Source organism: Brassica rapa, chromosome A08 (genome assembly GCF_000309985.2).
Source record: "Brassica rapa cultivar Chiifu-401-42 chromosome A08, CAAS_Brap_v3.01, whole genome shotgun sequence".
Lineage (NCBI taxonomy): Eukaryota > Viridiplantae > Streptophyta > Magnoliopsida > Brassicales > Brassicaceae > Brassica > Brassica rapa.
Window position 1 is genome coordinate 5,383,819 of NC_024802.2, and position 125,438 is coordinate 5,509,256.

Sequence of the window (125,438 nt, forward strand, 5' to 3'; positions counted from 1 at the left end):
TCTAAGTAGGAATAGGTTTACTTGGGCCTTAAGCTTTCTTCAATCTTACTCCAACACTATCTAGGAAAGTTTTCTTCATCGAGATAAATATCTAGGAAAGTTTTCTTCAACTAATATTTCGCCACCCATCGCCACCTTCTTTCTCTTGCTATTATCGCTTGCGACTCTTGTCGTCCGACTAGCGGATCTGTGTTTCCCTAGAAATTTTTTTGTAGTGTTCTTCAACTCAAAGCAGAGCTTTGCGTCATTTTCTTTTTTTTTTTGTCTGACTTTTGGATTGATTAATAAAAGTCTATATCCAGCTTTCCACTTGGTTCTAAATCTCAGCCCGTTTTAAAATACCTTTTTCATCGCTTACTCTGATTTCTAAATAGGAGAATCAGGCTTCGTGCTTTGCTATTAGCCAATTATGGTGTTATAACGGAGCATTTCTGAAAGGTAGAAAAAAGAGTTTTTATGGATGTCTTGAATCATGTTTTGAAGAGGATTAAATGACCAGGCACTTTGAAGTGGTCTGGCAAAAGTCCTTCTTCTGCTTGGTTTAAGTTTCCTTGGGCATAACTGCGGTGAATCAAGGTTACTTGCTCTAAGTATTCGCGGTTTTAAAGGGGAAAGGTTTCAAGTTTGGTATCGGAGTTGGATTTTGCGATGGAGGCAAAGAGATAGAGAGGCATTTTCCGGAAGCTTTCGGTGGTGCTGCTCTGATACGCAGCCGAGATTGCCGCTCAAGGCATGTGTGACGTGTGTCCAAGCGACGAGGCTTCTGCAGAACCACTTGCTATTAAGTTGAAAGTTTTCTCGATGTTTCTTTAATTAGGCTGATTAATTGTAAATTAGATGGGCTTCTTCTCCGTGTTGTAAATTTTAATACCAAATGTATCAATGTCCATTGGGCTTAATCAATGATACCTGCGTTGATAAGAAAAATGCTTACGAATATAATTTACCTTCTGAATATCCTCGGCGGCGATGCTTCCGAATATGCCGATTTAAAGAACACAAAAGATTACTAAATTAGTAAATTTGATCTAAAAATGAGAAAGTAATCATTAATTAAATTATGGAGCATTTTAAAGAAAGTAGTTAGCATCTCTATTCCCTTTCGACATTTTCTTTCATGTTGCATAATTCTTCAATTTGTTTTTGTTTAATCTTCGGAGTATTTTATATTCATGCAGAGATTCAGGATAAATTTAAAAAAGATAGTGCAGTCTCCTAATAATCTCTCACTCTAAATATTCAAATGAAACCTAAAACATGACTTTATATTTTTGTGACTACACATATTTAATGTTGTGGTTACCGGAAAAATGTAATTCGTCTATCAGTACACTATTTCCGTGTGATTCTAACTTACATATATATAGTCTAGAAAAATCATATTATTAAAGATGAATTATCTAGCGCTTGTATTAGGATTATATGATTTTAATAAATACACTCATTTATTATATATATAAAATTTGACTAGTACGAAACATGTTAAACGATATTTTACTCTATTTTTATTTTAATTTGTTAAAATAGGTTTAGACACCAAATATAAAATCATATTTTTTGAATCTTTTATTATTATTTAGTTATGAAATTCTAATTGATTATATAATACTAAATCACAAATAAAATTATATGTGAACATATGTTATTCTGTTAAACAAAACTACCATAAATAAACATTATATATATTTCAAATTAACGTTTTCGCTTTAATTCATAATCTTAAAACTGAAATTTTAATTTTTGATATTATAATTTTTATTAAATAAAATTTCGTAAACATAAATAATTCCACCTTTGAAATCACAGATCATGATCAAATATTATATAAATGTGGAAGACACAAAAGTAGTCGACGTCACATGTACATATAGCCCGCACGTGGATTAATTGTTGAACCACGTAAAAGTGGTGATAGCATTCCCTAATTTTTATTATTAAAAAGGTAAAAAATCTAATTCATATCTCCATAGTCATCAGTCAATGGTATGAAAGTGAAGACATATGTCAGTACATGAGTGGTTTATTATCTTTATTAAATACTCTACAAATGAGGCTAAGGTTGTCTCTTTTTGTTACAGTCTAAAAACAACAAAGCTCTCTTTACCTCATTTCGCTGTTACAAACCAAAACTTTTTCTTTTCTCTCTTGGTATTCTTTTTCTTTTTGTTTTCTATAGCAGTAAGCCGTGGGTTTCTCCTTTGAGATAATATGATAAGGGTCACCGTCTGGCTTGGATTCGCTTGGTGCATGCCGGGAACCAATTGTCTAACACATCCACCAAGTTTTACTTGCTGGTTTGTGAGCAGGGATTGGATCCCGCCTTGCATCAATTGAATCGGAGTCCTGAAGGTGAAATGAACAAAAACCAAGAATTCAATCAGATCTTGGAAGTATATATGCACTCTTTTCTCCTTCTCCTTCTCCTCCATATTCTTTTTTGGGCAATTGTCAATAATAGCACATTTTGAGTTTTTGTCTCAAAAATAGCACTAGAAAGAGAAAGTCACAAAAATGACATTCACTAAAGGGTAAAATATCCCAATACTCTTGCTTTAAAATTAAATAAACAAAACAAAAAAAAATAAAAACAAATAAAATAAAAATAAAAAAGAATTTTTTTTATAGTTTCAGATTATATGTTTTCAGATTCAAAATTTTTTATAATTTTTTTTGAAATTTGTTTTTTGAAATATTTTTTTTTTTCATATTTTATTTTTATAATTCAAAAATACTTTTTGAAACTGTTTTTTAAATTTTTATTTTTTATTTTTTAATTTTTTATTTTACAAAATTTTAAACCCTAATTCTAAAACTTCACCTCTTAACTCTAAACCCTAAGATTTAGATTAATTAACCCAATGGGTATAAGTGTATATTTACCTCTTTAATGAAACCTATTTTGTGATTTTGAGCTTTGAGTGCTAGTTTGGGAACAAAAACTTGGTTTGGTGCTATCCTAGTCTTTTTTTTTTTCCTTATTATTTTGATATTTAATTTTGTTTTCTTTGAATCTTAAATCTTTTTGTTCGCAAAATTTCTTTTGATTTAACACTAAAAGGGCATTTGATTTTGCTTGGTGTAAGCTATTAGGTTTCCCCAAATCGAGATGCTTTTTTCCGAAATCAAGATGTTGATTTCACCGTTGTAAACTAGAGATTGTTGGTGTAATTACCTCTCGATTCAATTAGTTCTTACATGCCCGATAGAGATAAAGATAAAGAGATTTGTTCTTGAGAACGTCTAGGGTTCATGATTTGGTTTTAATTTAAGGTTGCGAAGATAAAGGTTCAAGATGACCTGTTTCATTCGTAAAAGGTAAATTGTTTAATAGTTAATTTATTTTACTAAATTATGTTAAATTTTGTTGAGATAAATCTTTTGGCGATTTTGTTCCTTAACACCTGAGAAGTGAAGAAGTACCGTTACAAACACATTTATTTTTGTTATCTACACTTGATTATTGAGAAAATTGATTTGATAATCCATGTATGTCTGTACGTATATGGGAAGCAACGAAATGAGTTTTTATTGCAGACATGTGTAACGAAGAACAATTTATTTTGGATCTATGTATAATTTTGAATTTAGAGTTGTTATTTTTTTTTCTGTTGCTAGAGTTGTAAATTTCAGCTGAAGTAACAGAATCAATACAGGCTGACAAAAAAAAAGTAACAGAATCAATACAATTATTACCGTTCGTGCGGAATAAATGCAGTTAGTAAATCATGTTAGTAGAAAACATACCAAACAGAAACAAAAAAAAATGGATTTAAATATGACTTGTAACTTTGTTGGTTGCTTTGATCATGCATTTAATAGTGGTTAGTTGTTTGACGATGCATTTCATTTCAGATTCATACTATTTATCTTATATATCTTCTGGTTTCTTTATAAACTTTTTAGTTAGATCTATGTTACAATATGTATAACCTCGCTAATGTTAACTGGATTTTAGCAATTTGGTCAAAAAGTTCTTTTTTTTTTGTCAATGGACAGGTTTTCTTATTTTCATCTGCGAGTCCTTAGTTGTAAAATGTATTTTAAAGGTGATTTAATAATAATAAATGTAAATCAATTTTGGAAGATCTTATTATTGACTGATGGCCGAAGATTCTCCTAGCTTGTTTATAGTGAGTAGTGTTGGCTTTTTAGTTTTTACATTGGTGATCAATGTTCATACAAGTGTTGGGATTTTTGCAAACAAAAAAAAACAAAGAAATCATCATGTGATTCAAGCGTTTTCTTGTTAGGCCATGAAGTTTCACTTTCAAGCTCAACCTAAACCTCTATATTCTTTTTAAAACATATAGTATTACATTTTTAGAGCCCAATATAGTTTATTTTATTTTATTTGAACTAATCCCAATATAAGTTGAGTGGAGAGAATCCTTGGTTCTTCATCCGAAATCATAGATTTTTTCGTCTCTACTTGTTTTCTTTTGTTTTGCCCTGATACCAACTACTTGTTTATGGGAGATTACGTTGATCGTGGTTATTATTCTGTTGAAACTGTTACGGTACGAAAATTATATATGAAGACTTCCTCTCTCTTCCCCCCCCCATTTAAGAGAAGTATGTTGATACTGTTTCTCCTTTTTGTCTTCTTTCCAGCTGTTAGTCGCCTTAAAGATGTGTTATCCTCAGAGAATCACCATTTTTAGAGGAAACCATGAAATTCGTGAGGTAAATTGCTTTATCACCTTATTGCTCTGTTCCCACTTAAACATTCACCTTCTGAGGTTAAGTATTATACAACATCGTCTCTCCTGACCATTTTCTAATCGTTTAGATCTTGGTTCATTGGTTGGCACATGGTTTTTCTTAACAAATTTTGTTCTTTGCTACATGATATACCTTGGATTTGACCCGTTTTCATCCATGGTATATAGGTGTTTTACTATATATATATCTATGTTTTCTACTCTTCTAGGTATGTTTTCAGGTTCAGGTGCATTTCGGAGTAAAGCTATGATTTGGAGCATTTTGGAGCTATAAAAGACATTTCACCCGAGCTGACCATGTAGAGGTCGACGAGAGGAAGAACAATCGATCAATGTGCATCCAGTGCTATCGATCGACACCAAGAGATGCCTCGACAGATGAAGATTAATATCGATCGATGTATACAAGTACCATCGATCGATGTCGAGACATCAGACACGCGACATTTTGGATCCAGTGGACTTAAAACCCAAGGCCAAGCCAAATTACCAAAATGCCCTGACGAGTTTTTAACCTAGTAGATTATATACTGCCTAAGTGTTTTGACGGCAGAGAGACCCTTTTTGTTACAAGTTTCATTTTGAGAGAGAGAGAAGAGAGTTTTGGAGAGAAGATCACTTGTGATTGGAGCTCTTTGTTTTCATTCTTTTCATCTATACTATGAGTTTTTATTTCTTCATTGTTATGAATTGCTTTGCTATGTTTGAGTAGTTCAATTATTAGATCCAGGGTTCAGATAGGTTTGTGGGATTAGCCCCAAACTATAGATCTGCCTTGTTGTGATATTCATGATAGATTTGTGTTCATTGCTTGTTTTAAGCCTTGCTAACTAGAACTTGATCATAGGATTGCATACTCAAGCACCCTTGTTATCCCATCCTGACATCTATCTAGCATATTAGGACTGCTAGAGTGGGCTAACCGCCAATTTAGTATCTTAATAGGGCATATCATACTCGCGCATAGGCCTGGCTAGAACCCGTCGATCGATGTCCTCAACTGACTATCGATCAACGTTGGCAAAGGTGTATCGATCGACGTCCCAATAGGACCATCGATCGACACTCTCTCGTTGTCGACATACTAACCGCAGAGACACGAGATCTAGTCTGTTAACTAGTAAAACATGCGACAGCTGATCACTGAGTTAAGCGATTGAGCTCTAACATATCATGCATGCAACAAATAGGCATCTATAGGTATTATAATCTCCAACACCTGAATAGTGGCCCTGCATCTAATATCATTTCCAACCAAGTTACATTTATTATTTACTTCGCTTGTTACTATTGCTATTTCATTTAAACATTTACAACTCTTAGAATTAATAAACACTAGATTTAATTGTTCCCTAGATCCTTGTGGATTCGATCCCTAAGTACTACATCTGAATCTCTTTTGATGAGAGTAACACTCCTTAGGGTAATTTGAGTGGTATCAAATTTGGTGCCATTGCCGGGGAGCTTTGATCGCCATTAGATTTAGTTTTTTTTTTTATTCTTATTCTTTTCTCTACCCCCTTTCTAACATAATCTTTTTCTTGTCTTTTCAGGTGCATGCCCAGCGGTACCAGAAGCAACAAGGAGAAAGACTTGCTGTTATCAGACGATCCTGCACATTTGGGACGCACCATCCGTAGAGGTCAACGTTCCACATCGCTCGACGCAACGACTTCGTTGTCGATCGATACGCACAACCAACCGTCGACCGACACCAGACCATCGACCGATACCAGACCGTTTACCGACACCATACCGTCATCGTCGATCGATCCCAATCGTTCGACAACGATCGATACTACACCGCGTACGTCGATCGATGCTGTTTCGTCAAAAATGGTAAACATTATTATTCTAACACAGGACGAGAACGGAAACCTGTATGACCAGGCCAGTCATCTGCGTAATGCAACAGGTCAGAAAATAAATGCTCAGGGAACTGTAATCCCTGATGTTGATGCTACAGGAGCTGCTCAACCTGTAGACGAGGACGCTCGATCGAAACCACTGGCCGACTACAATCGCCCATATGAGTACTATTCCAACAGATCAGCTATTCGACTTCCGGAGATCCAGAAGCAGAATTTTGAGCTGAAACCTCAATACTACACTCTCGTGTCGCAGATACCCTACTCTGGGTTACCGCACAAGCATCCTATGGACCATCTGGAACGGTTCAAGGATCTAATCGCTGCTATTCGGATGAAAGAAGTCCCCGAAGATTACCTGCTGTGCAAGCTCTTCAGATACACGCTGAATGGAGAAGCGATGCACTGGCTTAGGCAGCAACCCACATGATCCTTAACATCCTGGGCCGACATCAAGAATGCTTTCTTACGAAACTTCTTCGATGAGGCGTGCGCTGAAGAACTTCAAAACAAAATTTCCACATTCTTGCAGGAGGCTGGAGAGTCCTTCAAAGATGCGTGGATTAGATTTAGGTTCTTCCAGCGAGACTGTCCACACCACAGATTTAACGAAGTGCAGCTTCTAAGCACTTTCTTCCGAGGTCTCGCCTTACAGTATCAAATGGCTCTTGATACGGCGAGTGAAGGAAACTTCACTACTCGGAATCCGTTGGAAGCTGTGAGACTTATCGAAAACCTTGCTAACAGCAGCATCACCAAAAACACTGACTCTGAACGGAAGAAGTCTATAGCCTCTATCGGGAAGGATAAGATGGACGAAGTAAGAGCTAAGTTATATGTGGTGCACGAGCTTCTTAGGAAGCAAGTCTGTTCAGCTGAAGGAGAAGTAGCAAATACGGAAGGAGAAGAAAATGTGAACTACATCGGAGGTACTGGATTCCAGAAATTTAGAAACCAGGGCGGAAACAGAAACTTCTTTGGAAATGGTCAAAGAAGTAACCAAAGTTCACAATTTCAAAAACCCTTCAACAAAAGCAAGAGCTACTCAAACTCTTATTACCAGAATCTACCATCCCAGACTCAGGAAAGCAAGATCGAAGAGATGCTTGATCGAGTACTGTTGGGACAAAAACAAATCACCGTGGATTTCAACGGTAAAATAGACTCCACCTACAACAATCTGAACACCAAAATCGAGACCTTAGGGACTCAGGTGAGAAAACTTGAAATGCAAGTAATTGAGACGGGCGAGACTATAAAGAGGCAAAAAGCTTTCGCTAGAGAGGCATGATCTGATGAGAATGCCATCATAGATGATGATTTCTACCAAGTGGTGAGAAATGAAAAGCTTGAGGAAGGAGACTTCAAAATCGAAAGCTCCATGAGTCTCGGCGGATCCCAATGATGTCGACCGATGTCGATGAACTCGCATCGATCGACAGACCATGACGAAGATCGATGGACGGATTACTCCAGTCATCGATCGACGTCGTCCGCTGAATCGACTGAATGCAATACAGTTCGAATTCTAACTGGGAGATTATAGTCGGCCAGTGGTTTCGATCGAGCGTCCTCATCTACAGGTTGAGCAGCTCTTGTAGCATCAGCATCAGGGATTACAGTCCCCTGAGCATATATTTTCTGACCTGTTGCATTACGCAGATGACCGGCCTGGTCATAGAGGTTTCCGTTCTCGTCCTGTGTTAGAATAATAATGTTTACCATTTTTGACGACACGGAATCGATCGACGTATGCAGTGTAGTATCGATCATTGTCGAGCGATTAGGATCGATCGACGATGATGGTCTGGTGTTGGTCGACGGTTGGTTGTGCGTATCGATCGACGACGAAGTGGTTGACCTCTACGGATGGTGCGTTCCAAATGAGCAGGATCGTCTGAGAACAGAAAGTCTTTTTCCTTGTTGCTTCTGATACCGCTGGGCATGCACCTGAAAAGACAAGAAAAAGATTATTAGAAAGTGGGTAGAGAAAAGAATATGAATCAATAAAACTAAATCTAATGGCGATCAAAGCTCCCCGGCAACGGCGCCAAATTTGATACCACTCAAATTACCCTAAGGAGTGTTACTCACATCAAAAGAGGTTCAGATGTAGTACTTAGGGATCGAATCCACAAGGAGATAGAGAACAATTAAATCTAGTGTTTATTAATTCTAAAGGTTGTAAATGTTTAAATGAAACAGCAATAGTAACAAGCGAGTAAATAATAAATGTAACTTGGTTGGAAATGATATTAGATGCAGGGCCACTATTCAGGTGTTGGAGATTATAATACCTATAGATGCCTAACTGTTGCATGCATGATATATTAGAGCTCAATCGTTTAACTGAGTGATCTGCTGTCGCATGTCTCACTGGTTAACAGACTAGATCTCGTGTGTCAACGGTTAGTATGTCGACAACGAGAGAGTGTCGATCGATGGTCTATTAAGACGTCGACCGATACACCTTTGCCAACGTCGATCGATAGTCAGTTGAGGACATCGATCGACGGGTTCTAGCCAGGCCTATGCGCGAGTATGATATGGCCTATTAAGATACTAAATTGGTGGTTAGCCCTCTCTAGCAGTCCTAATATGATAGATAGATGTCAGGATGGGATAACAAGGGTGCTTGAGTATGCAATCCTATGATCAAGTTCTAGTTAGCAAGGCTAAAACAAGCAATGAATACAAATCTATCATGAATATCACAACAAGGCAGATCTATAGTTTGGGGCTAATCCTACAAACCTATCTGAACCCTGGATCTAATAATTGAACTACTCAGACATAGAAAAGCAATTCATAACAATAAAGGAATAGAAACTCATAGTATAGATGAAAAGAAATGAAAAAAAGGAGTTCCAATCACAAGTGATCTTCTCTCCCAAATGAAACTTGTAACAAAACTAGGTCTAGAAAAGCTCTTTGCCGTCAGAACACTTAGGCAGTATATATTCTACTAGGTTAAAAACTCGTCAGGGCATTTTGGTAATTTGGCTTGGCCTTGGTTTTTAAGTATGCTGAATCCAAAATGTCAAGTCTGGTGTCTCGACATCGATCGATGGTACTTGTGTACATCGATCGATATTAATCTTCATCTGTCGAGGCATCTGCTCGTATCGATCGTCAACACTGATGTGCATCGATCGATTGTTCTTCCTCTCGTCGACCTCTACGTGGTCAGCTCGGGTGAAATATCCTTTAAGCTCCAAAATGCTCCAAAGTCATAGCTTTACTGCGAAGTGCACCTGAATCTGAAAACATACCTAGAAGAGTAGAAAACATAGATATATATATATAATAAAATACTTATATACCATGGATAAAAATGATTTAAATCCAAGGTATATCAAATACGATGAGGATTATTGGAAAGAACGTGCAATAGAAATGTCTTTGCAGGATGAAAGATTCGAACCACATAAGTTCACCAACACATTTCCAACATCGTTTGATGTTGTGCACTCCACATCGGTCGATACCCACCCTCGTCCAGCAAAACAACCGCTCACATCGATCGACACTCACACAGGATCATCGATCGATATTCGCGCCGCAGCAAAAATTCAGGAGCAGGAGAATATTCCCTCTCCAACTAGGTTTAGAGATACCTATATAAAACGTTTTGCACCCCCGAAACCACCTCCACACACCAGAGCAGACACACAAGCAAAAAAGATGAACACTCTTCCATCTACATCAACAGGAAAATCCATGAAGAGCAATCATCTCAAAAACACAAGTTCTGCAGAAATTACTCTGCCATCGATCGATGCATCTGTATCTACATCGATCGATACTACTCTAAACCCTAATATTTCTATTTCTAAATTGAATGATAATGCAAACATTGATTACGGTTTTCTACGACCTGATGAATTTGGTATTTTCAGGAACCCATATGGCAACGCACGTGCAATGGATGGAAGGATCTTACAAGTGTACAGAGAGGACATAGCAGATACCCTTCACGTGGCCCTGACAACCTATTCTCACAGCAACGTGGCACTCCAGACGTCATTCAAACATATCCTAATAACCACGTAGGAGTTGCCACAACAGAAATCAATCCAGATCTATCACGCCAACCAAAAGGGCAAGCATCGATCGACGAGACAACTGAGACATCGATCGACAGGGTAACACCAACGTCGATTGATAAGGATGACCCGACGTCGATCGACATACGTTATGAATTTGGGAACCGCGCTTTTGACATGTACTGAGCCAAAAAGTTCACTTGGGAACAATGGGACGAGTATGGAGTCTACAGAGATGAGTGTGGACACGCACGAGGCGTAGCTGGTGCGATGATACCTGTCACAAAGGACGACATCATGAAATTACTGGAAAGAGCATCTCTTTTTGAAGAGAGCCACATCTGTCTTCCAGAACATGCACTTCCTTCACACTCACAAGACTGGCACCAGAACTCTACACCAAAGATGAAATCAATGAGATGGTGTTTGGTACTTGTGGAGCTCAGGAGAAACTGGGAGAGGAGCTCAAATCATTGGTAGAAGATACACATTAACCTTTAGATAGAGGCTACAATGAGCTTTTCAGAAGTATGGCAGAAATGAGGACAGAAATTGAGAGTTTACGTCAGCAACTTGAGAAGGAAGCAACAACCTCAGCATCGATCAACGCATCACATGCACCATCGATCGATGTCAGTCTTCCTACAGCCCAGATAGCTGCTGAACCGCAATGTTCAGCACAACACAAGGATGAATGGGAAGTCTCATACATCGACACGAGGATAAACGACGTATACTACCCTCTCAACAACAACGTGGACTGGCTAAGCACTAAAATCGAGCTACTACAGCAAGATCTGGACACCATTCGCAAGAAGGACCAACAACCAGCCACATCGATCGACGTGTGTACCATCACATCGCTCGACGCTAAGGTCTCAGCCATGAATGAGAGGCTGAGGACTTACAAGGACATGCATGACCGCTTTATATCACCAGTCATGATAGATTTAAACAAATTGTCTAGTCAAATACTTCAAGCCCAAAGGGATATTGATAAAATCACTAATCAAAGTTTTTTGCAGGCAAAATCAGCATCGATCAACAGGCTACGAGGGCCTTGGATCGATGGCAAGAATCCTGTGGAGTTACTTCCTTACACAGCAGCAGAGGTTGACAAGATCACATCCAAGATCTACACTGCTATAGACACCATGGAGGAACGACTTGACAAACACTGCGATGACATCTACTTTCCATTCGACAACAAAATCAGTGGACTAGACAGCCACGCAGAATGGCTACAGAAAGAAGTCAAAGCCATTCAGAGGCAACTCACACCTCAACACCAGATATCAGCATCGATCGACAGGATGCGAGCGAAATCGCTCGATGGCAAGTCGCTGAGATCGACCGACGAACACCTAATCGCATCGATCGACGCCGAGTATACACCAGTCGGTGAGCAGCTGACACATAAGACGATAGAGTCAATGCAAAAGGAACTGACAGAACTTTCAGCATACGCCTATGACAACATAGGCTGGCACCAGGTCAGCATTGACAACGTTCAAGAAAGGCTATAGGACATCTCCAATGTACTTGAGAAGATGGATGACAAATGGACAAGAAATGATGAGGCCAGAAGAAGTTTCATTGCATCTTGGTCCAGAATGTGCAGAGATGACATGGATGCTTGTTTTCCAACAAGCAGCTGTTTCTCCACCTGATAGCCAATCACTACCACAGTTAAGCTAAATGACTATAACCAAGCGCTGAGTGGGAGGCAACCCACTATTAGGTATTTTATTTTGGTTTTATTAGCTAGCATTTATTTACTTTCGTTTTATTCCTTTCAGATTTAGGAGACCCAAGTAGGAGGACCTGAATATCGACCGCCGACGAGACGTCGGCATCGCTCGACATAGACAACCACACGACGATCGATGTAACACTTACCCATCGATCGATATCTAATCCGGTCAGATGTATCTTCCTTACTTGTTACATTTCGTACATCATGAACTAATTCATCATAACTCCGGCTGAGTTACACTGGGACAGTGTAATTTAAGTCTGGAGGGAGATTTACTGATATAATTTATTTTATTCTTATACAAAAGGAATTTTAATAAATTATGCTTAGCTATTGAAAATAAGGACTATGATCTTATATTGATTTAAACTTGAATACCTAACCAATCTTTAGCACCATTTTAGATTTACTTATTGCAGATAGCACTATAGATGCTAAAGCAGATCAACCTATCAACTACACACTTGCCTGGACCGTATGAAGTAACCAAAGCTGATTTTCAACACTAAACCTGACATAACCGCTTGTCTTGGGGCTTGGTATACATGAGATCGGATTCTTCAGACAGGTCTGGAAGGTAACGCCTGGTGTAGATTATTTATCACATTTTCTTTCTCTAAATTTCGACCCTAGAATAGTTAATGAGATATTGCTTTGCTATTAAAAAAAATAAAATAAAAAAATAAAAAAAAATAAATAAGATCTATTGTTTAATTAGGATGAGTCTGAACAAGACTAGGTGGCTAAAAACCATTAAGGCTTGATTCATAAAGACTCCAATAAAAGAGTTCGAAACGGGACTTGGAGGTGGCAATCTTCAAGGCTCGCTTTCGCAAAGAACTCTTGGATATATGTCAAAAAGAAGTGAACAGAACTTGGTGGCAACCACCATTAAGTTTTGATTCATGGAAGCCTATCCAATCTTGGTCACTGATCCTGCAATGGAAGCAGACTTTGACTCAAGAGAGAAAATTAGAGAGAGAGAAACAAGGAACTAAGTTTTGCCTGCAGCTCCAGATACCGGTCTGAAATCCTTGCATCCTATGATCGATACTCCCAAGGTAAAGCATTCACTTTATATTTATGCTAAGAAATGAAGTCCGTAGAGGGGATGTCAGACGTGAATTGATGAGTTGTGTTATGTTAGAAATGGTTGCTAATCTAGGATATTGCATAGTGTGCTTCTGTGATTAGGACCTTTTAAATGTGGTTGCAAAATTGTTGAGGAAAAGATTTCTATGGTTTAAAATCTTAAGTCCCTAATATTTTCAAACCTTTTTCAGAGAGACGGCATGTATGTTTTGCTTGAGGACAAGCAAAAGGGTAAGTCTGGGGGAGTTGATATACCTTCGATTTGACCCGTTTTCATCCATGGTATATAGGTGTTTTACTATATATATATATATATATATCTATGTTTTCTACTCTTCTAGGTATGTTTTCAGGTTCAGGTGCATTTCAGAGTAAAGCTATGATTTTGGAGCATTTTGGAGCTTAAAAGACATTTCACCCGAGCTGACCATGTAGAGGTCGACGAGAGGAAGAACAATCGATCGATGTGCATCCAGTGCTATCGATCGACACCAAGAGATGCCTCGACAGATGAAGATTAATATCGATCAATGTACACAAGTACCATCGATCGATGTTGAGACATCAGACACGCGACATTTTGGATCCAGCGGAGTTAAAACCCAAGGCCAAGCCAAATTACCAAAATGCCCTGATGAGTTTTTAACCTAGTAGATTATATACTGCCTAAGTGTTTTGACGGCAGAGAGACCCTTTTTTGTTACAAGTTTCATTTTGAGAGAGAGAGAGAAGAGAGTTTTGGAGAGAAGATCACTTGTGATTGGAACTCCTTTTTTTCATTCTTTTCATCTATACTATGAGTTTCTATTTCCTCATTGTTATGAATTGCTTTGCTATGTCTAAGTTATTCAATTATTAGATCCAGGGTTCAGATAGGTTTGTGGGATTAACCCCAAACTATAGATCTACCTTGTTGTGATATTCATGATAGATTTGTGTTCATTGCTTGTTTTAGCCTTGCTAACTAGAACTTGATCATAGGATTGCATACTCAAGCACCCTTGTTATCCCATCCTGACATCTATCTATCATATTAGGACTGCTAGAGAGGGCTAACCGCCAATTTAGTATCTTAATAGTGCATATCATACTCGCGCATAGGCCTGGCTAGAACCCGTCGATCGATGTCCTCAACTGACTATCGATCGACGTTGGCAAAGGTGTATCGGTCGATGTCCCAATAGGACCATCGATCGACACTCTCTCGTTGTCGACATACTAACCATTGAGACACGAGATCTAGTCTGTTAACCAGTGAAACATGCGACAGCTGATCACTGAGCTAAGCGATTGAGCTCTAACATATCATGAATGCAACAAATAGGCATGTATAGGTATTATAATCTCCAACACCTAAATAGTGTCCCTGCATCTAATATCATTTCCAACCAAGTTACATTTATTATTTACTTCGTTTGTTACTATTGCTATTTCATTTAAACATTTACAACTCTTAGAATTAATAAACACTAGATTTAATTGTTCCCTAGCTCCTTGTGGATTTGATCCCTAAGTACTACATCTGAACCTCTTTTGATGAGAGTAACACTCTTTAGGGTAATTTGAGTGGTATCACTACAACATACATTTTTTGCGCATTTGGTTAGTACTTTCTGTCATCTTACTTTTTATCTGACGCATGCTTTCCTTCTTTTTATTTTGTCTGGCAGATCACTCAGGTCTATGGATTTTACGATGAATGTCTGTGAAAGTGAATCTTCTGAAAAAGATCGTTATTTTGTAGATACTGGTAACTTCATGCAAGTAATTTGTATCATCATTAGAATTACTCTTGTCCTTATTTTTGCGGTTGCTACATGTGTGCGGATGTGGTAATATGTCAAAATTGTCTTATATTTCCCTTTCCTTTATGTCCTTGTTGTGCCTATTAATCCTTCAAGCTTATGATTACCTGCTTGTAACATTGTTCTTATACTGTATTATCTGACACATTTGAAGCTTATTAACCTCTACATAGATATGCATTTGATTATTTAACTCATCTCATCCGTCCTCTGTTCCTTGCGAGACTTAAGATTATTTTCTCACTATTATACTTTATATAGGAGCCAAAAGTGGTGACTATTTTCAGTGCACCAAACTATTGTTACCGTTATAGGAACATGGCTTCGATTCTTGAGTTTGATGACTGCAGGAACCACGCCTTCATTCAGATCTTGCCTTAAAGCTTGTATGCCTTCTCTGAAACCGAAATTAGTGTAGAGAAAAAAATTAACTAAAGTAAAAAACTGTGAATGCAGTTTGAACCAGTGTTAACTGCAGATCCACTTGCTATTACGTTGAAAGTTCTCTGGATGTTTCTTTAATTGGGCTGATTAATTTGTAAATCTAGTGAGCTTCTTCTCTATGTTGTAAATTGTGATACCAAATGTATCAATGTCCATTGGCCTTAATCAATGATACCTGAGTTGACCAAAAAATGTTTACGAATAAAAAAAAAACTTTTTGAATATACTCTGCGGCGATGTTTCCGAATATGCCGATTTCAAGAGCACTAAAGGTTACTAACTTAGTAAATTGGATCTATAAATGGAACAGTAATCATTAATTAAATGATGGAGAATTTTAGAGAAAGTAGTTAGCATCACTATACCCTTTCGGTATTTTCTTTCATGTTTCTTAATTCTTCAATTTCTTTTTTGTTTAATCTTCGGAGTATTCTATATTCATGCAGAGATTCGGGCTAATTTCCTAAAGGATAGTGCAGTATCCTAACAAACTCCCACTCTAAATATTTAAATGAGACCTAAAACATTACTTTATATTTTTGTGACTACACATATTTAATATCGTTGTTACTTCAAACCGGAAAAATGTAATTCGCCTACCAGTATACCACTTCCGTGTGATTCTAACTTACATATATATAGTCTAGAAAAATCATATTATTAAGGATGAATTATCTAGCGCTTGTATTAGGATTATATGATTTTAATCAATACACTCATTAATTATATATATAAAATTTGGCTAGTACGAAACATGTTAAAAGATATTTTACTCTGTTTTTATTTTAATTTGTTAAAATAGGTTTAGACACCAAATAAAAAATCATATTTTTTGAATCTTTTATTATTATATAGTTATATGAAATTCTAATTGATTATATAATACTAAATCACAAATAAAATTTTATGTGAACATATGTTATTCTGTTAAACAAAAATACCATAAATCAACATTGTATATATTTCAAGTTAACTTTTTCGCTTTATTTCCTAATTATAAAAATGAAATATAAATTTATACACATGTAATAAAATTAAAAATGAAATTTTTCTAAATTACTTTCATCAAAATTTTAAATATTTAAAATTAAAAATTTATAGAATATTGAATATAGATTGTTTTTAAAAATTAAACTTGACTAAATTGAAATTAAATTATTTAAAACTAAAAATATGTAAATTCTTGATATAATTATAATTTTTATTAAATAAAAGTTTGTAAACAGAAATAGTTCCACCTTTGAAATCACAGATCAAGATCAAGTATTATTTAGATAATTAAAGTCAAATGTGGAAGATACATAAGTAGTCGGCGTCACATGTACAGAAAACGCTCACGTGGAATAATGGTTGAACCACGTAAGAGTGGTGATAGCATTCCGTAATTTTCATTATTAAAAAGGTAAAAAATCTAATTCATGTCTCCATAGTCAACAGTCAATGGTGTAAAAGTAAAGACATTCTTTTATAAGAAACATGTGTCAGTACATGAGTAGTTTATTATCTTTATTAAATACCATACAAATGAGGCTAAGATTGTCTCTCTTTGATAGGGTCTTAAAACAAAAAAGCTCCATTTGCCTCATTTCGCCGTTACGAACCAAAACTTTTCTTCTCTCTCTTTGTATTCTTTTTCTTTTCGTTTTCTATAACAGTCAGTCTTAGTTTTCTTCTTTGAGATAATATGATAAGGGTCACCGTCTTGCTCGGATTCGCTTGGTGCAGGTCGGGAACCAATTGTCTAACACATCCACGAAGTTTTACTTGCTGGTTTGTGAGCAGGGATTGGATCCCGCCTTGCATCAATTGAATCGGAGCCCTGATCGTGAAATGAACAAAAACCAAGAATTCAATCAGATCTCGGACGTATATATGCACTCGTTTCTCCTTCTGCTTCTCCTCCATATTCTTTTTTTTTTCTTATTATTTTGATATTTAATTTTGTTTTCTTTGAATCTTAACTCTTTTTGTTTGCAAAATTTCCTTTGATTTAACTCTAAAAGGGTCTTTGATTTTGTTTGGTTTAAGCTATAAGGTTTCCCAAAATCAAGATGCTTTTTTCCGAAATCAAGATGCTGATATCACCGTTGTACACTAGAGATTGTTGGTGTAATTACCTCTCGATTCAATTATTACATGCCCGATAGAGATAAAGATAAAGAGATTTGTTCTTGAGAATGTCTAGGGTTCATAATTTGGTTTTAGTTTGAATAGGGTGCAACGATAAAGATTCAAGGTGACATGTTTAATTCGTAAAAGCTAAATAGTTAAAGTTAATTTACTAAATTATGTTAGGTTTTGTTGAGATAAATCTTTTGGCGACTTTGTTCCTTAACACCTGAGAAGTGAAGAAGCACCGTTGCAAACACATTTATTTTTGTTATATACGCTGTGTATTGATTATTGAGGAAATTGATTTGATAATCCACGTATATCCATAAATATATGAGAAGCGACGAAGTGAGTTTTTATTGCAGACATATGTAACGAAGAACAATTTATTTTGGATTTATGTATAATTTTAAAATTTAAAGTTGTGATTTTTTTTTATTGTTGCTAGAGTTGTAAATTTAAGCTGAAGTAACATAATCAATACAATTATTACCGTTCGTGCGGAATAAAAGCAGTTAGTAAATCATGTTAGTGGAAAACAAACTCAACTTAGATTTGTTCCTTTTGATTTTTTTAACAGACATTCTCAACTTAGATTTGTTCTAGGATTTAGATTTCCTTAAATACCATTATAGCCTTAAATTAACCTAATTAATCTTAATATTTTGTAATTTATTTAAGTTTTCATAAAAAAAAGAAAAAATAATCAGAAGTAAAAAACAAAAGAGAAATCATGAAAGAGGTAAAACAAAGTGGCGTTTTTTACCCTAATTTCTGGTTTCACTTTAATCCTTATCTCCACCAAACCTTCAACCAATATCAATGGCGATTTAGGGTGAGTGGAGAATCCTTGTTTCTTCATCCGAAATTATAGATGTGTTCGACTCTACTTGTTTTCTTTCTTTTTTTTTTTGCCCTGATACCAACTACTTGTTTATGGGAGATTACGTTTATCGTGGTTATTATTCTCTTGAAACTGTTACGGTACGAGGATTTTATGTGAAGACTTCTTCTTCCACCCCCCCCCCCCCCCCCCCCCCCCCCGCCCCCCCCATTTAAGAGAAGTATGTTGATACTGTTTCTCCTTTTTGTCCTCTTTCCAGCTGTTAGTCGCCTTAAACATGTGTTATCCTCAGAAAATCACCATTCTTAGAGGAAACCATGAAATTTGTCAGGTAAATTTCTTTATCATCTGATTGCTCTGTTTCCACTTCAACATTCACCTTCTGAGGTTAAGTACTATACAACATCGTCTCTCCTGGCCATTTTCCATTGTTTAGATCTTGGTTCATTGGTTGGCACAAGTTTTTTCTTAACAAATTTTGTTCTTTGCTACAACATACATTTTTTTGCGCATTTGGTTAGTACTTTCTGTTATCTTACTTTATATCTGATGCATACTTTCCTTCTTTTTATTTTGTCTGGCAGATCACTCAGGTCTATGGATTTTACGATGAATGTCTGCGAAAGTGAATCTTCTGAAAAAGATCCTTATCTTGTAGATACTGGTAACTTCGTGCAAGTAATTTGTATCATCATTAGAATTACTCGTCCTTATTTTTGCGGTTGCTACATGTGTGCGGGTGTGGTAAAATGTTAAAATTGTCTTATATTTTCCTTTCCTTGCTGTGCCTATTAATCCTTTAAGCGTATGATTAGCTGCTTGTAGCATTGTTCTTATATTTTATTATCTGACACATCTGAGTTTGAAGCTTATTAACCTCTACATAGATATGCATTTAATTATTCAACTCATCCGTTATCTGTTCCTTACGAGGGTTAAGATTACTTTCTCACTATTATACTTTATATAGGAGCAAAAAGTGGTGACTATTTTCAGTGCACCAAACTATTGTTACCGTTGTGGGAACATGGCTTCGATTCTTGAGGTTGATGACTGCAGGAACCACACCTTCATTTAGATCCTTCCTTAAAGCTTGTATGCCTTCTCTGACAACGAAATTAGTGTAGAGAAAAAAAATTAACTAAAGTAAAAAACTGTGAGTGCAGTTTGAACCAGTGTTAACTGCAGATCCACTTGCTATTACGTTGAAAGTTCTCTGGATGTTTCTTTAATTGGGCTGATTAATATGTAAATCTAGTGAGCTTCTTCTCTATGTTGTAAATTCTGAAACCAAATGTATCAATGTCCATTGGCCTTAATCAATGATACCTGAGTTGACCAAAAAATGTTTACGAATAAAAAAAAATCGTTTTGAATATACTCTGCGGCGATGTTTCCGAATATACCGATTTCAAGAGCACTAAAGGTTACTAAATTAGTAAATTTGATCTATAAATGGAACAGTAATCATTAATTAAATGATGGAGAATTTTAGAGAAAGTAGTTAGAATCACTATACCCTTTCGGTATTTTCTTTCATGTTTCTTAATTCTTCAATTTTTTTTGTTTAATCTTCGGAGTATTCTATATTCATGCAGAGATTCGGGCTAATTTACAAAAGGATAGTGCAGTATCCTAATAAAGTCACACTCTAAATATTTAAATGAGACCTAAAACATTACTTTATATTTTTGTGACTACACATATTTAATATCGTTGTTACTTCAAACCGGAAAAATGTAATTCGCCTACCAGTATACCACTTCCGTGTGATTCTAACTTACATATATATAGTCTAGACAAATCATATTATTAAGGATGAATTATCTAGCGCTTGTATTAGGATTATATGATTTTAATCAATACACTCATTTATTATATATATAAAATTTGACTAGTACGAAACATGTTAAAAGATATTTTGCTCTGTTTTTATTTTAATTTGTTAAAATAGGTTTAGACACCAAATAAAAAATCATATTTTTTGAATCTTTTATTATTATATAGTTATATGAAATTCTAATTGATAATATAATACTAAATCACAAATAAAATTTTATGTGAACATATGTTATTCTGTTAAACAAAAATACCATAAATCAACATTGTATATATTTCAAATTAACTTTTTCGCTTTATTTCCTAATTATAAAACTGAAATATAAATTTATACACATGTAATAAAATTAAAAATGAAATTTTTCTAAATTACTTTCATCAAAATTTTAAATATTTAAAATTAAAAATTAATAGAATATTGAATATAGATTTTTTTTTAAAATTAAACTTGACTAAATTGAAATTAAATTATTTAAAACTAAAAATACGTAAATTCTTGATATAATTATAATTTTTATTAAATAAAAGTTTGTAAACAGAAATAGTTCCACCTTTGAAATCACTGATCAAGATCAAGTATTATTTAGATGATAAAAGTCAAATGTGGAAGACACATAAGTAGTAGGCGTCACATGTACAGATAACGCTCACGTGGAATAATTGTTGAACCACGTAAGAGTGGTGATAGCATTCCGTAATTTTCATTATTAAAAAGGTAAAAAATCTAATTCATATCTCCATAGTCAACAGTCAATGGTGTAAAAGTAAAGACATTCTTTTATAAGAAACATGTGTCAGTACATGAGTAGTTTATTATCTTTATTAAATACCATACAAATGAGGCTAAGGTTGTCTTTCTTTGATAGGGTCTTAAAACAAAAAAGCTCTATTTGCCTCATTTCGCCGTTACGAACCAAAACTTTTTCTTCTCTCTCTTTGTATTCTTTTTCTTTTTGTTTTCTATAACAGTCAGTCTTAGTTTTCTCCTTCGAGATAATATGATAAGGGTCACCGTCTTGCTCGGATTCGCTTGGTGCAGGTCGGGAACCAATTGTCTAACACATCCACGAAGTTTTACTTGCTGGTTTGTGAGCAGGGATTGGATCCCGCCTTGCATCAATTGAATCGGAGCCCTGATCGTGAAATGAACAAAAACCAAGAATTCAATCAGATCTCGGACGTATATATGCACTCGTTTCTCCTTCCGCTTCTCCTCCATATTCTTTTTTTTTTCTTATTATTTTGATATTTAATTTTGTTTTCTTTGAATCTTAACTCTTTTTGTTTGCAAAATTTCCTTTGATTTAACTCTAAAAGGGTCTTTGATTTTGTTTGGTTTAAGCTATAAGGTTTCCCAAAATCAAGATGCTTTTTTCCGAAATCAAGATGCTGATATCACCGTTGTACACTAGAGATTGTTGGTGTAATTACCTCTCGATTCAATTATTACATGCCCGATAGAGATAAAGATAAAGAGATTTGTTCTTGAGAATGTCTAGGGTTCATAATTTGGTTTTAGTTTGAATAGGGTGCGACGATAAAGATTCAAGGTGACATGTTTAATTCGTAAAAGCTAAATAGTTAAAGTTAATTTACTAAATTATGTTGGGTTTTGTTGAGATAAATCTTTTGGCGACTTTGTTCCTTAACACCTGAGAAGTGAAGAAGCACCGTTACAAACACATTTATTTTTGTTATATACGCTGTGTATTGATTATTGAGGAAATTGATTTGATAATCCACGTATATCCATAAATATTAAATATATGAGAAGCGACGAAGTGAGTTTTTATTGCAGACATATGTAACGAAGAACAATTTATTTTGGATTTATGTATAATTTTAAAATTTAAAGTTGTGATTTTTTTTTATTGTTGCTAGAGTTGTAAATTTAAGCTGAAGTAACATAATCAATACAATTATTACCGTTCGTGCGGAATAAAAGCAGTTAGTAAATCATGTTAGTGGAAAACAAACTCAACTTAGATTTGTTCCTTTTGATTTTTTTAACAGACATTCTCAACTTAGATTTGTTCTAGGATTTAGATTTCCTTAAATACCATTATAGCCTTAAATTAACCTAATTAATCTTAATATTTTGTAATTTATTTAAGTTTTCATAAAAAAAAGAAAAAATAATCAGAAGTAAAAAACAAAAGAGAAATCATGAAAGAGGTAAAACAAAGTGGCGTTTTTTACCCTAATTTCTGGTTTCACTTTAATCCTTATCTCCACCAAACCTTCAACCAATATCAATGGCAATTTAGGGTGAGTGGAGAATCCTTGTTTCTTCATCCGAAATTATAGATGTGTTCGACTCTACTTGTTTTCTTTCTTTTTTTTTTGCCCTGATACCAACTACTTGTTTATGGGAGATTACGTTTATCGTGGTTATTATTCTCTTGAAACTGTTACGGTACGAGGATTTTATGTGAAGACTTCTTCTTCCACCTCCCCCCCCCATTTAAGAGAAGTATGTTGATACTGTTTCTCCTTTTTGTCCTCTTTCCAGCTGTTAGTCGCCTTAAAGATGTGTTATCCTCAGAAAATCACCATTCTTAGAGGAAACCATGAAATTTGTCAGGTAAATTGCTTTATTATCTGATTGCTCTGTTTCCACTTCAACATTCACCTTCTGAGGTTAAGTACTATACAACATCGTCTCTCCTGGCCATTTTCCATTGTTTAGATCTTGGTTCATTGGTTGGCACAAGTTTTTTCTTAACAAACTAGCATGCTTTCTCCACAAGAATCAGCTGGTCGGAGTGGCGTTGTGCTGTTTCCTTCTCAGAAGGATTCTTATGTTTCCCCACGAATTGGTATTGCTGTAGCAGCTCGGGATTCTGAGATCTACAGTCCTGGAATTTCTCTTCTTGAGCTTGAGAAGAAGGTGACGTACCCATGCCGTACCCGTATCCATAAATTTTAAGTTTAGCCGTTTCCCGTCCCCGCCCCCGTTCCCGTATCTGTCCCCGTATCCGTCCCGGTGCAACATAGAGCCTATGGCTTGGATTTACTGCTGTGCTTTATTTTACAAACCATTTCTGTCCTCCTGTATTAACCACAAATCTATTCCAGGAACGTATAGATGTTAAGGCTTTCTGCTCAGACGCCTCATACTACAAGCTCTCAGCAGTGTTAAATATGACGTCGGACAGAACAAAGGTCAGATACCACTTTCATGATATATTTTATTTTCCTTTGCTTTGGCATTACTTATCTTAAATCAAATTTGTGCTTATGTATAGTGTTTTTGTTGGTGTTGGTTTACCACATTTGTTATTTGGCCGTGGAAACTCCTATGGATTAGCTTGCAATGCATTACTTAGTTCAGCCTTCGCTTTCTCTCTCCTGTTTTTTGTGAAACGTATACATGCTACTGCTATATAATATGCTTCAAGATGATCTAGAGGCGGGTAAGTTCTTTATAGTAACATGAACACTAGCTTTTCTGGATAGGCACATATTTGGGGGTATAATATTGAGTCCCACATGGTATTATCTTACTCCCATTTAAACATTAGATGACTAAGTCTTTTGTTTTCAGGTTATTCATCTCCAGCCAAACACTTTATTCATCAACAGGGTGGGTGTCAGCATCTGTCTTCAGCAGTGCGATTGTCAGACAGAAGAATGGATCAATCCTTCTGATCCTCCAAAGCTCTTTAGATGGCAGTCTTCCACCAGGACTGAGTTGCTAAAAGTATGTGAAATACCTTCAGATTTCCATATCTTATTTTTTATCGATGATTAATAGGCTTACGCCGATGGGATATTTTCAGTTACGAGTGCAGGGATATGGATGGAGCACACCATTCAGTGTCTGTAGCGAAGGTGCAGTGCGTGTCCCTATTGGAAGAGAAGATGGGACTGATCAATTGCTGCTAAGAGTACAAGTCAGAAGCGGGACAAAGAACTCACGTTACGAAGTTATTTTCAGGCCGAACTCTGTGTCCGGTCCTTACAGGTATATCACAGATGCCTCTATTTTTCTTCCAGATGATTTATTGATGTTATTGTACTGTTTGCTTGGATCTAGATGGTACATTTTTTACCAATTGCCATGATTTGCATATCTGATTAAAAGGTGCTGCCAAATCTGTTCTTCTAAACCAATATAAGTTTGGTGGTTAAAGTAATCTGTGGAGCCTGCATGAAACTATTTTGATAAAATGATGCATCCTGTTTGCTGAATCCAAGTGTGTGCGTTTATTCTTCTATATTTATGCTTTTTCTGACTTTATCTTTTTGTATTCGTGATAATGTCAATCCACTCCTCCTAGGATCGAGAACCGTTCCATGTTTCTTCCTATTCGCTATCGCCAAGTGGATGGTGTCAGCGAGTCCTGGCAGTTTCTTCTTCCTAACGCGGCTGCTTCGTTTTATTGGGAAAATCTTGGTAGACGTCATCTATTTGAACTCCTTGTTGATGGAAACGATCCTTCTAAATCAGAAAAATACGATATTGATCAAATTGGTGATCATCCGCCACGAAGTGAGACTGGACCTACCAGATCCATACGAGTTACTATTGTAAAGGAAGACAAAAGGAACGTTGTGAGAATTAGTGACTGGATGCCTGCAATTGAGCCTACTTCCAGCATAAACAGAAGACTTCCATCATCATCTTTGTCGGAGTTATCTGTAAATGAGTCTCAGCAATCTCATCTTCTGGCCTCGGAAGAGTCCGAGTTTCATGTGGTTGTTGAGCTCGCTGAGCTCGGAATCTCCGTAATCGATCATGCTCCAGAGGAAATACTGTACATGTCAGTGCAAAACCTCCTTGTGGCATATTCAACTGGCTTGGGCTCTGGGCTTAGCAGGTGAGTTTATCAGGTTCTTAAGTTAGCTTTAATTCACATATGTAAGGGTTATCATTTCTCACAACTCACAAGTGAAGTTATTATAAATGACCATTTTGAATTCATATTTGGTATGTGGTCTTTTCCCTTTGCAATTGGTGGTCATGTGTAAAAGTTCCATATATTCATTTGCTATGATCATGAATTGGCATTCACTCTTATCAGATTCTGTTAGTTATACACCCAAAGTACGCTGGGACTAATGCTGAATGCTAATTGTCCTATAGGTTCAAACTGAGGATGCAAGGAATACAAGTGGACAACCAATTGCCATTGGCTCCAATGCCGGTTCTGTTCAGACCACAGAGAACTGGAGATAAAGCTGATAACATTCTGAAGTTTTCGGTTACTTTGCAGTCAAATGCTGGTCTCGATCTCGTGTCTTCCCGTATATAGGTTTCCAGGGACGTGAAAATACGGCCTTTCTAATTAACATTCACTAACCTATAATCTGGCGCATTCATGAGATGATTCAGCAAGCCAACTTGAGTAGACTTTCAGATTCTGGGTCGACAGCTGTATCAGTTGATCCATTCATTCAAATCGGGTATGCACGCAGTTAGTTCCTGATATCAATATTTACTGGATCAGTATATTCACAACAATTTCTTATATGGTTACGTGCCTCCAAAAATGCAGGGTTAACATCTCAGAAGTTAGATTTAAAGTGTCCATGGCCATGTCCCCAAGTCAAAGGCCGAGGGGAATTCTTGGATTCTGGTCATCCCTGATGACTGCTCTTGGGAATACCGAAAACATGCCAGTAAGTTTTCGATAGTAACTCATTTCTTATAACGCAGGGTATCTAAACAATAATGACCTCTGTGTTTCACGCGATTAGCCTATTAAATTTTAAAATATTTGGCCTACTAGTATGTAAATTGACTCAGAGATTATGTAGTATTTACAGGACTCTGGATGACCTGACTTTTGTGTCCATAATTTAATTTTGACCATTAGTTTTTATTCGAAGGATTACTATTGTGATTATACTCAACGAGTTTCAAACTTTCAAAGCGTTTAGAATTTTATTTGTCAATGTCCCAATCACTTACTTTCGATCCGATCCAGCTAAGCTGAACATTCTTTTTCTTTTTTTGCTGATCTTCTAACAGGTACGCATAAGTGAAAGATTTAGTGAGAACATATCCATGCGACAAAGTACTATGATCAATAATGCTATTAGGAACGTAAAGAAAGACCTACTTGGCCAGCCTCTTCAGTTGCTCTCAGGTGTTGACATTCTTGGCAATGCAAGCAGCGCGCTTGGACATATGAGTCAAGGCATAGCTGCATTATCAATGGACAAAAAATTCATCCAAAGTCGACAGAGACAGGTTCGTTCCTGGCTTTGATTTTGCTCCTACATGTTGCTGTTTCAGTTGCTTCTGATACCCAACGAAAGTATGGGCTTGCCAGTGTTTCTTTCATGTGCCTCCTTTTGTTAGTACATGCTAATGTTTGTTCTATCATTTGGCAGGAGAGCAAAGGTGTTGAGGACTTTGGCGACATTATCAGAGAAGGAGGTGGAGCTCTAGCGAAGGGCCTGTTTAGAGGAGTCACAGGCATATTGACAAAGCCCCTCGAAGGTGCAAAGTCTTCTGGTGTCGAAGGCTTTGTATCAGGTTTTGGGAAAGGAATTATTGGTGCTGCTGAGTGGAGTTCTGGATCTTTTGTCGAAAACTACTGAAGGTGCAAATGCCATGAGGATGAAGATAGCAGCAGCCATCACTTCAGATGAACAACTTCTTCGCCGGAGACTTCCAAGAGCCGTTGGTGCTGATAGCCTGCTTCGTCCATACAATGAATACAGAGCACAGGGGCAGGTACAAATTATACTCAGGAATGGATTTATACATGCATTCCACTAGTCATTCCTTTCTTGGTTAGCTGATGAACCGATTATTAGTTTGATTCACCTAGAACATGATGGTACTTTATGCAAAGTTCAAACCCCTAATTTCTTGCATTTTACAGGTCATATTGCAGTTGGCAGAATCTGGATCATTCCTTGGCCAGGTTGATCTGTTCAAAGTACGTGGAAAGTTTGTATTAACCGATGCTTACGAAAGTCACTTCATCCTACCGAAAGGAAAAGTTCTAATGATCACACATCGAAGAGTGATATTACTACAAGTGAGTCTCGCAATACCCTATCGCTCGCTGTATATGCATAAGGTTTACTTCGTCTGGTGTTCGTCCTCTGTATGTATCCAAGAAAATCTTCTTGAACATTTACAAACGTTTGATTTTTTATAGCAACCCTCAAACATAATGGGTCAAAGAAAGTTTATCCCGGCCAAAGATGCGTGCTCTATACAGTGGGACGTTCTATGGACTGATCTGGTAACCATGGAACTGACTGACGGGAAAAGAGACCAACCTAACTCTCCACCTTCGCGTCTTATTCTCTATCTGAGATCAAAGTCGCATGATTCAAAGGATCTGAGATCAAAGCTACATGATTCGAAGGAACAGTTCCATATTGTCAAATGCAGTCCAAACACCAAGCAGGCCTTTGAGGTTTACTCAGCCATCGATCAAACCATTAACTTGTACGGGCAAAATGCTTCAAAGGTAGAAGAAGAGCCTCATTATCACCCCTTGTTTAACCAATGACCTAAACATGTTACAAGTGATATTACCACAATAGATATATTATTATGCCAAACAAGGATCCATAGTTGAGACTATGTTTTGGTTATTGTAGGGATTGGTGAAAACCAAAGTGACAAGGCCGTACTCCCCGATGTCTGAGAGTTCTTGGGCTGTAGGAGGTTCTCAACAAATGCCAGCTTCAGTTGCACCAACTTCAACCTTTGGCACAAGCCCAACGACCAGCTCGAGTTAAGGTTTTAAGATGTTTGAATCTCCGAGCTCTGTCTCCTTCCAGTGTTCCCATTTTCTTCCTGGTAAAGACTCTTTCTCGCTTCTCCTCTAATCATTTTTTTCATTTGCGTTTGCACTCTGTAATTCGTCTGATCTCTAATAGACATGCATTTTGTTCTCAGGTGGGCGAGAAAAAAACACAGCTTTGGTCTAAAACATACATTTCGTTTTGCTCTAATACTCATGGTGTAGGATTTTTGCAACAGTACCTTAGAAATATAAAATATGTTCGTGTATATAAATGTCTGCAGTACAGACTTCTCAAACATCAGACTCGTGTGGATCAACACATGTATACGACGCCACGTGTTGCCTTATATAATTTTATTAATTCTTTATATATTTTTCATACAAATCAGTTTGAAATTTTCTTTTCTTTTTCGAAATTTGCCAATTCATTAATTCTCTAAGCATTAAAAACGTCCCAACTTTGTGACAAGCTTGGTTTAAAGTAGGCATGTAACTTTTATCCGAGATCCGGATCTGATCCGAAAATCCAGATATCCGAAAGGACTGAATCTGGATCCGAATAGTAAAATGTTGGATCCGTCAAAACCGGATCTGGATTTGGATGTTTTAATTTTTTAGTCCGGGTATCCGGATCTGTAAAATTTATTAATAACTATTTCAAAATAGTAATATATATATATAAAAATTAATTTTATTAATTTCTCTCTCTCACACTCTCACTCCTCCCTCTCTCTCTCTCTCCTCTCTATCTTTCTCTCTCCCTCTTGAGACCATGGTCATGCAATCTTTCAATTTCTAGAGTTTTGATGGTATTTTGAGTTTAACTATTGTTAGACGCTAAACAATTTTTGATTAAGCCAAAGAAATTAATTTTTTAGAAGAGATAACATGATAACCAGTTTTTTAATAAGCTTGTGAGTAGAATTTGTTGAAAAAATGGGCTAACTATATTGGCTTGTTTAGGTGGCAACTTCTTTAAGAGGAAAAAACATTATTTACAAACAATTTAGTCATTAAAATACATATAACGAAATCAAATATTTTTTCTATATAATTATGCTTCTTGTGACTTAGATAGTAAATGCACAAGTCAAATAATCTCCTGTTTAAGACAAATAGCTCTCTCTCTCTCTCTCTCTCTCTCTCTCTCTCTCTCTCTCTCTCTCTCTCTCTCTCTCTCTCTCTCTCTCTCTCTCTCTCTCTCTCTCTCTCTCTCTCACACACACACACACACACACATATATCAAGCTAAAAAGTAAAAATACCTTGAGAAATAAAAACAACGTAGCTATTACTTCTATTAATATAAGACTCTATTTTGTGGTAGGGGGACCTGCGTTAGCAATTCTTACACATTGTTCTTTGAGAGGAAAAAGTAGATTGAATGGAAGTTTCGGTAAGCAATTGGCTTCTGCTTCCGAAAAAGCTTTGCAACAAGAATGACCTATATGACCGAATTTTCCTATGAGTATGGATATGTAAATCTGTATAATGCATCCTGGAATATCCATCACTGAAGACCAACATTTTGCTACATCAGGTAATCCGAAATACCGGGACTTGGTTGGAATGGGAGTGAAAAAGAAAATGGGATAGAAAACTGGGGTAGTTGAGCATTGGCAGAGACTATAACACAGACAAACACCATAAAGAAAAAACATGTTAAATAGACATTATGAGATAAAGAAAAAGAAGAAGAAATATTTCTCCAAATATATGAGTCTTTATCGAGTTTGTGTTTTGATTGATAAGCAGATAATACAATCTTTTGACTATTTATATTGAATGGAAAGAAGGTTAAGAAACATCTTTGGACTTTTATACTAAACTTAATTACCTGTTTTCAAAAGTAAAACAAAGCTGAAACCGATGAGACAAAAAACATTAATATCAAATAACTAGTGGAGTTTTAAGTCATGAAAAAACTGATCAGACCAGTTTATAGTCTTACCGTTTTTGTTATACTTCAATACTATTGTTTTCAAATAATATCATGTCTAAGCCAAATAGCTATCTCTCTATCTATCTCCCTCTCTCTCTCTTTATCACACACATACACTCTCTCTCTCCCTCAAAGAGGAGGCCGTTGAAGAATGCCCAATCATCTATTTATTACTCGTAACGGCTACTTGTGTAATAAAATAATATTCAAAACCAATTAATTTATTATTCGTAACGGCTACTTGTTTAATAGACATTATGAGATAAATAAAAAGAAGAAGAAATATTTCTCCAAATATATGAGTCTTTATCGAGTTTGTGTTTTGATTGATAAGCAGATAATACAATCTTTTGACTATTTATATTGAATGGAAAGAAGGTTAAGAAACATCTTTGGACTTTTATACTAAATTTAATTACCTGTTTTCAAAAGTAAAACAAAGCTGAAACCGATGAGACAAAAAAACATTAATATCAAATAACTAGTAGACTTTTAAGTCATGAGAAAACTGATCAGACCAGTTTATAGTCTTACCGTTTTTGTTATACTTCAATACTATTGTTTTCAAATAATCTCATGTCTAAGCCAAATAGCTATCTCTCTCTCTATCTATCTCCCTCTCTCTCTCTCTATCACACACACACACTCTCTCTCACCCTCAAAGAGGAGGCCGTTGAAGAATGCCCAATCGCCTATATCATCTATTTATTACTCGTAACGGCTACTTGTGTAATAAAATAATATTCAAAACCAATTAAATTAAATCTAACGGTTACAGATTTCCAAACACTATTTCATAACTTTTAAGTCATGACAAAACTGATCAGACCAGTTTATAGTCTTACCGTTTTTGTTATGCTTCAATACTATTGTTTTCAAATAATCTCATGTCTAATCCAAATAGCTATCTCTCTCTATCTATCTCCCTCTCTCTCTCTCTCTCTCTCTCTCTCTCTCTCTCTCACACACACACACACTCTCTCTCTCTCTCTCTCTCTCTCTCTCTCTCTCTCTCTCTCTCTCTCAAAGAGGAGGCCATTGAAGAATGCCCAATCGCCTATATCATCTATTTATTACTCGTAACAGCTACTTGTGTAATAAAATAATATTCAAAACCAATTAAATTAAATATAATGGTTAAGGATTTTCAAACATTATTTCGATACGAAATCAGTCAATTTTGTGGATTTAAATTCCCCTCCCCCAACTAGGGTGGTTCTCCCCTTTGATTTCAGACTTTGGGGTTTCAAAACTTTAACCAAACCAAAATAGAATAAACTGAGCTTGGTTCCGTTTGATCCGGTTCAAATCATTTCAAAACAGAAATATGTAATTGAACACATAAATTAAATGTGAGGATGAGGGATGTGATAAGAAAGATTCTAGGGAGAGAGACTCTCTCTCTCTCTCTCTCTCTCTCTCTCTCTCTCTCTCTCTCTCTCTCTCTCTCTCTCTCTCTCTCTCTCTCTCTCTCTCTCTCTCTCTCTTTCTTCTCTCTCTCTCTCTCTCTCTCTCTCTCTCTCTCTCTCTCTCTCTCTCACGCACACACATATTTCAAGCTAAAAAGTAAAAATACCTTGAGAAATAAAAACAACGTAGCTATTACTTCTATTAATATAAGACTCTATTTTGTGGTAGGGGGACCTGCGTTAGCAATTCTTACACATTGTTCTTTGAGAGAAAAAAGTAGATTGAATGGAAGTTTCGGTAAGCAATTGGCTTCTGCTTCCGAAAAAGCTTTGCAACAAGAATGACCTATATGTCCGAATTTTCCTATGAGTATGGATGTGCAAATCTCTATAATGCATCCTGGAATATCCATCACTGAAGACCAACATTTTGCTACATCAGGTAATCCGAAATACCGGGACTTGGTTGGAATGGGAGTGAAAAAGAAAATGGGATGGAAAACTGGGGTAGTTGAGCATTGGCAGACACTATAACACAGACAAACACCATAAAGAAAAAAACATGTTAAATAGACATTATGAGATAAAGAAAAAGAAGAAGAAATATTTCTCCAAATATATGAGTCTTTATCGAGTTTGTGTTTTGATTGATAAGCAGATAATACAATCTTTTGACTATTTAAATTGAATGGAAAGAAGGTTAAGAAACATCTTTGGACTTTTATACTAAACTTAATTACCTGTTTTCAAAAGTAAAACAAAGCTGAAACCGATGAGACAAAAAACATTAATATCAAATAACTAGTGGAGTTTTAAGTCATGAAAAAACTGATCAGACCAGTTTATAGTCTTACCGTTTTTGTTATACTTCAATACTATTGTTTTCAAATAATCTCATGTCTAAGCCAAATAGCTATCTCTCTCTATCTATCTCGCTCTCTCTCTCTTTATCACACACACACACTCTCTCTCTCCCTCAAAGAGGAGGCCGTTGAAGAATGCCCAATCATCTATTTATTACTCGTAACGGCTACTTGTGTAATAAAATAATATTCAAAACCAATTAATTTATTATTCGTAACGGCTACTTGTTTAATAGACATTATGAGATAAAGAAAAAGAAGAAGAAATATTTCTCCAAATATATGAGTCTTTATCGAGTTTGTGTTTTGATTGATAAGCAGATAATACAATCTTTTGACTATTTATATTGAATGGAAAGAAGGTTAAGAAACATCTTTGGACTTTTATACTAAATTTAATTACCTGTTTTCAAAAGTAAAACAAAGCTGAAACCGATGAGACAAAAAAACATTAATATCAAATAACTAGTGGACTTTTAAGTCATGAGAAAACTGATCAGACCAGTTTATAGTCTTACCATTTTTGTTATACTTCAATACTATTGTTTTCAAATAATCTCATGTCTAAGCCAAATAGCCATCTCTCTCTCTATCTATCTCCCTCTCTCTCTCTCTCTATCACACACACACTCTCTCTCTCTCCCTCAAAGAGGAGGCCGTTGAAGAATGCCCAATCGCCTATATCATCTATTTATTACTCGTAACGGCTACTTGTGTAATAAAATAATATTCAAAACCAATTAAATTAAATCTAACGGTTACGGATTTCCAAACATTATTTCATAACTTTTAAGTCATGACAAAACTGATCAGACCAGTTTATAGTCTTACCGTTTTTGTTATGCTTCAATACTATTGTTTTCAAATAATCTCATGTCTAATCCAAATAGCTATCTCTCTCTATCTATCTCCCTCTCTCTCTCTCTCTCTCTCTCTCACACACACACACACACACACACTCTCTCTCTCTCTCTCTCTCTCTCTCTCTCTCTCTCTCTCTCTCTCTCTCTCTCTCTCTCTCTCTAAGAGGAGGCCATTGAAGAATTCCCAATCGCCTATATCATCTATTTATTACTCGTAACAGCTACTTGTGTAAAAAATAATATTCAAAACCAATTAAATTAAATATAATGGTTAAGGATTTCCAAACATTATTTCGATACGAAATCAGTCAGTTTTGTGGATTTAAATTCCCCTCCCCCAACTAGGGTGGTTCTCCCCTTTGATTTCAGACTTTGGGGTTTCAAAACTTTAACCAAACCAAAATAGAATAAACTGAGCTTGGTTCCGTTTGAACCGGTTCAAATCATTTCAAAACAGAAATGCGTAATTGAACACATAAATTAAATGTGAGGATGAGGGATGTGATAAGAAAGATTCTAGGGAGAGAGACTCTCTCTCTCTCTCTCTCTCTCTCTCTCTCTCTCTCTCTCTCTCTCTCTCTCTCTCTCTCTCTCTCTCTCTCTCTCTCTCTCTCTCTCTCTCTCTCTCTCTCTCTCTCTCTCTCTCTCTCTCTCTCTCTCTCTCTCTCTTGTAACCAGGGGCATGCAATCTTCCAATTTCTAAAGTCTTCGATTGTATTTTCGTTTTCTATATGGTTAGACACTAAACAACTTTTCATTAAGCCAAAGATATTAATTATTAAGGAGAGATAACATGATAACCAATTTCTATAATAAGCTTGTGAGTAGAATTGTTTTGAAAATAAAAATTTAAACAGGATAACTATATTGGCTCGTTTAGGTAGCGACTTCTTTAACAGAGAAAAACATCATTTAGAAAAAATTTAGTCATTAAAACACATATAATGAAATCAAATATTGTTTCTATATAACTATGCTTCTTCTTATTTAGATAGTAAACTAGAGTTTGACCTGTGCATTCGCACGGGGTTTTTATTTTTTAGGTCTTTTTTTTAATTTGTTTAATGACATTTCTAAATAATAGATTATTTGAATATTTTTAAGTTTTTATGAACTTATCTGGGCCTAGAAGAATTCGACTTGAATTCTGATAGGAAACTTGTAATATCCGAATGAAGTTTAATTTTAAAACCAAAAAGTTGATATCCAAAAAACTGATTTGTATTCGACTGAGTACTTAAATGTCCATGTATTGATTATATACCAAATAAAAATTCTTTGTTAACATGTTTGAATTTTTGTTATGAATGAAGTAATTTATTCATACATGTGTAATTATTATTGCTAACATATAGAACTAAATGATGTCAAGTTATTATAGTAAATACAATTAATGATATAATTAGAAAAGTGATAAACACTTAAAAATAAGTAAGTTATGTTTTATAGTTTTTAATAAATGCTGTCGAATAAATTAGAAAAGATAATCAATGAAATGGTTATAGTTAATAAAAAGGAAAATAAAATCTCTAAAAATTAAGAAACAACTTTTTTTTTTTAACTCTGAGAAACAAAAGAAGTAGCATAAAAGCAAGGACAATGATCAAAGATCAAAATGAAATACAGACATAAACCGAGCCAAAAAACTCATCCATGTCGACAGCTCCAACAAACCCCACCCATATCCTTATCAAACCCTGCTCCTTCACATACCCACGTAAGGAAAAAATAATTTCACACACCACCCAGTTCCTCACCTCCTTGCCCTGTCTTCATCAAGAACCCCTGTCAACCATTCCGGCTCTCCTTGTGCCACATAAGACTGTAAGCGTTGCTCCTTTGTCACACTTCTCGCCATCAAGAAAGCACATTTATTTTCCTCTCTTGAAATAGACTGCAGCTCCCATTCACCTATCCTCTGTAACACCTCAAGAATCTCCGCACCATAGCCCCTGAAGGCAGGCCAAGCCCGAGGTCTCGTAATCGCACCCACCAAATCAGGAGCTTCTACTTCAAAAAACACCTTATTTATCTTATGAAAAGCCATGCTTTCAATCGCCCACACAAGAGCAAGGTGTTTAGCTTCTACTAATGAGTCAATTCCACTAAAAGCTCTCCTGCTCTGCAACTGAACCACCCCTCTGCTATCTCGAGCAAACCAAGCCGCCCCAGCTAGTTTAGTACTTTTAGTCCAGGCGACACCTACGTTGCACTTTAAAAAACCAGCACTAGGAGCTTTCCACTGCACCTTACTATTCCTTCTGCGACAAGTCTCCTCATTGTTCACCGTGGGGAGATGAACCTCAAACCATTGTCTTGCATCATCTTTAATTTTCTCCACTGTAGCCTCAACTGCGTACACTTTACCTTCAAACTCAAAAGCATTCTTATTTTTCCATAGCATCCAGAGGACCCACGGGAAAATACGAGTAAGAGCATCAGGGAACTCCTTATTCGATTTGATTTCCAGTAGATAGGCAAAATTCTCCAGTAAAGTTCGGTTCTCAAAACCTCTGGGAGGAAAAGGAAACCCAATTTGTGCCCATAGTAGCCTCGCAACCGGACAAGAAAATAAAATATGATTAATCGATTCACTCGAAAAAACACATCTTTGACATCTTGAGTCAACCTTCATCCCCCTAGCAATCAACTCATCCGTCACTGATAGTGCATTAGATAAAGCTTTCCACAAGAAAATGCGAATTTTTTGCGCTGTATTGACCTTCCACACTTTACTCCTAAGCTCATTCAGAGAAGGTCTTGCCACAGCCTCCCTGCGAACCTCCGACTGATCCAAAGAACAGGCTAACCAGTACCTCGACTTCACTGTGTATGCTCCCCATCTGTTATGCACCCACTCGTAAGCATCCTTCTCCCCCATAGCCGGTTTCTGTTTCAAAATCAGTTTTATATCCGCATCAAAGAAGTTTTCTTGTAGCTTTTCCAGGTCCCATGTCTTTGTATGAGGGCAAATCAGATCACAAACACGCAAGTCCAGATTGAAAAGGACAGGTTTCCTCAGTGGTGCCTTCGGAACCTCATCAAACAACCACTTATCCATCCATACATTGATATCCTCCCCTGATCCAACATCTCGACGAAGTCCTTTTTCCAACAGTATCCGACCAAAAAGAATACTCCTCCAAGCATAAGATGGTCTAGATCCCAGACTAGCCGATAAGAAATCACCATTAGGATAATACCTGCTACGCAGGAACCGCGCGCATAAAGAATCCGAGTTCATAAGCAATCTCCACCCTTGCTTGGCAAGCAAGGCTTGATTAAATTTCTCCAAGTCTCGAAACCCTAAACCACCATTCTTTTTCTCAAGGCACATCCTCTCCCAAGAAACCCAATGGATTTTCTTTTTTCCTTCTTGAGCATTCCACCAGAAATTGGTCATTGCACTAGTTAGATTCCGACAAGTGATTTTAGGTAGCTTAAACACTGACATAGCAAAAACTGGCATTGCCATAGCCACAGCTTTGAGTAAAACCTCCTTCCCCCCTGCCGAAAGAAACTTGCCATACCATCCATGAAACCGAGACCTCATCTTCTCGTGAATATACTGCAGCATCTCCACCTTTGATCCGCTAAAACATTCCGGTAACCCAAGATATTTCCCTGTACCTCCTTCATTCGCAATCCCAGTCATCTCTTTGATTTTGGTTCTTATACTGTCTCCAATCTTCTTCCCAAAAGTAATAGCCGACTTGTTAAAGTTAATTAACTGGCCAGATATCTCCTCATACAGCTTTAAGACCTTACAAACTGCATTACCCTCAGCCTCCTCTGCCTTTAGAATTAACAAGGAATCATCAGCAAAAAAAAGATGATGAACTGATGGCCCTTGCTCAGAGAATTGGATACCACTTATTTCTCCTCTACGTTCCGCCTCATTGAGCTGATGTGATAGCCCTTCAGTACACAGATCAAAGAGAAAAGGAGACAAAGGATCCCCCTGTCTCAACCCTCTCCCCGGACGTATCATCCCTTGAGCTTCTCCGTTAATCAAAACAGTGTATGTAACAGATCGCACACAGAACATAATCCATTGACGAAAATTCTGATGAAAACCAAGGGCGTTTAGAAACTCATCAAGATAGTTCCACTCAATTCTGTCATATGCTTTTGACATATCAGTTTTAATTGCCATGAATTCCTTAGAGATTCTATCATGTGATCTCAGGCCATGAACCACCTCATGTGCAATAATGATATTATCTGATATCAGTCTCTCTGGAACAAACACAGACTGGGTAGGCGACACAATAACTTCCAAAAGAGGCTTCATCCTAGCAACCAATATTTTCGAGACTATCTTATACATGACCGAGCATAGACTGATAGGTCGTAGATCAACCATTAGCGTCGGGTTTGGTATTTTTGGAATCAGGCATATTTGTGTGAAGTTCCACTCCTCTGGAAAGACACCAGTGTGAAAGAAATTCTGAACTTCTCTCACCACATCAGGGCCGATGATCTCCCAATACTGTTGAAAGAATAATCCATTCATCCCGTCACAGCCTGGAGCACTCGATGGTTTAATCGCAAACACTGCAGCACGAACATCTTCCTCAGTCACCTCCTTGATCAATTTTTGATTCATTTGCTCTGTCACCTTTGGTTCAAACCCGGTGAAAAAACCGTTGGTCTCAGAAACACCATTTGATTTGAAAAGCTTCTCAAAATACTCTGTTGCTACCTTCCCCATCTGGTCATTAGAAGAAGCAACCACACCTTCGTCATAAATAAGCTTAGTAAGTTGATTCCGTTGTCTAGATGCTTTCACAGATGCGTGAAAAAAACTTGTATTATTATCTCCAACTACAAGCCACTTATCTCGACTTTTTTGCATCCAAAAATCTTCCTCTTCCTTAAAGGCTTTGCCAATCTTAAATTTCAGATCTTGGATCAGCACAAAGTCAGGTGAAGTAGAGGAGGATTCCAGCTCCAAAGCATCCCTCAGCTGCTGCATCATCACACATGAGTTCTGATTATTCTCTCTCTTCCACCTACTCAGAGATTGTCGAACAGCTCCAATTCTCTTCATTAATGACAGACTTCCCAGACCACTCCATGCCTCCTGTATTGTCTCAGCCACTCTTACTTTACCCACCATCCTTTTGTCGAAACGAAAAGCCCCTCTTCTTTTCTCATGTTGATTAACCAAGTTCACCATCACCGGCCTGTGATCCGAACCTAATTTCTCCATAAACTCCTGAGACGCTTGATAAAAAACTCTCCTCCACTCCTTATTCGCAAAACATCTATCCAGTTTGCACTGAATATATTTTTGGTATCTCTTTCCAGCCCACGTGAAAGCATCTCCCACACCAGAGATCTCAGCCATCTCACACACTTTCAACATATCAGCAAACTCCTTGAAAGATGTATCACTACGTTTAGGACCACCAATCTTCTCCTCGTTGTTCAGAATTTCATTAAAGTCTCCCACCATACACCAAGACTCCTTGCGGCCAGCCCCCAACCTCATCAGACGTTCCCACACCTTCTCTTTCCCTATCTGACTCGGTTCACCATAGACAAAGGATACACAGAAACTGTATCCTCCATACGAGATTGCACAGTCAACCACATTCTTATCAGCAAACTTCACAACCACACTTACTTCCCGCTTCCACAATAACGCCAAACCACCACTGAGCCCATTGGGCTCCACCTGAAACACTCTATCATACCCTAAAGACACTTGCAGATCGACTACTAACTCCTTCTTTTGTTTCGTTTCCATAAGAAAAATCATCTCTGGGAAATATTTTTTACGTATTTCTTTGAGACGGGGAATTGTCAAGTCTTGAGACCGTCCCAATCCTTGACAATTCCAACTCATTATCCTCATTACTGATCCGGCAGTCCCCCATTTGGGACCACCTCTGAGTTAGTACGCCTTGCGATTTTTGCATAATTCCCTGCTACTTCCTCTGCCCTTCTCTTAGTAGCCATATTCTCTTGTGTGTCCTCTCCACCTTCTACACCAATATTTGCAGAGCCTGTTGGTTTGGATTTGAAAGATCTTTGTCTCCTTGGAGGACGTCGACGACCACCGCCCTTGGATCTTGAAGTCCCGGAAGAGCTAGCCACGGTGTAACCCGCACTAAAACCCGTTGAACATTCAATAGATCCACTTGGTGTTGAAAAAATCTGATCCTTCCCATTCGAATTAAAATTCCCGCGTGAATCATCACTCGCTCTGCTCCCTTCTTTCTCCTCTCTAGCCTTCTCACAGTCCTTGCCGGAATAGTCAAATATCAACCCTTTCTCCCTATCACATCTGAAATGACAACTGGAGCCGGCTCTAACCTCAGAAATTCTTTTTGACCCCTAGGATTCTTCTCCAAATCCAGGATAGACTGTCTCACACGTTCCTCCCGCACCCGCTTTTCACCACCATCTGCGGCCAGGATATACTCTCTCATGTTCTGCAACACATCAGGATTGATTTTCCTTCTTCCTGTAGCCCTATCAATGCCCACTTGGTCATCAGACAGAACTCCATAAAGGGGGTCATTCTTCTGAATACAGTGTTCACTGCTCTGTTTCGCTGCCACAACTCTCTGTCTCCTTGCATCAGATTGCTCCCTTCTCGCCTGAATAAGCAAAGGACATTTATCTTTTTCATGGGTCAATCGCTGGCAGTGATAGCATCGCTTCTGGATCCTCTCGAAATCATAACGAAGAGTAACTGAGCCACCTCGAGGTAAATTAATAACCTTCTCCTTTCTCACTGGTCGTGACACATCAAAAAACACTCTGACCCGCACATAGTCATGACTCTGAGCTTTGTTTGAATCAAAAGCAACCACATCCACCCTCCCGATCAAATCCCCAAAGGCTTCAATAGCTTCTGCAGTATAGTGATTCACCAGAATATTTCGAATCTGCACCCACACCAGCAAATACTTTAGGTAATCTTCAGGTGGCTTCTCTACCCACCGATCAATCACAATGCTCCATTCATTAAACGTCCACACCCGTTTCCTCATCACTTCTTCAAGGTCATGTTCGAACTTAAACACAAACTGGAAAGTCGTTTTCGATAGAGCAATCCCTTTAACTCTATCATATACTTGCCACTTCCTTGGCATATCCAAAATCAGATCACTGATCTTTTGACTCTCTGGGTTTAACGTTCTTCCCATTATACTCATCTTATTCCTCTCCACAGCGCTGAATTGAGGTAAGTCCGGTAGGTTAAAAGGTACCTCCTCCTCCTCCAGTGACATGGACTCAAAAAATTTCTCAATATTCATGGAGAATATATCGAGAGTTTACTCCAAACCCTTAGTTCTTCACAAACCACCCCCAATACTCAAGGACGGCTACTGAAAACCCTAGTTTTTTGTAAAAAAACACGATATTTGCTTAAATCTTTACCCAAATAATATAGATTTTCTGTTTATGATAGACTCAAAAAGAGGAAAAAATCCCACCCGTAAGCCCCACTTCCCTTATCAAGAATATTCTCTTGAAAGAGTAGAGAGAGAACACAAGCCCAAAAGAGGGAGTCAAAAAAGATTCATTAAGAAACAACTTAAAATAGGTAAGTATTATTTTATACTTCAATTTTAGTTTTAGTAGGATAATTAATTGATTAAAAATATGTAAGGTTTTTTAAATGTTACGTGATTTAATTGGGATACGAATTTATTAGTTTAGATTTGGTCGAAAAAAAAGATATCTTTGTATATTAACTAACCAATTCAGAATTTTCAATACATTTTGGATATAACTAATACAAAAGAGTGTTCATGGAAATCTTGGATTTGATTCTATTGACAAAACTAAATCGAGAAATAATCTAAACCAATTGTGTACGTGTTTCAAAACCAATCGGTATATAAAAATATTTAATTGTGCCGTTAATAGATTAATTGGATTGTGAAGATCATAATTAAAACCGAGATATAACTGGTTATTAGATTAGTTTTACTATATTCTTTATCGCCTGCTGCTGTATTAATGGCCTGTTTGAAGAACGATGTTATATAATGGATCGATTTGTTGTGGTACGTTCTACAAACTTTGTATACAAAAGTAGTCAATTTAATTCTGGAAATGTTGGATTTGATTCTGTTGACAACACTAAACCGATAAATAATCTAAACCAATTGTGTACGTGTCCCAAAACCAAGTGGTATATATAAGTATTCGATTGAATTTTAGATAGAAATAATAGGATTGTTTAAATAGTATGTAACCGAGATATACTTTGTTATGCATACGTTTAAATTTGGTTAGATGTGGAACAATAATTTCCCTTGTAAGCTAGAATTAAAAGCAATGGCATCCCATTGTAATTATTAAGGAAAATTCAGGGTTAAAATGTACTTCTGTTTTAATAGTTTAGATGCACAAGTCAATATAGAGATGGGCATGTTCCAAGACAAGTCTTGAGTGTTCACAAGTGAATTCTTAGAGTGCATATGTTTCTTTATGTTTCACGAAGAAGGTAGTTTGGAGTTTTCACACAATTTAATAATAAAAATAATCATATTTAATATATAATTTACATTAAATAAATAAATTAATATATGTATTATAATTAATATCAGTAAAATGGATACATCAGTAGTAAAGTTACATTTATAATAAGCTTGTGAGTAGAATTGGGTTGAAAACAATAATTTAAACGGGCTAATTAGATTGGCTTGTTTATGGCGACTTCTTTAATAGAGAAAAACATCATTTAGAAACAATTTAGTATCAAATAGTATCAGTGTAAAAAAAAGGTAGGTAATTCTCTCTCAGGCACGAGACTCGAGAAAAGCTTTCCTCCTTCGGACCGCTTGACTAACCACCCTACCGACCAACGGTCCCTTGCTTCTGATTGGTGCAGCCCTCTGAAACCTTTCTACCAATTCAAAAAATTCCCTCTTTTAGAATAATCCAACGGTCTGTAGAGTGTTCTGACGGAAACACACCGGGTTCCACCTGCGACTCCGGTCGACAGGTCCACCTCCACCACCGGTAAGCAGTCACGAAACTCTTAACATGACGACGGGCAGCTACTCTCAGCGAATCGGCGGTCAAAAGCTTCTCTGTGGGTATAACTCAGAACAACTCTTCAACCTGTGACCTCTTTTGTAGTTCAACAAGATTGATTCTGGGGATTCCCGACACTGGCTATCTGATTATAGCACCACAGTAAACTCCCTACTCGACACCTCTCCAAATCAAAAGGGCCAAACCAACTCACCTCGTATGTTCTTAGAATTCAGGGGATTCCCTCAATCTAGCCAATCTAACGCAGACAACAAATCTAAGAGGTCGGGTTTTTTTCTCCTACCATGGAACATAGAAGAATCTCCTCGGCTGAGAAGGGCAAAGGAATAGATTTCGCCCTCCAACAACCTTCTCGTTCGGCTCGTGTGAAAGTTTCCCAGCCAGAGAATGCAGAGCAGCTGAGAAAACACTCCCTGACCCTCATTGGTCGCGTGACAAACAAGTCAGTCCAAAAGGTTTGGTCGCTGATTCTGTTTTTTACTGAACACTGGAAGACTGAATTCAAACCTGTGGGCTCGGGTTTGGGAAATGGCTTGTTCCAGTTTCAGTTTGAGCGTGAAACAGATCTACTAGCGGTGCTGGAGCAACGACCATATCATTATGCTCGATGGATGATCATCTTGCAGCGTTGGGAGCCCACGATATCTCCTAACTTCCCCTCTCTAATCCTGTTTTGGATTAAAGTGCAAGGTCTACCTGTTCATCTTTGGACATAAGCTACTATTAAAGTGATTGGGGAAGATATTGGGTTCTATGAAAAGGCGGAGATTTCTGCTGTTTCAGCCCGCATGAGAGTCCATATAGATGGACTACTCCCTCTTATTAAAAGCTCGGTGGTCGAATTCCACAATGGCGATGAGGTCCACACAAATCTGGTGTATGAAAAGCTTGACAAACACTGCACAAAATGTCTAAAATTTGATCATGAACTTAAGGAATGTCTGGTAGCTAGAGCTGAAGCTTGCGCCCTGAAGGCAGCAGACGAAGGTAACACCTCAGGACATCCAGTGGGCACCACCAAAGACAAAAACTCTGCTTCAAGCCATGACCCTGATATCCTCCGAGCTAGGGATCAGCCCCTCAATCCTCCTTTCCAGTTCTCAGCTTCAATCCGCAACAACGAGAAAGGAAAAAGCTACACTAACGAACGTAGATAAGCTTCACACCGCAGAAACTACAAAGCTCAGACTAACTCGTGGCAGGAGAGAAGTGGCCATCGTCGTTCCTACCTAGCTAGTGAACGCTCAGGACATGGGTCTGAACGGGCACCCCGAGACAGAGAATATTACAGGCACCGCCAGCTCCCAGCTCCCCCAAGTCGCAGCTTCTACCGAGAGGTCCCGAAACAACCTCCAATGTTAAAAGATATAGACTCTAGTGCTTCAAAGAGCTACCCTGAGAACGCTGATCGGGGGATTCCCCATCAGATCAGGGATGAGTCTCTACCTCATATAGCGCTTCAGGATGCAGTGGGAGAAGTTAGAGATGCTATGAAGCAATACTCACAATGTGCTGATCCAACAGAGAGAGAGGCTTGAAAGGAATGGTTAAGACAAGCAGAGGAGAGATGAGAATTTGAGGAAGCTGCATCGCTGATGGTGCGAGCTTCTCTCACGGCAAACTTGGAGAACCAAATTAACACCACGCTTAATGATACCCCTGAGCATATTCCTGCATCTCAACGCTTAGGCCGAAGCCTCGACCGAAACTACCTGCCACCCAACGCTTAGGGCCACCACCTAGAAGCCACTCGCACAGAGATGTAGACAGGGAAAAGAGAGTGCCGGCAACTATGAGAATAGGCCAGGCTTTAACTGATGCAAACACTGAGAATGAGGCCTCAGCACCGTGTACAACTAAGAGAAAGCCAGGGCGCCCTCCTGGTAGCAGTAAGGCACCAGGAAAACAAACCATGCCAGCTAGCCCAGCACCTAAGAAAAGAAGAGTCTCACAACCTAAGCCCTCTCCAGCTCGCCGGAAGTCCAATGCTGCAAAAACTACCAAGAAAAGCGATGCAAGAGGTGGAACCTCTCGTGCAGTGGCCCAACAAGACTCATCTACAGCCTCGGAAAATGTCCTGCTGGCCAACTTTATCCCAAAACCGACAAGGAGAAGGATGGATTTTCGGATTCCATCCCACCCGCTCCTTAGCGATAGCTAGCTGGAACTGTCAGGGGTTGGGGAATCCTCGGACAGTTCGTCGCCTTGGAGAGATATCAAAGAAGTACGAGCCTGATATCATCTTCATTATGGAAACTAAAAACCCCGATGCAACAGTCCTAAAGAAACTAGAGCATCTTCGTCAACGATATGATTGTCAACACCTTGTTTCGCCAACAGGCCATGGAGCCGGAGGATTTGGGCTTTTCTGGAAACAGGAACTGAACCTGCAAGTTCTTGATTCTGATACTCATGTAATTGACACTGTTGTGACTTTTGAAGGAAAACGTTTTTATTCCTCCTTTGTTCATGGGAGTACTGATCGAAATGAGAGGAATCTCTTATGGAATCGACTCTTAGTCAAAAATGAAGACCGAGAGGAACCATGGTTTTTAACTGGAGACTTCAACGACCTTATCAGTGGGGAAGAGAAGGATGGTGGACCTGATCGAGCCGAAGGATCCTTTTCTGATCTTCGCACATTCTTCTCCGAAGGAGACCTATTTGATCTGCAACACTTAGGAGACTTCCTATCGTGGAGAGGCCAACGAGGTGATCATTTAGTCCGCTGTCGACTTGACAGAGCAGTTTTCAACACTCACTGGGCCGAATGCTTTGCGGCTGCTCGATGTGAGTATCTTGGCTTCGAGAGCTCGGACCGTAAACCCCTTTTATCCTTCTTTGATAAGGTTGGCCGGCACAAACGGGGACTGTTCCGGTATGATCGGAGACTGTGTAAAAATGAAGAAGCCAAAAAGATCATCTCCGAAGCTTGGCGCTCCGCAGCAGACTCTTCGGTCTGCACCAATTAAGCTCTGCTCTACCAGAAGTGCCATTTCCGCTTGGAATAAAACACAGCAGCGCAATAGCCAACGAACCATTGAGATAAAGAAACGGGAGCTAGATGAAGCGCTGTCAAGTCCGGCAAATGATACAGTGTTGATTCAAAACATATCAGAAATGCTAAATGCTGCTTACCTCGCTGCAGAAGAGTATTGGACACAACGCAGCCGCTTGCTTTGGCTGAACCTGAGCGACCGAAACACTGGCTACTTCCACGCCATAACAAAAGCTAGGAAACGTGCAAATGGGTTCTCGGTTATCGAAGGAGAAAATGGCGAGATGGTGCATAAGGAGGAAGAAATAATCGCTGTTATAGGATCTTATTTTGATAACCTATTCTCTTCTCAACCGGGTGAAAGAGAGGAAACGGTTAGACGGGCACTACGGCCGATTGTCACAGAAGAAGAGAACCAGAGCCTTATCGCTATCCCATCTGCGCTGGAGGTCAGGGATGCTGCATTCTCGATACATGCCGATAAAGCTCCTGGCGCGGACGGATTTTCAGCCGGCTTCTTCCATACTCATTGGAACGCGATAGGGTCAGACATCACCAAAGAAGTTTAGTGTTTCTTTAGGGGAGGAGCGCTGCCGGAGAACATCAATGACACTCATATCCGCTTCATACCAAAGATAAACCACCCTCAGAAAGTTTCAGATTACCAGCCGATTGCACTCTGCAACGTTTATTATAAAATATACTCCAAGATCCTTACCAAAAGACTGCAGCCCCTGATGACGAAACTGAAATCCGAGAATCAGACAGCCTTTGTGCCAGGCCGCGCCATAGGTGACAATGTACTTATTACCCATGAGGTTCTTTATTACCTCAAGACCTCCAAAGCGGAACAGCGGTGTGCTATGGCGGTTTAGACGGACATGAGCAAAGCGTACGATCGACTTGAGTGGGAGTTTGTTTCCTTAGTTCTAAAACGGTTGGGATTCCGCCAAAATCTGATCACATGTATAATGCATTATATCTCCTCTGTTACATAATCCTTCCTCATTAACGGCTTGCCTAAAGGGAAGGTAGTATCCGAGTAGAGGCATCCGCCAAGGCGATCCTCTTTCTCCCTACATATTCATACTATGTAGTGAAGTCCTCTCGGGTCTATGTAATAGAGCGCAAGAGGAAGTCTCCCTACAGGGGCTGCGAGTGGCTCGGGGAAGTCCTAGGCTATCTCATCTTTTCTTTGCGGACGATACAATGTTCTTCCTCCAAGCTGACAAGGAGAATTGCGCAACACTCAAAGCCATCCTAACGAAGTATGAGCAGGCATCCGGGCAGTCTATTAACAAGGATAAATCCGCTATTAAATTGTATAGTTTTAGTTTATAGTATAATTTAAGTATGTTTTATAATTAATATAAGTTTAGAATCTTCACAGTCATGAACCGCATGGTTAATATAAAAGGAAATGCAGGAACTTTTTTTATTTCTAAAATGCTGTTTATATAATCGTATTTTTGGAGGACAACGTCGTAGAATTTAGCTAAAATGTTAAAATCCCTTGAAAAATAAAAACGACATAGCTATTACTTCTATTAATGTAAAACTCTATTTTGTGGTAGGAGGAGCTGCGTTAGCAATTCTTGAACATAGTTCTTTGAGAGGTAAAAGTGGGTTGAATGGAAGTTTCGGTAAGCAATTGGCTTCGGCTTCCAAAAATGCTTTGCAACAGGAAAGACCTACATGTCCGAATTGTCCTGTGAGTATGGATGTGTAAATCTCTATAATGCATCCTGGAATATCCATTATTGAAGACCAATATTTTGCTACATCAGGTAATCCAGGAATACCGGGACTTGGTTGGATTGGGAGTGGAAAAGGAAACGGGATGGGATGGGAAACTGGGGTAGTTGAGCATTGGCAGAGACTACAACACAGACAAACACCATAAAGAAAAAAACATGTTTAATAGACATTATGAGACAATGAAAAAAAAATAAGAAGAAAGATTTCTCCAAATATATGAGTCTTTATTGAGTTTGTGTTTTGATTGATGAGCAGATAGTACAATTCTTTGACTATTTATATTGAATGGAAAGAAGGTTAAGAAACAACTTGGACTTTTATACTAAATTTAATTACCTGTTTTCAAAAGTAAAACAAAGCTGAAACTGATGAGACAAACAACATTAAAAACAAATAACTAGTGGGGCTTTTAAGTCATGAAAAAACTGATCAGACGAGTTTATAGTCTTACCGTTTTTGTTATGCTTCAATATTATTATTTTCAAATAATCTCCCGTTTAAGACAAATACCTATCTCTTTCTATCTCCCTCTCTCTCTCTCTCTCTCTCTCTCTCTCTCTCTCTCTCTCTCTCTCTCTCTCTCTCTCTCTCTCTCTCTCTCTCTCTCTCTCTCTCTCTCTCTCTATCTCTCTCTCTCTCTCACACACACACACACACACAGTCTCTCTCTCTCTCCCTCTTGAAACCATGGGCATGCAATCTTCCAATTTCTAGAGTCTTAATGGTATTCTGGTTTACTATATGGTTAAACGCTAAACAACTTTTTATTAAGCCATAGAAATTATTTTTTCGGAGAGATAACATGATAATTAGTTTTTATAATAAGCTTGTGAGTAGAATTGTGTTGAAATTAAAAATTTAAACGGGCTAACTATATTGGCTTTTTTAGGTGGTGACTTTTTTAAAAGAGAAAAACATCATTTAGAAACAATTTAGTCATTAAACAGACATATAACGAAATCAAAGATTTTTTCTATTAACTATGCTTCTTCTGATTTAGATAGTAAATCCACAAGTCAATATAGAGATGGATATGTTCCAGGACAAGTCTTGAGTATTCACAAGTGAATTCTTATGGTGCATATGTTTCTCTATGTTTCACGAAGAAGGTAGTTTTGAGTTTTCACATATTTAAATAATAAAAATAATCATAATTTAATATATAATATACATTTAATAAATTTATATATGTAGATACAAAAGTAGTAAAGTTACATTAAAACACACAAAAATGCTATTTTAATGAAACAAAAAAAAAACAGAAAAAATGGGAAACTTATACAGCTTGTATAAAAATTATGAATAGACTTCTTTCAGATTATTGTAAAATGAAACTCGGATCTTAAATCGATCATTCTCTTCTGTTCCTCATTATATTTATTTTGTAGATGCAGCCCATGTACATTCCCAAATATTAAATTGTATAGTTTTAGTTTGTAGTATAATTTAAGTATGTTTTATAAGTAAGATTAGTTTAGAATCTTCACAGTCATGAACCGCATGGTTAATATAAAAGGAAATGCAGGATTTTTTTTATTTCTAAAATGCTGTTTATATAATCGTAGTTTTGGAGGATAACGTCGTAGAATTTAGCTAAAATGTTAAAATCCCCTGAAAAATAAAAACGACATAGCTATTACTTCTATTAATGTAAAACTCTCTCTCTCTCTCTCTCTCTCTCTCACACACACACACACACACAGTCTCTCTCTCTCTCTCTCTCTCTCCCTCTTGAAACCATGGGCATGCAATCTTCCAATTTCTTGAGTCTTAATGGTATTTTGGTTTACTATATGGTTAAACGCTAAACAACTTTTTATTAAGCCATAGAAATTATTTTTTAGGAGAGATAATATGATAATTAGTTTTTATAATAAGCTTGTGAGTAGAGTTGTGTTGAAATTAACAATTTAAACGGGCTAACTATATTGGCTTTTTTAGGTGGTGACTTCTTTAAAAGAGAAAAACATCATTTAGAAACAATATAGTCATTAAACACATATATAACAAAATCAAAGATTTTTTCTATTAACTATGCTTCTTCTGATTTAGATAGTAAATACACAAGTCAATATAGAGATGGACATGTTCCAAGACAAGTCTTGAGTATTCACAAGTGAATTCTTATAATGCATATGTTTCTCAATGTTTCACGAAGAAGATAGTTTTGAGTTTTCACATATTTTAATAATAAAAATAATCATACTTTAATATATAATATACATTTAATAAATTTATATATGTAGATACAGAAGTAGTAAAGTTACATTAAAACACACAAAAAGGCTATGTTTATTAAACAAAAAAAAACATAAAAAGATAGGAAACTTATACAGCTTGTATAAAAATTATGAATAGACTTCTTTCAGATTATTGTAAAATGAAACTCGGATCTTAAATCGATCATTCTCTTATGTTCTTTTTTATATTTATTTTGTAGATGCAGCCCATGTACTTTCCCAAATATTAAATTGTATAGTTTTAGTTTGTAGTATAATTTAAGTATGTTTTATAAGTAAGATTAGTTTAGAATCTTCACAGTCATGAACCGCATGGATAATATAAAAGGAAATGCAGGATTTTTTTATTTCTAAAATGCTGTTTATATAATCATATTTTTGGAGGATAACGTCGTAGAATTTAGCTAAAATGTTAAAATCCCTTGAAAAATAAAAACGACATAGCTATTACTTCTATTAATGTAAAACTCTATTTTGTGGTAGGAGGAGCTGCTTTAGCAATTCTTGAACATTGTTCTTTGAGTGGAAAAAGTAAGTTGAATGGAAGTTTCGGTAAGCAATTGGCTTCGGCTTCCAAAAATGCTTTGCAACAAGAAGGACCTACATGTCCGAATTGTCCTGTGAGTATGGATGTGTAAATCTCTATAATGCATCCTGGAATATCCATCACTGAAGACCAACATTTTGCTACATCAGGTAATCCGGGAATACCGGGACTTGGTTGGAATGGGAGTGGAAAAGGAAATGGGATGGGAAACTGGGGTAGTTGAGCACTGGCAGAAACTACAACACAGAAAAACACCATAAAGAAAAAAAAATATTTAATAGACATTATGAGACGAGAAAAAAAGAAGTAGAAAGATTTCTCCAAATATATGAGTCTTTATCGAGTCTGTGTTTTGATTGATGAGCAGATAGTACAATCCTTTGACTATTTATATTGAATGGAAAGAAGGTTAAGAAACATCTTTGGACTTTTATACTAAATTCAATTACCTGTTTTCAAAAGTAAAACAAAGCTGAAACCGATGAGACAAACAACATTAAAAACAAATAACTAGTTGGGTTTTTAAGTCATGACAAAACTGATCAGACGAGTTTATAGTCTTACCGTTTTTGTTATGCTTCAATACTATTGTTTTCAAATAATCTCCCGTCTAAGACAAATAGCTATCTCATGGTATTTTTGTTTCTATATGGTTAGACGCTAAACCACTTTTTATTAAACCAAAACAATTATTTTTTTTAGGAGAGATAACATGATAATTAGTTTTTATAATAAGCTTGTGAGTAGAATTGTGTTGAAATTAACAATTTAAACGGGCTAACTATATTGGCTTTTTTAGGTGGTGACTTCTTTAAAAGAGAAAAACATCATTTAGAAACAATATAGTCATTAAACACATATATAACGAAATCATAGATTTTTCTATTAACTATTATTCTTCTGATTTAGATAGTAAATGCACAAGTCAATATAGAGATGGACATGTTCCAAGACAAGTCTTGAGTATTCACAAGTGAATTCTTATAGTGCATATGTTTCTCAATGTTTCACGAAGAAGGTAGTTTTGAGTTTTCACATATTTTAATAATAAAAATAATCATACTTTAATATATAATATACATTTAATAAATTTATATATATAGATACAGAAGTAGTAAAGTTACATTAAAACACACAAAAATGCTATGTTTATGAAACAAAAAAAACATAAAAAGATAGGAAACTTATACAGCTTGTATAAAAATTATGAATAGACTTCTTTCAGATTATTGTAAAATGAAACTCGGATCTTAAATCGATCATTCTCTTATGTTCTTCTTTATATTTATTTTGTAGATGCAGCCCATGTACTTTCCCAAATATTAAATTGTATAGTTTTAGTTTGTAGTATAATTTAAGTATGTTTTATAAGTAAGATTAGTTTAGAATCTTCACAGTCATGAACCGCATGGTTAATATAAAAGGAAATGCAGGATTTTTTTATTTCAAAAATGCTGTTTATATAATCGTAGTTTTGGAGGATAACGTCGTAGAATTTAGCTAAAATGTTAAAATCCCCTGAAAAATAAAAACGACATAGCTATTACTTCTATTAATGTAAAACTCTATTTTGTGGTAGGAGGAGCTGCTTTAGCAATTCTTAAACATTGTTCTTTGAGAGGAAAAAGTGGGTTGAATGGAAGTTTAGGTAAGCAATTGGCTTCGGCTTCCAAAAATGCTTTGCAACAAGAAGGACCTACATGTCCGAATTGTCCTGTGAGTATGGATGTGTAAATCTCTATAATGCATCCTGGAATACCCATCACTGAAGACCAACAATTTGCTACATCAGGTAATCCGGGAATACCGGGACTTGGTTGGAATGGGAGTGGAAGAGGAAATAGGATGGGAAACTGGGGTAGTTGAGCATTGGCAGAGACTACAATACAGACAACCACCATAAAGAAAAAAACATATTTAATAGACACTATGAGACCAAGAAAAAAGAAGAAGAAAGATTTCTCCAAATATATGAGTTTTTATCGAGTCTGTGTTTTGATTGATGAGCAGATAGTACAATCCTTTGACTATTTATATTGAATGGAAAGAAGGTTAAGAAACATCTTTGGACTTTTATACTAAATTCAAATACTTGTTTTCAAAAGTAAAACAAAGCTGAAACGGATGATACAAACAACAGTAAAAACAAATAACTAGTTGGGTTTTTAAGTTATGACAAAACTGATCAGACAAGTTTATAGTCTTACTGTTTTTGTAATGCTTCAATACTATTGTTTTCAAATAATCTCTCGTCTAAGACAAATAGCTATCTCTCTCTATCTACCTCTCTCTCTCTCGCTCTTGAAACCATGGGCATGCAATCTTCCAATTTCTAGAGTCTTGATAGTATTTTTGTTTTCTATATGGTTAGACGCTAAACCACTTTGTATTAAGCCAAAGAAGTTATTTTTTTAGGAGATATAACATGATAATTAGTTTTTATAATAAGATTTTGAGTAGAATTGTGTTGAAATTAACAATTTAAACGGGCTAACTATATTGGCTTTTTTAGGTGGTGACTTCTTTAAAAGAGAAAAACATCATTTAGAAACAATATAGTCATTAAACACATATATAACGAAATCAAAGATTTTTTCTATTAACTATGCTTCTTCTGATTTAGATAGTAAATGCACAAGTCAATATAGAGATGGACATGTTCCAAGACAAGTCTTGTGTATTCACAAGTGAATTCTTATAATGCATATGTTTCTCAATGTTTCACGAAGAAGATAGTTTTGAGTTTTCACATATTTTAATAATAAAAATAATCATACTTTAATATATAATATACATTTAATAAATTTATATATGTAGATAAAGAAGTAGTAAAGTTACATTAAAACACACAAAAATGCTATGTTTATAAAACAAAGAAAAACATAAAAATATAGGAAACTTATACAGCTTGTATAAAAATTATGAATAGACTTCTTTCAGATTATTGTAAAATGAAACTCGGATCTTAAATCGATCATTCTTTTATGTTCTTCTTTATATTTATTTTGTAGATGCAGCCCCTGTACTTTCCCAAATATTAAATTGTATAGTTTTAGTTCGTAGTATAATTTAAGTATGTTTTATAAGTAAGATTAGTTTAGAATCTTCACAGTCATGAACCGCATGGTTAATATAAAAGGAAATGCAGGATTTTTTTTATTTCTAAAATGTTGTTTATATAATCGTATTTTTGGAGGATAACGTCGTAGAATTTAGCTAAAATGTTAAAATCCCTTGAAAAATAAAAACGACATAGCTATTACTTCTATTAATGTAAAACTCTATTTTGTGGTAGGAGGAGCTGCTTTAGCAATTCTTGAACATTGTTCTTTGAGTGGAAAAAGTGGGTTGAATGGAAGTTTCGGTAAGCAATTGGCTTCGGCTTCCAAAAATGCTTTGCAACAAGAAGGACCTACATGTCCGAATTGTCCTGTGAGTATGGATGTGTAAATCTCTATAATGCATCCTGGAATATCCATCACTGAAGACCAACATTTTGCTACATCAGGTAATCCGGGAATACCGGGACTTGGTTGGAATGGGAGTGGAAAAGGAAATGGGATGGGAAACTGGGGTAGTTGAGCATTGGCAGAGACTACAACACAGACAAACACCATAAAGAAAAAAACATATTTAATAGACATTATGAGACGAGGAAAAAAGAAGAAGAAAGATTTTTCCAAATATATGAGTCTTTATCGAGTCTGTGTTTTGATTGATGAGCAGATAGTACAATCCTTTGACAATTTATATTGAATGGAAAGAAGGTTAAGAAACATCTTTGGACTTTTATACTAAATTCAGTTACCTGTTTTCAAAAGTAAAACAAAGCTGAAACCGATGAGACAAACAACATTAAAAACAAATAACTAGTTGGGTTTTTAAGTCATGACAAAACTGATCAGACGAGTTTATAGTCTTACCGTTTTTGTTATGCTTCAATACTATTGTTTTCAAATAATATCCCGTCTAAGACAAATAGCTATCTCTCTCTATCTATCTATCTCTCTCTCTCTCCCTCTTGAAACCATGGGCATGCAATCTTCCAATTTCTAGAGTCTTGATGGTATTTTGGTTTTCTATATGTTTAGACGCTAAACCACTTTTTATTAAGCCAAAACAATTATTTTTTTAGGAGAGATAACATGATAATTAGTTTTTGTAATAAGCTTGTGAGTAGAATTGTGTTGAAATTAACAGTTTAAACAGGCTAACTATATTGGCTTTTTTAGGTGGTGACTTCTTTAAAAGAGAAAAACATCATTTAGAAACAATTTAGTCATTAAACACACATATAACGAAATCAAATATTTTTTCTATTAACTATGATTCTTATGATTTAGATAGTAAATGCACAAGTCAATATAGAGATTGACATGTTCCAAGACAAGTCTTGAGTATTCGCAAGTGAATTCTTATAGTGCATATGTTTCTCAATGTTTCACGAAGAAGTTAGTTTTGAGTTTTCACATATTTTAATAATAAAAATAATCATACTTTAATATATAATATACATTTAATAAATTTATATATGTAGATACAGAAGTAGTAAAGTTACATTAAAACACACAAAAATGCTATTTTTATGAAACAAAAAAAAAACAGAAAAAGATGGGAAACTTTTACAGCTTGTATAAAAATTATGAATAGACTTCTTTCAGATTATTGTAAAATGAAACTCGGATCTTAAATCGATCATTCTCTTATGTTCTTCTTTATATTTATTTTGTAGATGCAGCCCATGTACTTTCCCAAATATTAAATTGTATAGTTTTAGTTCGTAGTATAATTTAAGTATGTTTTATAAGTAAGATTAGTTTAGAATCTTCACAGTTATGAACCGCATGGTTAATATAAAAGGAAATGCAGGATTTTTTTTATTTCTAAAATGCTGTTTATATAATCGTGTTTTTGGAGGATAACGTCGTAGAATTAAGCTAAAATGTTAAAATCCCTTGAAAAATAAAAACGACATAGCTATTACTTCTATTAATGTAAAACTCTATTTTGTGGCAGGAGGGGCTGCGTTAGTAATTCTTGAACATTGTTCTTTGAGAGGAAAAAGTGGGTTGAATGGAAGTTTCGGTAAGCAATTGGCTTCGGCTTCCAAAAATGCTTTGCAACAGGAAGGACCTACATGTCCGAATTGTCCTGTGAGTATGGATGTGTAAATCTCTATAATGCATCCTGGAATATCCATCACTGAAGACCAACATTTTGCTACATCAGGTAATCCGGGAATACCGGGACTTGGTTGGAATGGGAGTGGAAAAGGAAATGGGATGAGAAACTGGGGTAGTTGAGCATTGGCAGAGACTACAAAACAGACAAACACCATAAAGAAAAAAAACATATTTAATAGACATTATGAGACAACGAAAAAAGAAGAAGAAAGATTTCTCCAAATATATGAGTCTTTATCGAGTCTGTGTTTTGATTGATGAGCAGATAGTACAATCCTTTGACTATTTATTTTGAATGGAAAGAAGGTTAAGAAACATCTTTGGACTTTTATACCAAATTTAATTACCTTTTTTCAAAAGTAAAACAAAGGTGAAACCCATGAGACAAACAAAATTAAAAAAAAAATAACTAGTTGGGTTTTTAAGTCATGACAAAACTGATCAGACGAGTTTATTGTCTTACCGTTTTTGTTATGCTTCAATACTATTGTTTTCAAATAATCTCCCATCTAAGACAAATAGCTATCTCTCTCTATCTCTCTCTCTCTCTCTCACACACACACACTCTCTCTCTCTCTCTCCCTCTTGAAACCATGGGCATGCAATCTTCCAATTTGTAGAGTCTTGATGGTATTTTGGACTGAGTTTGTGAAGAACATGCACCGGCAAGTCAAGGAGACTTTGGAGAAGAAGGCTGAACGGAACCGGATTAAGCTCAACAAGGGGCACACAGAAGTTATCTTCCAACCAGGCGACTGGGTGTGGCTCCACATGAGGCCAGAGCGGTTTCCGGAAGAAAGGAAGAGTAAATTATCCCCACAAGGGGACGGACCATTCCGAGTGATCGACCGGATCAATGACAATGCCTACCGGCTAGAGCTGCCAGGTGCGTTCCAAGTTTCCCGGACGTTCAATGTGTCTTACTTGTCTCCTTATATTGCAGATGACAGAGATGTTCTGAGGACAGAACCTGTTCAAGAGGGAGGGGATGTTGTAGTACCCACGACTGAGGTTCCCATCATCTGCAAAGGTCCTACCACAAGGTCCGGTTCAAGAGTTATAAGGGCTGGATTTGCCAAAGCTGTCCATGAGTTGCTTGCACAGGAACAAACCGGGTTCAAGCAACTATTGATCCAGGAGTTGTCTGACTTAAAGCTGGAAGACACCGGCGAACCACTAGAGGTTCCAGACCCTGTCCATTCAAGCCAGTACTCCTCCATCGGCCACAATGAAGCCGGCCTGACCATTTCCACCTTCATGCTCAACCCATCCAACCAACTTGCTTCCGGTTCAGAGATATAGCCGACCATCAGAAGGAGTAGTATGTGTTGTACTCTTTTTCCTTATCGGGTTTTGTCCCACTGGGTTTTCCCGAAAGGTTTTAATGAGGCAACATGCAAGCATACTATGAGTTCTGATCCGGACATCTCAAACCGCGACCGGTCTATTGTTTTTCTTTATTTATTTCGGTTAAGACTTTGGCCATTTGTCTAGGCCTTTTTATCTTTTAAGGTCCATTGAGGAACACCTATTTAAACCCTTGTAGTTGCCAATTTTCGGCTAAGTCTTTTATGAAATCGTTTTTGCTTTAGCAAAGAAACCCTAAGTCTTTTAGTTGTGCGAAACCATTGAGAGCAGCCGTGTGACATATCAAAGAGCCGATCCATTGTTCTTTGTGGAGTCCATCGATCCATTCCATTCCTTGTCCGAATCTTGAGAGAGACATACGTCCAGCAAGAGCCGGATCCATATCTATCTTCCTATCCGACCTTGGCATCTTGTTGAGAGAGACATACGTCCAGCAACAGATCCCATCCGCCAAACTACTCTTTTCTATATCTTTTGTTTTAGATTTCATTCATCCAATCTATAAAACCCAAAAAGAATCATATCTTGCTTATTTACCATTCATCCATTAGTCCATCGGTTCCTGTTCTTGTTCTAGTGAAAAACTCATTAAAGTTCATATTTGTTTCAGGTACAACACAAGCAAGAGACGACCCGGCCAGTACCATCCATCCGAGCCAAAGCTGACCCGCGGAACGGCCATCCGTCCGTCCGACAATCCGTCCGCTCGACCATCCGACCCGTGCCTACAACAGAACTCACCTGAAGGGTGTGTACAAAGGAGTGCTTCTCATTGCCACTGCTCAGGATCCAGATCATCATCATTATCTCCTTGCTTTTGCGGTAGTAGATGGTGAGAAAAATGCAAGCTGGGAGTGGTTTTTGACTATATTAAAAACTTTGATACCAGATGATCCTCAGCTTGTATTTTGTACTGATAGAAACCAAAGCATCATCAAGAAAGTACACGAAGTTTACCCATTGGTGATCCATGGATATTGCAATTATCACTTGTCTAATAATGTCAGCGGAGCTTGCAGCAATGTTAACAAGATAGGGGTTGCCAAAAAATTTAGAAATATTGCTGGTATTTACAGTGAGGTGGAGTTCAGAAAACGCTACAACGATTTCAGGAAAATGTATCCTCAAGCGGCCGAGTATCTAGATGACAGTGTTCATGAGACCAAATGGGCAATGATGTTCCGGTGGAGATGCTGTGGTTTCTCTCACACGGTTCCGAGCCCTCTTGGTTGGATTCGATGAGGACCCACCGTCCAGACCATTGTCTCACTTCCTCTTCTTCTCTATGGTTTCATTCCTCTTCGCCGCATCTCTCTTTTTCTTAACGGCGGCTCTCCTTTTCGCTGCCGCTTCTTTTCTTCTTTTCACGCCGACGTTCTTCTTCTTCTCCGACGCTTCCGCTGTTTCTTTCTTCTCGGCGAGTCGAGTTTTTGACGACATTGCACACATGAAATTGGAGATGGGGATTGTTGTTTTGAGATGATTGTGCTTGAATCCGAGTTGATTAGAGATGGAAGTTTGAAATCGTGGTGGTTATGGGAGAGAGAGTTTGAAATCGTGAGTGGAGAAAGATGAAATTGGGAATTTAGGGTTTCCAAGTTGGATCGGGTCGGGTTAATGGGTTCCAGTGATTAGGTTTGTAAATAAGTTGAAGTTTCTTGGTTACTTAGTCTTTTCCTCCTATTTTCGTAATAGATTTTTTTGAACACTTTTGTGGTCCGTAATAGATTTTTTTTAACCCTTTTGTCCCTTCCCAGCATCTGATCCATTGATTCGGCTGTAAACAACTTACCGTTATGCAGAAATGAGAATTTAAAAATAAACAAAAGAAAGCATGATTTCAAAATTTGAATCTCGTAACGCCAAAAGCTTCAATAACTCTTCGTCTTCTTCTCTTTAAACTCTCACACATCTCATACCTCTAAGCCAAGACAAAAATGGCGTCTCTCGCACCAGGCATCCTTTTGAAGCTCCTTCAATGCATGAACTCCAACACTCGCCCTACCGGAGACCACAGATCCGCCATCCTCCAAGTCACCGGAATAGTACCTGCCCTCGCCGGCTCCGATCTATGGCCTAATCAAGGCTTCTACGTCCAGATCTCGGACTCTCTTAACTCCACCTACGTCTGCCTCTCCGAGCGCGACACAGATCTCATCCTCACCAACCGTCTCCAGCTCGGCCAGTTTATCTACCTCGAACGCCTCGAATTCTCCACTCCCGTCCCACGCGCCGCCGGAATCCGCCCCGTCGCCGGCCGTCACGCCTTCGTCGGAACTCCTGAGCCGCTCATCGCACGCGGATCCAAGCGAGACTTCGTTATCCAGCCTGTTCCCGCTTCTGAGTACTCGCTTGACCCTATCGCCGTTTACTTAAACAACAAACGATCTGACGACGATGACGATGACGTCACGGTGGCTCCCAGAGGAAGGCAAGCGCTTGCTCCCGTGAACCTAAACGACCAAAAACCTAAGCGGACGCCACAGAGATTCTCGTCACCAGCATCGGCTAAGCAGCGGTCAGTCTCATCAGGGAAGAAGCACAGCTCTGAAAGAGATTCATCACCAGTTGTTTCCTCCAAAGGGAGGAGATCTGCTTCTCCCGTTCCATCCAAATGCGTAGTGCCGAGCCTTGCAGCGGCGCGTGAGGAGAATAGAAAGGTTGCTAGAGAGGCAGCCATTGTTGTGCCGTCAAGATACAGACAGCCATCACCTAATGGAAGAAGACTGTCCATTTCACCCGGAAGAAGGCTTTCAAGTGGTTTGAAAATGGCTCCCATGGTTGGCGATTCTTCCGGGAAGAAGAAGATGGCCGCGCTTGCTGCAGGAATCTCCAAAGTCTCCGAGGCTCTTGTCGGATCTTCAGGTAACCGAAAGAATTGGGATGGAAATGTTCTACCTGAGCAGAAGGAGAAGAGTAGTGCTAAGAAGAAGACTGATCTTCAAGGGATTTTGCGTACTCAGGTAACAATCGAGAATAGAGTTTGATACTTGTGTGTTGCGTGAAATGGAGAATGTACAATTAATTGTTTCAGGCTGCTATGACTAGACGTCTTAGTGATGCGAATAGGCGAAAGAGTGATTCTTCAGCATGTGAAGAGAAAGCCAAGTCTTGTTCATCTGCGAGTAGTTTAGTGGAAGATGAAGAAGACGTCTCAGCTTTTGCAGGACTTGGGATCACTTATCATGATAGGAAATGGACAGATGGTAGAGTTCCATTGGATAGCATCTCAGGGGATCTTGCAAGACTTGCAAAGGTGAACGTGACTTGTGTTAGATACGCTAAGACTAAAGGCGAGTTTATGTATCCTCATGCGATTGTATATTTGATTTTTTTAACAGGAGGCTGTGCAAAGAAGAAACTTTGCTGCTAAAGCTGCCGCTCGGGCATTGGAGGAGGCTAATGCCAATGAGTGCATCATTAGATGTTTAAGGTAGAAATAACATATTTAGAAACTTTTGGCAACTCAACTTTCATTTGGTCTTTGACACACCATTTTGTGGTGGATATTTCAGTAAATTCGCTGAACTTTCTTCAGCCTCTAAGCTGGAGAATCCATTGCGAATCATCAACCAGTTTTTGACAATCTATGGAGACGTTACGAAATACAGTCAGCTTGTTTCTGAAGATAGTTTCCAGTCGTCATCTGATCCACCAAGTCCAGTCTCTCTTTGGGTCGAAGCTGCATTAGCAACAAACCTCGACGTGGTCTCACTAGTCAAAAGCCAGAAAAACCTAGAATCACCATCTTCAGTGAAGAAACCAACGCCTACTCGCCTCTCTGCCGGACCCTCTACAAAGACAGGTTTGCTCTTCAACTGAAACAGATTTTAATCTTCAATCAACAAAGCAAAATATTTTTACAAAAACTTGTAACTGTGGTGGTTTCAGACAACATTGTTGGGATGTGGACAGACAAAGATGGCATGAAGGAGACAGCTAAATTCGCAGTGAACGTACAATCCGAAATGCAAATGTGGTTCATTGGGTTCGTCGAAGAGTCGTTAGACAACAAAAATGCGCGGCCTTTAGACGGTAGTTCCATAGCTGCTGTTCTGTCTCAGCTGAAACAAGTCAACGAGTGGTTAGACCGTGTCGTGTCGGACAAAGAAAACCAGATCACAACAATGCATTTAACGGACAAGATTGAACGGTTGAAACGAAAAATCTATGGATTCGTGATCCACCACGTCGGTTCTACTTTTGACAACACTGCTTCTTGATTTATTTTTATTATCTTTTGGTTTTGTCGACACAGATGCTTTCACGTTTCAAACTTTCCATACAATGCTCATGTTTCTCAAATGCTCGAACATATTAATCAAAAACAAATATTAAGTGAAGCTATTACAGTAACAGGTTCTTCAACATGGCTAAAAAAAAAGATTTGGTTTTTGTTTGCACACAAACTTTGAGCAGAAAGCAAGTTAGAATTAGACCTTTGACTCTTCCACTTATGGACTTAATGGTTTACAGAGAACTTCCATCTCGTTTTCCTCTACCTCTTCAATGCTTGCCGGGTTGCATTTCGGATTCTGAGATGCAATTTTCTCAGATAGCATCAGTTTCGTTTGTTTCAGAGGGTTTGATATAGACAAAGACAAAAATTTGTTGGCAATGAAACAAACCTTATCCTTGTCAATCAAAACTGCTCTAAAGCCTTCAACAAAATTTTCATCATACCCATTGAGCTTCACAGAGGAAATTAAAACGTGAGGTTCAGACTTTATTCGTCTCAGAATCTCTTCAAGGACAAAGACATAACAGAATTCAAGAATTGAAACTCACTATAGCTAATTCGTTCTCAGTGTTACCCTTGGCACAAGCAACATGTGAGAAGTACTTCTGTTCTGTGCAAGGTAAAGAGAAAACGGTGCTCCTTTTTCCAACCTTTGAGTGTCTCAATAGCCCCATTATACAAAAATGTATCCAAAACAATCTTAAAAGTTAAAGGTACAACTTATGGAAAATCATATCCAAAGGCAGAGTCTCCTCATCAGGTTTTGGAGCCCTATTAAAAATGTGTTTAATTAATAATATTTTCATTAACTTTTTTTTAGCAAAACCTTAGTTTGGATTAAATATTATGTTTTATCAAAAAGATATATGTTTTATTTAAAGAAAAAAGTTATTGATTTCAATAACATTATAAGCATAATATATTTTCTTTATTTTATTCATTTTTAAATCATAATAACACAAAGCTATTATTTTCATTTAAATTTATGCATAATAAAAAGTAGATTTTGTTTTCACATTATATATATATGTATTCTATATGTATATCCCTTATATATTAATTGAGGAACATTTGAAAAGATGTAACCTCAATTTTGTATTAATTAAAAGAGATCCCAATGCATAGGTGGCACTCAATTAGGTAGTCAATTACATTCAATTGAAAAATAAGTAGGTCCACATTCGATTTTTATATGTTAGATACATAAGTTGGTCAAACTATATGATATAATGATATGATATGATATTTTCTTTCTTTAAATAAAACCTACGGAATTACCATAAATGACTAATATATATATGACAATTAATGAGTTTAATAATAAAGATTTGATAACAATGTATATCTCCTCCATCATTTTTTGTTTAATTTTATATTATTAAAATAAATTAAACAATCAAATTAGCTATAAAAATAAAATTTAGATTTTTTCGTATATGTTATATTTTGAATTTTTAAAAACGACAATAAATGACTAAAACTATTAAAATTATTATGTTAAAAATTAATGATCAATGGTTTAACATTTTTATTATAAGAAGATACACATGATTTTAAAACCATATGAGTAAAAAATATCATTTAATAATAAAATATATATATATATATATATATATATATATATATATATATATATATATATATAAACACTATATACCATAAGATTACATAAATATTTTAATATTAAAACTTTCAATGAATTTTCAAGAACATTTATAAATTATAAACTTATTAAAGATTTCAGATTGAAAATTTTGTTATCGATGGTTTAAATATTTTGTTATAAAACGATATGAACGATCATAGAACCGTATGATTATAAATTCTTATTTAATAAATAACTATACAAAATATACTATTCCTAGAAAAATAGGTTGGTCCATCTTAACTTATATTACACTTTTTATTAAACTAACTATCGAATTGATAAATAACGTACCAAAAAATGTTTTGCACTTTCCTTAAATAAAAGCTACGATACCTAATATGATTAACGTATATGTGAAAATTAATTATAATGAATAATAAATATTTGATAACAATTTTTGTATCTTAGTTCTTTTTTTAATTATATATTATTAAAATATATTTAAAAATCACATTAAATATATAATAAAAACATTTATAATTTTTCTTATATGTTATATTTTGAATTTTTCAAAACGTCTATAAATTATTAGAAATTTGAAGATCCCCACTCTGAAAATTTTGTGATCAATAGATTATTTTTTTTGTCATAATAAGTTATAAATGATCATAAAATTGTATTAATATGAACTTTTATTTAATATTATAAGAAGATACACATTATTTTAAAACCATATGAGTAAAAAATATCATTTAATAGTAAAACATATATATTTATATATATATATAGATTATACTATATACCATAAGATTACATAAATATTTTAATATTAAAACTTTCAATGAATTTTCAAAAACATTTATAAATTATAAACTTATTAAAGATTTCACATTGAAAATTTTGTTATCAATGATTTAAATATTCAGTTATAAAATGATATGAATGATCATAGAACTGTATGATTATAAATTCTCATTTAATAAATGACTATATAAAATATACTATTCTTAGAAAACTAGGTTGGTCCATCTTGACTTACATTATATTTTTTATTAAACTAACTATCGAATTGATAAATAATCTACCAAATTTTTTTTGCACTTTCCTTAATTAGAAACTACGAAATTACCTAATATGATTAACGTATATATGAAAATTAATTATTATGAATAATAAATATTTGATAACAATTTTGGTATCTTAGTTCTTTTTTTTTAATTTTATATTATTGAAAGATATTAAAAAATCACATTAAATATATAACAAAAACATTTATATTTTTCTTATATGTTATATTTAAATTTTTCAAAACGTCTATATATTATTAGAAATTTGAATATTCCCACTCTGAAAATTTTGTGATCAATAGATTATTTTTTTGTTATAATAAGTTACAAATGATCATAAAATATAACGCATATGAATTTTTATTTAATAAATATTCAAACTAAATAATATATATATATATATATATATATATATATATATATATATATATATATATATATATATATATAAACACTAATGATTTAAATCAACAAGATTGGCTGATCAATTTAGTCGTCCAGTTGAAATCTTTCAAAAGTATGTGAAAGACTAAAGTCAAAGTAAATATGGATTTAGAATAGTAGTAATATTTTACTAACCAAATATCAAAAAAAACCGAACCGAACCGAAACCAACCCGATATCCGGATTGAACACCCGTAATCCAAATGAAGCCAAACTATTGTTTCATTCTCCAAAATATAATAAAAATAATAACTTAATCCCGCGCAAGGCGCGGGTCTTATCCTAGTAAATAAATTGTTTTTGTAAACTGTGAGCCCCACAAAATGGAACTTCATTCAAATGTTTCAGATGTATTTCCATAAGAGGCGAAGGCTTAGTGCTTTGCCGATACTTTCCGCTACTATTAAAAATATGCTGCAGCTCAGGCCAATGTTATCTGATTTAATGAGATGTATTATTGGAAATGGGGAAGTTGCAAGCTTTTGGTTCGACTATTGGACGCACTTGGGACCATTGTTTTGTGTGGCAGGTGACAGTGGTCCTTGAAATTTGCGGATCAGGAAGAGTGCGTTTGTGGTGGATGCACCAAATAACGGATCATGGATTTTACCTGCTGCTAGGTCTCAGGTGATGCAAACGATTTAAATAGCCATTACAGCAGATTATCCCCCAATCACCGTAAATGCTCTGGATCGGTACTTATGGAGCAAGTCTGCAGACTCATTTGGTCCCTCTTTCTCCTCCAAGGTCACTTGGCAATTCTTGTGAATCCTTTCTCTTACCGTGTTTTGGCACAAGGTAATATGGCTCAAGTAAAATTGTAATGAGATGTATTATTGGAAATGGGGAAGTTGCAAGCTTTTGGTTCGACTATTGGACGCACTTGGGACCATTGTTTTGTGTGGCAGGTGACAGTGGTCCTTGAAATTTGCGGATCAGGAAGAGTGCGTTTGTGGTGGATGCACCAAATAACGGATCATGGATTTTACCTGCTGCTAGGTCTCAGGTGATGCAAACGATTTAAATAGCCATTACAGCAGATTATCTCCCGATCACCGTAAATGCTCTGGATCGGTACTTATGGAGCAAGTCTGCAGACTCATTTGGTCCCTCTTTCTCCTCCAAGGTCACTTGGTAATTCTTGCGAATCCTTTCTCCTACCGTGTTTTGGCACAAGGTAATATGGCTCAAGTAAAATTGTAATGATCCAAATTCTGGCCCAACGGATTCAGCCCATCGAGGCCCAAAACCATTTCCAGTTTTGTTATAAATACCCATCCAATTTTGTTTTTTCCACCTGTAAAGAAATAAAAATTGAAAGAGAATGAAAGAGAGAGAGAGAGAGAGAGAGAGAGAGAGAGAGAGAGAGAGAGAGAGAGAGAGAGAGAGAGAGACGAAGCCGTAGACACCGACCACACCGAAATCGAACCCCGGACGAAGACACTAGAGCCTCCGGAAGTTTTGCCTCCAAGCGTGTGCGCCGCCGCCAGACCACCGTGGGACTGCCGCCGGGCCACCACGGGACCGCCGCCGGACCACCGCCAGACCGTCGCCTCTTCGCCTTGTCGCCACTGGATGTTAAGAACTATTAAATATATATATATATATATATATAGTTATATAGTTATATAGTAGGGACTATGTGACAAGTGCGTGGGTTTAGAGATGTCTGAGCTAACGACGCATATGTTTGGTGTTGTGCGGGGGCCCATAGACGTCTGAGCTAGCGACGTGATGGTGTTAGTGCGGGGGTACAGTGAGGTACCAGCGATGCAGCGAGTGTTTGTGCAGGGGTACAAAGACGTTTGTACTAGCGATGCAGATGGTGTTTGTGCGGGGGTACAGAGACAGATTGTACTAGTGACACTTCGGGTATGTATATCCTTATGAGGAGATGTGTGGAGCATAGAGTAGCTATGTACTATAAGCGCATGGGTTGTAGCGGCTAGTGTACTAGACATATATTGATTGTTCTGTGTGGTGTAATAGGCACTGTGCTGGTTTCATGCTAGAGCTACGCCTATGTAGACGTAGCTCTATGAAATGAGTCAGTGGTTTGCGGTTTAGCATCCCAAACCTCGCTGGGCAACTTCCATGTTGCTCACCCCTCCTTCATTCCCCTATTTTAGGTGAGAGTGACGACCATGAGTGATTACATCGGTTTGGTGCTTTGGGTGTTATTGGGCTTTTGGACTATTGGGCTTCAGACGTTTCCGCTGATATATACATTTTAGACTTTCGGCTTTATGTTGTTATTTATATTCCAAACGTATATTTTATTTACTAGATTTCAAATATTTATATATAGAGATTTCATAATTTATTATTTATTATTTATTATATTATTTTGAAAGTGACGGGCATCACAAAAATATTTCTAGAAATACCTTAATGGCACGGATTGCTCTACTCGTCGTCTTTCCACAAAGGACAGACTTCGCAGATGGGATATGAATGTGGCAGGTGAGTGTGTGTTGTATTCCTCTGCCTTGGAAACACACCACCATTTGTTTGACTGCAGTTACTCCTCTTCTTTCTGGTTGGGGTTCGTCTATCAGATCATGCCGAACCCACCTTTGGATCTGCACGCTGCAGCTGCTTGGATAGTCTCCTCTACCAATCGCATTAGCCGCAACGAAGTAACTTTCTTTAAGCTCATCTTCCAATCGATCATTTACCTAATTTGGAAGGAGAAGAATGTTCAAATCTTCACTTCTGTGTCAACAAGTTCAAGAGGAACCCACTTGGCGCCGGACAAGCTTCTCCGTGACCTGTTGTTGTCATTTCCAACTACTTCTTTAGACGACCCATCGCTCCTGCTTTTTTTGTTTTACCTCCTATCGTCCTTGAATTTTTCTTTTTTTGATGGTTTTCGTATTTTGAGTTGTGTTGTTGTTTCCTTTCCGTGTAATATGTTGTTATCAACACTAGATCTTTTTTTCCGCGCTACGCGCGGATTTTGTCTTTTGAATTTTAAGTAAATTTTATACATTTTAGAATGTTTGTTTTTGTAAACTTATAAAAATATTTTTCTTAAGTATGTGCGACGAAAAAGAGTTGAAATACTATAATTTGCGATGTCTTCCGATCAACTTTAAATTTTAGAAAATAGTATTCTAAAAATCGGATCTAAACAAAACGAATTTTCTAAAATAACTTTCAAAAGATCTATTTAGGCATTCAGAAATATAGTTTCTTAAAAAGTGCCTAACTACCGCATACAGATATATGATTATTAAAATATTTTTATTAACGTTTGTTGTACCTGATATCCGAAATATACCCAGCTGAATTTTAATTTTGTATAGATGATTAACTAAAATGTTGTTTTTAAGAAATGTGCTTATGGTTCAATTTTTGGTACATTGCTTGCTTATTTGATCTATAAAAAAGATAAAAACCTACTTTTTATATATATATATATATATATATATACAGTAAAAATTCTATAAATTTATAATATTGGTATTTTGGTATTTTATTAATTTATAGAGTTATTAATTTACAAAAAAATTTCCGTATTAGATTTTTGAGAAATTTCATAGGATAGACATTTTTTAGTTTTTTGTTACAAAAATGGCTCTCAGTGAAAAAAATGACCAAAATAAGTTTTATTAAAGAATAAAAACTTATTTTTACCTTAAGGTTAACTAATCTAGATTTGGGGTTTAGAAGTAATGGGTGCTGAGATTTTGGGATACGGTTTCAAATTTTAAAAAATAAAAAGTAAATATTAAAATTTCAAAATAAAAAGGGGCTATTTTGGTCTTTTTTCTTGAAGTCTATTTTGTGTCAAAAACTTAAAAGAGTTATTTGAGAGAATTTTCCTAGATTTTTCTATTTAAGGATATATTTTTTTATAAAATAAAAAATATATGATTTTAGTGTATATACACATTAATTAACTTTTTTGAAATTTGACACTCATATTAGTTTTATTATATTATTGGTGTATATAAAATATGTCTCATAGAATGCGGTTTTAGATATAATTTTATTAAACCTCGTCCAAATATATTAAGTGTTAAAAAATATAAAGATACTTCAATTATGAATGTAAACCAAACAATATAATGGTTGGTTTATACTTATATATAAAATATATGTACAAAAGTTTCTTGTTTATAGGGAATTATGATATATTTTTATTAATTCTGGTGGAAAACAAACCTATGTACTTTTAAATTCTTAAACAATTGAAAGAGAAGAACAACGGTTCTTTTCATTATGATTTTGATGCTTTTCTTTTTAGTTGTAGGTGAAATGTTTCGCCTCAGCTCTTGTATGTAAGTTCACGATTATGTTTTTTTGTGTTGTCAAAGTAAAATGTAAAACCGTGTAGTTGATGATGAAGCCAGTAACAGCTTCTCTGTAAATTTGAATCAGTTTATTATAATGCATTACTTTTAAAAATATGTGTTTATTTTTCTTTAATATATCTTAAGATAATGCTTGTGATGTCACAACTTTATTTTCCGAATACATATTCTTTGGACTGCGATATTTAATTGTCCCATTGAGATTACTTAACCACTTGATCTACAATATACTTTTAAATAAAACGGGATGGTGGTTTGAAATAATTTTCTGTTTTTAATTGAGTAATCAGATTGCTTTGATTTCATAAGACAATTACTACCTTCTCACAATAAACACCACAGAGCCCCCAAACTACAATGAAAGAAGACGTAAAACACTTTCAAAACTTTAAATTTTCTATCTTTATATATAGAAGATATGTTATATCCCAAGATTTGCACTCAGATGCCTCGGGCTGGGAAAATCAGAGAAGTGGTTGGGGTAAAAGAGTCTCAGTGAGGCATTTCCGCACATCTGGTCGTTTCTTTTGAGCTTTGAAATTACTTATGCGGTAAGAGATATGATAACCTTTTTTTTTGTTGCCGCACATCTGATCGTTTCTTCGCTAGAGATTGTAAACGCCTCTTTGAGCTGCTTGGCTGTTTTTCCAGCTCAACTTCTTGGAGCTGGGCCTTTCTTGTAAGACTGGTAAGAAAAAGCCAGCATCTGCAATAAGATTTTAGTGAAATACATTATCAAGCTTATTCCTCCGCATGATCTCTGCAGTGGATGATTTTTTTTAGGATGGAATTCCAAAACAGACAGAATCAGAATCCTTTGCTCTGTTGTTCAAGTTGATCAAAGCAGAGACTGATCTTAACAGCGATTAATATAAGCTGGCTAGTCCATTCTTCTCATTGCTTCAAAGTAATAACCATCCACACAAAGTATGCTTTTGTGCTCATCATCCCCTAAATTCACCTTCCCATGGTTTACATACAACTGCATCATCACTATCATAATTAATGAAAATTATATCGTGTGAAGAGCAGACAAAAAAAAGAATCCCTAAAGTGAACCCAACATCCCAACTGCAACAAAACAAAGAGAAACCACCAAAATCAGAAAATATAATATAAACAGAAAATAGATCGTTAACCACAAAGTACCTTCTTTCTGCTCTTTTTTCCTTGATCTTCTTCCTCGTTAACTGCTTTCAACCGTGACACAGCATGCAAATGATTTTTTTTGGTTCATCTACATAATAAACAGTGAGAGGGGTCATTAAAAATCGTAGGTTTATAATATAATGATCTCGACGTTCAGTATGCATGTGTAACTGGCTTGTTTCAATAAGAAAAGAAAACAATAGAAACTGGATCTAAAAGAAGAGAGGGTCCCTTACCGTTTATCTGGAAATTACATGCCATCTCTCAGCTTAAATCTTCAAAGATTGCACTGAGTCAGTCTATAGACGGAAGCCTTCTCAATCTATGTTTGTTGTTAGCTTTGTAAGATGAACAGCAAAGCAAAGCGAAGCCCTACTGATATTTCAAACTAAAAAGAGATTGCAGAAATGATATGAGGTAAAAAGATTAACTGATTTTGATGCAGGCATGAAGAAATCTGTAGTTGACAAATATATTTAGCAAGGAAGTGGATCGCTTAAGAGAGATCGTGTGGAACAAATAGTGATGAAGATCAACTAATGATGATTTTATGAACTCGTGTAGGTAGATTGTCATCGATTACCCAGATTTTTTCCCTTGCAAACCTATGTTGATCCAGTGATCCACAATCTACAAAAAAGACATACGCACAAACAACTCAATTACAATGTTCATGCGAAAAGATACAATATAAGAAAACTTACATAAAATTACATGAGGATAACAAATCTGAATCCCTCCACGCATTGATTTTGGGGGGTTGAAACCAATAAGATCATAATCCAGAAATCTAATAGCGAGAGAAAGTGAGGATCTAATTTGGCCATCGTTCAATCTTATATATAAATCAATTATTAATAAATCAGAAAATCTAAAAGTGTCATAAAGCTTGGTAAATTAACCAATGGAAGTAAATGTGGGAGAAACAGCTACGGAGGATTTACAGGGAAGAAGTTGAGAAGATGAATATTAATGAGAAAAATTGATTTGAGGAAGAAAACGAAAAGTGAGATAGCAAAATTAAAAAATGATTTTTTTTTTGTTATTTGTGATGACATGTCAATTTGATAGGTTGTGAATTTTTTGCTGAGGTGGATAGGCTGAGAGCTCTAATTAAAAAACTTTTAGTATAGTGTAGATTGTGAAAAAATGAAAATTGTATAATATTAACATTTTACCAAAAAAAAAAAAAAAAGATGGAAGGAGCAATGTTGTATGGTTCGTGAGTGCATAGTTAAACCGGGCACGTTGGATGATTGGGCAGTGACAGAATGCTATGCAACTATTGCATAAGCTAAATTAACTCTATTTTCAATTTTTAGTCGAGTAATAATGTAATAAGACAAGGTGACCGCCGCAGTCAACATGATTTCACAACTAACGCCGTCAATTTCTCCGTTCATGTCCGGTCTCAAATCTCAGTCGTACTCTCTCTCTAATTCACGCGCTCTGTGCAACGCAGACGGCAGACCATCCTTTCCTTAGCTGTACGAAAAACTTTCTCTCTCTAGAAAGAAAGAAGTCATCTATTTGATTCATTCAACAAGGAGAGACAGAAAAATAATCAACTCGTAGATCGTCGTCGTTGATTCAGCACCGTCGTGAATACTGAAAAAAAGTATAATCCCTGGCCAGATTCGTCTCCCAGGTTCGTCTTTCTCTACATTTTGTAGATCTGTACTTGTTAGGCGTGGTTAGGTGTTACAATGGTCAACGGAAGTTGAAATTGGTAATTCCTATAGATTCAAAGTAGCGTGGACTGATTGATCCTGAGTTCCTTTAACATCAAATGATTTGTATTGATTCAGATGGGCGGTGGAGTGAAAGAAGAGGAGAAGAATGAGAAGATTATCAGGAGTCTTCTCAAACTTGCTCATAACAAGAGGTGTATCAACTGTAACAGCCTTGTAAGTCTCTCTTCTTCTTCTTCATCAACCCAAACAAGATTGTGACTCTTCCTCTCGGTTTTGTTAGGGGCCACAATATGTTTGCACTTCTTTCTCGACTTTTGTTTGTACCAACTGCAGTGGAATACAGTAAGCTGCTTTTACTTTCATCTCCTATTCTTGTCTTGTTGTTTGTTTTTGATATATCTCTCTCTCTCTCAGCCGTGAGTTTACTCATCGTGTTAAGTCCATATCAATGGCTAAATTTACTTCCCAAGAAGTCTCTGCTCTTAAAGAAGGTGGCAATCAGGTAAGCTTATCATCATTCTCCTCTCTTCGTCTCATCTGTTTGCCATTTGTGATTTAGTATCTTTAGTTTTCTCGTCGTAATGTCAGCATGCTAAGGATATTTATTTTAGAGGACTGGATCAACACATGCTGTCAGCATCTGACGGGAGGTACCTTCTTCGTGACGTAGAGATATATTATTATTCAGTCTGATTGTTGTTTTTATCTGTCCAGTAATGTCGAGCGATTAAGAGACTTCATCAGACAGGTGTATGTAAATAAAAGGTATACCAATGAGAAGAATGACGACAAGCCTCCAAGAGGACCGATGGTGAGAAGAACAGTGTCTTTTTAATCAATTTTCCTTTAGTTATACCTGACTGGTACAAAGAGGATTTGCTCATATTCTGCAGGGAGATAGTGAGACACGAAGTTCTAGTGGGTCTCGAAGTCCACCGTACGATGATGTGTACGACCGTCGTTACAGCGGCAGATCAAGTCCTGGTGGAAAAAGTCCAGGGTTCGATCAAGCTAACAGAAAAAGCCCTTGTCGTCCTGAGATCATAAATGATTGGCGCAGAGAGGATAGATTTGGTGGTAAGAGAAAAACAGAAGATGAGTCCCATTCACCTGAGCAAGCTAGCCCTCCTGTATCTCGACCCGTTAGGGAAATTTTGGGTGACAGTTTTATTCCTCTTCGCGTGATAGAGCCTCCAAAACCCCAAGTCAACCAAAATAGTGATACTTCAGCAATTGCAAAGGTTTGGCTTTATCGTTGTTAAGAAAATAAAATACAATATATTTCTTAGGGGGGAAGGTAGATGAGGATGTTTTTCTGTTTGTTTAATTTCAGCCTGCTGCATCATCGAGTAGTTTAAGCTCCACAAATGAGAATCCACCAGAAGTGAAGTTGGAGACTGCTATAAGCTTGATAGATTTCGATGCTGATCCTGAACCCCCAGCTCCATCTGTTGCTATACAAGCACCAATATCGACCACAACACATCCTGCTGCACAGCCAGCAAATGCAGATAATGGTAATTGGGCATCTTTCGGTGCTGCGCCCGTTGCCATGTCTTCAAATGCATCTCAGTCACCACCCAGTGGAGGAAACACAGTGGATTCACTTCTCTCTCAGTTGACAGCAGCTTCGGCCGTGCCAGTTCAAATGTCTAGTGGACCTGTGCATCTTGGTCATTCCTCATCACAAATCTTTGCACAACCTCTAAATGGGCATTCAAGAGAACAGTTAGTGAGTGCACCGTCATTTCAACCTCTTCAAGGAGTTCCTCCTGGTGGCCTGCAGTCTTCTGAAGTTAAACCTTCCGGAAGAACAGAATTACCTGCGGTATCGATATAGCCATTTCCTCTTTCCTATACCTATATCTTACCATCAGCAGGACTGTCAATAACGCCCTACCTAACCTGTTTGCAGGATTTATTCACTGTAACCTACCCGTCATACCACGCGGCAGCGCCGGGGTGGCATGCTGGTCCACCACATGGTATGCACTATGGCATGCAGCAGTATAATAACACAGTGGTAACAGTTTTCTTCTGATTCTTTTTCCGGAATCCGTAATGAATATCAAGCATCAATGAAATCGGAGCTTCTTACTTTTATATTTTGCAGCAGCCTTTCCAGAATGTTCCACAACAAGGGAAGTCAGTGAACCCTTTTGACTTTAGCTCTGAGCCGACAACACAGACACAACCAGTATGTCCTCCTCCATACCTCTTTTGACTTATACAGAATAGAGTTATTGAAATTAGCTCCAACTCCAAGCGCGGAGAAGTTTGCTTATTGGCATTTGATCAAACGTTGATCTTAACCTCTTAGTCAAATGCTTAGCTTGAACCCTTTCCCTATATTACCAAATATTTATAGAATAATAAACTGGTGATGAGTTGCGTGTTGTATGATGTGAAAATGGTACAGGAAACCATGTTCCCTTCCATGGCGTCTCTACAAAGTGCATTGCCTCCTTCAGCCATGATGCCTTCTCAAGGAGCACATAGTCATTTCAGTATACACTCTCAAGTCTCAGGCCATCCATCTGCAATGCCACCAAGTAAGTAGTGCATGTATATATATATATATATATATATACACATTTTTTTTTTTAGTTTTACTTGGTTATCTCTGCTATTGAATGATGCATTGACTCTTAAAAAATGTTTGATGAACTATTTTTGTTCCCAAACTCTTCAGGCTTTATATCTCCTCAAACGCCAGGAAACATGCCACCACGGTATGACCTTTTTATTCAATTACTCCATTATTCACTCACCGCTTATTGTTGGTATCTTTCCAGAATCATTTCTAAAGTCATAACTGTCCGTTTCTTGCAGCCATCTAAGCCCAATTGGGAACATGGGCGCTCCATATGAGACACAACAAACATATCAGAATTTCGGAAGCCCATTTGCCTCTGCAGTTTCTTCGAATTCACCACCTTCTTTCTCTTCTGGAGGAAACCCGTTTGGGTAAGAAGAGCGAGATTATTAGCTCAAAACCTGTAATGCTTTTGAGGGATTGATTGCGTTCTTGTAAGTTTGAGTTCTAAAGTGTGTCCAACCAACCATTCGTTAATAAGAGTGGACGAAAAGTGTGAGGCATGAACGTGGAGAAGAAGAATTTTGGGTTTGTGTGGTGTTAAATCATTTCTTATAACCATATTTTGAAATAGGCTCGACTATTATTATTATTCTTTGGTTTTCTATATTATTTCATTTCCCTTTTGATGATGATGTTTTACTATAAGCCTGAACCTCGAGGGTGGGATCCTTTTAAAAATTTCTTGAGGATCCTTTGTGTTGTATGATTTTGTTCAAGAGTTTTCACATTAATCATAAAAGCCCTTGTCAACACTGAAGGACTTAACTCATCATCCTTTCTTTTGGGTTTTCTCGTAACTCAGCATCCTTCTTTAGTTTTGAAATTTGCTTTTAGCTGACAATTTGCATAATATTAAGAGAGATTTGCTAACATAATCTTGGTTGTACAAGATGTAGTAGAACGATAGATATTTCAAAATTATTAAATCAACCTTTTGTATAGGTGTTATTGGTTTATATATTTAGGTTGATTTAGAAATCCATATAGTATTTATAAATGCAAATAAAATATGCAAATTCAGAGGTTTTTTCTCAGATTTGAATCTTTTTATTTTTAACTACAAAATCCAAATAAATTCATTCAAATCCATTATAAAATCAAATCCCTTATATATTAATTGAGGAACATTTGAAAAGATGTAACCTCAATTTTGTATTAATTAAAAGAGGTCCCAATGCATAGGTGGCACTCAATTAGGTAGTCAATTACATTCAATTGAAAAATAAGTAGGTCCACATTCGATTTTTATATGTTGTTAGATACATAAATTGGTCAAACTATATGATATAATGATATGATATGATATTTTCTTTCCTTAAATAAAACCTACGGAATTACCATAAATGACTAATATATATATGACAATTAATGAGTTTAATAATAAAGATTTGATAACAATATATATCTCCTCCATCATTTTTTGTTTAATTTTATATTATTAAAATAAATTAAACAATCAAATTAGCTATAAAAATAAAATTTAGATTTTTTCGTATATGTTATATTTTGAATTTTTAAAAACGACAATAAATGACTAAAACTATTAAAATTATTATGTTAAAAATTAATGATCAATGGTTTAACATTTTTATTATAAGAAGATACACATGATTTTAAAACCATATGAGTAAAAAATATCATTTAATAATAAAAAAAAATATATATATATATATATATTAAACACTATATACCATAAGATTACATAAATATTTTAATATTAAAACTTTCAATGAATTTTCAAGAACATTTATAAATTATAAACTTATTAAAATTTCAGATTGAAAATTTTGTTATCGATGATTTAAATATTTTGTTATAAAACGATATGAACGATCATAGAACCGTATGATTATAAATTCTTATTTAATAAATAACTATACAAAATATACTATTCCTAGAAAAATAGGTTGGTCATCTTAACTTATATTACACTTTTTATTAAACTAACTATCGAATTGATAAATAACGTACCAAAAAATGTTTTGCACTTTCCTTAAATAAAAGCTACGAAATTACCTAATATGATTAACGTATATGTGAAAATTAATTATAATGAATAATAAATATTTGATAACAATTTTTGTATCTTAGTTCTTTTTTTAATTTTATATTATTAAAATATATTTAAAAATCACATTAAATATATAATAAAAATTTATAATTTTTCTTATATGTTATATTTTGAATTTTTCAAAACGTCTATAAATTATTAGAAATTTGAAGATCCCCACTCTGAAAATTTTGTGATCAATAGATTATTTTTTTGTCATAATAAGTTACAAATGATCATAAAATTGTATTAATATGAACTTTTATTTAATATTATAAGAAGATACACATTATTTTAAAACCATATGAGTAAAAAATATCATTTAATAATAAAACATATATATTTATATATATATATATAGATTATACTATATACCATAAGATTACATAAATATTTTAATATTAAAACTTTCAATGAATTTTCAAAAACATTTATAAATTATAAACTTATTAAAGATTTCACATTGAAAATTTTGTTATCGATGATTTAAATATTCAGTTATAAAATGATATGAATGATCATAGAACTGTATGATTATAAATTCTCATTTAATAAATGACTATATAAAATATACTATTCTTAGAAAAATAGGTTGGTCCATCTTGACTTACATTATATTTTTTATTAAACTAACTATCGAATTGATAAATAATCTACCAAATTTTTTTTTGCACTTTCCTTAATTAGAAGCTACGAAATTACCTAATATGATTAACGTATATATGAAAATTAATTATTATGAATAATAAATATTTGATAACAATTTTGGTATCTTAGTTCTTTTTTTTTAATTTTATATTATTGAAAGATATTAAAAAATCACATTAAATATATAATAAAAACATTTATATTTTTTCTTATATGTTATATTTGAATTTTTCAAAACGTCTATATATTATTAGAAATTTGAATATTCCCACTCTGAAAATTTTGTGATCAATAGATTATTTTTTTGTTATAATAAGTTACAAATGATCATAAAATATAACGCATATGAATTTTTATTTAATAAATATTCAAACTAAATAATATATATATATATATATATATATATATAAACACTAATGATTTAAAGCAACAAGATTGGCTGATCAATTTAGTCGTCCAGTTGAAATCTTTCAAAAGTATGTGAAAGACTAAAGTCAAAGTAAATATAGATTTAGAATAGTAGTTATATTTTACTAACCAAATACCAAAAAAAACCGAACCGAACCGAAACCAACCCGATATCCGGGTTGAACATCCGTAATCCAAATGAAGCCAAACTATTGTTTCATTCTCCAAAATATAATAAAAATAATAACTTAATCCCGCGCAAGGCGCGGGTCTTATCCTAGTACATTAGTAAATCCGTACGATTGAATAACACTTGATTTGATATAGAATTTATGAATAATTAAACCAATAACACATGATTTTAATACATATTTGTAAATCACAGAACCAATAACATTAGATTTAGTTCAGATTTTCAAATTCATTAAAATACAATAACCAATAACCCCTACTTATACCTTTTGTTTGGCAAACTTATTATTATTATCCCCTATATATTAAATGATAAGCCACTTTAGTGATTTTTGGTGACGTGTCGCTCATAAGTGAAGTTTCAAAAAATTATTATAATTTGATTGGTCGATTGTTTTTAATTTTATTTATTTAAATTAGATCTAAAAATTTAAGGTAAGTCTAAAAGCATTTACCATCACTTGCCATATAATCTAAAGAATATTACAAATAACAATTTATGGTAACTAATTCTCGAAATTATAGAAAGATTAATAATGTTTTATTTATTACTTTTAATATTTATAAACTATAAAATATAATGAACGAATTTTTATATAAGATAATTATAATAGTTTTATACTCTGCTTGATGAATTGTATTCGAATATAATTATATAATAACTATTTTAAATATTACAAAATCCAAATATGTCTATTAATATGATTTTTAAATTATTTATCATTGTTTACTGAATAAATTTATCAGGATTTTAAAATTATTTATATAATGTTATAAATTATTTATAAAAATATAAATTCTACTATATATTGATTGAGAAGTCACATAAGTGATTTTTTATTACGTGTTGATCATAAATGAACTCTTCAAATTGTTATAATTTGATTGCCCGATGATTATTAATTTTATTTGTTATAATTATATCTAAAAGGAAAGGATAATTCAATTACCACTTTCAAAATAATCTACATAATATTAAAAATAATTATTTATGGTAACTAATTGTTGAAACTATGAAAGAGTAATAATACGATCAATTTTTTATATATTTATAAATTGCATAAAATAATAAAAAAAAATGTTTATTTGAATTGATATAATAATTTTATATTCGTATAGAAAGAATTATATTTGTATATAAAGTATCATAATATCTATTAATGTCTAATAATTAAATGCATGCTTCATAAATCATTTATAAAATTATAAATACATTTATAAAATTATTTATATTGGCTTATCAGATGTTTTAAATTATTATAAGAAGTTCTAAGTCATTTATAGAAGCTTATACATTAATTTATAAAATGTATTTTGAAAATTTATCCTCCTATTACAATATTTTGAATTTTTCATTTTTAATGGTAAAATTCCTTAACTGTGTTTACTTAGTGTAGAAACCCCTAAACAAAAGATTTACTGATAGTAATGATAATTATGACATGTTAGAGTTTAATTCATTTTATATATATAACTGATACCATCGCAAAACTTTCAAAGATATAATTTACATTTTAGTGTTATATATTGTGTAAATCTATAATGTTATTGGTTATGTTTCTTATTCGATATTATTAATGTATAATGAATTGTTTTATACATTTTTCTTTATTATTAATTGTTATTTTATATTAATATATTTTCGAGTTTGGTAAAATAAATTCATAGTATGAAATAAACAAATTGGGAATCTCCTTCTTTCTTTTAATAAAGAAGATATAGAATATAATTATAAAATTTGAAAAATAGCATACACTTTTATTTTATTTTATTTTATAATAAAATCATATTTAAATTAATGTATAATAGTATATATTATTAATTACGAAATTAAACAATGGTATTAACTTAAATAAAATATTTTAAATTTTTAGAAAGATTTTGTTAGATTTTTTCTCAATATTTTGTTATAACTAAAAATAAAATTTAAATTTACAGTTAAAATTGATTTATTATTAATATCTTTATATATTTAATAGATTAATGTAAATAATTAAATAAATGTAATTAATGAAATGAACCTAATAAGGTTAGTATGACTTTTCTTATGGTAGATAAAAATGGTACTTATCTTTTAATAGAGAAAATATAGTTATAAATATGTAATTATCAATTTAATATTAATGTTAATGTCCGCAAATGCGTGCGGGCAGTCCACCTAGTTATTACTATTTGGTTTTCCATAAATTGCATTCCCCTTGTAATGATGTTTTATAATAAGCCTGAGCCTTGAGGGTGGGTTCCTTTTAGAAATTTCTTGAAGATCCTTTGTGTTGTATGATTTTGTACATGAGTTTTCACATCCTACTATATAAAAGAGACTAAACTCAAGGCTTTTGGGACTATCCACCTCAGCCAAAATATTCTCATCCAAAAAAAATTACAAATAAATATCATTTAGAAGATAATTAACTAACATACGACTTTTGATATTTCTAGAAATTTCAAATTCGTAACTGCTAATTTATTAATAGAATCATATGTCTATATTGAATTATGTTCTATTTTTAATCGTTAGACTTCAAGGGTAAATAAATTATTAATTTATAATATATATAGTTTATAACTTTATATTGTAGTTATAAATAAAGAAAAAATAACCTGGGAGGGTGAAGAAGCTCATATAAAATTATGTAATTAAAATGGTAAAATGGTGAGTATGATGAGGTGATCTAAGAAAATTTGTTGTACAAATTATGGTGTTTTCTTCGTCCACTATAATGATTTAAAATAACATATATATTCACATAAATAAGTCAATATTTGTTGTTTTTTTTGGTAAGATGTTAAGATTATCATTTTCTGAAAGGTTACACTGTTGTTTTTAAACAACTTATTACAGCAATGAAACAAAAACAACCAACAACAACTCAAGGTAAAAAAAGCCTTGAGGAGGTCTTATACAAGAAAGATAAAAAGAAGTAGAGAAGAGGAGAAAGAAGAACTTCCCGGGTAAGAGAGGAGACGGTCACGCATCATACGGTCGAGAGAGGCAAGGATGACTGATGAAGGTGAGAAGACAGCTGTGAACACACGAGCATTACGCTCTTTCCACTACAGGTAGATGGCTGACTGAAAGTAGAGCTTGATGACTGGAGTAGTATGCGCATCTGCGTTGACGCGAGGTTGATTGATCCAGGCTGCAACAGAGTGTAGATCAGCCGAAGGAGAAATCCAAACTTCAACAGAAAAAGGCTCCCATATCAAGCGAGAGAAAGAGCACTCAAAGAAGAGATGATGGTGAGTCCCCATTTTCAGATTACAAAGGACGCACGTTCCGGAGACATTTAACCTCCAACTCCTCAAGCGATCCTTGGTTGGCAGTCTTCTCCGCAAAGCCAGCCATGATATAAACGCATTACGTGGAATATGTTCCTTGAACCAAGTAGTCTTGTGCCAATATTTCTTGTTGATAGTGTTTATATTCTTTTCTGACATTAGTATCCATATTGTTTAGTAAACTGATCCAAAGAGATTAGTTTGTGGAGATAACCAAACGAGGATTATAGTGTTTACTTTGAAAAAAGTAATAGGTTGAATGATAGATGGCGTGCGTGCTTTTTCACATGGAAATCTGTACATATATTAAAATTGTAAGATTTGAATCATAGAGAAAATATAGTGTATATGACTGAAGTTGGTCCATTCCGAAACTAAAGATGGCTAAAATTCTTATTTGTCAAAATACATAGATGTGAATCTTATATGAATAGAGTTCTCCATTGCTTATAGCAGTGTAATAAACTCCGTGTGTAAAGGAGAAAAAATGTTATATAAGTGAAAACAAAAATTATGATTTTTTTCTTGTGCCTATAGGCTCTTCGCAATTTGAAGAAGAAAGAACATATTGTGTGAAAATCTTTGGCTCGGTCAAATTTTATCCAGTTGCTTATAAAACTGTTGTTATCTGATTCATGTAATTTTTCAGTGTTGATTTAAAAGCCCAAAAAACCCATCTATACTGATTTTTTGATATTTTTTTCTGTGATTTGAATTTAAAAAGAGATAAAAATTTCGATAAGTTATGTAAACTCAGAACAAGTATTTAGCTTTAGAAAGCATTTACATGTTTCAAACTTATAATATATACATATATAATGTTTAAAATTATGCATATAAAACCTGTATAAAATGTGCCTGAATATGTTTCTCTTCTTTAATGTGTTAATCGTACTATATATAATATTATTTTAAAATTTCAAAAAGTTTATGTCACATACAAAAAACCATCAATAAAAAATATAATTCTCCATCTACAACAAGAAAAATGAAAAATTATAAACATATAAATTTAAATTAAGAAAAACTAACATTGGAAAAACAAGAAGTTAATGTAAAAGAAAAAAGCCGACAAATTATATTATTAATAAAATAAATTTATAAGACACAATCCGCGCGAAGTGCGAAAAAAATCTCTAGTTAATCATAAAAGCCTTGTCAAAACTGAATATTGAAGTTTAAGGACTTAACTCGTCGCCCTTTCTTTTGGGTTTTCCTTTAACTCATTATCCTTCTTTGAGTTTTGAAATTTACTTTTAGCTCGCAATTTGCTTAATATTAAGAGAGATTTGCTAACATAATCTTGGTTGTAAAAGAGGGAGTAGTAGAAGGATGATATTTCAAAATTACTAAATCAACCTTTTGTAACTTCTATACCTTTTTTGTTGGCAAATCATATTTTCAAGATATCATTTTTTACGTTTGTAGAAATTGTAAAAATATGTACATGAAAGAAATAAGTCTATCACATAACTTTTTTAAATAATAATTATTATTAAAGACCCAAACGAGGATCAAACAGTTGGTACATCGAGATTCCGGATCAAAGTTCGAAGTGAAAAATAAATTAGACAAAAGAACAATCAAATAAGCAGATATACATATTAAAAAAAAGAGTGGGAAGAAGACTATTGAAGGATAGCTTCCAATTCTGATAGACACGAGCATTCGAAGACTTTTCAGATGACCGGTTTTTCCATAACCATCCTAGAGATCCGTGGACGATGAAGCTTCAATAATGAAACAACTCTAGGAGGAGTCTCGCGGACACTAACACCGGTTACCTCAAGAGAGTAACCGACCCTGTCACTGCCACCACAAAAGCTGTTGAAGCGGTGCCGACACATAGAGGTCAAACACTGCACACAACCCTCAAAATTGATACGTATAAGATCAAATTCTGCCTCCGACAAGTTGATAACCAAGAGGAACCACCATCTCACAAGATACAATTGCCATCCTGGAAGTTTCCCACATCATCCAGAACAAACTAACCGACTGATGCCGCAATAACCTTCTCTAAGCTTCTTTGACTTTTTTATGAAACCCTAAGCAGCCTCTGCGCTGTCCTCCAGCAGATAGAACCACCACTGAAGCCTGTCGAAGAGTTTCTGAGTACATGGAGTTCGAAGAGAGCCACCGCGCAAGAGCACGTGACACGGAAAAGAAAAGAGGTGCTTCCAAAAACCACAGATTTGCAATTGTTCCTCATTAAGATCCGAAGCAAAAAAAAAACTAAAAAGAAAAGAGAGAAAGCCTTCTCACGGACCGACGAGAGACGCCAAAGTCCGAAAAGACCTCCAGAGCAAGAAGATGCTGAAAGTCTCTAGAGAGAAAAATAGGGGTGTGTGAGATCTACTCTCACGATATTCTCTATCACACTAATTACCTTAGATTTATTTATAATTAATAGATTCATTTAGAAACTGATAGAATTATCTTGTATCTGTAAATTTGTTAGAAGAAAAGAAAAATTTGAACAACATGTTTATTTTGTACACTTAAATTTATAGAATTCTTTCAAAAATGAACCTAAAATATTTGGTTAAACAAAAGATTAATCTTTTCCTTGAATATTTTGAAATTTTCTCCTTAACATATCACTTATAAACAAAATACCGTTATATATTTAGAAATAGATGAATATGCCTCAACCATCCTCACCTTTTTCATTAATTCCAAACACACTGAACAATCAAATATCAAACTCTAAATACTTTTTACTTTGAATTTATTTCTTACAACTTTTCTAATTTCTAACCCACAAACTCATTATCTTGCATTTTCTCTTCTTTCATCCCAAAACTCTCAATTTTTTTATTTCAACATCACATTTTCATTGAATTTCTCAAGTTTGTTTATTATTGGTGATTGATGAGCACATATATATATATATATATATATATATATATTTCATTAAGCTAAAGTTAGAAGTTCTGGCTGCTTGGACAAGGTAAACACGAACTCACACCAGATCCAAGTAATTATTCACTTGATTTCTGTTTTTTCAGATTTGTTTCGTGAAAGAGATTTCAGGTGAAGTCTGCTCCACCGAGCATACTACAGAAGAACTATATTGGTTAGTGTATAACTTAATTTAGCAATTAACCATTTTGTGAGTTTTTGTACTAACTGTTTTTTGTAAAACAAAAATAAAAGTGAAGTTAATATTGCATTGACCAAAAATTTGTAGGAATTTGAATTTTTGATACCAGACTTCATGCAAAATCTGTTGTGATGAGACTTCACCTAAAGTCTCCCTATATGTTCCTACATATCACATGAAATCTCCGAAGTGTCACAAAAAAATCAGCTCAAATAAGTTTTGCAATTAACATAAAAGTTAAAAACATTTAACAAAACAAATTTTAATTAGCATTTTAGGCGAAGTCTTATTTTTCTGAAAATCAAGTATACTTACCCAAAGTCTCCTCTTAATTTTTTTTTTCTAGATTTTATTCAAACCTCTGATTTGAGAGAATACTTTATATGAAATCTACTCGTATAAAATCAAACATGCTCAATTGCAAAATTAACCTGAGCAGACCTCTTTTGACACCTTGTAGACTGCATGAAATTGGTTTTGAAAAGATCAACTTCCTACAAGATTTTGGTCAATTGCAAAACTAACATATTTATTATACTAAACTAGTCTACTCTGGTAAACTAAAAAAAATTTCCTATTACAAAAATAACCCAATAAATTTAAAAAATAACTTAAAATGGTAATTTAGTGTGAAGTTTATCAGTTAATTTTAGTAAAGTTGATTTTCTTCAAATTCAAAATAAAATAAATTTATAATATTTTCTTATTCATTCATGTGTTTTTGTCAAATGCTAAATGAATTTTGCAACTTAATGTTTTCTTGTGACGAAATTAGCAACATTCTTATTTCTTTTTGTTTGTAGCTAATGAAAGCAGACTTCATCCAAACTCTTCTCTCACAGTCTTTTTTTTTTTAATATATGATATGTTTATGTTTTCTAATATGGTTTAATATTTATTTATTTTGTAGAGAGCTGTTAAGTTACATGGTTAAGTAAAAGGGCATAATGTACGTATTTGTGTATCAAATCCATGCGACATGAATATTGTTCATCACGCAAATCTAAATATTCAACTAATGTCTGAGTCTCAAATTACTAATAAGCATATTGATCAACAATCTTTTTGATAAAATCCGGATTTAAAGGCTAGCCTTTCAATCTGGATAAAGAAGCAGAAGCTCTCAAGAACACTACTCAACGGATAGCGCGAATGATAACCCTTCAACCCTTCAATCTGGATAATGGCCCGCGCAGCAAGATTCTAGTGGCCCCATATATCAGAAGAGTTATTATTAATGGTCCAAAATTCGACTTATTGATAAGATTATAATTGGTAAAAACTAGATAAAATATGGTAAAGAAAGATATATTTAATTTCTTGAAACTAAGTAAAGACTAAACTAAAAACTAGGTTAATTAAATATGAGATGCTAAACATTTTTGGAGAGGCCGAAAACAGGACTAGCCATGTACCCTTCGATTCTGCAACTTAGCTCAAGCGAGTATGGACCTGAAACTTGAGACCAGTAGTGACCAATTTGCTTAACCGGCTTCATACCCCAACCAACTACCCCACAACCACCATAAAGACCACGAGGATACATGAACATTTTGAGATAGTGCCTCCCGCTTAACCAGCTCCGTGGTCAAACCGTCAAAGCGTAATGATGTAGAACCTTAAACAAGCTACTGAAACAGAAATATACAGCTCTCGGAGGCATAGAAACGCAGACCGCTGGAGCAGTACATAGAAACACGGTGTCTGCATTGATTTTTTATTTAAGAGAAAAATCGTTTGATATAAAATGAACATAACCAATGAATTTTAAAACTTTCAGGCATTAGATTTAATCAGTAATTGTTTATAAAATGAAACATATTACGGGTAAGTTTTGTGATTTTTCTTTTTAATCTTGTTCGACCAGGGGCACGCAGAGCTGAGAGCTGGGCCTGACTAGAAGCTACTCAAGCACATTCTTCAGTCAGGTCAAAGATCAGATAAATAGTTTTAAAGGCCAAAAATTGTCCTCATTGGTATTCTAGGCCGCAGGTTTGAAACTCAAGTAAAGGATTTTGAATCTTTTTCCCGAAAAATAATAGTTCATGGGCCAAGACTTTTATGTTTAAGGGTCCAAAATATTCAGATTCGGCTTTGAGGGCACGTTTTAATACTTAAACTAGACTTTGACCCATACATTTGTACGGATAATATTTCATTATAAATATATAACTTTGATATTATCACAAATATTTTAAATATATAATTTACGTTTTAATGTTATATATTGTGTATAATAATTGTTGAATAAAATATCACTGAATATGTCCTGATTATTGGATTTGCTATGTTATTATTATGGTTTTCAAACTTGAAATAATAATATATTAGAATACAATGACCAACATGATGATTAAAATGTTTAAATAATTATGTAAATTTTAACTTATACAAATTTTAGTGAATTGCATCAAAAGATAAATTTATTAATTCAACTGAGAGTTTTAGGTGATTTGTTTTAAAATGACAAATCCAATGTTATTCAAACATGAATTTTAAAAATTCATTTAAAATCCACTGTTAACATTTCGTAGAGTACTCTAAAATCCACTGTTATTGAAAATATTTTGAGTTATGGAGTTTTAAAGTTTTCATGTGATTTTAGGGTGTTTGGATGGAGTTTCTTAGTTAAAAAAATAAAAGCCCAAATCTCATGGTTTTAGGTTATATTCTAGAGTGGTTTAACAAAAATCACTTAAATCTCTGCAACTTATTGAAATTATCTAAAACTCCATTAAAATTTAAATCACCTCAAATGGTATATTGAATACACTCCCTAAATGTTTTGGGGTTTTTTTTGGCAATCTTGGAAGGTTTCTTATGATAATAATTGTCTAAAAATCAAAATTTACTGATATTCCTTAAATATAGGTTTGTTTTGAAACACATTTTCTTAATAAATAAAGTTGACTTATCTTCCTTCTCCTGCGTTCTTTTTTGTGACACCTGTCAACCCCTCATTATCTTAATCCTATTCCTTCCATCGCTAACAAAAAATCTATGGGCCATCGGTTTGGTTCGTATATAACAGAAAACTAGATTTTGACCCGCGCTTGAGAAGCGCAGATTTTTTGGATTATATTATAATACAAAGTTATTATATCGAAAAATATATTTTTAACAGTTATATAATCTATGATTAGTTTATTTGATATTTTATATGTATACTTTTACGTAAGTTTTTATAGGCATGAGAATTATATCCGGATCAAAAAAACAAACCGAACCGACCCGGAAATATAGGTTTAGTTCAGGTCCAAAGAAGATAACTTATTGGGGTTTTTTTTGGACCCGCAGGTCTTTGTTTGAGTCCAGACCCGATCATAAATATGTTGTGTTTATTAGGTATATTTGGATATTTCGAATATGTTTCTGGCATAATGGATATTTTTTTTAGGTTTTTGGTTTACGATTATAGTTTTTGATTTTAGGTAAATTTTCAAATTAAAAAAAAATTGGGTATTTGGATAAAATTTTGTGTATTTTCAGTTCAGTGTCAGATTTTGAATAAGATTTTGAATTTTTAGGTATTTGAATTTTTTGGGTATTTGTTTGGAGTTTCAAGTATTTTTCGTGTTTCAGATATTTTTCAAAATTTTTAGATATTTTGAATCTTTTTAGGTTCCTAAATACCCGAACAGATGTGGACCCATTACGCCCATATCGGGTCCAACAACCTTTTGATATAGATTTTTAACGTTATTGTGCAAAACCATGGTTGATGAATTATTTTTAAAAAACTCATTTTTAAATATGAAAATATCTATCAAAATATAGACGGTTGAAATTTTAGTATATAATATGAGATTTCAGTGGGAAAATTTATATATGATATGATTACGTTATTATAAAGGAAAGAGGAAGTTAAAATGTACGCATATATGTCGTGTAACTTCTCTTACTTTAAATTATATATTATATGATAAAAGTGATAATATAAAACATTAGTTTCAATGCTTTTACGATTAAAAGTTAAAATGGTAAATATAGTAATAGTAATGATTAAGATTTAGGAGTGGTATTTGAATAAATAAATGAACTGAATAAATTATTGTTAGAGAAATATATGGTAACATATTGTTAGTCTAAGTTTAAGGTAAGACCAAAAATAATGAGTTAAATAAAAGGGTCCAAACAACTTTCATAGGTAGATTTTTTAAGACTTATTCCCTTTTAATAGTATTGATATTTTATGTTTGGGCCTTTTAACAGTTATTTTATTAAAACCCAATATCTGCAGAGTTTCATCATTTTAGGAATATCAAGCTTTGCAGTAGCTTTTTTTTTCTTTAGCTGTTATGCCTCTTTAATGCATCCGTCTCATCGTCGTCTTTAATAAGACAAGAACTTGAGAAAGACAATCTTTCTAGAGTCCCTCTTGCTACCGTCCAGTCTCCTCTTCGAGATGCCAAGTTTGTATGCTTCATGGAGATTTTCTTTTGATCTTTTCTAGAGATTTACAGGTTAGTTTTTTCATCTGGGTCATTTGATTTAAATGAATCGATGATGAAAGAATATTTTTCTTAGAATTCTATATTCTGGCTATAGAAAAATAATCTGTATTTGAACTCTCTTTGTGTATATTTATTAACAAAGTCATTTTTTTCTCTCTGTTGAACACACTCAGTATATCGAGAACTATGAGTTTATCTTTTGGGCACTCATATTCCATGGGAAGATGTATTTTCGGCAGATATCTCCACTTAAAGGAGCCTCCCGTCAATACAACATCTATGATTTTCTCGCTGGTGATCATTGAATGACACAACCCGATCCCTCTTGTGCAAGATCTATATCTATTAGTTCTTTATAATCATATATTTTTAATATTTCTATCATTTGTTCATGATCCTATTTTATTGATTGGCATGAGAAACTATGTGTATTTGATCTGTTCAATAGATTGTCTCTAAGTCACTGAGTCTGAAACAGTTGCAGGCTTGGCCGTCACTAGAACTCTTCATCATAAAAAAGATGTCCGCAATCAGGCAGTCCAACATCTAATCGTGCAACAACCATCAGATTTAACAATTGAATAATCAGTATCATTTACTACAAGAAACAGTCCTTAGGTGACTCTATCTCTTACCTTCTCTCATTGCTGCCATCATGTTTGCTTCTCTTGAAATGAATTCATCACCTAGACTAAAAGAGTTCTCAACATCAGTGCCTTCTTTGACTAAAATATATATGTCTTTGCTTAATGATCTAGAGCAGGTTTGGACAAACATAAATTTTAGTCGTTCACTTTGTCTTAGGTGATTTGGCAAGGAAGAGTCTAAGACTCACGGTTCAGAGATGGAAAGCTAAGAAACAGAGGAGGCTCACCATTGACACCAGAAGAGATTCATTTACTTCTTTTAGCTTCAGGTTTCTCCTAGATATGTACTCTACTAGAGCTTTTACTCTCGATGTAGCATTAGTATGTTGCTTCTTGACGGACGAAGGTACGTTCTACTTATTACTTAGTTTCAACAGTTGGTTTGACCTTTTCTTTTATGTGAGTAACATGTTATTTGAGTAATCTATTTTTTTTTCATAGACGTTGATTCAGCATCAATAAGTGTACACCGGATTAGATGGAACAAGCCAACACAAACACTCATTTACCAGGTCAAATTTAAATCCAAAATCCAATAATTTAGATATTTATTTGATTTCTCACTTACTAGCTTAGCGTAAATGTTTTCCAATAGATATTGTTGGGCACGTAAAGGTCATTAGGAGTAGTACTTACAATGAAACAACTAAGTGTACAAAATGCATGATCCCCATGAGCATAAAAAAGTATAAGCTAATAATGTACCTTTATTTTCTTTTAAAGTAATGCTTACGAGAGGTTTCAAAATCTTTACATGTCTTAAATATTTATGTGCTGTCTTCTCATACACTCAAATCTATGTCCAAGTGTTTTTGATGGAAACCTGTTGCGTAGGGGTGAAGTACTTAAGATCACTCCCGTGAAAAATGGTGACTGTGGAAAATGATGATGTTGAAGGTGGAGAAGGTGAGGCCACAGCTTCAAGTCACACCTCTGTTGATGGAAGAGAGACAAGCGAGGATGAAATTGTGAATGAAGATGGGTGTTCTGGCAAGTAGCCACAGTGTGAGTAACATCCAAAGCACAAGGGGAGATTAAGTTACAGGACATGAGTGCGTTTAAGTTGCATTAGTTTTTAAATTACATTTCCAAACAGTATGAAATCTGAGTACTTCCAAGCTTATAGCTATTTTGTTTTGTTTTTCTTTTCTTTTTCCTTCAAAATGTTAACCACAACAGTCATTTGGACTAATAAAATAATAAGATCCTGATCCTCCATTACTAACAAAGCACAATTAAATTTTGAACATTAAGTAGAATATGGATTAACGCGATCTGCATATGCATGACAATTGACATGCTACATATAAACTACATTACAAGTACCAGAAAGGTACATTTCATCCTCCTTAGCTACGCACAAAAAAAAATCTCCACATACAGCCGGTAAATAAATACCTTAATCCTCTAACAAAGTTATTCCATCACTCTTATATATTCATACATAACTAGAACAATTGTTCGTAGGTGTTTTGTTCAAATAGTTATATACAAACAAAACGGCTTGCCTATTATTGCTCATATACACATCCTCTAATAATTGTGTCAAACATTACAAATGATCCGAACATACACAAGCCGGTTACATCCCACAAACTCTCACGCAACTCAGTAACTACCCAACCAGAACCACGTAACTACGCATTAAAATATACACAATCACTCTCACATAACCAAGTTTCATAAAGCTATATCGACAAGTTCCTTTATAAACAATAAATGCCAAAACATTTACAAAGTTATATAAACATTCCTCCCTATACCCACTACAAGAAATATGTACATTCTTAGCTCATGATAAACGCTATTGTAGGGGTTTCATAGCGTTTTCTCATCTGCTATGTCATCGGCAGCCATCATAGGTCACCTCTCTACGATAGCGGTTTTCTTTGACGCTACTAATATTCCGATACGATAGCAATAAATGAATGCCGTTTTTAACGTAACAATAACACGTTTTTATTTTGTCACAAATTGTTTACGATTCATAATTCGAGTTATGATATGTCCTTCTACAATAGCTGTTCAGTATTCTTATATTTAATTTTGCTAGAGCTTTGAAATATGTTATCATTGTCCAATTCATAGGTACTTTTAAACGCTATGATATTTTACTATAACTTTTTTTTTTCCGCTATTGTAGATTTGTTTGTCTAATTCGTAGTTTGATTTAAATGCTATGATTTTCAACTATAACAATTGTATTTTGTTATTACTGCTTTGTTGGTTATGCTATGATATGTTGGTGCCCAGAATTGATTTCAGAAAACACCCCTCATAAACAATAACGAAAGCATTCATAGAGCATTCATAGAAGATGTAGCTAATACATAAGTCATAAGGTTTACACAGCCGATTGAAAACAGAAAACAAAGTCTTACACATAAGATAATTATAAGTTCAGTAGCCTTGTTTAAAGGCTGGACCAGAGTTCTTCATTCCCCAAGTTGCTACAATCAAAACCTCTATTAATCAGTTTAGGAATTGCATCAGAAAGATTGTAAAGAAAAAGCACAACACTTACATGTTCCTCTTAAAATATGACCAATTTATCAAGTGGCCATGCGATAGAAGAACCATGTGCATCCTTCAAGCTCTCCATTTCATCAGACTTCCTCCAAACGTCTGCATCATCTACCAACACTACATCTACCCACACTCTAGCTGCGTTCGGACCTAGTCGTACAAAGTGAACCATCTGATCTGGGTCTGTTGAATGCACACGTCCTTCGGCAACAACTTGTTTCCTCTCACTGATGTCCATCAATTTGCACTTCTGATTCACTTTTATAGCTTGGGATCCATCATTTAGCTGTCATGTTTACAATACAAAACATTGTAGTACTCAGACAGTAAGACAAATAATATTAGAGGAAGACCTAAGGAATAAAATGTTACCGGCATTGAGGAAGACTTCATAGTAGGAGTAGTTGATGTTGTTGCTCTTGATTTTCCATTTTTTTTAAGGCTGCTTCCAGTAGACCCAGGAGAAGGAACTTTAAGACCTGCAGTATTTGGAGTCGGAGACACTTTTCTTCTTGCTTCTACTGGGTTTTCGAATACAACTTTGTGAGCGGGCCATGATATAAAAGTCATTATGCTGTCCTCAAGGTATGCCACTTCCAACGTAGGCCTCCATAAAAATGTTTCAGGTTCATGTACAACATCCAAAAAAACTTTTACTGCCTTTGGTCCGAGAGGAAGTCCATTTTGCCAGCGTCCTTCACCAACAACGACAGTATTATCGGATAAATCCAATAGTTTGCATTTGTTGAGAGAATTTGATCTTGAGCCCTATCAGACAATGACAATGCAATATCAGTTGAAGCCTACTCAGTACATTAACTACTCAGTACAATATCAGTAAAAGCCTACTCAGTACATTAACTAATAAGAGAATGGACCAAAATACTTTACCAGTGGGGCAATATCTTCTGGTTGGAGGCCCTGACCTAGTTCAACACATTTACTCTTAGGGCATGCAATAATATGGCCAACAGCTTCCTGAATCGTGCACATGTTCTTCGCAGGTCTCCAGAGGAAAGCTTCTGGTTCAGTAGCAGAGTCAACCAATACTTTAACATCTGTAGGTCCTAAACGACAGTCATTGACTATATCGTTTGGGTCTGAAGAGAGAATACGACCCTCACCAACGTTGCCATCTTCATCAGCCCAATCTATTATAAGACACTTCTTTTCTGTTTTTTTTGTTCACACTCTTTGCAGCCGAGTTTTCACCAACTTCATATTCTTCTCTCTGTAAGTTAAACCAAAAAAAATTCTTATTAGTTTGTTATCACCTCCTATCTCAATGTATAAACAGAAATATTATATGACCTGGTTTTTCACTGCTGCTAGTTCATCCTTTAACTGACTAACCGTTTCCTGGAGTTCATATTGCTTCTCTTGCATTTCAGAAATAGTCTTGTGCTTAACTTGGAAGCAAGCTAACTTGGTCTTACTCATATTTCTGCCCATTACTCTCATACGACCAGGATTATCAGGTCCTAACAGCTTGACGAGTGTATCCTCATCTTGATTTTTAGCAGACGATGGATTGGCACCACTACCAAGCTCAGCTGCCTTTTGCTGTACATCAGACAACAAACGGTTAATATGAAAAGCATTTGATATAGCAAACCATAATTTATGTTTTTCACTTACAATCTTTTTAAACTTATTAACTAAAAACATCATCACTGCACAACACAAACAAACACAAACATTGCTTCACTACAGAATAAAACAACTGAGCTCCACCATAATATACAGTATCAGGTAAAAATGAACACACAATGATCAATACACAACAATTAAACTACTTCAAAACAAACATTAAAACATTCGAAATTTCAAGTGTTCTATAAAATTAAAATAATTTTAATAAAAATAATTTCATTATAAACTTACCCGCCCAACCCCTAGTTTAATATATAACAGATAAATGATTATTATTTTAGGAAAGCAAATTCTATCTGATATTCTATAAATGTTATATATTAAAATGTTAATGTAAATGATAAAATAAGACATGTTAAACAATTAATTAAATGGTTCTATAGTGATTTCTAAACAATTGATAAAAATTAGCACCCTAAATTAATAGATTAGATACAAAAGATGTATATACATCCATTAGAGATGGTAGAATATGTGAAAAACTCCAATTCTTATAAAAAGTGAAATCTATAATTCTTATAAACAAGTGAGTTTTTTCTTGTGTTAACTCCTTAGGGTGAGCATGTGGGTTCACATACCCAATAATAATCTGAAACTTATATTATGTTTTTAGAGAAAAATAAAAAATCAGAAATAATAGTATCTAATGAAAAATAGTAGCCAATAAAAATTAACCAAGTTATATTTTGTTTATGAGAAAAAATGATAAAATAGTACTAATTGCCCGAAAAAAACTTTGACGTTGGTAACCCTTAAACCCTAAGCCATAAGCCTTACACCTTAAACTCTAAGCGTTAATAACCCTACGGTTTAGGGTTTGGAGTTTTTGCTGACGATGTATAGAGTTTAAAGTTTTACATTTTGGGTTTGGGAACAGCGTTAACAACATCCTAGTTTTTTTTTTCTAGCAATTAATGTTATTTTCTGATTTTTTACCTTTTTAACAAAAAGTGGATGTGGAAGCCCCTTTAGTCCGGTAGTTTGATTAAGGGTTCATTAATGCTTCTATGCCAGAAGATCTAGGTTTCAAAACCCAGAAAACGCAAATTATGCAGATTATGGAGAAAAAAAGGTTACAAGAGGTCTTTAGCATGGTGCAGGGCGTATCATCGAACGTGGATCTCATAAGGTGGCTCGGAGTGATGCAGTCAGATATGCATTCTCATATGATGGTACAATTATCGGCTGTAGAATCGTCTATGTAATATTTCTCATCGTTGTAATAATATAATCAATCATACGTTAAAAAACAAACAAAAAGTGGAATATAAATCGTCTTGAAGCCACAAGTTCACCTCCACACAAGAAAAACTCTAAAAGGTGAAATTTTGAATATCATTGAACTTTTTATAAATAAAGATGTATAATAGAAACCCCCATGAGGGTCACAGTTAATAACTTAATATTAATCAATAGCTTGTATCCTACACAAATACAAACATATGATTTAACAAAATTCCCCAATCATAATATTCTATCTATTTTTCTGGTCAGATCCAAACTGATGGTGAAAACATCTGTCTGGTTTTACTAATACAGAGAGGTGACAAGTAGCTCTTATGTTGTTTGTCTGTTCTTCAGTACCATTGGAGCCACCAACATCCAAACTGCCACAATCATTAGTTCCACATTAGAAACATCAAAAACCGTCTTCATTCCATATGAAAACCGGTAAAAAGGAATTTTTTACTTACTGTAAATGCAAACCGCAAGCCATTCGTTTACTATCCTAACCCAAGTACTTGTCCACCCAACGTCAATAGTCCACCTAACAAGAAACGAGCTTTGTTTATCAAATTTGAAGTTTATTTTTGGAATATGAATAATGTTTGTTCCCAAGAAAACTTACCTTTTCATGGAATGATGAATATTCCAACCAATAAGTAGCATTGCAAAGTACATTGCTCCCGTAGCAAACACAAAATGGAAGAATCCGTATCCGTAAGGAATCGCGTCTTCTTCTTGGTTCTCATCTTTTCTAAACTGTAAGGCCACTCGCTATTAATGATCAATTTTGTGTATATTTGCTGCAAATTGACAGTTATAGATGACAATAAACCTGAAAGCATTGTGAATCTACTCCCGTGGAGAATGTCGCGATTACCATCGCAAGCAGTGCAACCACAAAGCTCTGCACAACAAATATATATATATATATATATATATATATATATATATAATATATAGATCCTTAGTACTTTTTTGTCAAAAAGATCTAAAATTGTGACAAAAGATTCTTGAAAAGGTGCTGAAAACAAAAGAAAAGATTCTTTAAAAGTTTTGAGATTGTTTACTATGATGGTAAGCCAGTCCGTTCTGCTAGAAGATTCAGCATTTCTGTTGCAAATTTCTCCTACTGGCTCACTGCAAAAAGAAATTAGTAATGTCACAAGACTCATAACACTTACTTTCTTGATCATGCATGTAAAGAGAGGCTACGCTCTAGCTAATTGCTCCATGGTATTAAAGATAGAACTAATGAAACATGCCTTCTAATGGCGCACCAGCAGATGAAAACGACATAAAGCCCCATAAGCGAGGGAGTCAAGAATCCAGCATTTATCTGTTAAATGCAAAGCAGAAGGAGCAGTTTTCACAAATCTAATCTACATATATGACAGAATAATACTATTGAGGTAACCTCATTGACTCACTTTGGGATGTAGAGAGATACTTGCCATGAGTTGGATTAGGAACAAAGTCCATGTGATAAAAAATATGTTGAGAAGGCATGATGGATCAGGCACATACCATATGTACATCAAAATCACACCTAATATGCATAAGGTATACGCAATAGTTGCTAGTAGCATCACATGGACATGGCTGCAACATAAAAGTTAAATTAGAAAATTAACTGTCATTTTGATATGTGTCCCAAACTATATAAAGAACAATCTCATGTTGTCTCACCATCTCTCTGCGTCTTTTTGGGATAGGAAAAATTCATTGAGCCATGTAATGAAACTGATGATACTAATAAGCTGTATCAAGAGAAAGACCCTACAACAACAAGAAAGAGAAGAAGTTTTAGGATATCTGGTAAGGTTTTTAGTTAAAAACATCACACAGATTCTGAGATAAGATTAGAAACTGTACCCTGCACCAAAATGTGCAATCTCCCCTGAGAAGAAAAACAGAACAAAGACAAAAGCCATGTTACACGTCAATAGTAACTGAAATTAGAAAGCGGAAAACGATTAAACTAAGATAATTGAGGACGATTAGCCTTATACCGTAAAGGTCAATGATAGAAGAAGGCAGCAAGAAAGGGAATATGATTAATCCAGGCCACATTAGAAGCTTAGCAAACCACCATCCTGAATGCCATTTATCTCTTGATGAATGCGTCTTTGACGTAGCGACGGTTGAGAGAAACATAATGAAATAAAATAGCTTGGGAAACAGTTAAGGCAAAAAAAATGTTTCGGAAGAAATCTTAAACATGTAGCATGAAAAATGTGTATACGCCTGGTCGAATAAGGATACAAAACATCCCAAGCTAACCCGTAAAACTCCTTCAGTCCCTAAACAGTTTAGCCCATCTTTACAATTCTTAAATTCTGCAATATTGAGTAAACACAATCATTATTAATCTGAAAAACATTATTATGAAAATTTTGTGATGCTAAGAATTAAGAAACCATACTTTTCATCTCTGTCAAGGCACCTCGGCCATAATCACGGACAACCCAAGCTAGCAGATTCACCAAGAGGAACATTAGACCATACAAATATCTAGCCATCCATGGATTGTAGCCATTACGAAATTGGATAAACCATGAGCCATTCTTGATTACTTCATAGCCATTGTTGTCACTGCTTGCACCGGTCTCCATTGGTATTTAAACTTAGCAGATTCTCTTCTTCACGACATTGGAATATCAAAAATATTTGGAAAATAAGCTGTTTAATACCATCAATCGCCAATCTCACTCACGGTCTTCGGGAGATTATCAGTAAATTATATATTTTGAACTAAAAACATCCACGTATAAAAAAACCTAAAAACATGAAAGTTATCACACATGCTAGATTCAATAAGAAAAAAATATATATCAAGATTCAAACATATATACTATTGAATTCCCAAAATTCAAGATTTAGCAGTAACTAATATGAAACATTTTAAGTGTAAGGAATCACAAACCAGAGTAAAACAGATAAAAGCTCTTAATTAAATCCAAAGAATTTCCTCTTCTCTTTCTCGAGCTAGCTAGTCTGATAAAACTTCCGAAGCACCCTCAACCTTTAATGAGTAACAAACGAGTAATATAGAAATCTTAAATAACTAAAATAGATCGTACTAATGAAAATGGAATATTAACTAATGATTATCAAAATGTTAAGCAAAATAAAAGTATCAAAATCTCTGAAAAAGGAAGAATCCTTTTAACTAAAAACCCAATAACTAAGAAGCGGCCAGGAAACTTTCAGTTGAGAGGGAAACGAAAGCTTAAAGTGAAGATAAAAAGGGAAACATGTTATGGAAAAATCCTTGATTTTGGGGGATCATTGTATACAATTTGCACTCCAAATGAAACGTGTACGTGCATTACTGGGCTAAAGAATCTTTTGCAAGTGAGCAAATTGTAAATGCTATCAGCGACATCACCTACGCTTTTTGCCTTTATTTTTGTTTTCTTTTTTACCAGAAATTCAGAAATCGTTTCCCTTTATTTAATTTTAGCTTGAAGAAAAAGCAAACTTGATTTTTCTTTTATAGCTTCACAGGTCCACTTCACGCCAACAATTTAATTGCATTTTTTAGGATATATATTATAACAAAAAAAAAACATGTTCTAAAACTCGGCCACCTAGCCGAATAGGCGTCCGACAGAGGGTAACCGCCGTGATTTTGGTACAATCAGTTAAGCTAGTCAGAAACTCGAATAATCACTTAATGATCCGATTAATCGCATTTTAAGCGGATCAAAACCAAAAATATTGGACTTATTTAAAAATGTTTGGGCCATAAAAACAAGCCCAATAATTTTAAATGAAATGAGACTTCGTCTATGTATTTATAGGAGATTCTAAGAGCATGTTTATTGTAGGTCTCTTAGGTTGGGTCTCTTATTTAAGAGAAGTTTCTTGGCTTTTTTAGTTAAAAGCTAAGAGACTGTATCTTATATTACGCTAAAAAATCAAATATAAGACATAAAAAGATTGTAACGCCCAAGAATCGAACCCTGTACCAGTAAGCAACAAAGGTGTCACAAACCACCGGACTATGTCGTCCAAATGTCTTAATTTTACATGTATTACTATATATTTGCATATTTATAATTAAAAAATATAAAAACTAGGCTCCAAGTATATATCCCGCTTAATCCCTAATTTTTCGGTAAGTCGCTAGACCCGGAATTACCGTCAGACTAGCACATATAGTGTAGTTCCGAACATGGCAAAAAAGTAAGGGACCAACCGTAAGTCGATATGATTTTATGATATATCATCAATACAAATAATAATACTCCTTTTACCATTGTTTTGAAAACTGGACCGAATACCGACGTGGTATAGCTGCCGATTGACTGGTTAGACCGGTTCAACCGGTCGAACCGGGTTTTATGTTTTTCAGAATTAAATATATATAATTATATATTTACACCATAAAGACCTAAAACAAAGTAGCTCTTTTATTAATTACAAAAATAAACAATAAACATAAATCTAGCTATATATACGATAAAGTGAACAGTATGTAAACTGAAATTGATAAAACCAAATGCGTGACCGTTCAGATTACCGTATTTATTTATTCTTACTATTAAAATTTCAATTTTTAAAAATATGGCAAAATAAGAATAGTATATGAGATCTAAAAATATTTTTCTACATTGAAATAAAATTAAAAAACTAATTAAATAGTGATAGTAAAACTTTGATTTTGAAATATTAATTAAATTTTAATAACAACTGAAAATATATTAATTATATGTTAATCTTTTAGAACCAGATTTTGAAGTTGACCCAGGTCACCAGGTTTACCGGTTTTTTGCCGGTTCTTTTCAAATCCGAATTTCAAACCAAACTGGATTCGGCTTTTTCAACGAATCACAGTCAGACTGGTTCAACCGGCCGGTCCGGTTTTCAAAACCATGCCTTTTACTAAAGCTACATATCTTAATTTGTTTTTTCCAATTTACCCAAATTAATCAAATGTAATTTTGAAAAAAAAAAACAGTGAGGATGTTATTATTAATATTAAAACATATTCCTTACTATATATATATATATATATTATTTTTATATTCCTTACTATATGTAAGAAAATAAAACAAAGATTCATCTTTGAAATTGATAGGAGGTATCAATTTTCTATTGCATATGGTGATGAAGTAGACTTAAGATAAATTCCAAAGTTATTAGTTTTGTTGTAAATTAAACCACATCTAAACAACATATTTGCAAGAAAGTTAAATCCGTAAACTATTAATACCCTAAATTGAAAAACTACCTTTAATATTAAAGTACAAAAGTAAATAATTATTCTAGTCCTACGCTACGCTCATCACAAGTAATTATTCTTTTACTGAAGGTTTACATCGTGTTTGTTAAAAAAGAAAGTTACATAATATGTTTTATTGTTATATACGGAAACTGAAAAGAGAAAAGCTTATAAATGACGCATAGAGAAGAGAAGAACACGCACCTAGTATATCTGGCATGGGTCTTAATTACTAGCACTACATATCTATATATAATCATTACCCATAAATTGAGGTTTTAATTATGTTTAAGTTACGTCTAATCTGTTCGAAAAGCTAGATAATTACTTTACTTAGCAGAAAGCAAAGAGGGAAAGAGTGGAAAAGTGAGAGTATTGAGTGGTCCCTCTCTGCCTCAAAATCTTTTGAAAAGTTGATCAATATTTTGAGTATTACCAAAATATATATATATTTTGAGTGTTTCAGTTCCAAGAAAACGTAGGAAAAATATACAAAACTCGAATCCCCATTTCATTTTCGCAAGAAAATTAGGGACTGGCCAGATTAAAATATCTAACTTGAAAACCAGTTTATCATCACCAACAGCAAGCACTCACATGCATGTATGTTATAAGTCTTGAGAGATTCAAACAAAAAAGAAGGGAGATGGAAGAGAACCTGTAATTTTTCTGGTGCAAAAAGTTTCTTGAATCTATGAAGCGATCGGATCGATCTGGAGATTTAGAAAAGGTTATATAATCTTTTACCTATAAATGAGAAACCCAAAAACGACTTGAGAGAAAAATGGCACTAATGATTTTAGGTTTTGTTGTATCGTCTGATTTTTTGATATTTAAGCCATTGCTCTCTCTTTAAACACTTGTTCCCTATATATGATGTGTATGCCTGCTTAGAATATAATTTGTGAAGCTTATTTATTACTTTTACAATATTATTTATGCTTCTTGATCGTCAGCATATTCATTTATGAAGATCCTCTTTTTTTTTAACAGTCTATTTTTCTTTTTTCATAAAGGTTAATTTTACTTGTACACCTCTCATCGGATCTGGAGATTTAGAAAAGGTTTATTATATAAATCTTCTACCTATAAATGAGAAACCAAAAAACGACTTGAGAGAAAAATGGAATTAATGATTTTAGGTTTTCACTAGTAGTTGTTCAAAAAAAAAAAAAAAAGGTTTTCACTAGTAAAAAACTACCGCATAGCCACTACTACTTCGTGGCTATAGAAGAGAAATTCGTGGCTAGGGAGAAAAGAGCCACGGTTTTAGAGTCGTGGCTGGAATAAAAACATGGCTTATTGTGGCTAGTAGCCACGCTTTTTTTTGTGGCTTTAATAGTCACGGTAATAACTTCTTTAGTGTGGCTACTTTTAGTGGCTTTAAAAACTGGGTTTGCCACAGTATTGCCACTATGTATTCGTGGCTTTAAAAAGCCACGGTTTTGTTTTTCATTCACGTGGTAATGGTTAGCCACGTTAAAGCCACTTTCTATCTGTGGCTATTATATAACCATTTTTGTAAATGGTTTTCCTCTTTGATTTGTTTTAATTTGTCAAATTCAACAATTTATATTTCCATTCAAATATTAAAACATTGCACATATAATTAAACAGAAATTGCATATATATAAAAGAGTAGGTTCAATATTACACAAACATAGATAATTTTACAAGGGAGAAGAGTTTTAAAGACTCTAAGAAGACTCTACAAAAGATGAGCTAGAGTTTGATGAGCTTTGTTACAAAAGAGAAGACAGGAACCTACTTAAGGCTGAGGAGTTGGGGCTTGGGGCTGAGCAGAAGTCTGTTCAGTAGGTGCTTGTGGGGGACGAAGCATTTGGAGGAGCTGATTGATTGCATCTCTTGTTGATGCAAACTCCTGCTTCATTCCGGACACATCCTGCTTTACCTCAGACACGTCCTCCCTCACACTTTGGAGACTTGTCTCAAGACCTCCCACACGCATCTCTCGCTCCAGGTTGCAGGCAAGACCATTAGGGACGCGTGAAGAAGGTGCTTGCTCCCTGTATTGGGCACTGCCGAGTCCATAAACATGCCCCCTCTTACCCTTAGCATTCTGTTGAACATAACAGAAAACAATTTTAGTAAAAGCTTTCTTCACTGTAAATAAACAGAACCTGCACAGATCTAAGTCATATCTAATTCTACCCGCAAATAACCAACCACATTCTTAAGCAGCTCTAAGTCATCCAATTCCACATACAAATCAGAACATAAAACAACTGAAACCTAGTGTATGAAAGATGAGACGAGAAGGAGTAGATGATGCACTTGGACTCCCGGGTGATCCGTCAGTGTTAGAGAGCTGTGTGGCTTCCAGCTCGGCTTGAGTACCAGCTCTTCAGCACGGTAGTCCACAAAAGTCCTATCTGGTCTGGTGTGTGTCGCTCTGACTAGGTCAGTGAATGATGGCCTCTCATTAGTACCAGAAGCCACCATCTGCAAAAAAGGAAAATAATTAAAGTAGATTAGAAAGAAAAAAAAGACCAGTATTAAGAGTATAGACATGGAAAGATACCATGTTATACTCAATCCTTGCAAAAGACCGAAGTCCTGCATTATGCTAGTGGCAGCCTTTACCCACAGGATCAGACTTGCGAGAATTTGCAGCCTTCTTGCTCTTCTTTTTAGCTGCATCGGTCACCCAATGCTCCAACAGTATCATCCAGTCAGCTTCATTGATGTACTTTGGCTTTTTCTGTTGCCTCTTCTTCTTGCTTATCCTTTCACCAATGGTTGTCCACGTTTCTTTCTTCCAAAGACCGTAGACTAAGTCATTAAACTCAGGGTCCTAATAGAAATTTTGCTATAAAAGAAAACAAAACAGTAAGCGATTTTGAAACATGTTAACGGCATAACAATGTGTACTAGTCACTTACCACAAACGTTTGCCACCATGATTCCCTCCTTTCATCAGGAACCTTCCTCCAACTCTTCCAAGGCCCCATGTAGTATGCTTGCCAAGTTGCCCGAATGAAAGAGTTGACACATTAGTCAATACCAAACCTAAAACGATAACCAACATCAGTAACAGAAACAATACATCACAAAAAATACTAAAAAATAAACAATCATCGCTAACAATCCTAAACAGAAAATATCCTAAGCAATCACAGCCATAAAACAAATAACAGAAACTATTTTAGTCTAAAAAAGAGATGGAGACTAAATGTAATCTTACCATAAAGCTCCATTGATTTTATCTGGATGGAGATGAGGCTGTGCTAGCCTAGCAGGTGAATTGAGCATGGCATTGAGAGTCATCTGCGGGTAGCTATTGGAACGAGAAGAGGAAGCAGCATGGTTCGAAGCCGGTCCAGTAGCACCAGGAGGCATAGGAGGAGGTACTCTTGGTGAGTTCATCTGTTCACAACCAATGAAAAAGAAACATTAGTATACAAGCAAATATAAATAGAGACAAAGCGAAATAAAAGAGACAGAGAGAAGAACATGAGAAATTTAAACACTTTTGGTCACAAGAACACTAACTAGACATAGACAAAACCCCTAATCGAAACCTTAGATTGCATGTGTAATCGTAACCCTAGATTGGAATGAAGAAACCTTAGATTGCATGTGAAATCGAAACCCTAGATTGGAAATAAATCGAAACACACACACAAGCAAAGAATTAAAACCCTAGAACATCTAATCGATTCGGGATCCTAAGGTTTCTGATTTAGCGGAGGAGATTTTAGGAATGTTCTTCCACCTAAAACTATTTATAAATTTTGTTTACAATTAATCTCCAAGTAATTTAATGGATCCTCCCTCTTAGATCCACAACTCCATATTTTTATGTTTGATCTTATCTTAAATCAACGGTTTTAAAATGTAATATTTTCTTGATTAAAAAACTTACAACTACATCATTAAGAATTACAAACTAAATCAAATAAATAGTTTTTTGATTTAAGACTATAAGCAAGACACTTCACCTATCAAGGCTGGGGCATCCTTTGAGGGCCACCTCCAAAAAGCTTCATAGATAGCCACTTCATTCATCCTCCATCCGGAGCACGCTCAAAGTCAGTAGGACTCCTCAGTTCCATAGATAGGGGTAAGGAATATTTCCTTAGAATCTCCAAGATATCTTCGCCTTGAATCTCGGAGCGGGGCCCATCTCCATCAAGCCTCCGTGAATGGTGATGGCTCAAAGGAGCCACTGGAATCACCTCGTGTCAGCTTCAGAAACTTCTCCCCATGAAGAGATGGGAGACGAGAAAATACTCCCAAAAAGGCGTTGATTGCTCATTCTTCTATGCGGAAAGAGGATGAGATTGAGAGAAGGGATGAAGTCAACACAACCTCAAGAGGTCCATATATACACTACATGACGCTCTCGTAGCAAGAATGCCGTCAAAGAAAAAGGAAAGGTATAATTTTCAGGATATTCATAAATAATTTAAGTTTCCTTGCAAAGGATTTGGAATTTAATTTCCGGAAAGATTGTATCCCTCAGGGGAAAAAAGGAGATTCGCAAAAAAAAAAAATGAAAATCAACTGATTCTTTCCAAAAATAATCCCTATACAGCTTTGGTTTAAGTAAAAAGATTCTTGCTTCCGGGCGACGACAACCGGCATCGACGGCATATCAACCCATAGATCAAAGTAACAAAAGCTCATTGCAGCATGATTATTTCCGTAAACTCCTGCTCCAGACCGGGAATCAACAACCTGAGCTGAAAAGTCAAATACCCACTGAAGTACTATGATCAGGCCTTGTGCCACTAAGATAAAAAAAAAAAAACATTAGCAAGGCCACAGGCCATTTAAACAAGTCTTGTCATCCATTGAAATGCTTGACCATGATCACGAATCCTGCTAGATCAACTGACTTATCAGGCTTCGAGCCTAGAAACATCCATTTGACCCAGGTCTACGTTCGACAACACATCTCTACTCCGGGTTTAAACATGGCACATGCCTAGACAAACCTGGAAAAAGGTATCACGGAAGCGACACCTTGCTCAAAACAGATATGCTGAGAAGGATTGACTATGGTCGACTGAAGTGCACAAATTATCTCCCGAATTCAATGACAAAATCTAAATATAAGGAGTAAATTATCGAGGAAAAATAATACATGAAGAGATTACACCATCCTCTGAGTAGGATGGTGGCCTTCCGATTCCTGCCTGGAGAAATCATGACTCAAGTTCCGGCTCCATTCCTGCTTCCGGGGTATATATGGAAAATTTCTACTAAGTAAGATTCTTCCATATTTACGAATATGGAAGACTCTAGCCTAATAACCGACTACAACTAAATTATAAAAGAGGATCCAGACCCTAGAACAAGTGATCGACATTTAGAGACTAAGAAAATAGAGTTAAGCGACTAAACTAGGGTTTATACACCAAATGTTGTAGTTCCTGCTCATACAATCAATAAAATCTCTCTTTCAGTCTCGTTAATTGCTCATCACTTGTTTATTTATGATTACGTAGTACCTACAAAGATCCCACATAAAATTAGCCTAACATGATGCATCATAAGTAAGGGCTACAAAATGATCTATTGAACAGTGTTCCTCGATAGTGATAGTACATGGCCGCTTGCTTTTTCATTTTTCTGCATTCATTACGGTCGTCGGGCAGGGTATCTTTTTCAAGATATTCACGATGATCCGGGTCTGTTCATTCTCGATAGAAAAAATAATTGATAGTGTAATTTCCTACTCCGTTGCTGGCCACTAAAGCACGACAAAAGAATATTCATTGCGGTATTGCTTTACAATTTTTACAATCTTTATTTTTAATTTAAAAGAAACAAAACTTAATTTTTTGTTAATAAAGTTTTGGTATATATACGATACGAACCCACCCATGGCCAGTTCATTGAGTTGCCAGTTTTTGGGTTTATAATACAAACTAGTATTACTGCCCGTGCATATAGCACATGTCGATTTATTGTGTTTAAAAATTCTTTTGTGTTTTTGCTAAAAAGATTATTTGACCAAAATCTAATTTTCAATCAGAATAATTATTACTTTTGTTAAATATTTTTGTGAACCTGGATAACAATGGCACCTAATATTAGAGGTGAATGCATTCAAACAAAATGGATAAAAAAGGATAATACAATAATTCTTATCTTATTTTAAAAATACATGTGTTCAATATTTTTCCAAAAACAATTAATATATATATATATATATCAAAATATAAAATATAGCTAAAATACTACATTTGATCTAGTATTTTTAGTTTTCGATGGTCCATACGTACAGTAACAAATACTTAATTTAATATGAATTTAGAAAAATTATAAAGTATATCTAGCAGTTTACACTGTGTTGTTAATCTATTATTTTACAGTTTTATGATTTTGTCGATTTATGTACATAAAAAAAAAACAACCCATATTGGTTATTTTGATAGTTTTTTTTTAAATTAAAATTTACAAATTTACCTTGCTATTCTATTAAAAACTTTTTGAATGATTAGGCTTTCTGGACAATTATATGTTTTATTTTAAAATATCAATTCTTTCTGTTTTTAGCTATTTGTTAAAATTACTGGAAAATAAGAATAGAAAATTTAAAAAATATCAAATTAATTACAGAAATTATTGGAAATTTTGAAACTAAATGGTGAAGCAATAATGTAAGCATTAAAGAGTTAAGGCCTTAATTTTGTGGTGCGTAAAAACTACTGTAAAAAGGTAAAACGAAATTATCTCTTTACCTGAAATTCGGACTGGTCAAACGGTTTGCATATCATTTATCTAACTCACTCATCTTCAACCTTCGCCAAATTTACTCTAGAATAGATCTCACTAATTTTCAATCAGCTTTGATTTCTAAAGCATATCTGCATCAAACAGAAAGAATTTAAAAACTGAAAAAAATATAAATATCTATGCTTTCTGAATTCGTTATGAACCATACTGCAAATTCTGGAAGCCATGCAACAAAATACTTAGGTTAGACGGATCTCTCCATATCACCTTACCAATATCAATCTCTTCCAACACGATGTTTGAAACTCTGAGGCTTTGAAAGAGGTTCAAAGACGCCAGTATATCTATCAAAATATACATGATTTAGAAAAACTTGTAGATGATGAAAATAGAAGTTTCACATGGGTACAGAAAAAAAAAGATGAGTAAACCCGTTAAAATTGAAAATTTAGGAGAGGTAATGGATCAGTTGTTTCTTTGAGCAACTGAAGATAGTAAAAGAACGGTGAAGGTTTTTTTTTTGTTTTAATGAAGCTTGTATATAAATTTGTTGATGATCGCACTGACTTCAAAGTAATATATTTATATTTTTTTTGATCAAAATAATAAATATATATATATATATATATATATTTATGGGTGAATTTGCGAGATAGCCAAAACCAAAAATGTAATTAGGAAACTGACTATGATTTTGACATAATTGAATTGGTGACATTTAACCCTCATATGATCCGGTTATGTCCTTTATTACAACAAGTTGCTGGTGAAACATGAATATAGATGACGTCGACTATAATCTATGTGGCCCAACAAAGAGGTGAGTTAGTGGTAACTTATAAAAGAGAGGAGAACCACGTGACTTATATATTTACCGCATACGGATTTTCTATGCGCAGTAATTGGTGGATTAAAATATATCTCCTTCCAATATATTTTGTATTCCATTCACTAACCTCAGTCATTCCAGTTTTAAGAAGAGTGTTGTATTCTATCTAATTACCACTGTAAGTCCATTCGAAGGAATTCAAAAGCAAGAATGTGAAGAAAGCAAGGATTACCTAATTTGAGGGAACGACCATGTAATTTGAGGGAACAACCACATACATATGCATCAAATGCTCTATTCCACATGGTCAAAGTAGTATAGGATTATAACTCCATACACAACTCCTAAATATTAAACATTACCATAACTCCTAAATACTAAATCCTAAATTCCAATCACTAAACCCAACCCCAAATGTGAACTATAATATGTAGTTATAATATTTTGAATAAAATTAAAATATAAAATAGTATATACTATTGACCACATATATATGCATCAAATACTTTATTCCACATGGCTGAAATAGTATAGGATTATGACTTCATTCATAACTCCTAAATATTAAACATTACCCCAACTCCTAAATAGTGAACCCTAAATTCCAATCACTAAACCCAAAACCCAAATGTAAACTATAATATATAGTTATAATATTTTGAATAAAATTAAAATTTGAAATAGTATATACTATTGACCATATATATATGCACTGAATGTTCTATTCCATATGGCCGAAGTACTATAAGATTATGGCCCAAATGTAGCTGTGGTTAACGAAATTTGTGTGAAGTTTACACTTATGTGGATCTGGTTAACAAAATGATAAAATTGAGTTTTAAATTCTTAGTTTTGATAGCAACGATACAACTACAAAACATAATTTATGCTTATGTACTATACAATCGTATTTATATTCTATGTTCTACAAATAAAATAGAATACAACAAATAGTAAAGATTATATAATTCATTTCACATGAATGGTCTTTCCATTTTATGTACACATGATCTATTCCGCTTATATACACATTGCATAATTATATATAAATGAGAATATATTCACCAGATGGCCCAAATCCAGTTTCAAACAATCTATTTGACAGCATAAATCTTTCATTTGTAACCTGAGAAACAAAAGGAAAAGATAAAAATGTTAGGATTCATATAACAAAGTAAATGTAAAATAAATTGTAAAGTATAACAATAATGTGAAATGAAACCATGTAAGACATAGCGATATGCATAGCTCACGATCTTAAACCACACATGGGAATATATACGAAAACCCTATCAACTAATCGCAAATCCCTACAATGAAATATGACACTTAATCCAATGTCAACCCTAATCTTGCAGTGACGAACTCAATATTCTAGAAACTAACCCCTCTCCAATCATCACTAAACCCTACACGGAAATATAAACCCTAATACAAGTATAAAAATACGTAAATATTAAAACACGTATGAATTCATAAGATAAAGAAAGTGATATTAAACGTTCGAATTTATTTCATTCCAAGTCAAATGGAATATAACATCTATATTTTATTCTATTCTAAATCAGATAGAATATACCTAACGGAGATCATGTCATTTCCAGACGGTGATAAAATAGGCATTAGAACTACCAGAGAAACCCAAATCCTAAATCAATTGGCGAACTTCGAAGCGGAAAATCAGATCTGAGATGCAATGGTAACGAGGTTGTAGATTTACTATTTATAGTACCCTAATTCCGAAATAGCCCAAATAGAAAAGAAAATAACAGTATATGAATAACAACATATAAACACCCGAGAACTTACGGTAGTTCCAGAGATCTGACAAGAATCGACGGTGTGAAGTAGAATAGGAACGGTTTGGTACTACTCGCCGCTGAAACTTTAACGCTGTCGTGTGGTCGACGATCTCCGACGAAGAGAAGATGATGCGTTTACAAAGAATGAAGAAGAAGTCAACAATTCAAAACAAATCCAGTGGAGATGACGATGCGAAGCAAAACCGTACCGGAGAGAATTCAAGACTACGAAGATACCAAAGAAGTAAAAAAGAAATATGTGAAGTTAGTAAAGCCACGATTTACTTTTTTGATATAATAATTAAGAATATTAATTTTTTTTTTGTTTCAGGTTTTGCCGGTTTCAGGAAGGGGCAGTATAGTATTAATTTATAAAGTTAACGCCGTATATAGAAACGTTAGAGAAAATGGTTTTGCAGTGAATTATGTGTTTTTTCCTTGTCATACAGCCTAATTTCCCTATATTTATATTATAAACAGTTTTATGTTTACAAAAAAAATAAAAAACAGTGTGAAAGAGGTGGTGAGATCGTGGTTTCAGAACGAAAATCAGTGTCTTTAGATAATGTAGCCATAACCAAGAAATATAAAAGAACCTTACCCATTTGGCTAAACGCTTCAAACATTTGTCTGTGTCCAGATCGCCCATGTAAAGAGATGCCATCATCTCTTGTTCTATCTAGCCGTCTCCACAGCTGCACTACAAGGTAAATCACCAGAAACCGCTACTCGGTTGGCATTTTGACAGTTATGCTAAATCTGAACCATTTTCAAGAAAGTGACTCAATCAATAAAAAAAAATGGTATAGAAGATGCCAACCGTGAAAGGATTAAAACACATGGTATCTTACCATGATAAATCATCTTTGACTTCAACACATTTTCTTCACGTTGTTGGAGTGCTATTGCTTATGCAGAGACATTAAAGAGTATGTTTTATGAAAACACACAGAAATTGTGTGGAAGATTGAGTTAAATTAGAAAAAGATAGTGAGTTTAGCTTAGAGAAATCTTGATCAAAACGATTGTGGATAAGGAGTTTATTATACAATTATTCAATTAACCAAACAGTTTGAAATTTTGTTAATTTAATTTAGAACGTATGATGATAATCAGAAAGTTTTTAGGAATTTGAAAACAGATTTTTAACATTTTTTTACAAACAATTAGATGCTAATATCATATGTTAAAATTTGATTGATTATCTGACTTGTGCTTTAGTATATAAAATATTTTTAACTGATTCTACTTTCGCTGGATTTTTGCTATTAATCTAACCTAGACTGGTTTAGGGTTCGTGGTTACACTGGAGAGAACCATAGTTACTATCTCGTTGAAGTAGTTGACGTATGAAATGTCGACAAGAAAAATGTTCACGTACGAAATAACACAACCAAGCAATGGCAATCCAGTAGTATTTATCTATACAAAAAATCTTACAACTCATTTCTCCATAACCCACAACGTATTCAACATATGTATCTCTGGTTTATTCCTCTTTCATCTTTGGACCAGCTCAGGATTTTGTTTCACTGCGCATTACAAAACCAAAGCGGAGACATATAATCAGCCTTCTCAACAACCTAAGATATAACCGAAACAAAAGAGCCCATGTTCTTTCGATTTACCACTAAGAAAGACAAAAACCAGGTTTATTACCTTACGATGACAGTCTTGGTGTGAAATTTTCTGGTTGTTAATATTAACAAACACCTCGCATGACACTTTTCCCTGCAAGATAAACAGTTTTACTTTAAATCCTAACTTTGACACAATAAAGTTTTCAAAAAGTAAATAGAAGTTCCAAAAACTGAATCAGAGTTCCAAAATTGGCGGATGTTCCAAGTGAATTACCTGAATTGGGATTTGAAAGAGAAGAAGACCAAGATCACCTTTGACCTGAGCGATGGTATCAAAAGGGATAACACCTTTAGCCAAATCACCGATCAAGTAAATCACATCGTGAACAACCTCTAGACCATCGAGTTCAAGAGTCGCGTTAATATAAGAGCTATCACGAGCACGAAGGTGTCCACCTCGAGACTTGACAAGCCCTAGCTCTCTCCCTCTATACCCAATCGAGACCACAAGCGAATCGTAATCAAGGGAGAAGAAATCGCGGTTCCTGACTTTGATCGTGAGCGAAAACGAGAGATCGAGCGTGGGTCTAAACGAATCGAGGACTCGTATGTGGTTGAGCTGGATTCGAGAGACATTGATTTCTGGATCCGAAGGGTAGAGGAAGTAGGCGGCGGCGGAGAGGAGGAGGATTGCGGCGGTGAAGAGGATAGAGCAGCGGAGGCTGCGGAGGAACGAAGGGCGACGGTGGCGGCGATAAGGAGTTAGAACGATGACCGTTTGAGAAGGCTGTGACGAAGGAAGAGGTGTATAAGGTATGCCGTATTCTTGCTTCGACGCCATTATCATCTGCCACGACGAGTTGAGATAGAAGGGGGTAATGAAATAGATTTTGGGAATTGTTGGGCTTTTTCGGTGGGAGTTACATTCTTAAATTGTGTATTAATTTGTTAAAGCCCAAATCTTTTGGGATCCTGATTGTTAGACTGTGGAGCAAGAAAGACCGTTGAGAAAAAAACAATACGATCAACGGTGTAAGATTTAGGGGTTTATTGAATCAAGTATTTGAGTAAATCCAAAACAAAATCCATGATTTAGGTAAATCTTGCAAAAGATTGTTACAAGTCTTAATGTTTTTGAAAAAAATTCAGTGCTTTTGAAAAAACCTTTTAAATTTTCAATATTTATTTAGAATAATTATTTTTAAAAAAAATACTATAATTCAATATTTTTATTGTTTTATGAAATATATGGAATATATGAAAGTTTCTAAAAATATAATTTTACTTAGATTTTTCATTTTTTATTTCAAACAATTTTATCTTTTTTTAAAAAAAATATCAAACTGTCAAGTATTTTTTTTTAAAAAAAATTTCAAATACTATTATACAGAAGGATGGTATTTTGACTCATTTTTTTTTACTATAAAATATCATCCAAACCCCTCCAAATCTCATTTGGTAGATTTTATTGATAAAATCCATAATTTTCAATAGCTCGAATTTGAGAGAACTTATACAAATAACTAATACCAATAAACTTGATAACTGCGAGAATTCTTATTGACTAAATTCAGAGATCTATAAAATCCAATAAACTTGGATTTCATATAGACTGTATAAATGTTAGATACAATAAGAAGAGATTTGAAAAAAAAAATTGAAATCCTCTCAAATCCTTGATCCAATAAAACCCCATTAATTTTATGTTTCTATAACTTGCGAAAAGAAAAGAAAAAAAAAACAATATATAAGAAGGCATGGTGTAAGATTTAGTTTAGACCAATGACGAATTTTAGTCCGACCTGTCATAATGAATTCAAGTCGACAAATACAAATACCTAGCTACATCTATGAACCTTAGTAGTTCTCAGTGACCCACTTGAAATCTATCTCTTGAAAGCCATTATCATGTTGACTCTTCACCTTTATTTTGTTTGAAATCACAGTAATTCGCCGTCATCACAACTCATCCTCCATCATTTAATTATGTTTTAACTCTTTCATTGATGTTCGTTTCAACTCCCTTTGTTTCTCTTTCTTTATAAATTATCTTGTGGAATCTTCCAACCAAGCCAACTATACAACTTCTATAGAAAAAGCTAAAGTGATTGCCATGAAATCTGCTATATCCACCAAAAAGTCTCTTGTCGCAGTGTTTTCCGACTATATTTAATGAGTTACAATTACTATTATTATCCTATCAAATTCTCCTTCTTTTTTCTTTTTATTAGCTACTTTGTCTGTATTTGATGACAAAACAAAAAAAAATTAGCTACTTTATTTCTCAATTACTTTCACAAATTTATCTTTTTTCTTTCTTTAGATAAAGTTCTGATTTTATGGTTCTTAAATTTTATCCGGTAGATTTTTATTTGCTAGATGCCACATTTGACCATCCAAATCTTCGTTTTGTTTTGTTTCTTTTCATGAAATATGATTGTCTTGTATTAATTTTATGTGCTTAACATTGGAACTTTGATTTTTGAATAAATCAAGAAAATGATATTGAAAGAAATTTATGGTGCCTTTTCCAGACAAACCGGTGGTCATTATGGCCGGATTAATATTCGTTGGAAAGCTTGCTAGTCTATATAAAGAGAGCATACATGTGAGAAGATTATGAATATACAAGTCAAGTCCCAATCAACTCAAAAATTCTTTTATTCTCTCTCTCTCTCTCTCTCTCTCTCTCTCTCTCTCTCTCTCTCTCTCTCTCTCTCTCTCTCTCTCTCTCTCTCTCTCTCTCTCTCTCTCTCTCTCTTTTTTTTCTAATGTACTCTCTTTTTATGTTCCATCACTCTCTCAGCAAAAGAATATAATATACGTATATAATCTTACCAAATAATTAATTCACAACATGTTATCAACAAACGCTCTCAAACCAGCTAAGACATTTGTTAAATTTATGTCTTTCAATATATTTAGTTTATTTTAATGTTATTATTTTTTTGGATAAGCTGCGAGTAAATCCTTAGTACCACAGCCCGTTCGACAGAAGAAGAGGAAGTTCGCCCCAGAAATGGACGAGATCATCAACGAGGAAGTCGAAAACCTTCTTGACGCCGGGTTCATACGAGAAGTACAGTACCCAGAATAGTTAGCCAACGTGGTGGTGATAAGGAAGAAGAACAGGAAGTGGCGAGTCTGCATCGACTTCACGGACCTCAACAATCCTGTCCAAAGGACCTGTTTCTCTTACCTCACATCGACAAGCTGGTGGACGCCACAGCAGGTCACCAACTGATGAGCTTCATGGACGTGTTTTCCGGATATAACTATATCCTCATGCATCTGGAGGACCAGGAGAAAATCTCGTTCATGACATCCATGGGCATCTACTGTTATAAGGTCATGCCGTTTGGCTTGAAGAACGCCGGATAAACCTACCAGAGACTCGTGAGTCTTAGGTTTAGAGAGAAATGATATAAAGACAATAATACATATATACATTGCAATTTTTTTTTATCATACTATGTGTTTACGTACACATATTATAATCAAAAACTACATGAAGATAGAAGGAAAAAAAATAGACAATGAAATTTTTGTGTGTTTTGAATCAAGTAAATAAATAAAAATAGAATTTATAAAATTAAATTAAACTTCTTTTAGGATTAAATATTTGTAATAAAATTATTTACTGGTTAAAACGGGTAAAAATGGTTCAAGTTTAATTTAAAATTATTTATAAAATTTTAAAAGTTATTTATTCTTTCATAATTAAACTTAATTATCCTATAAATTAGTTATGTATCCATTAAAATATTTTACAATTAAATAAAATATATTAGATAAAATTGTAGATTGTTTTAAAATATTGTACAGATATATATATATATAGATAAATTTCTTTCTTCTATATATATATTATTTTATTCAATTCATAAATATATATATATATATTATTTAATTTGATTGAAGTATATAAAAGTTAGATATAAAAGTAAAAATACAATAAATTGATACCTAAATACAATAAACATATTAAAATGGAAAACATAATTATTAGATAGCAAATTGGGTGTAATAACTGTGGTATCTTAAAAGCTACATTAATTTTAACAAATATAAATTACTTATTATTATGTTAAAAATAATTTTAAAATAAAAGGCACAAGGTCTACTTAAAACACTTCAAATCTGTGATGATAATATTGTACTAGGTGTTCTGCCCACACATGCGGGCATAGTGTTCTTATAGATATTTATCTGTTTATAACTATTAAATCAAAACCAACATAATAAATTATTAATTATGTTTTTAGAAATAGAAATCAAACATTAAACTTTATATTTTATAATAAAAAATATTATTTCAGATAAAACACAACATATTTAAGAATTATCTTATGTTTTCAAAATATATTTTATTTTTGAGAATTTTATTATATTTACTTATAGTCAATTATCAAATATAACATATAAACAAATTATTATTAATATATATTCATTAGTTTTATCAATATATATATCCTTATTGTTGTGTTAAAATTTTAAAAACATTCACATATATTTTAGAAAATATATTTATTTGTTTGATTAGCATTTAACTATAAATTGTTTTATATCTAACTATAAACTTTATAATAAAATATTATTTATAGACAACAACAGAATATATCTAAGAATTATCTCATGTTTTAAAACATGTTTTTATTTTTAAAATTTTTATTATATTTATTAATAGTCAATTATCTAATATATAAATATAATAGTATTAATAGAAATTCATTTTTAATTATTTATATTTTAGATAATTCTTATTATTATTAATTTTAATCATTTATTTAATCAGATATATTTTAAATTCGTTTTTATTTTTGACTAATTTATATAATTTATTCATTAAGGGCATAAAGATTTATTATTAATTTTAATCACTTTTTTAGTAAGATAGATTTGAAATTTGTTTTTATTTTTTTGACTAATCTATACTAATTATTCGTTAAGGATATAAACGATATTAACCGCTTTAACTTTTAACGTAAGAGATTCGTTGCAAAAATTTACATTGCAAATAATAGTATAGAACTATAGATAGATAGTGTAGATTTGACCCAAAAAAAAAAAAGATAGATAGTGTAGACAAGGATTACTACTTGTATTTTTGAATTGCTAGCAGAACAAAAATATTTTATTATTTTCTGAGATGAAAAGCTTTTTGATTACGAATGGGAATAAAAAAAGCAGTTCACCTGTTTTACTGGACGTCCTGTTGTTCTCTTGCCATCCCATTCACACAGTTAGAGTAAATACATTCATTTTTCGGAAGCTATTTCTAGCATTATCTAACCCGGCGGTTTAAGTCAGTTAATCCACCTTGGATGTTCCTATCTTCGATGCCCGGAACACACTGACGATACAATCTACTCCTAAATTAATTATCCCATATATAGTAATCTGATTTATAACTAAGTAAGGACAAAGCATGGCCAAGCGGCAATCCGAATCAAATTTTGGGTTCATTTCTTACCAAACAGGAAATTTAAACCGCGTACAAAACACCAAAAAAAATCTGTTAAGTCCGAAAAAAACCCAACAAGTTTGGTGAAGGAAAAAGAATCTTACGGAATTGTCAAAGTCACAAGTTAACCACATTGTGTTTTTTTCTCAGTTAAATCCCACCATTAATTGATAATATCATCATTTTCTCCCACTTTACCGAATCGAACACGCTCCGAAAAATATCCCGAGCATGTTTAAGTAAACGACAATAAAAACACTGGTGACACGTGTCATTATTTGGCAAATAAGATGAGGTTACTGTAACGTGTGGTCATCACACTTACACTTCCTTCTTTCTTTCTACCACCTCCCCTCCTCATCCCTTTCCTTCTCCGATCTCTATTTATAACGTCTTCGACAAATACGATTATTAAAATATCTAATATTTTTGTGTTTCCCACAAGAAAAATAAATTTCTTTCTTCTATCTACTTCTTCGCTTGTAAGATACTTTTGCATGAAATTTCAAAGCTTATCACTCCCTCTGTGATTTAGCTATGGTTACTTTGACGAAGCTTCAAGTATACCCACGATGTTTGGATCACCGTCTCGGATTCATGGATCATCAACGGGTCGGGTCAAGATTGAGTTGTAGAGAGGGTAACAAAAGGGTTTATGTGCATCGGTGTGAGAGTGATTTAGAGAAGAAAAAGGTTGAACGAGGGAGAAAGCGTGAGAAAGAGGGAAAAGGGTTGTGGGATTCTCTCAAATCTGGTGTTACTAAGTTAGGGTTCTTAACTAAGGATGAGTATAATCAGAAAGTTCAAAATTTAGAGATGGTTTTCTCTTCGGTAAGTCTTAAAAGAGTCTTCTGACCCTTCTGTTTCAAGCTTTATCTTAATTGAGATGGGTTAATTAAGTGTAAGGAATATGTGTTATTGGGTACTTATGGTTGGTTATCTATTTGCAGATTGCTGTTCAAATTGCGAGATACATTGTGACGATGACGAGCACTGGAGCTATTCTCTTGATTGGGTTTCAATTGTCAGGTTAGTGTTAGTGATTTAGAACATTGTTTGAATGTTTTAATTTGTTCTGACTCCTTTGTATTGTAATGAAAAGGTGGAGATGGTTCGATGAATTCATTGGTTTGGTATAGCTGGCTCGGTGGAGTTATCATTGGAACCATGACCGGTGCTAACATGGTTTTGGAAGATCATTACCGAGCCGGTCCACGCAATGTTGTTATAACCGGAAGGTAATTTGTTTGTCTTCTTAATTTTCTTTTTGTTTGCAGTGGTGCTGACGTGTGTTTTGACGATATGTGTTAGCACGAGGGGACTAGGGAAAGCACTTGCTAGAGAGTTTCTTCTCTCTGGAGACAGAGTCATCGTTACATCTCGCAGGTTGTAGCTTCTTCATATGTGATATATGGATTAGTTTTTTTTTTTTTCACTAAGTGGAGTCTTAAGCTTTGTTTGGATTTTCTTTTGTGAAATCAGTTCTGAATCTGTTGATATGACTGTGAAAGAGCTTCAGCAAAACCTCAAAGAGATTATGAGTAAAGCTAGTGAATCAGATAGAAAGAAACTGGGTTTTGCTAAAGTGGTTGGTATTGCCTCTGATGTTTGTAAACCAGAGGACGTTGAGAGGCTGTCCAGTTTTGCTGTAGAAGAGCTTGGTTCCATTAACATATGGGTAAAGAAAAAGCATTATTTCATTTCTTTAAAACACTTTCTCTTTAAGATCATATTTTTCATTGCTGACTTTGTTCTTTGGGCAGATCAACAATGCTGGTACTAACAAAGGCTTTAGGCCGCTGCTTGATTTCACGGAAGAAGATATCAAGCAGGTAAAAGAATCCTTTATAAAAGTTTTAGCTTAGGACATCTCCAACTCCACTCTATTTTTCACTCCAAAATAGAGTTTAGAGTAAAAATGCTTAGTACTCTATTTCTCACTCTATAATAGAGTAAAATATAGGTTTACTCTATAGAGTAAATTATTTTTTTTGTTCATCACTCTATTTACTACTCTAAAATAGAGTAACACTGGAGCAAACTCGAACTCTATTATAGAGTTACTCTATTTTATAGTAAAAAATAGAGTAAACCATTGGAGATGATCTTATGGCTTGAACAATGGTGGAGTGAAGTTTATTGGTATAATATTTGAAATGTTTGCAGATTGTGTCCACAAACTTGATTGGATCGATTCTATGCACACGAGGGGCGATGGAAGTGATGAGTAGACAGGACAACGGTGGACACATCTTTAACATGGATGGTGCTGGTTCTGGAGGCTCTAGCACTCCTCTCACGGCTGTGTAAGTGATCAAAAATCATTCGATTCAATGGTACTCATCTTTACTTAAAATGGATTCGAGCATTGTTGCAGATATGGGTCAACAAAATGTGGACTTAGGCAATTTCATGGCTCTGTTGCGAAAGAATCCCAAAAGACAAAAGTTGGCTTGCACACTGCTTCTCCGGGCATGGTTCTCACCGAACTTCTTCTCAGGTATCCACTTGCTTCGACCCCAAATCTTTTTTTCTTTCTCGGTGAACAAAATTATTCAACGTTTTATTTGGCAGTGGTTCGAGTATAAAAAACAAGCAGATGTTTAACATAATCTGCGAGCTTCCGGAGACAGTAGCTAGAACGCTAGTACCACGAATGCGTGTTGTGAAAGGTTCTGGAAAATCTGTCAATTACCTAACTCCTCCAAGGATATTGCTAGCCATTGTCACTTCGTGGCTCAGGAGAGGCCGGTGGTTCGATGACCAAGTAAGTGACAGGTCTTTGGCTAATCCTTCCAACAGTTTTGCCTGCGCTTACGCAAAAATGTGTCTTTTGTTTGCAGGGACGGGCGTTATATGCAGCGGAAGCGGACAGACTAAGGAACTGGGCAGAGAACAGAACGAGGTTGTCGTTAACAGACGCGATGGAGATGTATACAGAGAATACTTGGGTCTCTGTTTTCTCTCTTTCTGTTGTTTGTGCATTCATCATCGTATCAAGCACCACACCTAGCTCTTTCCCAGGCACTTGAACAAATGTAAAGGTGCATGATATGTATAAAAGCTATATGTGACGGGACCAATTTGTTCAACTCTTCTCTGGTGATGACACCTTTATACGCATGATTATAATTGTAGAATCATTTGTTGTTTGAAAGAAGGGAAAACAAATTCTAAGATCTTTGTTTCTAGTTGGTTTAGGTTAGGTATGTATCAAAGGATTGTACACGTTTAAATGAACTTTTTCTAGACATTGACGGTCTAAATTCAGATAAGACCCTATTTAAATATGATCAAACTCAAATAGATCACATTTGAATGGGAAGAAGACCATGAACAATCGTGAACCATTCAGTTTGACCATGATATATATTGGTCGCCCAACTGCCTTTTTCGTTTCAATTTTTCTTGATCTCCTTTATTATATGGTCTAAATTCAATAAGACGTTTAATAAGGGATAACCCATCCCATGCTGACTGAAATCATGAATATGAGTGATTCTTCTCACTTGCTTCTGAAACAGTAGGTAGCTTGTCGCTGAGATTGGTTTAGTACCATGTCCCGGATTCAAAGTTTAGCTCATGTATGAAACCCAACTAATCACTTTTAAGTGCATGATCAGGTCTTTTTGCTTCTCTCACCAAGACAAACTGTGTCGATCATGTTGTCATTTTTTCTTGTTCTTATAGCTTATCTCCCTTGACTGACAGGGGCGGATCTACAGTGTGATGAACGGAGGCACGTGCCCCCGACTACTTTATAAAATCTATTCAGCAACCAAGGGAACAACTTGTTTTTGTAGACTAGTTGGTAAAGAAGCCTCACTGATGACTTATTCTTCCATGGTTCGATACCACTCATTTTAATAATTATTTTTTTGTTTTCTCTACTTTGTTGTACAGTTAATTTGCTGTTTGACACGTTTACAGTCTACTTTTACTGTATCTTTCTTTATAAGTTATAACTTATATGCAGCATTTTTCCTTCTTCTTCCTTTTGTTTATTTGTTTGAGTAAATTAGCTAAATATACTAACAAAGGTGAGATATCATTGAATGGAGGAAAATGGTAATGTTGGGGGAAGAAAATTGGAGGGATATAGGGTATGGAGTGCAAATAGGGGAAAAATGGTGTGTAGGGAGTACAAATTCTCTATTTGTTTTTCATAGTTTGTATGGACTAAAATCTGAAATGGACCAAAATGCCAAAAACAAGTCTCACACATCCAAAAAAAATCTGTATGGACCAAGTGATTGTGAACTACTATTTTACCCTTAATGAATGAATAATATGAACCATTGGATTCTATAATCTTTCTATAAATCAGAACCGTCGGATTAAGAGAAGAAAAGAGGAATGTTATATTTACAAAAGTGCCATTAATGAAACTCCAACCAGAGCCATTGATCATCTTTTCTATGTTTTAATCTTGGCCATACGCTTTCACAAATCGCTCATTCTCTATCCTCTCCCCCTCTTTAATCTGACGTATAAATAACTCAGAGCCACACGATTTTCATTATTTCATTCTCTCATTCGACTAAGTACAACTAGTATAACTCATACAACTATACATGTTAAAAAATAATGTAACTGGTACAACTGGTATATAAATGTTATAATTCATGTACAATTTGCAACTACTATAATTAACTCAACTATTAAATCATTTTTTACATATGATGATAAAATTTCATCTATTTTTTCTGAGGTTCTTCAATTATTGTTAAATTATTAAATTACACTATCAATTTTCTATAAGATACCTTATACTTTTAAGGTTTGTTAATTAGATTGACCATATTATTATGAAAAATAAACATCAAAAATATATTTACAAAGTTATAATGTGAAAATATTGGTACAACTCCTAAAACTAAACATATAAAAAATTTGGTATATTTTTTTTATTATATATTAAACAGGAATTACTGGCACAACTGGTACAACTTTGACATTTCAGAAATTGACAAAATCAATTTGGTATTTCTATATGAAAAAAACAATCAAATGACCAAACTGGTAACTGTTTAGATAGATTCCTTATTTTTAATGATTTTTTGTTTTGTTTTTTAGCAATTCTTACACCATCATATAAGTTTACATGATCTACCTTATACTTTTAAGGTTTATTAACTTGTTTGTCTACATAATTTATGGAAAACATACATGAAATGTATTTAAACAGTTATGAAATGTATTTACCAGACTAGTAATACTGATATAACTAGTACAACTACTCGGGTTCTGAAATTTAAATATTCCTTCGAGTATGTCATATGAAAAAAATCAATAAAGTGGCTAAATTGTAAAGTATTTATAAAGGTTCCTTATGATATTTCATGGGGGGTTTTTTTTTTTTTGCAAATCTAACACAATCACATAAGTTTGCATGATCTACCTTATACTTTTAAGGTTTGTTAACTTCTTTGTCCACATAATTTTTGGAAAACATACATGAAATATATTTTAACAAAATTTATGATTTCATTTTATTGGAGCACAGACATGTACACATAATGAAGTGGTACAACTGAGGTAAGTTTAAATTTTATGTCGTACAACTAGTTTTTTCGATTTCACTGTCAAAATATAACTACGTACAAACTGGTATAACTCAAAAACTAGTACAACTATGTACAAACCGGTACAACTCGAATACTGGTACAACTATGTTATTTCATTTTATATTGTGCATTACATTTTAAACGTGTATCATGTTTTAAACATTATGGTTGAATATTAAATCAAGTCGTTGTACTAATTGTACTATTCCTAAATATTTTTGTGTAGTTTAACCTGTTATCTATTTCTTTTGGTTGAAATACATTAAATCAAAGTCGATAAAATTAAGAGAAAAATTTGTTAGGTACGTAAATACAACACGTAAAACTAAATAATATTTATAAAAAAATAGATATTAAAAAAACTGATGGTAATGGGATTATAAATTTTATAATTTTTTAAAAACTTCATAAATTTTTGAAGATTTATTTTTTTGTAGGAAAAAAATTAAATTATAAAATAGAATTAAATAATAAACTGAGTGAAATGTACAAATTTGCAAACATAAGAATCAAAAACTATTTGAAATCAAATTTGTAGATACAACAAACATATGTATATCATATTTTATATCAAAATATGCAAGTTTCACCATGTTCTTCTTGTGTATGTGATTACAATTGCTCTATTTCTTTTAATATTTTCATGTCCATATCAAGAAAATGAACTTTGAGGCGAGAAACCTACTAACCAGCACTAGAAAAACACAAATCAAGTGTTGCCACAATTAAACTAGTAATAGTACTACTGTAGTTAAACCGGTTAAACTATTATTGTTGTAGTCCAAATACCAAATATTAATGTTTATGTATTTTTTTCAAACTCGTGATGGCTTATGCATTATCTTTTGGACTATACTCTTCCAGATCTTAAACTGCAATCTTTTCTCGCTCGGCAGTTGTCTTATTCGGCTTCGGGAGCAAAAACGTGAAGATAATTTTCTTCCATATATAATACAACTAGTACAAAAGGTAAAACAAATCATTATCAAAACAAATATTATATAAACAAACTATTAACATATTTTGACACATCCATGAAGATTAAACCAATATTTTCATTGGTGATACATCATCCCTTTCTAAAATATCATTCATACGTTGAAAACAAAAATTAAATATAATCATATTAATTGTAAAATTGTAGTAATTATACATGTTTTAGACTTCTAGTTGCTCTAATTATACATGTATTTTGACAGATGCAAGCGGGAAAGATTAGACTAATATGTATTATTTGTTCAACATCATCTTTTTAATATCATTCATACACTGAAAAAAAAGGGATGATGTATACATGTATTTTGACAGATGCAAGCGGGAAAGATTAAACTAGTATAACTATGTACAGACGGTACAACTCAAATACTAGTACAACTATGTTATTTCATCACGATTAAAACAATTATTTGCAAAAAAAAAAAAAACACAAAAATCATACATCAAACCCAATCTTTTTCTTCTTTCCGGTGACTCGCGTTTTTAGAACAATGTTTGAAGAATTTTCTGGCTCTGCATCTAGCTTTTTGGCCTCAAGACCAAAAAGACGAAGATGATCTTTTTCCGAAAATCGTACAACTAGTATAACTAGTACAACTTGTAAACGTATCAATTTCAAATCAAATATTATTAAAAATATACTATATATATATTTGACACATGCATGCGGGGTAGATTAGACTAATATGTCTTATTGGTTCTACATCATTCTCTTTTCTAGCATCTTCATATGCCGAAAACAATAAATAGATGAAATTATTATACATCTCATAATTAAGTGATGTCATTTCATAATTTCTCAAAGCCATGTCATCTTTTTTTTGTGAGATTGAACATGGTGATGATACATAAGAAAATGATTTTTCAAATAATATATAGGAGATACTCAATATGTACTAGTTGTACTAATTCGAGTTGTAGAAGTTATACTAGTTTGAGTTGTACTAGTTGTACTAGTAATACTTTGCGTTCTTCATTATTTTGGATATCGGATGGAAAAGATGAAATTTGACTCTGGATAAGATATAATTGATTAACCTTGACTATGGGTTGATCGATTTGAGATAAGTGATATACCCTGGATCTGACTCATTTTTATCCATGGTATTTTACTATTTTACTATATATATATCCATGTTTTCTACTCTTCTAGGTATGTTTTCAGGTTCAGGTGCATTTCGGAGTAAAGCTATGACTTTGGAGCACTTTGGAGCATAAAGGACATTTCACCCGAGCTGACCACTTAGAGGTCGACGAGAGGAAGAATAATCGATCGATTCGCATCAGTGCTGACGATCGATATCAGGAAATGCCTCGACAGATGAAGATCAATATCGATCGATGTACACATGTACCGTCGATCGATGTCGAGACACCAGACGCGACATTTTGGATTCAGCAGACTTAAAAACCAAGGCCAAGCCAAATTACCAAAATGCCCTGACAAGTTTTTAACCTAGTAGAATATATACTGCCTAAGTGTTTGACGGCAGAGAGAGCTTTTCTTTTCTAGACCTAGTTTTGTTACAAGTTTCATTTGGGAGAGAAGATCACTTGTGATTGGAACTCCTTGTTTCATTTCATTATCATCTATTCTATGAGTTTCTATTTACCCATTGATATGAATTGCTTTGCTATGTCTGAGTAGTTCAACTGTTAGATCCAGGGTTCAGATAGGTTTGTGGGATTAGCCCCAAACTATAGATCTACCTTGTTGTGATATTCATGATAGATTTGTACTCATTGCTTGTTTTAGCCTAGCTAACTAGAACATGATCATAGGATTGCATATTCAAGCACCCTTGTTATCCCATCCTGACATATATCTATCATACTAGGATTGCTAGAGAGGGCTAATCGCCAATTTAGAATCTTAGTAGAGCATTTTCATACTCGCGCATAGGCCTGGCTAGAACCCATCGATCGATGTTCTCAACTGACAATCGATCGATGTTGGCAAAAGTGTATCGGTCGACGTCTTAATAGACTATCGATCGACACTCTCTTGTGTCTGCATCTAACCGGTGAGACACAAGATCTAATCTGTTAACCAGTGGTACATGCGACAGCTGATCACTGAGTTAAGCGAATGAGCTCTAATATATCATGCATGCAACAGTTAGGCATCTATAGAAATTATAATCTCCAACACCTGAATAGTGGCCCTGCATCTAATATCATTTCCAACCTAAGTTACATTTATTATTTACTCGCTAGTTACTATTGCTATTTTATTTAAAACATTACAACCTTTAGAATTAATAAACACTAGATTTAATTGTTCCCTAGCTCCTTGTGGATTCGATCCCTAAATACTACATCTGAACCTCTTTTGATGAGAGTAACACTCCTTAGGGTAATTTGAGTGGTATCAATAAGAAAGAGAAAATTAGTGGATGGTTGAAGAAAATTTTTGATTTTGTATTATGGTGGACGAACTATGAATGGAGAAGAAATGGGAGAAGAAGAAGGAGATTGGGTCGGATTTCGGGTCTGGATCTGGGTCGGATATTGGATTGGATAGTAATGGCATAGGTTAGTAAATATGTTTAACTCCTTAGGTTTTTCAGTTATTTAACATAGATTTCTATTTAAATTTAAATGCAAAATAAATAAATAAAGTGATGAGTCTAATTGAGATTTTTTGGAGACCAAGTGGTCCATCTCAGCATTTGATCCAGTTTGTATATTATATTTTATATATTCATCTTTAGATTTCAAATTTAGCGCCACATTTTAAGTATATTTTTATAATAACAAACATTCACAACTGCTAGTAAATAAATAAAACCAATTAATATTAAAATAATAAATTTATCTATTCATTTTTATTTCATATTTTAGAGTTTAGTTTATATAAATATGATGATAAAACAGTTTATTTACAATTTTGACATATTGTTTTATATATATATATATATATATATGTAAACTTCAAGATTACTTTTCTATATATTTTCAAATTATTTTTGTGTAACAGAATTATTGTGATTAGTAACATTTGTGAAGAAGTGTAAGAATTCTTAAAGTTATTTTATAAAATTTCATGTGTTCAAAAAGTTAGTGTAAATTATTTTCACAGATTATTGTTAGCTTACAATATTTTTAACATATTATTATTTAATTATACTATATATAAAAATAATTTAATCTATATTTATTAATTATGTGCCCTCGTCAAATATCCGGTCTGGATCCGCCACTGTTGACTGATACCTCAACTATCCTCTAACCAATGTTCCCAGCTTTTTTTGGACTTCATACTGTAGATATAGATCTATCCACGTTTCTTGATTCAAAACTTGTTAATTAAGTCTACTAATTTACTCAGCTAAAATACTCTAAATTTTTTGTGTTTTTTTTTAGAGTTATAATGCCTAAATCTCGGAAAAGCCTATTTTAACATAAATTTTATGCCTTGTGCTATTTTTTCTCTAAAATTTGTAATAGTGCATATTTCATATTAAACTAAACAAAACTCAAAAATACTACATGAATTTTATGCATCGTGCATTTTCCTTCCCGGACT

The 125,438-nt window shown here is 34.5% G+C and overlaps 12 protein-coding genes, 3 long non-coding RNA genes, 1 other non-coding gene and 3 pseudogenes across 26 annotated transcripts; 4 read left to right on the forward strand and 15 right to left on the reverse strand.

The window, feature by feature from the left end:
* Positions 1-7,088: 7,088 nt before the first annotated feature.
* Positions 7,089-7,195, reverse strand: LOC117127553. The gene has a single exon (XR_004450573.1). It is a non-coding gene; the product is annotated as a small nucleolar RNA R71 (small nucleolar RNA).
* Positions 7,196-13,465: 6,270 nt separating this feature from the next.
* LOC117127311 lies at positions 13,466-23,598 on the reverse strand. Its single transcript, XR_004450244.1, has 4 exons — positions 23,423-23,598; positions 14,382-14,388; positions 13,783-13,803; positions 13,466-13,477 (listed from the first exon to the last, which is right to left on the reverse strand). It is a non-coding gene; the product is annotated as an uncharacterized LOC117127311 (long non-coding RNA).
* Positions 18,948-43,743, forward strand: LOC103833364. Of its 2 annotated transcripts, XR_004450243.1 has the most exons (13): positions 23,153-23,417; positions 23,606-23,692; positions 24,075-24,230; positions 24,310-24,494; positions 24,811-25,350; positions 25,617-25,936; positions 26,029-26,152; positions 26,505-26,726; positions 26,870-27,215; positions 27,367-27,525; positions 27,649-27,966; positions 28,100-28,301; positions 28,401-28,620. XR_004450243.1 is itself a non-coding variant. In XM_033277283.1 (7 exons), the coding sequence occupies exons 1-7, from the start codon at positions 22,896-22,898 to the stop codon at positions 43,507-43,509; spliced, it is 1,359 nt and encodes a 452-aa protein (XP_033133174.1). In that variant the 5' UTR covers positions 18,948-22,895; the 3' UTR covers positions 43,510-43,743. The 2 variants fall into 2 exon arrangements, 1 of the variants encoding a protein (XP_033133174.1); XM_033277283.1 differs by lacking the exons at positions 23,153-23,417; positions 25,617-25,936; positions 26,029-26,152; ... (4 more) ...; positions 28,100-28,301; positions 28,401-28,620 and adding exons at positions 18,948-22,943; positions 23,040-23,111; positions 43,182-43,743 and having other exon boundaries at positions 24,811-25,293.
* LOC117127309 lies at positions 28,887-29,910 on the reverse strand (annotated as a pseudogene).
* Positions 31,777-32,176, reverse strand: LOC117127308 (annotated as a pseudogene).
* Positions 43,744-46,665: 2,922 nt separating the features above from the next.
* LOC117127306 lies at positions 46,666-48,236 on the reverse strand (annotated as a pseudogene).
* Positions 48,237-48,484: 248 nt separating this feature from the next.
* LOC103833363 lies at positions 48,485-51,420 on the reverse strand. The gene has a single exon (XM_033277286.1). The coding sequence runs from the start codon at positions 50,178-50,180 to the stop codon at positions 49,818-49,820; it is 363 nt and encodes a 120-aa protein (XP_033133177.1). The 5' UTR covers positions 50,181-51,420; the 3' UTR covers positions 48,485-49,817.
* LOC117127310 lies at positions 51,401-51,865 on the reverse strand (the record flags this gene model as incomplete). The annotated part of the gene is made up of 1 exon (XM_033277288.1): positions 51,401-51,865. A coding segment is annotated over one exon (405 nt), but the record flags the coding sequence as incomplete, so codon positions are not given.
* A 1,027-nt stretch (positions 51,866-52,892) lies between these two features.
* Positions 52,893-54,810, reverse strand: LOC117127307. Its single transcript, XM_033277285.1, has one exon. It carries the CDS (start codon positions 53,537-53,539, stop codon positions 53,177-53,179), a length of 363 nt encoding a protein of 120 aa, XP_033133176.1. The 5' UTR covers positions 53,540-54,810; the 3' UTR covers positions 52,893-53,176.
* On the reverse strand, positions 54,335-56,372 carry LOC103833390. The gene has a single exon (XM_033277287.1). It carries the CDS (start codon positions 55,246-55,248, stop codon positions 54,898-54,900), a length of 351 nt encoding a protein of 116 aa, XP_033133178.1. The 5' UTR covers positions 55,249-56,372; the 3' UTR covers positions 54,335-54,897.
* Positions 56,373-57,147: 775 nt separating this feature from the next.
* Positions 57,148-60,802, forward strand: LOC103833361. 2 transcript variants are annotated; one of them, XM_009109448.3, is made up of 5 exons: positions 57,148-59,409; positions 59,481-59,702; positions 59,788-59,879; positions 59,962-60,251; positions 60,362-60,802. In XM_009109448.3, the coding sequence occupies exons 1-5, from the start codon at positions 58,384-58,386 to the stop codon at positions 60,667-60,669; spliced, it is 1,938 nt and encodes a 645-aa protein (XP_009107696.1). In that variant the 5' UTR covers positions 57,148-58,383; the 3' UTR covers positions 60,670-60,802. The 2 variants fall into 2 exon arrangements, with proteins under 2 accessions (XP_009107696.1, XP_009107695.1); XM_009109447.3 differs by having other exon boundaries at positions 57,967-59,409; positions 60,338-60,802.
* LOC103833362 (3-hydroxyisobutyryl-CoA hydrolase-like protein 3, mitochondrial) lies at positions 60,764-61,858 on the reverse strand. Of its 2 annotated transcripts, XM_009109449.3 has the most exons (3): positions 61,235-61,858; positions 61,075-61,137; positions 60,764-60,981 (listed from the first exon to the last, which is right to left on the reverse strand). In XM_009109449.3, exons 1-3 carry the CDS (start codon positions 61,358-61,360, stop codon positions 60,901-60,903), a joined length of 270 nt encoding a protein of 89 aa, XP_009107697.1. In that variant the 5' UTR covers positions 61,361-61,858; the 3' UTR covers positions 60,764-60,900. The 2 variants fall into 2 exon arrangements, with proteins under 2 accessions (XP_009107697.1, XP_033133565.1); XM_033277674.1 differs by having other exon boundaries at positions 60,764-61,137.
* A 6,172-nt stretch (positions 61,859-68,030) lies between these two features.
* Positions 68,031-70,219, reverse strand: LOC103833360. 3 transcript variants are annotated; one of them, XR_004449917.1, is made up of 3 exons: positions 69,958-70,219; positions 69,254-69,883; positions 68,031-69,175 (listed from the first exon to the last, which is right to left on the reverse strand). It is a non-coding gene; the product is annotated as an uncharacterized LOC103833360 (long non-coding RNA). The 3 variants fall into 3 exon arrangements; XR_004449918.1 differs by having other exon boundaries at positions 69,254-69,341; positions 69,490-70,219; XR_004449916.1 differs by having other exon boundaries at positions 69,254-70,219.
* Positions 70,220-70,651: 432 nt separating this feature from the next.
* LOC103833358 (probable ADP-ribosylation factor GTPase-activating protein AGD14) lies at positions 70,652-74,236 on the forward strand. Of its 2 annotated transcripts, none has more exons than XM_009109445.3 (13): positions 70,652-70,901; positions 71,062-71,160; positions 71,228-71,289; positions 71,362-71,449; positions 71,536-71,597; positions 71,662-71,758; positions 71,841-72,188; positions 72,281-72,775; positions 72,863-72,970; positions 73,061-73,144; positions 73,367-73,499; positions 73,640-73,679; positions 73,780-74,236. In XM_009109445.3, the coding sequence occupies exons 2-13, from the start codon at positions 71,062-71,064 to the stop codon at positions 73,916-73,918; spliced, it is 1,755 nt and encodes a 584-aa protein (XP_009107693.1). In that variant the 5' UTR covers positions 70,652-70,901; the 3' UTR covers positions 73,919-74,236. The 2 variants fall into 2 exon arrangements, with proteins under 2 accessions (XP_009107693.1, XP_009107694.1); XM_009109446.3 differs by having other exon boundaries at positions 73,064-73,144; positions 73,780-74,135.
* Positions 73,968-77,126, reverse strand: LOC117127126. The gene is made up of 2 exons (XR_004449919.1): positions 76,937-77,126; positions 73,968-74,651 (listed from the first exon to the last, which is right to left on the reverse strand). It is a non-coding gene; the product is annotated as an uncharacterized LOC117127126 (long non-coding RNA).
* Positions 77,127-93,859: 16,733 nt separating this feature from the next.
* On the reverse strand, positions 93,860-101,022 carry LOC103833355 (probable serine incorporator). 5 transcript variants are annotated; one of them, XM_033276472.1, is made up of 13 exons: positions 96,660-101,022; positions 96,159-96,372; positions 95,999-96,072; positions 95,746-95,905; positions 95,609-95,633; positions 95,423-95,512; positions 95,164-95,335; positions 94,999-95,072; positions 94,804-94,873; positions 94,569-94,640; positions 94,359-94,492; positions 94,204-94,277; positions 93,860-94,116 (listed from the first exon to the last, which is right to left on the reverse strand). In XM_033276472.1, the coding sequence occupies exons 2-13, from the start codon at positions 96,346-96,348 to the stop codon at positions 94,067-94,069; spliced, it is 1,185 nt and encodes a 394-aa protein (XP_033132363.1). In that variant the 5' UTR covers positions 96,349-96,372; positions 96,660-101,022; the 3' UTR covers positions 93,860-94,066. The 5 variants fall into 5 exon arrangements, with proteins under 5 accessions (XP_033132363.1, XP_009107691.1, XP_009107690.1 ...); XM_009109443.3 differs by having other exon boundaries at positions 96,159-96,375; positions 96,660-101,021; XM_009109442.3 differs by having other exon boundaries at positions 96,159-96,415; positions 96,660-101,021.
* LOC117127489 lies at positions 100,732-108,966 on the reverse strand. Its single transcript, XM_033278023.1, has 7 exons — positions 108,904-108,966; positions 102,169-102,350; positions 101,989-101,993; positions 101,867-101,943; positions 101,572-101,778; positions 101,322-101,426; positions 100,732-101,043 (listed from the first exon to the last, which is right to left on the reverse strand). The coding sequence occupies exons 1-7, from the start codon at positions 108,964-108,966 to the stop codon at positions 100,732-100,734; spliced, it is 951 nt and encodes a 316-aa protein (XP_033133914.1).
* Positions 108,967-109,611: 645 nt separating this feature from the next.
* On the reverse strand, positions 109,612-110,780 carry LOC103833354. The gene is made up of 3 exons (XM_009109440.2): positions 110,157-110,780; positions 109,962-110,033; positions 109,612-109,834 (listed from the first exon to the last, which is right to left on the reverse strand). The coding sequence occupies exons 1-3, from the start codon at positions 110,727-110,729 to the stop codon at positions 109,832-109,834; spliced, it is 648 nt and encodes a 215-aa protein (XP_009107688.1). The 5' UTR covers positions 110,730-110,780; the 3' UTR covers positions 109,612-109,831.
* A 4,899-nt stretch (positions 110,781-115,679) lies between these two features.
* Positions 115,680-118,442, forward strand: LOC103833353 (probable chlorophyll(ide) b reductase NYC1, chloroplastic). Its single transcript, XM_009109438.3, has 10 exons — positions 115,680-116,177; positions 116,297-116,375; positions 116,449-116,584; positions 116,658-116,732; positions 116,829-117,024; positions 117,110-117,178; positions 117,513-117,652; positions 117,724-117,846; positions 117,921-118,113; positions 118,190-118,442. Exons 1-10 carry the CDS (start codon positions 115,884-115,886, stop codon positions 118,376-118,378), a joined length of 1,494 nt encoding a protein of 497 aa, XP_009107686.1. The 5' UTR covers positions 115,680-115,883; the 3' UTR covers positions 118,379-118,442.
* Positions 118,443-125,438: the final 6,996 nt, after the last annotated feature.

What these genes read in the sequence shown, in the direction of transcription:
- LOC103833364 (XM_033277283.1), top strand. Translation starts at nt 22,896, where the DNA reads ATGGGAGATTACGTTTATCGTGGTTATTATTCTCTTGAAACTGTTACG. An exon ending in CCAGGACTGAGTTGCTAAAA is followed by an intron (nt 24,231 to 24,309) that starts GTATGTGAAATA and finishes GGATATTTTCAG; the next exon opens with TTACGAGTGCAGGGATATGG. An exon ending in TCTGTGTCCGGTCCTTACAG is followed by an intron (nt 24,495 to 24,810) that starts GTATATCACAGA and finishes CACTCCTCCTAG; the next exon opens with GATCGAGAACCGTTCCATGT.
- LOC103833363 (XM_033277286.1), bottom strand. Translation starts at nt 50,180, where the DNA reads ATGTCTATTAAATATTTTTTTTTCTTTATGGTGTTTTTCTGTGTTGTA.
- LOC117127307 (XM_033277285.1), bottom strand. Translation starts at nt 53,539, where the DNA reads ATGTCTATTAAATATGTTTTTTTCTTTATGGTGTTTGTCTGTGTTGTA.
- LOC103833390 (XM_033277287.1), bottom strand. Translation starts at nt 55,248, where the DNA reads ATGTTTTTTTTCTTTATGGTGTTTGTCTGTTTTGTAGTCTCTGCCAAT.
- LOC103833361 (XM_009109447.3), top strand. Translation starts at nt 58,384, where the DNA reads ATGGCGTCTCTCGCACCAGGCATCCTTTTGAAGCTCCTTCAATGCATG. An exon ending in ATCTTGCAAGACTTGCAAAG is followed by an intron (nt 59,703 to 59,787) that starts GTGAACGTGACT and finishes TTTTTTTAACAG; the next exon opens with GAGGCTGTGCAAAGAAGAAA. An exon ending in TGCATCATTAGATGTTTAAG is followed by an intron (nt 59,880 to 59,961) that starts GTAGAAATAACA and finishes TGGATATTTCAG; the next exon opens with TAAATTCGCTGAACTTTCTT.
- LOC103833362 (XM_033277674.1), bottom strand. Translation starts at nt 61,360, where the DNA reads ATGGGGCTATTGAGACACTCAAAGGTTGGAAAAAGGAGCACCGTTTTC. An exon ending in CTGAGAACGAATTAGCTATA is followed by an intron (nt 61,138 to 61,234) that starts GTGAGTTTCAAT and finishes TCCTCTGTGAAG; the next exon opens with CTCAATGGGTATGATGAAAA.
- LOC103833358 (XM_009109445.3), top strand. Translation starts at nt 71,062, where the DNA reads ATGGGCGGTGGAGTGAAAGAAGAGGAGAAGAATGAGAAGATTATCAGG. An exon ending in ATACTTCAGCAATTGCAAAG is followed by an intron (nt 72,189 to 72,280) that starts GTTTGGCTTTAT and finishes GTTTAATTTCAG; the next exon opens with CCTGCTGCATCATCGAGTAG. An exon ending in AGCAGTATAATAACACAGTG is followed by an intron (nt 72,971 to 73,060) that starts GTAACAGTTTTC and finishes TATATTTTGCAG; the next exon opens with CAGCCTTTCCAGAATGTTCC.
- LOC103833355 (XM_033276472.1), bottom strand. Translation starts at nt 96,348, where the DNA reads ATGGAGACCGGTGCAAGCAGTGACAACAATGGCTATGAAGTAATCAAG. An exon ending in TGCCTTGACAGAGATGAAAA is followed by an intron (nt 96,073 to 96,158) that starts GTATGGTTTCTT and finishes TCAATATTGCAG; the next exon opens with AATTTAAGAATTGTAAAGAT. An exon ending in CAAAAAGACGCAGAGAGATG is followed by an intron (nt 95,336 to 95,422) that starts GTGAGACAACAT and finishes TTTATGTTGCAG; the next exon opens with CCATGTCCATGTGATGCTAC.
- LOC117127489 (XM_033278023.1), bottom strand. Translation starts at nt 108,966, where the DNA reads ATGGCATCTCTTTACATGGGCGATCTGGACACAGACAAATGTTTGAAG. An exon ending in TGAAGCGTTTAGCCAAATGG is followed by an intron (nt 102,351 to 108,903) that starts GTAAGGTTCTTT and finishes GGTTGTGAACAG; the next exon opens with ATGAACTCACCAAGAGTACC. An exon ending in ATTCTCGCAAGTCTGATCCT is followed by an intron (nt 101,427 to 101,571) that starts GTGGGTAAAGGC and finishes CCTTTTTTGCAG; the next exon opens with ATGGTGGCTTCTGGTACTAA.
- LOC103833354 (XM_009109440.2), bottom strand. Translation starts at nt 110,729, where the DNA reads ATGATAATGGCGTCGAAGCAAGAATACGGCATACCTTATACACCTCTT. An exon ending in TCTTTCAAATCCCAATTCAG is followed by an intron (nt 110,034 to 110,156) that starts GTAATTCACTTG and finishes TTTATCTTGCAG; the next exon opens with GGAAAAGTGTCATGCGAGGT.
- LOC103833353 (XM_009109438.3), top strand. Translation starts at nt 115,884, where the DNA reads ATGGTTACTTTGACGAAGCTTCAAGTATACCCACGATGTTTGGATCAC. An exon ending in AATGTTGTTATAACCGGAAG is followed by an intron (nt 116,585 to 116,657) that starts GTAATTTGTTTG and finishes GATATGTGTTAG; the next exon opens with CACGAGGGGACTAGGGAAAG. An exon ending in TTGGTTCCATTAACATATGG is followed by an intron (nt 117,025 to 117,109) that starts GTAAAGAAAAAG and finishes TTCTTTGGGCAG; the next exon opens with ATCAACAATGCTGGTACTAA.